The 103,528-nt window shown below is 46.9% G+C and overlaps 2 protein-coding genes and 2 long non-coding RNA genes across 5 annotated transcripts; 2 read left to right on the forward strand and 2 right to left on the reverse strand.

Moving 5' to 3' along the window:
- Positions 1–3,320: 3,320 nt before the first annotated feature.
- On the reverse strand, positions 3,321–23,632 carry ADGRG5 (adhesion G protein-coupled receptor G5). Of its 2 annotated transcripts, XM_053399239.1 has the most exons (15): positions 20,232–23,632; positions 19,953–20,043; positions 18,463–18,588; positions 16,974–17,089; positions 16,010–16,142; positions 15,412–15,559; positions 13,201–13,335; positions 11,755–11,871; positions 10,324–10,366; positions 9,553–9,662; positions 9,199–9,320; positions 7,440–7,708; positions 5,649–5,748; positions 3,759–4,033; positions 3,321–3,654 (listed from the first exon to the last, which is right to left on the reverse strand). In XM_053399239.1, the coding sequence occupies exons 4-15, from the start codon at positions 17,032–17,034 to the stop codon at positions 3,563–3,565; spliced, it is 1,605 nt and encodes a 534-aa protein (XP_053255214.1). In that variant the 5' UTR covers positions 17,035–17,089; positions 18,463–18,588; positions 19,953–20,043; positions 20,232–23,632; the 3' UTR covers positions 3,321–3,562. The 2 variants fall into 2 exon arrangements, with proteins under 2 accessions (XP_053255214.1, XP_053255215.1); XM_053399240.1 differs by having other exon boundaries at positions 18,463–20,043.
- A 4,561-nt stretch (positions 23,633–28,193) lies between these two features.
- CCDC102A (coiled-coil domain containing 102A) lies at positions 28,194–63,165 on the forward strand. The gene is made up of 9 exons (XM_053399238.1): positions 28,194–28,315; positions 42,401–43,328; positions 46,718–46,944; positions 47,040–47,148; positions 48,733–48,849; positions 50,337–50,546; positions 52,265–52,435; positions 53,778–53,881; positions 62,278–63,165. Exons 2-9 carry the CDS (start codon positions 42,726–42,728, stop codon positions 62,402–62,404), a joined length of 1,668 nt encoding a protein of 555 aa, XP_053255213.1. The 5' UTR covers positions 28,194–28,315; positions 42,401–42,725; the 3' UTR covers positions 62,405–63,165.
- Positions 63,166–63,304: 139 nt separating this feature from the next.
- Positions 63,305–65,014, forward strand: LOC128419015 (uncharacterized). Its single transcript, XR_008331797.1, has 2 exons — positions 63,305–63,428; positions 63,673–65,014. It is a non-coding gene; the product is annotated as an uncharacterized LOC128419015 (long non-coding RNA).
- A 6,844-nt stretch (positions 65,015–71,858) lies between these two features.
- On the reverse strand, positions 71,859–75,235 carry LOC128419016 (uncharacterized). Its single transcript, XR_008331798.1, has 3 exons — positions 74,477–75,235; positions 72,824–72,933; positions 71,859–72,668 (listed from the first exon to the last, which is right to left on the reverse strand). It is a non-coding gene; the product is annotated as an uncharacterized LOC128419016 (long non-coding RNA).
- Between the last annotated feature and the right edge of the window lie 28,293 nt (positions 75,236–103,528).

Below are 103,528 nucleotides of genomic sequence, written 5' to 3' on the forward strand. Positions count from 1 at the left end.
ATCTGCCATAAATGGTGGTAGTTCCATGAGTTCCTGGGGAAACCCAGCCAGGTGATGATGATGATGATGATGATGATGATGATGATGATGATGATATCTCTTCTGGGGTTCTCTCACCAAAGAGTACTTGCCCCAAACTAGGAGCTTGGCATCCAGGTATTTTCCTTTTTATATCTATTTTTATTCCTGCACCAACAGGAAGTTCTCCTTAGAAGGGAACTGAATTGCAATTCTCCCCCATCCCTGTTCACAATGCCCTCTCACTTGGCATACCTAGAGAAGTGTTTGCCAATCCATATTGAGTGAACTAATCCATTTACCTGCCACATGAACTCTCCGAAGTACTTGGCTTAGTTTTGTCAAGGGAGAGAGAGCTTTACCTTGGGCTATCTTCTTAATCTCCACACTAAGACACTGAGCAGCAACAAGAGGACAAGGATTCCTGATCTGGCTCCATTTCCAGCTCCAGGACATCCACTGTCAGTTTGTGACTGTTTGTCACGTTCTGGTTGAGAAGTGAAAGGACATGCAAGACAAAACCAAAGAGGAATTATATTTACCCACTTAGTGGTCTGTGGAATGAGGCAGGCAAGTAAGATTCTGCTACTGGACAGGGCTTCATCTGAAGGTACGGCTGAGATCCCAGACTTTTGCTCAGGCCAGACTTCCATTTTCAGGAAAATTAGCATGGATTTAAGACCAGTGGGCAGTGGATCATCAAATTGTTTTGATAACTGATCTTTAAGTTGCTTTGTATTTTATGGCTTTGTTAGCTGCTTTGAGACATCTTCTTGTGGAAAATGATGAATAAATGTGAATGATAATTATGATAACAACACAGAGAGAGCAACCTTCTGGGACTTCCTTTTCAGAGGAAGAGTCATTATACAGCTGCGCTGGTTGGGAGAGCTGATGGGAGCACAGTTGTGCTGGCTGGGGGCTGGGGGGGAGTTTAAGTGCAAAACATTTGGCGGGCACCAAGCTGGAGAAAGCTGCTGTAGTGAATGCCTGGCACAATGAAATCACACTCGGCTTCTCTCTGCCCACTGCAAATAACAGCCTGGAAAGTGGAGTGAGAAAGTGCTCAGTGGGTCTCCAGGGGACGAGAGTTCCAGGGAGTGGAATGGATGTGTAGTCCAAGCATGGCAGCCACATTTTGCCCTACCAGAGACTTCTCTTCTTCTTTCTGATGGGAGCCCCAGCTGCTAACTCCACAATTCCAGGAATACACCATATGTAGTTGGCAGGTGGTGGTTTCATCTCAGTCAGAAGTGAGTTGCCCAACCCACCCACCCTGTGGGGGACAGAGAGAGTGGTGGATCACTGAATAACCAGGTCTTCCCCCCTCTTTCTACCTGACCACTCTCATCCTCTGAACATACTGTAGATCCTCTTTTTATTCTTCCTTCCTTCCTTCCTTCCTTTCTCTCTTTCTCTCTTTCTCTCTTTCTCCATTCCATCCATCTTGCAAACTGGAATTTGTTCCCTTTTACATTTTGATATGTGTTAAGCATTGGTAATATTGTGGAAATCAGAACACAAAATAATCATTTGAAACATATGCCAGCGGCATCACTTTATTTTTCTGATATGCATGTCAGGAGAGTCACCTTGAACATCTGTGCCATTGGTGCTCTGAACATTGTACAAAGTGCAAAACATTTATACAATAGTTGGCACACAATGAGCATGAGAGTTACTTCCTCAAATATACTGGAAGATTACAAAAATTGTAAGAAGATTTCAAGAAGTTACTAAAATAGGTTTGTCCTTTTAAATCAGCTTACATAGCAATTGTTTTGCTTTACTGGAAGTTTGAAGTGAGAACATTTTTGCTGATATCACTAATAGAACAGACAAGCAATGAAAGGAAGTCAAGTCGGATATAAAAGTAAGCAGAGATAAGAAAACTGCCCAGCTCACAGTAGGCACAGAAGTTGAAGTCTACACATTATCTGCAATGCAGCCTTCAGCTAGATGGTTTACTTTTTGGCAATCGTGGCAAATCTTTCCTATAGGAACATAGGAATCTGCCTTATACAGAGTCAGACCAGGCCCTCCAGGCTGCAAATGAGGATGTCCTTCATTCAGATCTCACCTTTGCTGTGAACTCCCAAGGTGGCCTCAGGCTTGCCACCCTCTCCAGTCCTATATAAGGATGCTGCCTGCCTGCAAATCCTACATACAGGTAGGACAAAGAGAGAGAAGCATGCTACAAGTTGGAGGGTGGAAGTCTGATGTGGTGAGTACAATATGGGATTCAGCAAACAAACACATTGTTTTTTCTGTGTTGACCATTTTTCAGTAGCACCCCATACCAGGTTGCAGAGTATCAGCCTTCAAAATCTCGTCTTTCTGCCATTTGACATTTCCTGCCAGCACACAGGAGCATGTATTCAACAATGTCAACACTAACTTCATTGGGTAAGAAATTTACAGAAATGAGCTCTGAGGATAGGAAATGCTTCAGTGACTCTGATGCATCTTGCCTGTGCAATGGCCCAGACTCATGAGACAACCCCAACACTCTGCAAATAAGTTTGTGTTGCTGGAAAAGATGACATTTGTGCATAGGTTCATTGCAGTTCAGAGAGGGGTGAAGAGGAGAAAGGTCATGAAGCAGAGATGGGGTGCCTCCAGATGGGTGTCTTATGACAGCTGTATGCAATGACCATCCTTTTACTCTCACAGTGTGGATGGGGATGGATTTGTACCTGACCCTCCGCTGCTCCATCCACCAAACCAGAGATGTGTCATTTCTGCCCCATGGGCTCAAGCCACCTGGAGGAATGCCTGTTTGCTTGCCTGGTCTTGAGACTCCACCTGTTTGCCATGCTAAAGACTGTGCCCACCCCGTCCTTCAAAAACTTGGGGCAGGGGCCATGTCACTTGTTGGATCAACACCTTAAGCATGTGCATAGCCATATTTCTAATCCTTTTGCATACCTACTGTACCTTTCAACTGTTGCCTTGATTTTGTACCACCCTGATTTAAGTTTCTTTGGTGGAAACCAAGCTTTGAGTCTGAATTCTTCAGCTGACAGTGAGGGCCAAGACAAGATTCCCCTGCAGCTATGTAGGATTTAGATCAGGGATTGAGAAACTGTGACCCTCCAGGTATTTATTGATTGATTGTGTATTTATCTCACCTTTCCTGCAAGAAGTTCAAGGTCGTGCACTTACTTCTCCTCCCCCATTTTCTTCTCACAACAACCCTGTGAGGTAGGCTAAGCCCACAGTCATCCAGTGAGCTTCATGACTGAGTGGAGATTTGAACCCCAGTTCTCCCAGGTCCTTGTCCAGCACACTGACCACTCTCTGTTTCTGGGCTACAAGTTCCATCATCCTTGACATTGGCCATGCTGGCTGAGGCTCATGGGAGTTGGAGTCCAACAACATCTAGAGGGCAACAGATTCCCAATCCCTGATTTAGACCACATGCATATACTTGCCTTCCTTCCTCCTCCTATGAAGATTCCCTTTTGGAAGGCAACACCCACTAAATTTCCAGAATTTGGGCATCCTTTTGTTCCAAGGCTTCGCCAGTCATGCAATGCTGCAGTCACTGAGATGAACGAGATAAACGAGAGCCCGTTGAGATGTTGTCCTGCGAATGGGACCTCAAGGTGCAGTACCAGAGGCAGATGAAAAGCCCTGTGAGCAAAGAGAGCAGCTTCAGTAGGCTTGGAGGGGCTGCAAATTGGAAAGCGTTAAGGAAGAGAAGCATTGGCTCCCAGCAACATGCTGAGCTCACAAACCTTGAAGTGAGTTGAGGACAGTGAACAGGAAGATCTGCGGGACCGAGAGCACCCCGAAGGAGATGAAAACTGACGCCCAGGTGGCACCCAGGAGGCAAGACAGCCCAAGAACCGTCACCATGTCCTTATAGGAATGCTCTTTCCGCTGCCGAGGACTGGCTCGGAGCTGCCTGAGCCTCCAAACCACCAAGGTCAAGACAGCTATATTGAAGACTATGGTGCCGCTGCAGTAAATCAGGTTGAAGTAATGCACTGTGGGGGAAGTGATCCAGCACCTGCAGGAGGAGAGAACTCAATGAGACACTTCCAGATTCTCTTTCTTCTTTTCATATGGGTGGGGGGAGAGAATACAAGAGGAGATTAGCCCCAACGCATCCCACAGGCCTCACAGGAGGAGGCCACAGTGCAGAAGGTCCTGTGTTCAAACCCCAGTATCTCCAGGTAGGGGTGCAGATTTAGGGGAGTGCAACCGATTCAGTCACAACTGAGCACAGAGCCTCAAGGGGACCATAAGGGATGCCGCAACAATGATGTAGAATGGAAGATGGGGCGAAGACTCCATATTTTCAGTAGTTAGCTGGCTATCATGGCTCTCCTAGTTTGAATTAGGATCTTTATTCAGCACACAAAAGGAACGAACACACATATGCTTAAGGACAGGTATCCTCTTCTCTCTCTCTCTCTCTCTCTCTCTCTCTACACACAGAAACAAAACAAAACACTATTGCTTAACTTACTATTAGTATGGGTTCTCTGGCAAAATTGCCAGGCCCACATTGAAAATGGTTAGGGATTTTTCCACTCTTTAGATCAAGGTATGTGCATGTTGCTGTGGGATCTGCTGCCTGCTTAAATTGCAATTTTGCCGTCACAAGCAGCACTTATATATTCTGTCACTTTCATTCGTTCTTTCTTTATTCCTTTGTTTGTAAGAACTTCTCGAGGGCATAGAGTCAAGGGCAGACACATATTCATAAAAGGATGGACGTCATAACTCCAGCAAAAGACCCCAAAGCTCTTGTAGGGGTGGGTTCAGGTACATACTGCAACAACTGAGGAAGGTGCTGACAGAGGCTCTAAAGTGTAGATGAGCTCCAGCCCTCCTCCTGAACCTGGAGCTTTGGAGGGGGGGCAGAGCAGCAGGGGAGGGTCACCACAGAGGCACTGCAAGTGAAACTAAGCCTAAGTGCCCATAACTGCATTTCCCCACTAGTTATGTGGCTGGGACTGATAGCAGCCTAAACATCTGGAAACCCCCAAGTAGGATAAGACTGCTATAAGTAGGATAAGACTGCTCACATGAATTCCATCACTTTTGCTTCTCCCTTCCCTCTCCCCATCACTTCCTCTCAGATTGTAAGCTTTGTGAGACAGAAACCTGGTGTTACTAAATAAAGAATGAAGAAGTGTGCATGCACACGAAAGCTCATACCAAGAACTAACTTAGTTGGTCTTTAAGGTGCTACTGGAAGGAAAAAAAATTTTTTGTTTTGACTATGGCAGACCAACACGGCTACCTTCCTGTAAATAAAGAATGGGTAGGCAAACTAAGGCCCGGGGGCCAGATCTGGCCCAATCGCCTTCTAAATCCAGCCCGTGGACGGTCAGGGAATCAGCGTGTTGTCACATGAGTGGAATGTGCCCTTTTATTTAAAATGCATCTTTGGGTTATTTGTGAGGCATAGGAATTCATTCATATATATTTTTCAAAATATAGTCTGCCCCCCCCACAAGGTCTGAGGGACAGTGGACCAGCCTCCTGCTGAAAAAGTTTGCTGACCCCTGAAATAAAGTGTCCCACTCACTGATGGCACTACATAAATCAATACCCACACGATGAAATAATTTGCTACTAAGACCATTGGTTCCCCCCCCCAAAAAAAAACTCACATGGTACTGTTGCGGTGAGCAGAGCTGGTTTTGATACCATAACGGCCATAAATTTGGCTGTTGCTCAGGAAGATGATCACCACTGCTAAGCCAGGGAACCCTGTTGGATCCAAGAATGCACAGTGGTAAAGGTACAAAGAAGATTCATGAGCACTGCGGTCCTAAGCACAACCACACATACAAGATAAAAGGCACACTCGTTGCATGTTCTACAAAGCTCAAGCCTATCCAGATTGCCTGCCACACAGCCTATGCCTGGAATAAATAATGTCATTTCAATGTCCGAAGCCACAAGAGATGCTCAAGGCCAATGTAAGTTAAACCAGCCTAAAGTTACACCAGATCCAAACTCTGCTCAGAAGCAGGCCTAATGCTGGATGGTTGAAAATAGTGTTTGGGTTACACCACCCTTTCTGCTGGTTTAACTTACATGGGGTTGCTATGTCATGTGGCCGAGATGAATGGGCTTAGGATCCAGCCTAAGTCTCCCACCCCTCTGGCCATGCCCCTGCTACACCCACAGAACATTTGTGCCGGCTCAATCAATCAAAACTTTATTATGGTCATAGACTAGCATAAGTAGGGTGGGGTATAGTCATTTAGAATCTGTCATATTTTTTGGAAGGCTAAAATGTATTAAAACAGAAGGTATATTTAAAAGATGATAAGAATCTAAAAGAATCTAAAAGAAGGGTTAGGAGCATTAAACAGATGTGGAAGAACATGAAAGGTTAGTATATAAAAGACTACAGCTGTCAATTTAGAGAGCACTCTGATGTGAGTGTTCACGAAATCTAGTTTGTGGCTCAGGTCATCATCCGACGAATTTTGAACACTGCTATGCAGAATCTGGCAACATTGTATGTTGTAGCAGGGTTGGTAATTGTGCCGGCTTAAAATCTGCTAGGCTCATTTCAGCCAGCTGGTTGCCAGCTAAGTCAGGATGGAGGAGTTATATGCCAGAGTATCTCTGGGTAAACCAAGGATGAAGGAGTTAACTCAGCCAACCTGATCCACACTTTCCAGACTAATACACAGTTATCCCTCAGTTTTCACACTTCTCTGAATTTTATGAGGCAGTTCTTGGCTCAAACAATACACCAAAATCCATATTTGAGGTTAAAATGTGGTTTTTCTCTCTATTTTTAAGTGTGTTTTAGGACAAAAGACATTCAAAAAGTGTATTCTAGGCTAAAATGCTGAATCTTCCTTGTAGGTGTGGCATAGATTTCCGTCCTCAAGCTGCCACCTTAAACAAGAAACGGGCTGCCCAGTGCAGGCCTAGACGCTTCAGTCGAATGCAAAGCAGAAGGTCATGCCCAGATTTTACCTTCAGGGAAGCACAGGGCAGAAATTCATAGGTTCTCATGTTTCTGCAAACCTACCTAATTCACACTTCCTGAAGCAACACACAAGCTGAAACACAGCAAGACTTCGAAATTTGCACTTCTTTGAATTTTGTGATCCAGTCTGCCAACCAAAATAGGCAAATACAAGTGTGTATATCAGGCTTCCTCAACCTCAGCCCTCCAGATGTTTTTGTCCTACAACTCCCATGATCCCTAGCTAGCAGGACCAGTAGTCAGGGATGATGGGAATTGTAGTCTCAAAACATCTGGAGGGTTGAGGTTGAGGAAGCCTGGTGTATATTATGGGGGAAGTTCGCACACATTGCTGTTTTAATGTTTCGTTTGCTATTCACAGAATCACAGAACTGTAGAGTTGTAAGCATACCAGAGATGGTTATTAAAAAGATATAACGGGGGGGGGGGGAATCATATTGATCCTCACCCCAGCCAACTGAACACAGTTTAAGGAGGTAGCGCATGATGTATGAGTTGTAGACTCGGATCACGAGCAGGTAGAGGTGGAAGCCTTCGATGGCCATCCAGGTCAGGCAGCAGAGCAGAGAGTAATGGAGGAAAGCGGCTGTGGCTGTGCACGGCCACGAAAGGCTGGCTGATGCTGGGAAGCTGCTGCCCAGGAAGGACACATTGAGAAGGAAGAGGGCTCCCAGAAGGTTCATGTGGATCTTTGTTGTGGAATCATGCTGGATTTTCCTGCAAAAGGTATTAAAATGGAATACAAACTGGAGAGTTTTGCTGACTCAGTAAAAGACAGGGCAGACACTGTGCTGGTATACTCTTTCCAGTACTTAATGGGATCTCAAGGCTGTGGAAGTGGCTTTAGGCATGAGATCTTTGCATCCTTTACAGCAGAATGCAAGGTGTATCTCCTGAGAAGCAAATCCCATTGAGTTCAATGAGACCTACTCTCGGGTACGTGTGCATATGATTGCAGTCTTAAAATTGTAAGGATTTCAGTTTTTTAAAAAAGGTCAAGTTACTAGATCTCATGGGGTGAGTTAAATACAGAAGGGGGAATCTGCAGACCAGGTCTTGATCAAGGTCTCCTTCCTTTGGGAGGAAGGGTGGGATATAAATGTAATAAACAAAAATTTAAAAAAGAGAGTGTTTGCATATATATGAGGGGAACCATCTACACAAATCTAGAGTGGAGTCCCTAAGATGGTTGGATGGCGCCTTGTATGTCTCCTTCCAGCAACTCCTGCAACCAAGCTGGTGCCAAATGTATTGCTCTGCTTTCCTTTGGACTGCATCAGCAAAGCCAACAGGAGGGTCTTGTCATCTGGGCAGCCCAGGACCTCCATACACATTGCCTAGGCTTGTGCCCCAAGGAGGTCACTTCAGTGCTGCTAACTCAGTAGTTTGACTTCACCCCCCAGAGGCGCACTCCACTGACTCTGGAGACAGACCGATGCCAACAACAAATTATGTGTAAAAATGTTATGCAAATGCTTTCAATGGAGCAACAGCTACCCCTAGTGGCAAGCAGAAGCTGGGAGAATATTTTCAAAGAGGAATGTTTTTATCAATCACGTATCCATAAATTTGTTAACAGAATCGTTTTATGAAGAGATGCTGGAGTTTTCAAAACAGCTATGAAATCCCACACTACCAAAACCGGCATAGAAGAACCCCAAACAACTATACAGTGGTACCTCGGGTTACATATGCTTCAGGTTACATACGCTTCAGGTTACAGACTCCGCTAACCCAGAAATAATACCTCAGGTTAAGAACTTTGCTTCAGGATGAGAACAGAAATCGTGCTCCTGTGGCACAACAGCAGCAGGAGGCCCCATTAGCTAAAGTGGTGCTTCAGGTTAAGAACAGTTTCAGGTTAAGAACGGACCTCCAGAACGAATTAAGTACTTAACCCGAGGTACCACTGTAATTTTATTCTTCATAGTCTGGGGCTGGAAGCAGGCAATAGTTTTTCAGAGGTTTGAAGGAGCAACCATTACTCATGGTGCTTACAGTCATCCCCTCTTGCGTCAGGTCAGACAGGTGCTGCAGGTATTTGCAATGCTTCAAAAACCTGCACTACATATTTGACAGAAGCGTTTATACCACAGGAACCAAAATGCATTCCTAAACCACTATCAGATCTTATTAAAAAAAAATTGCCTGCCTTTAATCCAGGAAGCAACTTTCTTAGGTATTGACTGAAGGAGCACTGTACTTACCGGGATAAAATGTAGAAAATGATAGTGAGCAGGCATGCAAAAGCAGAGATACTGCAGCCTATGTTGGTGATATAGGTCAGAGGAGCCAGCAGAGATTCATCCAGAGTGGTTGGGGAGATTTGCTAAACAAGCAGAGAAGGAAGAGGATGCAAAGACAAAAACAGAAGGGATTCAGATGAAACGGATATGTATTCCCCCCAACAAGCTAGTTTTCTAGGTGCAAGAGACATTTTTTCATGGAGGAAAGTTCAGTCCTGGGAGCCTGTCTCTGCTCCCCCACCAACCCCACATCAGCTGCCTGAAGTGTTGCAGCCCAGAGAGAAGACCTGGGCCACCAGAGAGCCCTGCACTTACCACAAGGACAGCAAAGTAGGTGAGGTGGTTGCACTGGCACAGAACCATGCCCTCCCAGCTGATGTTAGTTGTGCAGCCTTCCTGGCTCCAGCTCCCCATGCTGCCCTCTTCTGCCAAAGGGGAGAAACCCAACCACACTCAGAAAGCAGCAGGAACAAGGGCCAAACTAGACAAGGGGCCACTGACATAACAAGCAATTGCATGCATACTTTTTTAAAAAGCAGGCAGCAGGCAGTGAAGGAGGGGCACATGTGTGTAGGATCCATAGAAGGTCCCTAGCAGAAAGGAGAGGAGGGCTTTGTCCCCTACTGTGGTCCTAATTCAGAGGTCAGGCACCCCATGCCTGCTATTTGCATTGGGGAAAGAGGGCGTTTCCATTGGCACAAATGAGAGGTTTCGTTTCAAAACAATGGGGGGGGGGGTTAATCCAAATCAGGGTCAGTGCAAGGGGCAAAGGATTAAAGTGCCCCACCTTCATCTCCCCATGTTGTTGCTGTTGTTGTTGTTTTGGGGGAAAAAACCATTCACACATTGGCTAATTGTGTGAACGGAGTCTCCTCTAATTTGGTCCTAATTAAGGCTGATGCCTCCAATCCTGTGAACTGTTCCATTCAGGATTATCACAGCCACAGTATCACAGCTTTTTTTTAAAAAAAAAATACTTGCATTTGTTCCTTTCCCTTGCTTATATTCTGCTTTTGTTAGTTTGTAAACCACTGGCGTGGAAATAGGAAGGGGAAAAGATGAATAAGAGGCAAATTCTGGCCTTACCTGTTCCTTCCAGCCAAAAAACACAGGCCACACTGGCATTGGCCTAGAATGGAACAGAGACAAGTTGATGAAAATGCTTTCCTACCTCTAGGGCAGAATTCCTTCAGTGCAACTGAAGAGGGCTTGTCAAGCAGATGGTGATGCCCAGCAACACAATCCCTGCCCTTCTCAGTCAGACAGTGCTAATGATGATGATGATGATGATGATGATTGCCCCCTCTTCACAGCTAAAATATAGGGATACGCAACCATGGCCTGTGCTTTGCACAGCAACCGACTTAAGCTTCCTCCTGTGTTCCTCATGTCCTACATTGGAATGTAAAAAGGGAGAAACCAGAAGCATGCGCCTTCCTCTGCCGAAGGGCTTCCTCTGCAAAACTGCCCCTCCTCAGAAATTATTAAGGACTAGAGGATTTATAGAAATACGACACTATTGGTGAAGCGCAACCGGAGATCACGGCTTGATCATCCAGGTAAAGAACACTGGAACATAAGGAGCCTGCTGGATCAGGCCAGTAGCCCATCTAATCAAGCACCCTGTTCTTATAGTGATGAACCAGGTGCCTATACGAAGTCCACAAGCAGCACCTGAGCACAAGAGCAGTTTCCAGCCTCTAGAATCCAGAAGCATTGCTGCCTCCAACTGTGGGTGCAGAATATAGCATCTTCCTGAATTAGCCGTCTTGTACGGTAGAACAATGTAGCTTTGGGGGTCAGGCATGTTATGCTGTGCACAGGGCTTTGCAGACCCCCCCCCCCAGTTGTTGGTGCCTTCAAATCCCCCTTTTAGGCCAGCCACATCTTTAGCTGCCCCACATTTGATGTCAGGTACAGGGTAAGTGGGCATGGCAGGATCAAAACAGCCTCACAGGCCAAGTGGGGAAGCCTGGCTGAAGGTTCCCCTCTGCTTTGCTGCAGTGTTGGAGCTGCAGCCTCACTGCCCTCCCAACTGCTTTTTGCAGAAAAGCTTTGCTTTATTCTCTCAGGAGCTGGTAAGAGGAAGGCAGGGGCAGCTAATGGGGTGTCTCCCATGCACTGTTGGCCTGCAGTTCTCATCATACCTGCCAATTGGCTATTGGGACTGATGGTAGGCGGAGTCTGACAAATCTGATTCCTGCATTGCAAGGAGTTGTTGCTGTTGATTTATTTATAACCCACCTTTTCCCCTGACAGGGATTCAAGGCAGCTCACAAATAAATAAGAATAGCAAAAAAATAATAATAATACCCCACCCTTTTTATCATTAAAAAACAAATAAACATTAATAGAATTAAAAACACCATATGGGTTCTATTAAAAACATACACATACAATAAACACAGCACAGCGCCAGCTGTACTGTGATTCCAAAACCTGGAGGGCACCACACTGACTAGTCCGGCACAGGATAAACGCTTACTGGGTGACAGCTGTGGCCACAGCACAACTCACCAGCGTATGGTTGTGCCAAAACCTGATCTCCACCGGTTGAATGAGTTGAGTAATGCTGATATTCCCAAAGGTGGCCCCTAAGATGTCATCATTCAGCAAGGTGTGGTTCTTTCTGTCCTATAAGGTAAAAAGTGAAAAAGACTTGGCATGGGATCACTGGGGAGTCTTTAAACACCCCTCCTCACAGTCCCTCCCCTGTTCAGTCAGTAGAGTTGATCAGCAGCAGAGCAGTCCACTCCATTGGGAACAACTGCTTTAAGGCACTCCAGGCACCTCAGGGTGGTTGCTGCCAACAGACCTGGCTTTCCCCACCCCTGTCCTTTACAGATGGAAAAGATGAAAAGGGAGGGAAGCCGCTGGGAATCTGTGGCAGGGAGACAACAAAGGAAGTGTGAGGAAACGGATGCAGTGGTGAACAGGGGGACTCATTTGTGATGACTGCCATGATATTCAAGTAAACCTAGGCTTTGTACATACACTCATGAGGCCACCCATTCTGCCTTCTTCCAGGTCCAAAGGGACCCATGTGTTGGTGATTGGGTGTGAATTGGAGGTGCATAAAATAGTCACTGTCTGTAAACCTTTAAAGCACATTCTTTTCCCTCAGAGAATTCTGGGCACTGCAGTTTGCTAGAGCTGCTGGGAATTGTAACTGCGAAGGGTTAACTACAGTGCCCAGAATGCTCTGAGAGAAAAGAATGTGCTTTGAATATGCTGTGAAGGTACAATGTATACACCACCTTAGTCACAGCAAGGCATGGCGACAGTAGTTGCACCCAAGTTTCTGTGGGAAGGGGGCTTTTGAGAAGAGATGTAAAGGATTAAAAAGAGAGAGAGAGTTGACATTGTGTAAGAGCCAGCAAGGGAGAACGGGTGGAGTCAACAGGGAAGCCCTCCCCAACACACTCGGGACCACAGCTGTGTTGACGGGTGGTGATGGGATTTGTAGGGCACCAGAGAATGCAGTGACAGAGCAGGTGATCTTCAGATGCCGAGGGTAGACAAGGAGAGGTCAGAGGCAAGGATATGTAAGATAAGAGAGTCATTAAAATGAGCCAGAAAGAGTCACATGAATTGGCTTACCTTTCCTCCACTGAGCTGAAAAGTTCCATGTCTCAGCAGAGTTTTATTGCCCCAGAGTTTTCCCCATGAAAATCCACTCTTTAAAGCTCAGTCAGCTCTGACGAGCTTTGAAGAGCGGGTTTTTGAGGGGAAAGCTGGGGGCAAAACAAAAAACAAGAAAAATCCCCTCAGACACAGAGTTTTTAAGCATGAACCTGTGCCTGGAAAGAGCAGGGCAAACGATAAGTGTGGATGTCCGCAGTGTAGCACAAATTAGGCTGGCTTTCCCATGACCCTTTTCGGAGTGTACGTGGCCACTGTCTGGGCCCAGTCTCCACCTCCGTGACCCCATTAACCAAACCTCAAGTTCCAGGGAGTGCCTACCTGGAAGAAGCAAGATGTTTTCAGGTAAATGCAGGTGAGCCGCATCTCCTTTGCAGCTGTGCCCTGGGCTCTCTTCGCTAGCTCAGCAGGGAAATGCATGGCATGTCGGGTTTGGTTCTTCACTGAGGTATTGCGCTGCTCAGAGCAAAACAGACATGTACACATTGGAAGGTGTTATTTTTCATTCAAAAGCATTTATATGCCACCCTCCATTTAAAAAAAAAAAAAATGTCAAAACAGTTTGCAATAAATAGTAAGAACAATGAAAACAGAAATTTGTAACTACAGGAACTGGGGCTTGCTAGAACTAGCATGGAAGACCAAGGAATGCCTGGGCAAATAAGCACTCAATAACTGGTAGAAACTCATCACAACTGATAGAATCATAAAACTGCAGAGTTGGAAGGCTCCCTGAGGGTCATCTAGGGTCATCTAACCCCCTGCAATGCAGGAATCACAGCTAAATAATTCCTGACATGTGGCCATCCAACCTCTGTTTAAAAACTCCCAATGAAGGAGAGTGCACTACCTCCCGAGGTATATCTATGGATAAAATAAATTTTAAAAAGCAGCCAACTGTTTTTCTCGTTGCATGTTGCTGTGAGGATCATGTAATGAGGCCCCTTTCCATTAATTAATTAATTGCAAACTGAGGCTATTTGTCCACATTCTTGAACCTGATCTGCAGGACACAAATACCCAGGACTGCATTCTGGAGGCCAGGTTAATGAAAAAGTGACAGAGCAGTCATGCTGGAGGGTCATCATCCAATGAGCAAGGAACGTACGTGAAGGGAAGCTGTGAAATAATAGCAACACATCACCGGGGTCTCATTTCACTTCCAAAAGGAGCATTTGAAGAAAAGCCCAGAGCAAATCACTTGCTCAAATATTCTTAAAATCAATCTGTTTGGAGGCTGTCAAAGCCAGACAATGTTCTCCGCGGTTGGGAATGGCATCCAACTGAAAGCAAACAGGGCCAACTTTGACCTTTCACTGAAGTTCTTCTCTGCATGGTTTTGTGAACATATTCGCATTCCTGGCATACCAAGAGCCATGCAGAAAGGAAGCCAGCCAGGACAATGGAAAATAATGCAGGAGAATATTAATAGAGCAGAATCATAGAAATGTAGAGTTCGAAGGAAGGAAGGAAGGAAGGAAGGAAGGAGCGGTGGTGTAGCAAGGGGGGCACAGGAGTGGTTGCTCCAGGCATAAAATGGTTAAGGGGTGCAAAATTTCAACCCCCGGGAGCTGCCTCAATACAGCTGTGCGCTTCCATCACTAGGCTCTGTTGAAAACGACTTCTCCATGCAAATCAGGAAGTGACCTTTCCAGACAACGGAATGTCTCTTCTTTTCTTATCTATATGGCTGTGATCTCTTGGGTCATGCGGACGCTGATAGGCAGTTGAATGCACATGTGTACTCTGTCCATTTCCCTCCAAGGAAGGAGAGTCCACCACCTTCCAATGCATTTTTTAAAAAATTGCATTTACATCCCACATTTTTCTCCCACCCACTGTCCCCACCTCTGCACAGCCTTGGGGGCTGGCAACCCATGCTACACCACTGGGAGTGAGTAGAGGAGGCCACTGCTGCCCATGAGCGTGCTGCCAGAGTCGAGGACCAGGAAGTGATACGCACTGAGCAGCAGTGTTGAGCACCCAGCAGTGGCAAGTGTTGGGTGCCAGGTGGTAGCAAGGAGCAGGAGGTGAGGGACTGTGCAGGGGCTTTTGCCTCTAGCAGCAAAATGCCCTGGGCTAGTCCTGACCCCTTTCCTTAAAATCAGCCATTTGAACACAAATATAGGTGGTTCCAGCAATGGGAGCCCATCCACACCTGCCCAGAGACATTGTAGACATATATGTACCAAGATTGCAATTGCCACTTCCGTCTTCCTTCTCCGCCTGGGGGATGGGCAGGGAGGGAAAGACAGGGGCAATCTAACCAAGGGGAGGATTTTCAAGCACGTATCACATAACCACACCTAGCACTGTGGGCAGCAGGATTGCACACTGAGGTTGAGCATGCTTGAGTCTGGATTGAGGAAAAACTGTGTCTTTGCGCTACAGGTGGGTTAGTGTGTTCACAGCCCCAGTCAAAACTTGGTGCATTTTCAAAGCATGTCTACCACTCTGTGTGCCTCTGCTGGGTATTCATTCTAGATAGCAAGAATCAGCAGCAGGGTGTGAAGATAGGGGGGAAATACTAACCATTAAGCTGTCGCTGCTGACATTCAGTCCTCTGAAATCGCTAAGATTTATCCTGAATATTAATGTTTGAATATTGTCATGCACAACAGTGAGATTCTCTGTCAGGAGACTGGTTTGCAGCAGGGTCTTCTCCAAATTTTCTTTGGCTCTGAAAGTGGAGAATTGTTGAGAGAAAGTGTGTAAATGCTTAAGGGTTGCACTTGGAAACACAGAGCTGCCAAGGGCCTCAATGCCACAGATTCTGAGGATTATTTACATACTTATCTCATTACATTCCTCTTACACCTTTCCTCAAAAGAGCTTAAGGTGCCGGTCATGTTTTCCCTCCTCCTCAGAGTCGTTTAACCCCCAACCCCATTTCTTCTCAGGGCACTTTGGAAATTGTAGCTGTCTGAGAGGAATAGAGATGGCCTAACATTCTCAGCATTCTTAACAAACTACAATACCCAGGATTCTCTGGGGGAAGTCATGACTGTGGTACAATACTGCTTTCAATGTATCATGCAGATGGGATCTGGGTTGTGTCTGGGTGGAGTTAGGACTTTCCCACTGCATTTGCTGAGGAAAAGAAACATTGGTATCTGAGATTGAAACTTACCTCGTCAGCTCCTTCCTTTCAGAGACACATCCTTCTTTCAGGTGCCTCTCAAATATTCTCATGGCTTTCTCCACATCACTCTTCGCGCCAAGATCCAAGGGTAGCCTGGTTGCTTTCCCGCTGGGTGCTGCCCCTTAGCAACAGCGAGGGAAAGACAGGCCATCAGTATAGAGGAAACAGCACATACTCCCACCATGAACGAATCAAAGAGTGCCCACATCACCTCCAGCAACAACACAGACCAGTGAGTCCCACACCATGCACAGGGAGAAGGGACACATAAATGTGGACCTTGGAAAATTAGGATTCCATAAGGACATAAGAAGAACCTGCTGGATCAGGCCAGTGTCACACCTAGTCCAGCATCCTGTTCTCACAGTGGCCAACCAGATGCCCTTGGAAAACCTGCAAGCAGGATTTGAGCACAAGAGCCCTCTCTCCTCCTGTGGTTTCCAGCAACTGCTATTCAGAGGCAGAGCATAGCCATCATGGCTAGTAGCCATTGATAGGCTTCTCCATTAATTTGTCTCATCCTCTTTTAAAGCCAGCCAAATTTGTGGCCATCCCTGCATGCTCTGGGAGTGAGTTTAACTGTGCACTATGTGAAGGACTTCCTTTTCTGTGTCCTGACTCTTTCAACAATCAGCTTCATTGGATGTCCACAGGTTGAAGCATGATGAGAGAGGGAGGAAAAACTTCCCACTCTCCCCTTTCTCTATGCATCATCTTATACACACCTATCATGTTGCCTCTTACTCCCCTTTTCTCTTAACTTAAAAGTCCCCAAAGCTCTCACCTTTCCTCATGGGAGAACCATGAGGAAAATACAGAAGGATGTTAATTTGATGGCTATGCCATATGGAAAAAATGAAGTGTGGCACCCCTGGGTCTCCCTGACACACAATTCCCTCTTAGGAAATCAGGATTGCCCACCTCCTAGCCCCTAATAAGACATCTTTCCTACCTGGTATCTGGTCCATAAAAGCTGCACATGCAAAGAGAAAAAGGCAAAATCTTGTGCCCATCTCTGTATTGCTGGAAAAGTAGCGCAGGTCCCCAAACACCACAAATGGCTGGGAGCTGTTTACAACGTGAAGAGGAAACTGAAATGAGGTAGAGTAAGGTTACGGGCACATTTGTGTATTTGGAAGGTGCAAGACAAGAAGAAGAAGAAACCCCCTTTCCAGACTCATCTGGGCTGCATTTAAAACAGGATAAAATATGACAAATAACATTAAATATATGGCGAAAAAATTAAAAACTGGGTCTGCAAATGCATGTTTGGGCTACCAGTGGGCCCCGCATCTGAAAAGTTTAAAGGCTGCTCCTGTAGTTAAAAAGCGGCCTTCAACAATTACACTTGCCATGGCGGGGATGGCACCATCACCTAGTGAGAAGGGAAAGTGGCCAACCAGCCTCCTGACTCTGAAGCCACAGAGGAGAGCAGGATCATTCAAGCAGCTGCTTGGCAAATCCCTTCCCCACCTCCAGCTCTGAAGCTGGAAGGAAGGATGGGGGCTGTTTGGCAACTGCATGGCAAATATGGAAAGCCCTAGCCACGCATGGCTAAACTGGCAACCCTCCTCTCTACTAGTCTTGCCTCTTCAGAGTGCTGGATACTTCCTGCCTGAGAGCATCCTGTGCACCTTAGGGGAATGGTGCCCAACATCGCCCACTCCTAGCCTCTCAGGCCTTCCCCTCAGGAAAAGCTGGGTGACTTGGCAACCTGGATGTTGGTGACTTTATTTTTTGGCTTGGCCAACATGGCCAGCCAGAAACTGTAGACCCTGGGTAAAAAGGATCTTGGAAGAGTCACTGTCCGTCAAATTAAACCATTCAGAGGAAACCCAAATTGCAAGGGACCTGAAAAAAGGCATTTGAAGCCGGTTTGGGCAGGATAAAGAAAACGAAAGAAGAAAGCTTATAAATGTGTGAAAACCAAATTGGGGCCTTCGGATAGAGCAGCCTATAAGCCTAATACTTAAACAATCAAGCACATATTGTGCCTGGGCATGCAGTTGTGCTAAGGGGGTGGGAGGTAAGAAATCTACACAATGGAATTTTTGTGTCCCTGTGTGGACAGTGGTGTGCCTATGTTCTAGCATCAAGGTGCCCACAAACATGACACGAGGAAGGCAACATTAGCATGGTGCAGGGACTCGGGCTCAAAAGGGACATTGTGGCATTTGATAAGTTCCAGAACTTGCTTTTATCCACAGTAGATCAAATTGTGACACACATTCTCAGCTCAGAACTGCAAATCTAAGCAAATAAGAGATGCAATCTAGTAAAAAAAACCACACTTTTTTTTGTTAACTGATACAGATTTTGTCATATGCTTAACCTCAACTGTGACGTTGTACGAAAGCGAGCTTTCCCCATTAATAACTGCATTTCACAGAAAAAAGACTTGAAATGCATTTGTTAAAAAAAAGAAAAGAATTATGACTCACTTTTTCCTTTATTTCTTTTTGTGTGTGTGTGCCTTATTTCACCTTAATGTGCCTTCAGTTTTCTGTGGCTGCATTTATTATGGCTAGGGGCCTCAAAAGCCAGAAGTGGTCCAGACCTCCAAAAACCTGGGATGCAAAGAAAGTAGAATTGTGGAGGCCTATGTGGAAAGGTTGGAGGAGTTGGTTATGCTTAGCCTGGTGAAGAGGCAATTTAGAGGCAAAATGAGAGCCATCTTCACACATCTGAAGGGGTCTTGCCAACATGATGAAGCAAATTTGTTGCTCCAAAGAATAATAAGACCAGAACCAACTAGAAAAGAAGAGATTGAGAGGTGATATGATTGCCATTTTCAACTATCTGAAGGGATGTCACATGGAAGATGGAGCAAACTTCTTTTCTCCAGAGGGGAGGGTCTGAACCATGGATTCAAATGACAAGAAAGGAGATTCTGACTAAACACCAGGAAGAGTTTTCCGATAGTAAGAGCCATTCACCAGTGGAATGGATTACCTCAGAAGGTGGTAGGCTCTCTTTCATTGGAGGTTTCTAAGTAGAGATTGGATGGCCATCTGTCAGGGATGCTTAAGATGGATTGCTGCATCACAGGGGTTAGACTAGATGACCCTGAGGATCCATCCCAACTCTACAATTCTATGATTCTATGGAACAAATTACAAGAAAGAGTATTTGGGCTAAACATTAGGAAGAATTTCCTGGTGGTATAAGATGTTCAAGAGTGGGAAATACTGCCTCCAGATGTTAGGGATTTTTAAAGGAGAAGCTGGATAGCCACCTATAACATTTGGAATCCCTTTCAACTCTGTGAATCAAAGATGCATGCGCACACACTCAACCTCAGGAGGTTAACTCCAGACTGGGAACAAGGCTGAAACCTGAAATATTCTGGTATATGCCGGGACACTCAAACACAACTTCTAAAAGAGAACCTGAACATATTCCCCCAAAGCAAAAATAGGAAAATGGATTTACTAGGGACCAGTATTAGTACAGCAGGGGTTGCCAACTATTTTGGACCAGGGGGCACTTCTTAAATGTTGAGAGAGTTCGGAGGGGGGCACACCAGTCACAAAATGACTGCCATGGGAGGATGACATAATGCAAAATCAGAGAGAATACAGTCATGGTGAAGTTTTTCCCATGATTGTATTTTCACACGATAATTTTGCATAGAAAATAAGACAGAAGCAGGAAAAGTGCATTAAAGGGGATGGCGAAACAGCAGAACCAAACAACTAATTTATCAATCACAGCTCTGACTTCACTTGCTTGCTACAAACAGAGGTGGGAGTAGGCAGGCCTGTTCATTTCACAGAAATGACTTAAAAGGGTACCTGCACATTTTGTTTCATAACTTTCTTTCTAAGGGGGCAGGAGACTTGCTTAAAAAAGAAAGAAAGTGCAGTGCCTGGGGTGTAGAAAGACACCCGGAGAATATGATGGCCTGATTTGGCCATGATAAAGCACTTACGTCCAACAGAGTCCTCAAGGAGAGTTAGGTCCCACCACGATGATTTTAATTTGTTTCTTTTGCGTGGCGTTCTTCTCCCATGTCAGCCTCACTGTAAGGTGCATTAGCATGTCATTAAAAAAACCCAAAAAACATTTCCTGGCCTATACAAATGGCTTCCTGAAGCAGGAAAAGGAAATTCTACATCAAACACTTGATCAAAATACACATCACTGTGCAAAAAGATTCAAATCTATCAGAGCTGAAAATGGGTGTGGAGGGCAAATGTTGACAACTCACCCGCACTCTGTGGAGTGTGCTGCTGCTTTCAGATGTTCAGACCACTGGAAAATGAACGTGGCTTGTTTCCTCTGCTAGCTTGTAAGCAAGTGAAGGCGGAGGCCTCGGATGCGATTTAGCAGCAGCAAATTTTGGACAAGCCACTCCCCTCGGGCCATAACTTCACCAGCTCCAGGACCTTGCAGAGAGATGTGATCTGAGGTCCATTCCCAGAATGCAAACCACAGACAAGCAAAGGCTGTGAAAGGGGGAAGGAAGGGGATGGAGATGACCAAGATATCCGTGAAAGGACTGCAGAGTTAAGGAGAAGTTCAGTTGAGGAAGTTGAGGAAATGCAGCAAACTGGCAGAGCAAAGAACACATCTATAAGCAGCACCTGCACCGGGAGAACTTTGTCAAACAGAAAATAAAGGCTTTTTCTCTCTCCCTGATCTGTAATGGCTATATCACCTCTCAAGAGGAATGTAATGGGATGTTTCTGATATTAGGGAACAGATTAACTGGTTTTAATATTGCATGTGTACATTGTTGCTTAACTAGAGATGAGGGTGGGGAGAATCTGTCAAACTCAGATTTGCCTGATTCAGTCTGGGCACAACATGACTCTGAAATGGATCCAGAGCCCACCTCTTAGAGGTGCCCGCAGCCTAAAGCAGCTAGGAATTACACTTGGAATTACAATGGAGCAAGTCCCCTTGGGAATGACAGGAGCTGATTATGTTCTGTCACTCTCAGCAAGAATTGTTTGAGGAGGAAACATGGAAAAAGGTAAAAAGCATTGATGGTAGTTCCAGGGGGCTGGCTAAGCTATTTTTGCAGCTTTTGAAAAAGCAACTGTGCTTTAGAGTTCAACGAGTGCATAGAGTGCAATGACACTCTATGGTTTACAGTTTCTGATTCTTTGTTTTTCTTTCTTTTTGTTATGTTTGTGTTTTTCTTTTTAAACAATCAATAAAATATGTAATATATATATATTAAAAGGCAATTCTAAATAAACCAAATATCATAAAGACACCGCAGGTTTCACTGTCCCTAATTCTGAGGAAACTAAACCTTGGGTAAGCGCCTGGGACCCCTGGAATTTCACACAGCTCAGAGATTGGGGCGATGTGCAACAACACTAGTCATATATCAGATCCCCTCTTAAAATCTCATTTCTGAGGTCTGGCAAGAAGGATCTCCCCATTTTACTTTGCTAGCCAACATTCCATGGCTACTGAGCATGCTTGGGCTTCTCTGGGCAACTTTCTGGAGGTGTGGGAAAAGTGTTGCTTCCTAGGTTTTTAATTTTTTGTATTTCTGCCAAACCCAGGATCCCCCAAAGCATGTTGACAGCTCCCTCTTGTTTCTCAGTGGCCCGATTTTGGCTACAATCCCTGTCAGTACTCACTACGCAAATTTGCTATTGGAAGAGATGGTGCTACTAGGTCCCAGAGGAAGAGACCACTGCCTTGCTGAACTTAAGTGTGTTTAGCTCTGCTCAGTGCCTGGATGGGATGCTAGGTTCCATGAAGTAACAAAACTTGGATATAAATGTAAGAAAAAGCTTTGCATAGAGGTATGAAGTCAATAGAAGCCCAATCAATGTTACTGAATGTGTGGAGAGCACACTTCTTCCTACATGTGCAGGATCCCTCTCTCATTTCCAGGAAGGCAAGATTATGAGCCAGCAAAGCACTCCATAGAGATCTGCCATTCAGTATTAAGATCCAGGTGTGACACATGAGAAATCCAAATTGAATGACTGAGGAGATGGAGGATTATAAGTCAGGGGTGGGGAGCCTCTGGACCCAGGACTCCCTATATGGTCCATAGGGCCGTTCTGGCAATGCCACACACAACCCCCCCCCCCAAAATCAGCTGATTGTTGGATCTTCAAAAACTCTGTTCAAAGTGCAGGTCAAAGTGCTTTGAACAGGGCTTCTGAAGACCCCTAAAGCCAAAACAAATGTCTCCATGGTTATTATGATGCCAGGTGATTGTTGACAGGTAATTAATTCTGCCCATACATCACACTTGGCCTGTGAGGGGGCGGTGAGATGACCATAAGTTGTTTTTTAGAATTGTTATGAATGTTTTAAAGTGTTTTAAAGGTATTTTAGGTAGTTCAGATCCACATTGTGGATCTGTAGGGTTAAAACAATGAAGGGTTGGCTTATTTATTTATTTCCTTAGTTTTCATAAATGATATGTCGAAGAACCTGCCTGGGAACGGAGATGACACAGAAGAGTGGGGGGCCGAGGAAAGAGAAAATGGCCTATTGTGGCTCTTTTTTGGTTCTTTTGAAAACCACTATCATCTGAGAAACCCAAGTCACACGTTGTGAAATATTGCCTGCATCCAGGGAAGCAAAAGATGCCTCCTCCATTGTGCAAAGAGTTACTGCACGTCCAATAAACACGGCTTGGAGGCAGAGGCATAAAGGAACATCTGCCAGCAGCTGGAGAGCTCCTCCCAACTCGGCCCACAGACATATCTTCACTTCTCTGAGCCTTCCCTTGAAAAGAATAGCAGGAATATCACACAAGGCAACCAGGAGGTATTGTTCACTTCTGAATTTTGAGTTGTTGCACTGACCTCAGCTCCTGCTGCCCTGCCAGGCCATGGGAGAGCGAGCAGGGCTTAGAGGCAGAACAAGATGGTCCCAGATTTAATCACTGGAAGCATCTCCCATAAGGAGGAGGAGTTGGCAGGCAGGTGATGGAAAAGACCTGACCCTGGGGGGTTGCTGCTGCTGATCAAAGAAGACAATATTGGACTACATGAAGAATACTAGTCACCCTCTTCTGCATCCCCTGATCAGCCAAGCCTGCCATACCTTGCCACCACAAAACACCATTCCTGTGGAAGAAGAAAAAGTGAGGAAAGGAGGCATTCCTGCAGACACATGCCTGGCACTTGGTGCAGAGGCCAAACCTGCTCTGGGGTTGTTCCAGATCATTGGGCTCTCTGGGATGCTGCTCTAGGACCTGAGCTCTGTGGGTTTTCCACTGGACAACCAAGCTGAGGAAGGCTGCCTCTGTGCTGGCTTCAACTGTTCAGCAGCACTACCTCATAAGTTGCTGGAGAGTTATCCTGGTTTACAACTAGTGGAGGCCCATTGGGCGGAAGGCAGGGAGACTAACACTAGGGTGGAATCTACACACATATAAAAGCCATGCTGAAAATGCTTTTTTAAAAAAATGCATTGAATTTTCCATAAGGCTCACCATCACCATCTAGTGTCACATTGTATATTGCACTTAAAACACACTGAAAACGTTTTATTTGCAGCTGTATAGCTGAGTCCCAGATGGGATGTGGGTGGCGCTGTCGGTTAAACCACAGAGCCTAGGACTTGCTGATCAGAAGGTCGGTGGTTCGAATCCCCGCGACAGGGTGAGCTCCCGTTGCTCGGTCCCTGCTCCTGCCAACCTAGCAGTTCGAAAGCACATCAAAGTGTAGGAAATAAATAGGTACCGCTCCCGCGGGAAGGTAAACGGCGTTTCCGTGCGCTGCTCTGGTTCGCCAGAAGAAGCTTAGTCATGCTGGCCACATGACCCGGAAGCTGTACACCGGCTCCCTCGACCAATAAAGCAAGATGAACGCCGCAACCCCAGAGTCAGCCACGACTGGACCTAATGGTCAGGGGTCCCTTTACCTTTACTAGCTGAGTCCCTAGGTGGAACTGGAACCAATGCCTGACAGACCTAACTAAAGTGGCATTCAAACACCCATTCCCTATGCACACACTGCATTTCCAGTGCTATTTTGTAATCTGTGTTCACATAATGGTATTCAAGATGCATTTGTAGCTGTACTTTGTTATAAAATACTACAGATCAATACACACACTGGGGTCTTTAAGCAGTTCCCAGCAGATCTCTAGCCAAGGTTTGAAAGCTTCCAGAAGTAGCTGTAGTTGTCTAACTGGCCACAAGCCTTATGCAACCAGGACAAATGTTCAATAAGTGATCGAAGACCGCTGCCAAAAGTAAGAGAAACTTAAGAGATGAATATCACCCCCCAAAAAAGAGCAAGACATGGAGTAGTTTTGCCAGCAGTTTTTGCAGAGTTCTGTGAGTTCTGTGTGTCACAGGAAAAGAGGAGCCAGCCTTTATAAAAAGAAAACTTGCCTACTAGCCTGCAGTGAATTATTGATAGGGCAAAGTCACACTTGTCTATGAAGGAGGAGTGAAATGAAACCTCCACAAGGCCACATGTGTAATGTGGTCCAAAGTTTAGCAAGCACATGCAGCTGCTGGTCTCTTATGCTCAGTTGAGCTCATGTTTGCCAACTTTGAAACCAAAGGAGGAGGTCCCTCAATAAAACATGCAAAATAAGCCACAAACCAATGAATAACAGATTAGTAATGAAATACATATTTATATAAGGTACAATAAGAGAATACACAACTATGTCTCACTGGAATAAATTTTATAGTAAGGGGGGAAAGCATCTGCCACTGGAATATAAAATTGTGCAACTGAACAAGTTTGTTTATTTCTATTCTGCACAAGTCTGATTTTGCTAGTCAGGGGGTGGGACAAAAGGCCCATAAGTGTAGAGCAGCCTTCCCCAACTTGGTGTCCTCCAGGTGGTTTGGACTACAACCCCTGTGCTGGCCAGGGCTGACTGGTGTTGCAGTCCAAAACAAATGGAATTGGGAAAGGCTAGAGTGGACAATGTGAACTAGGTAGACTGGTAGTTCTGACTTGGTTTCCTATGTCCCTATAATAGAAATGCAGAAATGACACAACTAATTTAAGTATTCTTTTGCAGATTGTGAAGCAGTGAGAGCAGCCAGAGGAACAGTCAGCAGGGACTGGGCGATTCACCCAAAATAGTTATCTGTTGATACAATTGCCTCTCCGTTCTGCATACTGGACCAACATTACTGAAACTTGCCAAGAGAATCAGCTATGCTTCCTATGAACTGAATCTCAGAGGCTGGGACTTCATGTTCAATGTTGAGGCTTTCCTCCTTTTGCTCAAGGGTGGCGCTGTGGGGAAATAAATAGGTACCGCTCCCGCAGGAAGGTAAACGGCGTTTCCGTGCGCTGCTCTGGTTTTCCAGAAGCGGCTTAATCATGCTAGTCACATGACCCGGAAGCTGTAGGCCAGCTCCCTCGGCCAATAAAGCGAGATGAGCGCCGCAACCCCAGAGTCAGCCACAACTGGACCTAATGGTCAGGGGTCCCTTTACCTTTAAGTACAGCAAAACAGAGCACTGTCGTCTTGCAAACTATGGGTGACACTATTAAAATGGGGGGGAGCAGCCGGCCCCCACCTGCCTGCCTTGGTACTTACAACCAGTCCAGGGGTTTTCAGGCCTTGGCTTTCAGCTTCCTCCTTAGTCTCAGTGTTGCCTTTGTAAAACTCAGCAGGGAAAATGGGATAAAGCAAAATTAGTTGGCTCTGCCTGCCACTGACCCCGGCTCCCTCATCGGTTGGTCTCCCTGCTTTTCACCCCACCAGCCCAAATGGGCACCAGCCATCACTGCTTGGAAGTAGACAGCTGGGCAGGTAGTTTTTCCTTGGAAAAGTCATATGGGTTTTCTCTTAGTCCAACCCACTGATCAGCACAGGAATCTTACAATTACAGCACCGGGCAAGTGGCCGTCCAACTTCTGCTCAAATGTTTCCAGTGAAGGGCAGCCCATCACTTCCCAAAACGCACAGGCATAGGACTGTTCCACTTTCAACCAACCCTCAAGGTTGGGACGTTTCTCCTCAAGTTTAACTACAACCTGCTTTCCCTGGCCATTTCCACCCATTGGTTCTAGCCCAGCTCTCCAGAGAAGCAGCCCGCTCCATTGTTTGCGTGAGAAAAGCCCTCCAGATATTTAAAGGCTGCTACCATGTCTCCCTCTTAATCCCCTCTCCTCCAGGCTAAACATACTCAGCTCTTTCAACCGTTCCATATAGTTTTATTTCCATAATGGCATTCCAGAAAAATGCTGTAACTGCAGAGCACACACACAAACCCTAGAACACTGCCAAATACAGTTCATAAATCTTCTCTTGTTAATGACAAAAGCATCGCTCTCTTGGAATGATGTTGCCTGGCCAAGCAGCTGCTAGACATATATAGAGTGTGTGTGTGTGTGTGTGTGTGTGTGTGTGTGTGTGTGTGTGTAACACACACACACACAAATGAGAAATAGAGAGTGCTACATTGTGTATTATTGGCACAATCCAGCAAAACTGGGGCAGCCTAGCTGTGAGGGTGCAAACCACACCTGGGGTCCCATGGACAAGAGCCCCCTGGACCTGCCCCTTCTTGTAACCATGATGGCTATGCTCTGCCTTCACATTTGGAGGCAGCAATGCTTCTGAATCCCTGTTGCTGCAAAACCCAGGAGGCGAGAATCCTCTTGTGCTTGGGTCCTGCTTGCAGGTTTCCCACAGGCACCTGGTCACTCACTGTGATGCTGGTTGGATGCTGAACGAACTAGAGGAACCACTGGCCTGACCCACCAGGCTCCTCTTACGTTCTCTTTCCCCATTGCGTCCTGTCTTACCCAAAGACCCTCCTAAACCTGGAGCAGAAACTGAAAACATAGCTATGCAGATGGTTAAACCATGTCCCACCAGTATCAGTAGTGGCTGGACATTACCCCAATAAATATTTGTTTTTACATTTATATCCTGGGACCTGTAGTTTACCCTCACAGAGATAGTGCTATCACAAGAGATAGCACCCTTAGCAAAGTTCCCAGGACTCTTTGGGGAAAGCCATGTGTTTTAACTGTATGATGTGCACCCAGCTGTTGCTGCAATGCAATACATTTACCTGAAGCCATCCCCATTTGAAGTCAATGGTGCTTACTCCTGAGTAGGCATGCCTGAGATTGCTTTCAGCTTGGCTTAAGCATCTGGTGTGCCAGAAGTCCCTGCAGCTTGGTCTCACACACAGGTTACCCAGAAGTGACTCTGCTTCCACACCATCAGGGCTTCCTCTTAAGTGATGGTGGCAGAAGTAGGAGCCATGCAGCCCAATTCCATCCACAAGTGCTTGGGAATAGCATTCCAAGGTGCACAAGCTTTACATCACTCTTTTCACCTCCTCTGAAGTGATTTTGTTATCTAAGTATCTTTCGTCCTCCTCACATAATGAGATGGTCAATATGGGCGTAGCAAATATTTTTGTTGGTGGGGCAGACCGATGTGATTGGTCAGTTAGTTAAGTACTTCTATTGTTTTACTTGATTGGGGAGGCAGCTGTCCCCCCCTCCACGCCCATGGTCATACATGTAAGAAGTCTTTAATTTGAACAGCATTTGGACAGGAAGATGTATAAAAGAAGAAATAGAATGAAACAAACACTATGCAAATATATTTTGAAGTGTATTTAATTCCCCACCAAACTTTTTTTTAAAAAAACCAGTTTAACATATAACAGGCCCACAATTGTTTGGTTAATTTCCATAGTCAACTTCCTTCTACTTTTTTTCTATTATTTTGTACGTTTCAGTTGACAGTCCTCTCATATTCCAGTAACAGCAAGGAAATTTCTTGTTCTAAGTTGTTTTTTTAAAACATTTTCTTTTACACAAACTCCCCTGAGCACGGCCTTCATCAAGTCCCAGATAGTTTGGTGCTATAAACTGGTTGCTAAGATATCCGAAATGAGAAGACTACCCCCCAAGAGGCTGGCAATCTCGTCGGCACTTTGAAAAATCTCCAGACCTGAGGAGCACCCATTCTACAATACTGTAAATACCCGCCAGCGAAGCACCAGTGAAGTAAAAAGAAAAGAAACGGTTGCCAACGACCTATTTGCAAAGTCAGTCCCTCCCCCTACCCCAAAAAATTAATCTGGAAGCCCCCTCGTTTATTTAAGCAGAAGAACTCGACCCTGCCGCAGCGTCATGTGCGAAGGCGCCCCTTCCCTCGCCTTCTACCTGCTTCTGGCTCAGCCTTCCCAGACAACGCCAAGCCCCCCTCCGTCTCCCCCCGTGTTTCCTTCAACTCCGAAGGGGAGGAGACTAAAAAGTTCTCCCTCTCCTCCAGCCGCGACGGCAGCGGCAATCCGAGCCACGGCAGCAAGGCGGACGGAAAGCGCGCGCCCGAGCCGAGGCGCCATCGGGGGCCGCCGAGGTGAGGGACAAGTCGGGGGTCGGAGTGGGGCGCCCGAAAGCGGGGCGGGGAGGACAGGCACCCCCACTTTCCTCGTTCTGGCGGGAAGGGAGGCGGGGAGGGAAGGCGCGGTCATCCTCCATATGCATCCTTGGCAAGTCTCGACGCTGCGCTCGCGGGTGGGCTCTTGCGGAGGGGTCGCTTCTCTCCCTCCCCCCAGAAACTTTTTCTGCCCGGTGTCTGCAGCGGGGCGGGGGGGGGAGGGAGTCCGGGAAGAGCCGCCCGCGCGCTTGGAGAGGTTTCCAAGGCGCAGCGCTTGGGGAGGGCGAGGAAGCGCCGTCGCCTGTCCGGGCCGGCCCAGCTATGCAGGGAGGGGGGCTTTTGGAATGCCGGGAGGGCTGGCGGCGCTTCTCAATGGGGAGAAGCGCCCTAGGTGGTCACTCTCCTCGGCCAATGGTCGGGCGGGAGGACGGCGCCGGCCAATGAGAGGTTGGCGCCTGGGAACGAATGTAGCCAAAGAAGGCGCTCTCGGCCAATGGGAGAGCAGACGGGGAAGGCCGGGGGAGTGTGAATGGGTGAGTGGCAGCGGCGCTTGCAGCCTTGTCCCTGCAGCTGAGCCGAAGATAGGGGCTCGTGGGGTTTTGTTGTGTAATCGGCCCACAGCCCTGGAGAAGGACTTTTCTTTTTGGAAAGTTCAAGTCGGAGAGAAAGGGGTGACTCATGTGTGGCTTTGGTGGGGAGGCTGAAGCAGATGCTGAAGTCCCGGTATTTTTGCAGCTCTGGTTCCAAATGCTTGAGAGCGTTAGACGTGGGAGCTAATGTTTTGTATGCCTGAAGGTCCCAGGTTCACTGCGAGAGACTTCAGTGTTTGGAGCTGCTGCCAGTTTGTTTGTTTATATTTATATATACCGCTATATCACCAAAATGTATCAAAGTGGTTTACAACAGTAAAAGTAAGATAAAACCATATAATAAAAGCACGAAAAGTTGAAAACAACAAAGCTAGAACCAAAGATCAGTAGACCGTTGTGGGGGACGTACTCTTAATTGCCTACATAGACCTGACAGAATAGAAAAGTTTTCAGCAAGTGTTTAAAAGTTGACACAGAAGATGTCTGCTGAATCTCCCTTGGCAGAGAGTTCCACAGGACAGGGTTTGGTTTCTTCTTGTTGTCAAACGAGCCTCACCAACTCTGAGAAGGACCAGAAATGCTCCTGCAGGTGATCTCAGTAGTCAAGCTGGGATATAAGGGTTTAGGCAGTCCATGAGTGTCAACAGTATTGAGCTGAATGAACTAATGGTCTGACCTGGTGTATATGTGTTGATGGACCAGATGCATCTTTGGTCACAGATTTTAGCTGAGTGGTAGAGCATCTGGTTTGCGTTCAGAAGGCCCCAGATTCAATTCCCAGCATCTCCGTGTAAGGCTGGGAGAAACCCATGTTTGAAATCCTGGAAAGCAGCTGCCATTCAGGGTAGACAAGGCTGAGCTGGTTAGGCCAATGATCTGATGTGGTATAAGGCAGCTTCCTGTGTTCCTAAATTCAGGTTGTACAATCAGCATTGATTGGGAGGCCTTATGCAACAGAGTCACCTCCCCAAATGTTTGGACTTTGTGTGATAAGAAATGTGACATGAAGATGCACTGGACAATGAACATAAGAATAGCCAATGGCCCTTCTAGTCCAGCATCCTGTTCTCACAGTGGCCAACTAGATGCCTGTGGGAAAGTGTGGGATGACCCCGATGCAATATCATTTAGCCTCCCCACATATATATGTGGAGGCAAACTCAATAAGCAGCTTGTCATTTATTCAACTCTTGACATTCTATTTTTATTGCCATTTTTCTGCCCATTTCAAGACTCCAGTGCAGCGTTTTCATGCATACTTTGTCCCCATCACATAAGACAATAAATTTGTGTGCAGGTAGTTCGTGACAGGCACTTCCTAAGCCCAGCACCTCAGACAATCACATTCAAATTTATTAATAAGGCAACTCAAATGCAGGCTGTACCAAAACAAAAACACATGAGCATAAATTATACATAAGGACAAAAAACCTGACCTATACGATAAGGCATACATAAAAAAAAATCCCTTGGGGCACCTGCCACTAGATCAGCCTCTGGATGAGGACTCCTGTAAATGTTATTTTTAGCTGTGTCAGAGAAGAAATTGCAGGAGGTGCTGGTCTTTGTTCCTCTGTGCTACAAGCTGTGCCTCTCCGAATTCCTTCTGGAATGTTGTGCTGTATTTATTTGGGAATACTTGTATGCAGTTCTATGGTCCAAGGGCTCCCAAAATGCTCTACATAAAATGTTGCAATAACAGGTGGTCCATAAAAAATGCAATGAAAAATAAAAACAGCAAGAACATAAAAAGAGCCTATTGCACCAGCCTGTTGCCAATGGCCCATCTAGTCCAGCATCCTGTTCTCACAGTGGCCAACCAGGTGCCCCAGGGGCACACCCACAACCAGGACCTGAGAAGAACAGCAGCATCTAGCATCCCTCCCTAGTATCACAGACCTCTGATATAGCAGGACTCAAGAGCATCATCACGGCAGCCATGTCCAGCAGCAGGTTCCTGCCTCCTTGATTCCTGTTCGTTGCGGTACATACATTGGGTTTAGGCAATTAGGCTTCCTTGACAGCGGTGGGCTGACCATCCTCCATGCCTTGTACTTATCCAATTAAGACTCTCCAGCACCCTCCCATTAAGGTTTCCTGAAGGACTTTTCCAGCTTGGCAGAGCTGTTGGCTGCTGCACTCTGGTTGCAAATCCTTCAGGAGCTTGAGTTAATTTCAGCTCTTGGAAGCAAGAGGCGCTCTGCAGAGGGGAGCCTATGAAATGCACAGAAGCCCCCGCAGAAGTATTTGAAGAACCCATGCATTCAGGGGTCAGTCACACTCTGCCACAGATGCCCTATGGCTATGGCTGCTGAGCATGGCTTGGGTTCTTCCACTGACAGTGGGAACAGGGAGACCCACAAATCCTGCCTCGGTTTCTCTGCTAGTAACTAGAATTCTGTGCCACAAAAAGCTGCATTTTGTGACCTTTATAAATTATGCAGATTTGTTTTCTGAATTCTCCCACCTGCATTGTTGCTAGTCAGGGGATGAGAAAGAGCCCTGCAAAGCATATACAGGGATTCCTCTGGCTGCTTGGCTTTTCCTAGGCATTGACCACAAACTTTCAGGCAGCCGTAAGCAGTAGAAGCTTTCCTTGAAAACAAAACAGAATCTGCTTAGGAAAAGGAATTCTATAGTTAATGCCTTTTTAAAATAGCTATTCTGTGCTTCACCAACCTTCCCTACAGACCCCCTTGGGTGTTAAGATCAACAGAGAGACCCTCATGGTATTTCTGCTGCCTCAGACTATTGGCAGATGAAGACCAGGAAAGGGCATTATCTGGCTGCCCCTAAGCTGTGAAATTCCATCCCCACAGAGGTATGGCTGGTACCTTATAGTTTCCGTCATATGCTGAAGGAGTACCTCTTTACTCTGGCCTTTGGCATCTGAAATATACAGTATGGAAATATTAGGACCCTTTGGCATCTGAAATATATAGAAATATTAGGACCCAACCTATTATTCTTATTGTACACTGTTTAAATTAACTGATTTTAATATTGTTGTAACCTACCCTGGGACTATATGGAGAAAGAGAAGTAAGATATCAAATAAATGAATAGCCTGGTGCCCTCCAGATGCCTTGGACTACAACTCTCATCAGCCCCAGATGTGTTGGCTGGGCTTGATGGGAGTTGTAGTCCAAAGCATCTGGAGGGCACCAGGCTGGCATAAAGCATATATGATGCCCCGATAATAGGGTGGCCAGGTACTATATTATGAGAGGACTGGCCAACTCTTATCTTTGATAACTATATTTAAAAAAATGATGTTTCAGTAGCTGCATATTTTCTGAGTCCTGAGCAGAGCAGAGTAGGGGGGTAGGGAGACCTTTGCTACTGATGTTCCTTAGCTTTTAAGAACATAAGAAGATCCTGCTGGATCAGGTTAATGGCCCATCTAGTCCAGCATCCTGTTCTCACAGCAGCCAACCAGATGCCCCAGTGGGAAACCTGCAAAGCAGACCTAAATGCTAAAGCACTCTCCCCTCGGCAGTTTCCAGCAACTGACATTCAGAAGCGTAACTGCCTCTGATCGTGAAGCCAGAGCATAGCCATCATGGTTAGTAGCCAATTCTAACACCACCACCACCCCAGTCCTTGTGTGTTAAACGCACCAGTTTCAGCCCTTGTGTGTTAGTCTCTTGTCTGCCTGTTGCGATATTGCAAAGGCTAGAGAATCTTCAGGAGTTTCCACCATCTCTGCTACCCCACTATCTTGCTTGCATCTTGGACAAAGGAATAAGCAAAAGGGGCTGCCAAGCCTGGGCTGGTTGAGGGGGAGGGGGGTAGCTGTGGAAAAGGACTCCTTCCTTGTAGGAAAAGATGCTTTGTTCGCACAGCTGGTTTAGCCATTATGCGCTTGGGCACCAGCCAAACCAGGGTCTCTCTTGCGCTGCAGTTGTCTGCCACATGGTGCCTCCCTTTTTTCCTTCCTGCATTTGTCTCTTGATCCCATGGCAGAGAAGCATCCCACCCCGTATCTCTTGGGGGAAGGTAGAGGCATTGAGGTCATCTGCTAGGTTTGATTTCCGGTATGGATCTTGTTCTTCTGCTATTGTCAGCCATGATACTGAGCCTTCCTTATGGCCCATTTACTTTTTGCTGGGCGGGAAAATAATCAGCAGCTAAGTGTGCAAAGTCCCATCTATCCAAAAACCACGTGCGCATCGGAATGCAGAACCGAGTGCTGTTATCTATCAGTATTGCTCATTCAGTAGCAGACCCGCATCTTTGGCTGTGCGCAGCAGCCGAAGAGTGACATAGAAAGCTGCCTTATATTGGGTCAGATCATTTGACCATGTAGTTCAGTATTGTCTACACTGACCAGCAGCAGCTCTTCAGGGAGTCTTTCTCAACTGTCCTTCAATATGGCAGGAATTGAAATTGGGACTTTCTGCATGGAAGGCAGATGCTCCACCACTAAGCTACAGCCCTTGCCTTAAAAAAAAAGTAAGATTCCAGTCATAGAATCATAGAATTGTGGATCTGGAACGTGGATCCCTGAGGATAATCTAGTACAACCTCCTGCAATGCTGTCCCATAGGGGGATTGAACCTGCGACCTTGGTGTTATCAGCACTGTCCTTATGGTTCTAAACAGTGGGCTGATTTAAATAGGAGCCATGGAAGTTGCCTTATACCAAGCCAGACCATTGGTCCATCCCGCTCTGACTGGCAGCACCAATGGGTCTTTCCCAGCCCTACCTGAAGATGCCTGGAATCCAACCTACAACTTCTGGAGGCCAAGCAGATGCTCTGCTACTGAACGATGGCCCAACACATCAGCTGGGAACACATCAATGGGCCTTGCATGTCTGGAATCTTGCAGCGCTGCAGAAACCCCAAAACACTTCCCTCTCGCATTCCCTTTGGATGGGAGCAGCTGGCATTGTGGAGTTTGGTGGAGGCAGTCTGGGGGCCTCTGAAGGGCTCGGTGGAAAATGAGCAGACATCCCGCCCCTGAAACTGAGTAGACCCCTGCCGTCCTCCTCCTCCCTCCTGCAATGTCTGCTTGGTGTCTGGCTGCTAGCACTGGGGTCCTTTCATGTGGGCAAAGCTCTCTGCAGATGGGCATGCCTGCAAACAATTAGGACGAGCTGTGGGCGGCGCAATTTCTGTGGCTCTGGTGGATCCTTTCCAAAAGGCAAAAAGACACACACACACACCCTCCCCCAAATGGAGCAGAAACACTAATATGTAGAGGTGAGGAGATTTGGGGCATATTTTTTTGCTACCTCAGGCAAAATACCCCCCCCCCCAACACTATTATTATTATTAGTAGTAGTAGTAGTAGTATTAATATACCCCGCCAATCTGGCTGAGTTTCCCCAGCCACTCTGGGCGGCTTACAGAACATATAAAAACATAGTAAACCTTGTCTTGCAGCATGCTGAGTGATCAAGAGTGGTCAAGGATCTGATTTTTCTGCCTCTTCCTTCCTCCTCTTTGAGCTAGTGATGATCAAGAGGCTCTGGATTGTGTCCCCTAGAATACAGAGGATATCGCTAGGTTAATAGTAGTCCTTATCCTTTTCAGACCCATGATCCACCTGTTTCCCAAACATTGCCTTTCAGGATCCATATCTTAATATGTATCTTTTTGGTCCCTTCCAACTCTGCAGGTCTATGATTCTACAGTAAAGATGCTGTTACAACCCACTTATGTTAGGCAGCAACTGAGTGGTGCAGGACAGGGGAACGTTTTGCCCATGAGGGCCACGTGCAGTGATAGGTGGGCAGTCTGGGGCCACATGCCAGTGGACATCATCCAAGCCAGTGATGGGCAGCGTGGGCTGGGCTGCTGGTGAGAGAAGGGATGCAGGGCCACTCCATCAATGCATCTGGGGCACAAAACAGCTTTGCCTTCTCTTTTGAACTTCACCTTTTTTTTCTAAATTGAAAAGCCCCAAATATTGTGGAGTTAAAAATAACTGTAATCCAAGCCACACCTGCTGGAATTCCAGCTTCCAGGCAGCAAATAACAGGACAGAAGCCTTGCCGCCTTCTCCAACTGACCATCCTAGGCAAAGGGGTGCAGCCCCTGGTTATATTGCACTTACATTTCCATACTAAACATGACCCCCCCCCTGATCCTGGCTCAGTTTCTTCAATGTCTTGTTCCTTTAATGTAAACGAGAGCAACTGCCATCCCTGCCACTCAGAACCAAATACTTACTTCCTTCTGCTGCATCCTTCTCTTCCTAAAGGTAAAGGTACCCCTGCCCGTACGGGCCAGTCGTGACTGACTCTGGGGTTGCGTGCTCATCTCGCTTAAGAGGCCAGGAGCCAGCGCTGTCCAAAGACACTTCCAGGTCACGTGGCCAGCATGACGAAGCTGCTCTGGCGAGCCAGCACCAGCGCAGCGCACGAAACGCCGTTTACCTTCCCGCTATAAAGCGGTACCTATTTATCTACTTGCACTTAAGGGTGCTTTCGAACTGCTAGGTGGGCAGGAGCTGGGACCGAACAACGGGAGCTCACCCCGCCGCAGGGATTCGAACCGCCGACCATACGATCGGCAAGTCCTAGGCACTGAGGTTTTACCCACAGCGCCACCTGCGTCCCCTCCTTCTCTTCCTAGAAAGTCCTAAAAGGATTAAGCAGCCCAGCCTTTCCCAGGTGATGCATTTCCAGAGCAGACTTACCAATATGTCAGCATCTCCTGTCCTGTTTGATTTATTTAACCAGCTTAAACCACCATGCCTTTAGGCAGGCGGTGAGTTGGTGCTTAAGAAGGAAGGCAACCGGCACAAGGTGGGTGTGCCTGGATTTGCAAAGCCCCTCTTGAGACACCCTCAGCTCATCTCTCCCTGCCCTGAGCTTCCCCTCTCTTTAAAAGGGCAGGAGGGGGAAGCAATGTCTGCTCTCTGAACCCATGGGATAAGGGGGTGCTATCCTGGCTAAAATGTGTCTGTGAACTCCCATAATCCCTCTTGCTTGTCTGGATGGAGGGTAGAGAGGTCTTTGTGTGTGTGTGTGAAAACTAGACAGCTGTTGGGGGGTTACATTTATAGCTCTGCCCACCATTGGCACATATCTCTTGGAACCGCCACCCCCAGGTCCAGAAATATTATTGAAAAGCATTGAACTCAAGGTTCTGCCCCACCCCCAGTAGAAGCCTTCAAGTTCTCTCTATTGGGTTCTGCCGCCTCCCACAAAATTCCTGGTTGCACCCATGCTAACGTTTACATTGTCTTTTTTGTAAAGGACTATACAGTATCTGTGTTGGGGGGGGGATAACAGCAGTTTTAAGTGCTACAAAAATGCTACTTTGGGAGAAAAGGCCTCGGTCCTATTCCAAAAATGAGTGACAGTTGTGCATTTATTAAATGAAAAGGTCCTGTATTTCTGTGGAAAGGAGAGCACAGTCTGTAAAGAAAATGCCATGCTTTGTAAGGTGATTTTGCCATCCAGCTGGCATTAACTTTACTCAGGAAATCCCTACAGGATCTTGAGAGCTTTGGGGAGAGGCCCACTTGTGGCTCCCTTTCAGCACTTAAAACTGCATCCATTTGCTTTGAGTAACGGATGCAAACAAGCAATGGCGGGCTCTCATCTCCCCCACTCTCACTTCTGGCACACATCTGCACATGTGGCAGCTCCACCACAGCTCAGCCTCATGGAGTCTGTTTGCTTTGTGCATGGAAAACCTTGACAGCCTTGGGAATGTCATACTCTTCTCAGCCTTACCTACCTGACGTAAATAAGATGAGAGTTCCAGAGCACTTTGCGTACTGAGAAACGCTTCTGGAATGGCTAGCAGTGGCCTGCTTAATGTGAAATATTGAAACCTACTAAACAGCAGAGCGTGTGTGTGTTTGGGCAGGGAGGGAGGTGTTTGCAAGATGGTTGGGCTGTGGTGGCTGCTCTTAGCTGCAGGAGCCCTGGGTGGGAGGGCAAAGGACAGGCATGTTTATCTAGGCTTGCTCAGGGGACAAAGGCAGGGAGCCCCCGACAGCTGTTCTCCAACATGGAGAAGGAAGATTTCGGGTGTTTGAAGATTAGAAGGAACAGATTAGTCATTTATCAGAACTGTTGGGACTGGGAAAAGATCACTCTGTTGGCAGTCATAGTAAATCTGATAAATCTGGCAAGGGTCCTGTGTAGGCCCCTTCAAAACACATGGGGACTGTGCAGAAGTACTGTTGTGTTCTATGCACGAGAGCCCTCTCTGCTCCTGTGGTTTCCAGCAACTGGTATTCAGGAGCGTTACTGTGGAGGCAGAACATAGGCACCATGGCTAGCAGCCATTGATAGCCCTCTCCTCCATGAATTATTTGACTAATTCTATTTTAAAGCCATCTAAGTTGAGTTCCACATGCTAAATGCACTGCGTGAAGAAGTACTTTCTTTTCCTCTGTCCTGAAACATCCAACATTCAGCTTTATTGGATTTCTACAAGTTCTAGGGACGCAGGTGGCTCTGTGGCCTAAACCACAGAGCCTAGGACTTGCCGATCAGAAGGTCGGTGGTTCAAATCCCCGCGACGGGGTGAGCTCCTATTGTTCAGTCCCAGCTCCTGCCCACCTAGCAGTTCAAAAGCACGTCAAAGTGCAAGTAGATAAATAGGTACCACTCCAGCAGGAAGGTAAACGAGATTTCCGTGCGCTGCTCTGGTTCGCCAGAAGCGGCTTACTCATGCTGGCCACATGACCCGGAAGCTGTATGCGGACAAACGCCGGCTCCCTCGGCCTATAGAGCAAGATGAGCGCCACAACCCCAGAGTCATCCACGACTGGACCTAATGGTCAGGGGTCCCTTTACCTTTACAAGTTCTAGCATTATGAGAGAGTGGTGAAAACTTTTCTCTATCCACATTCTCCATGTCATTCATAATTTTATAAGCTTCTATCATGTCGCCTCTTCCTTGCCTTTTCTGTAAACTGAAAACGCCGCAACCTTTCCTCATAGGAGAGTCACTCTATCCCGTTTCTGAACATGGTCACAGGGAGGAGGGGGTCGCTTATTAATGATGATGTACTTCCCAGAATCCTTTGCACCCTTGCAAGTGTTTCGCTTGGGCAAAACTCCCCCATTGCACCGATGAGCCGATGGTCTTGGGTCAAACCAGCCTTGAAGCAGACCCTCTTGGCAACATCTTCAAGCCTTCCTGGTCTGCCAGCCTGTCTCTCTGTGGCCATCTGCTATGTCCTGAATGGCTTCCATTCCACCGACTGCTCCCCCTTCTTGGCTGTGTCTCCTCCAGTGATTTACACACCTCTCTGTCCTTTTAACAGGCATCCTCTTTCTTAGCAGCCTTTTCCTATTTGTTTTTTTAAGGGGTATAAAGATGTGAGAGAGTGGGGAGGAGCATACTAGGTAGCAACGGGTAGGGGATGTTGAACATCCTGGATGAATTTTGTGAACACCCCAACATTTTTTCCTATATTTCCCCAACTCTCCTTACGCAACTTATAAGAAAAAAATGCCCCTTTTCCCTTATGGGGTACCCAAGAGCCCATATAGAGTCCTTTTGTAGGTTCTCTATCGGTAGAAGAAAATAGCAGAAGTCAACCAGAGAATAATGAGAAGCAAAGCAGCTAGTAAGCCTGATCTTTATTAACTGTTGCAACAGGGTGCTCACAACCACATGCAGGAGGCAGGAGGGACCCTGAACAATGGTGCGCAAGCCCTTATATAGACTTTTGAAATTGTCCACCCTGCAGCCCAAGACCACCACCACCCATACATCATACATACATACATCAGAGAATCCTGTCTGGCAGGAAAGCTGTTGATGGGTTTACCTGGCTATTAATGGGTTTACCTGGACAACCTGGTTATTCTTTTGTGACAATAAATACTTAATTCCTGAGTCCAGGTCACAGGCTCGCCCTATTCATATCTTAAATGTGCCCTTAAGGCAGGATTTGTGAGCAAACAGACAATGGGGAGGTTTTCTCATTTCTTCCCTCCTTGCAGAGAAACATTTGAGATCAATTCGGGAGGGACAAAATGGTTTCAGGACTTTTTCCTGTACTGTTTCAGACATGTGGTTTATATATTTATGTATGTGTTTGCTTGATACATTTATTTTATATCTTAGTCCTCATAATTCTCATAACACAACTAATGCTAGCAATCACATGTAGCTCATGCTCACAGGTGAATCTCCGACTTTTTAGATGTTCACAACATTAGATTACCAGCCGTTTCATACCAACGCCGACAGCTGCTCTATTTCGGACATTCACTTTTAATGTATATCAAGTACAAATTGGGGTAGAGAAATCTGTGGCCTTCCAAATGCTGTGGGAATCCCATCAGCCCTGCCTAACGTTGCCAGGAACAATTGGAGGTGTAGTCAAGAAACATCTGGAGGGCCACATCTGCTTGTTGCTGTGGAGGACCACGGCTTGTGTAAAAGCCAGTTGCTTTTCAGCATAGTCTTGGAACATATATGCAGGAAATCAGCTGAGCTCGCAGTTTGATGCACCTCTGCTGGCAAATGCAAGGCTTGCTGTCTCCCTGTGGCTCTGTCAGGCTGCCTTACATCCATTCCACCATGAGCACCTCTTGAGCCAGGATTGAAAGCTCGCAGATCTCAGTCCAAGTACACGTGGAACCTCCAAATTGGCCCTTTTTCACATGGTTTTAGATCTGGGCCCAGAAAATACTGTGAATTGCTGGAAACCATCTGGGGCGGTAGGGGGCAAGGCAGGAGGAACAGGGCATGGGTTTGGAAGATCTCACAGATCTCTGCCTATTTGCCAGCCTCTTGAGACTGGGAAGGGTCTCCTGTCATCATTTAGGGGGCTTCTGCCTCCAGCTGCTTGTCTGTTAAGTAACTAGAGAGCAGCAGACTTCTGGACTGGGGCTGGGGAAAGGAGAAAGGCAGCCAAGGAATTTGGGTTGGAAAGATGTGTCTGGAAGAGGCTCCATCTTTCCTTGTTTTCTTTTTTGGTTTCTTGCGGGTGGATGTAAACGCAAGCCAGACTTCCTTTGAGAGGGAGGAAAGGGGCCCAGGATTTCTCTGGATCATCGTTAGGCAGCCAAGAGAGTGGAGCAGTCGAAGCAGTAGAGGGTGAGAAAGTGGTAGAGTTGGGATAAGTTTGGGGCAAATGCGGCGAAAGCTGAGGGTGGGAGCAGGGCAAGGTGCCGCTGCTCTGTTCATCAGCATTCTATTGTTGACACATTTCCCCTCAGCAGCTGGAATGTCCACGAACATCCCATAGCATCACAGGAACTCACGTCAATGGCTAGGTTGGTGCCTCATATGCAGAAAGATGTTTTAGCCTATGTAAAATGTGACTCTTTATAAGACTCCTGTTTTGCCGTACTGTATGTGACTGGGAGTGAACATTTTTGCCTCCCAGGTAGGCAAAATGGTTCTTTCAAGAGCCGGTTCGCTTCTCTGCCTAACACCTCCTGCCTTATTTTTAAGCACAGGCCAAGGGCAAGTGATCCATTTTATCTTTGGCCAGTGGAGAAACTGTGTGGGTATTGCTTAATGACAGTCTCTTGGCAGGCCCGCTGGCCTCAGTCTGTGCCTTTGTGGTTTCCAATTTCCGTTGCGTGTATGTTTCTCTCCGTGTGTTTGTATCAGTCTGAATGCAATTATCCTCCTTGCTTTTGTTTGTTCCCTTTCTTCCAGGCTAAAAATTTATTCCTCCACTCCCCCATCCGCCCGCTCCCTCCAATTTTGTCCGTCTCCTTCCTACAATTTCCAGGCCAGTTTCCAAAAGGAGTTGAAAATGGCATGACGTCACCTTGTGCCCTGCTGCTGCTGCTGCTGCCCCCGGCATTACGTTCCTCTGAGAAAGGGGTAGATCCCTTTCCAGGCTCTGTTGCCAAAGCACAAACTGAACCCCTTTGCATTAATTTAAACAAGGAATGATCGTGTGCTTTTGCAATTTGGGATATACATTTTCAAGCTGCTCTTGGAGACCACCCTTTCAAACCATTTTAGCATGTGTGGGGAGGCAGGGGGATGTTGATATGATCAAGTGAGATTTAGTAGCTCTGGCTTCCAGACAGGGACTATTGCACACTGGTCCGTAGGATCTTAATTTTCTGTGTGTGCATTTGGGACATTATCATGCACACATGCCCAGTTTTTTGGCCATAGACTTCAATGGCTATTCTGCTGCTTGTCATCCATGGCAGTGGGAGGAACTTGATGGGAATGTATCTTGGATGTGCTTTCTGTCTCCCTCCTTAGTCGCTCCTCTCCCGTTCCACTACTCCCCCCCCCCCCATTCTGCTCATTTCTATATCTATGCGTACAAACATTTTTATTTTAAAAAGCAAAAACCCAGAAATTTTACAATAACTTAAGAGTGCAAATATTATCAACCTAATCTTGTAAGTTACATTTCACAAAAGACAAAATAGAGGCTTGTGCTTTTGGTGTGGAGGTGCAATATCAGTTTCCATTTTGGGGTGGGGTGGGGGTAATACTGAGGGTTATCAAGCTCTCTTGCTTAAGACCTCCATATTATTGCTATTTTAAAAAACCTGAGGTACTTACTGTGATTAAAATCTCCACACATTTCTGTGTGCAGATCTTGAGATACTTTTTATTTATTTCATAAAATTTCTACACCACTTGATTGTAAAATAAATTTAAAAAACTCAGAGCTTTTTACAAATGATAATATGTCCTCTTAACCAGGCATTAGGCAATCAGCACAAATAGGTTTATTTCCTTTGTCGTTGGGGGCTGCCAGAAACAAGAGGGCTAAATTGTGCTCATTGAAGAGCACATCATCATGTACAGTGGTACCTCGGGTTACAGACGCTTCAGGTTACAGACTCCGCTAACCCAGAAATAGTACCTTGGGTTAAAAACTTTGCTTCAGGATGAGAACAGAAATCGTGTGGCGGCAGCAGTGGGAGGCCCCATTAGCTAAAGTGGTACCTCAGGTTAAGAACAGTTTCAGGTTAAGGACGGACCTCTGGAACAAATTAAGTTCTTAACCCGAGGTACCACTGTAAAGGAATTTGCCTGTTACATCCCAAGCTAACAACATGAAAGGCCGTTCATCCAATGAGCTCAAGGTAGCGGACGTGCTTCCCTCTTCCTTCCCATATTAACCTCACAACAATCCTGTGAGGCTGGTTAGGCTGAGAGGCAGTGACTGGCACCCAAGGTGAGCATCATGGCTGAGCAGGGATTTGAACCAGACCACGCACGCAAAGGGCTTTGAGCACCTGAAAAGCGTTATGCAAATCATAAGTTTCTATTCTTTCCTGTGCACGCACCTCATTCCCTCATCCATTGTGATGGAAGACGGTAATGAAAACCAGAGCTAAGGATGTCACATGCCACCATGCCACCATGTTCCACAGACCCAATGGTCTGACTCAGTATAAGGCATGTTCCTATGTTCCTGTGGATTTGTAACATTTTTTCCTCCCTTAAAAAAAGCAGAAGCAATAACAAATGGTGAAAGGCTGCAACTGAGAATTGCTTGTGTTTTAGGCCACAATAGTAGATTCAGTTTTAATTCCTTTTTCTTATTTATTTAGGTCTCTCTGTCTGCTGGTTTCCACAGCGATAATGGACTCACTGAGAGGGAACCAGAGTTGTCTTTTGGCCCAGAAGCATCAATAACATTCTCTTTGGACGTCTGGCTCCAACATGCTTGGCTTTCTATGAGGTAATTTTTGGAGAGGGAAGGTGGTGCGGCCTCGGTCATGCTGGCCTGAGTGTGTACAGTTGAAGAATTCCTTGGGGCAGAGAAGAAAACAACTCTTGCTGGGGAGCAAAATGGCGGCTTCTGCTCCCTCACCATACGCCTCTTGAACAGGCCGGGTGACTGCCATTAACCTGAGACCACATCCCGGACACGAAATGAGCCAGAACGCCAACTCCCACTTGGCCGATTCACCCCAGCTCTCCAAGAGCAGCCTGCTAAATATCCTGGGCAGCCCTCAGCCCGAAAGGATGAGCCTCTCTGATTCCCTGCCCGCCACCCCAAAGAGTGGCACTCCTTCGCCCGGCCCCCCACAACAGCTCCCCTTGCTGAGCGCCAGCTGCCTGGACGGTGACTGGGAGAGCCGGGAGGAGCTGCGCTTGCGGGAGCTGGAGGAGGCGCGGGCCAGAGCTGCCCAGATGGAGAAGACGATGCGCTGGTGGTCAGACTGCACCGCCAACTGGCGAGAGAAGTGGAGCAAGGTGCGCGCCGAGCGCAACAAGGCCCGAGAGGAGGTGCGCCAGCTGCGCCAGAAACTGGAGACCCTGACCAAGGAGCTGACTGGCCTGAGGCGGGAGAGGCAGGAGGTGCTGAATGAGAACGAGCAGCTGGGCAAAGAGGTGGCCCGGCTGAAGGGAGAGGGCAAAGGGGAGAAGGAGAAGGAGCTGGACAACCGAGTCGCGTCTGAGAAGGAGAGCGAGGCCTCCCCAGAGCAGGAGCCCGTGCGGGATGTGGGCTCTGAGAGGCTGCCGAAAAACAAGGTAAGTAGGGGCATTGGGGCACGAGTGGCCTGCTTCATACGGAGGACTCGTAGGGATAGAGGAAGCTGCCTCATACCAATACATTTGGTCCATCTTGTACAATATTATCCACACCCTGGGATTTCAAGTGAGAGTGTCTCCCAGCCCTGACCGGGGGTTGAACCTGGGACCTCTTGCACATGGCGCAAGATGCTCTGTCCCTGAACTTCAGCCCTTCCACTGAAAACGAATCAAGTTTCCAGACCTCATGGTTCTGAAGAAAGAGATGGCTTATTTACTTCTAGGGGAGAATGGCCATTGTAGGGCATGGGGAAAGGCCTGTGTGTTTATCTCGTGCCCCAGTAATTGCACCAAGCAAGTGCAAAGTGTCAACTGCACAACCTTGCCAAATTCCTTGTGAGCAATTCTCAGTAAATAAGAGCAGCCTGGAATTCAGAACTTGAACAGGTGGAGCTTTTCGCACCAGTTATTTCAGTGCCAGGAACAGCTTCAGTTAACTCCACTTTGCATATTTAAGGTGCAAGGGCTGTTTTAAAAGGTGGCAATCTTCTCCATGCATGACAGGGAGGCCTTGAGGAGGTCGCATGGAAAGTGGGGCCAGCCAGGATAATTGTCAGCAGTCATTTAACCTGTCAGTTTACTTCCTCTTGTTTAGCACAGCAAGCCACACCAACTTCTGGTATCCACATACTTTTCCTGTTTTATATCTTGATTTACTGAAATACAAGCCAGTAGAGCAAGACATTTTTGTGTGTGTACAAATTTATTTGGGGGTTCTAAAAACCCAGCATTTTCACAGAAAGCCAGCGAAAGGTCTTTACAGACCCTCATTTGTCTCTTGCTCATCTCTAGATGCCGTGCCTTGAATTACTTACCTTGAACGTCTCTCTGGCCTTTTTGTTCCCTCCCCCCCAAAACTGAATATTTTGGGGGGGATGAGGAGGCTTTTACAAAGCAACTGAAATGCAAAATAATGAGGCGTTTTGCTGCAAGAAAGTGCAGGGATGGGAATTTTGGCTCCCATAAAGAGCCAGCTGGTGCACATCAAAAGGAAATTGCTTGGGCTCAAAGGCAGAGGCCGATGGGAGCTGATGGCTGAGAAGATAATTTCACATATGCAGAATATAGAGGGTAGACCAATTCATCGTCTTCAGAGTAGTTACAATTTGCTAAACTCCTCCCTGTTGCCTGTGCTCCAGGATGGTGGAATCGCTCTATGGTGTCTTGGCTTTACTGGCCAAGAGCAGCACTTTGGGCAGAGAGTTGCAGTCAGGGCTAATGGGCAACTCATTCACCTTCGCATTTCGTTATATTTATACTAAACACTCTTAGACGACGATTTGGCAGGTTTCATTGAGTACCAGTAAATTGCCTAGTTCAGGCAATCCTCCAGTCATTGTGTGAAATACCAGAAATAATCCTTAGGTTCTCTCTCTCTCTCTCTCTCTCTCTCTCTCTCTCTCTCTCTCTCTTTCTTGCATAGCTTTACTCGCCATTGTTTTGTTTTGCAGCACATAGATTCTGTGTTAAGTTTTCCCTCCTAGCAAACTTTTATTCCTTTACAGAATTTCAACACTTTCAAGTTCAATGATTCCTTCTTTGTAGATAGAATGTTCATGAATATTCTGTGACATCACAGCAGTTCAGCCAATAGCACAGGAGCAGCTGCTTGCAAGCAAATGCTTTTTGTGTGTTTTACACGAGAAATTATAGATAACTAATGGCCCCTGATCTGATCGGCATTGTCAGTTTGTTTGTATGTATGTCACTTTGCAACAATAAACATATACCTAAAGAATACACTGCTGATGGCAACTGCAGTCCAAAACATCTGGAGGGCACCAGGTTGGCAAAGGTCGCACTAGCATAACATTAGTTAGTGAATTAACTGGCAACATTCACTAGAAAAGTCATAATAGCCCCCTCCAGTTTCTCCCATGCACATTGTTTTGCTTTGTTTATAAACCGCCAACTAAGTAAAAGCCATTATAAGATCATGAAGCGATCATTAATATCTGCCCATATCCTGTTTTACTTGTGTGCTTCACCTTGCTGTGCATGTCTAGAGCAGAAATCCTCGCTTTTCCAGAACTCATTGATTTGGAGGACTAAAACAAGTTCCGCTCACTTCTCTTAGAGAGGTGGAAGCAGCTTTGCCCTGAGGAGAGCGAGCTCTGATGTTCCAGCCCTGGAGTTAGTGGTGCGTTCCTGGCCAGGGTTGCCGCTAAGCCACCCACAGGCTTAGCCGTAATCCAGGGTTGTCCTCAGGGTAAGGTGAGAGTGGGAGTCGAAACCTGCACTCTGTTAATCAGCTGTCAAGCCCTGCATGACTTTGTCATTTCAAAAAAGCATTTTATTGCTTTTTCACATATAATAAACATAATTTAAAACACAAAAAACAATTGCAGCTAGTCTCTCATCTGTATTGGAAAAAAGCGCAACATTTTAGAGCCTGTTTATAATACATGTTACAGTCTCTGATCCAGTAGGTCTTCTTCCGTGGGTCTGAGGAGGTTGTCTCGATTGACCGTCACGTCTCATATGGGGAATGAACAGGGTGGATTTGATTTAAATCAAATCGATTTAAATCACGATTTAAGTCACTAGTCAGTCAGACTTGATTTAAATCTTTTTTTTAAGGAAAGACTCATTCTTGCTGGTATAATCTTAATATTTACAACCAGATGAAGGTTTTATTTTTGGAATAATAAATGTTCAGAGTAGTTTTTACAGTTATGTCAAAAATTACTGATTTGGTTATACTATTAGAAATACATAGACAGATAATTATGAAATTATTGTGAGGTTTAATACCAGTAAGTTAACTGTATACGTTTGGACATCTTTTCTGCTGCACCTTATTGGAAAGAAATATAATCATTTCCACAATAACAATTTAAACAATTTATTTAACTAAAACAATAACATTATAGCATATGTACCCATGTCTGTTAACTGATGTGGTTAAACTTTTTTAAAAAAAAAAACTTAGAATGAGTTTTAGCACACATGAAAAACTTAAAACAAATCCTTATTTACTGATGAATAGCCTTTGGACTATAAGGTATCTTAAACAGAAAACTACAGTATATTTAGAAAGATTTTTCCTCCAAAAGCATTTTATTTTTAAAATCCAATGTAATTTTTTTTAAAAAATCCAATGTAAATTTTAAAAATCCAATTTTGTTGTTCTTGTTTTTTAAAAAAACATTGATTTTTATTCACCCTGGGGATGCATGTGCTATAGAAGGATAAAGGACTCGCCTTGCCTCTGGCTGCCCTGACCTGGCAAGTCAATTTCTCGGCCAGAACAACAGACCACACCTGAGCATACCATGAGTCTGTAGACAGGCCTGACTTTGGCATTTGTGACCTCTTCTTATCCGCAGTCGCTGCAGGAGTTTGAGCTGATGGAGAACCTCCTGAAGAGCAAGCAAGAAGGGCAGGAGTGCTGGGACCAGCGGAGCACGGTCAGCGTCCGCTCATCTTTCGCCCGGCAGGAGAGGAGCCGGCTGCTCTGGGAGGACGTCTCCGTCATCGAGGAGGACGCCACCAAGATCACAGCCCTGAAGCTGAGGCTGGACGAATCCCAGAAAGTGCTGCTCAAGGAGCGGGAGTGAGTGCTGCCTGTGCCACCCCCCTCGCTTGCTGAGGAAGCGCCCAGAGTGCGGCCCTCAGCCTTGCCCTTTGTGTTGTTGTTGTCTCTTTCAGGGACAAGCTGTCCCTCAGCAAGAACATCGAGAAGCTGGAAGGAGAGCTGAGCCAGTGGAAGGTCAAGTATGAGGAGCTGAACAAGAACAAGCAGGAGGTGTTGAAGCAGGTGGGCAAGATCTGTAGCAGAAGGCCCCAGGTTCAGACCTCAGTGGCATCTTTAGGTGGGGCTGGCACGGTCCCCTGCAGGAAACTCATAGCTAAACAGGAATTGCATTGCTACAGCAGCTGGCAGCAGCTACACTGGTGACTGGGAGTTACCACTGAGACCACATAACACCGGTTCTGAAAGACCAACATTGGCTCCCAGTACATTTCCAAGCACAATTCAAAGTGTTGGTGCTGACATTTAAAGCCCTAAACGGCCTCAGGCCAGTATACCTGAAGGAGCATCTCCACCCCCCATCGTTCAGCCTGGACACTGAGCTCCAGCGCTGAGGGCCCTCTGGCGGTTCCCTCACTGCGAGAAGTGAGGTTACAGGGAACCAGACAGAGGGCCTTCTCGGTAGTGGCACCTGTCCTGCGGAATGCCCTCCCATCAGATGTCAAGGAAATAAACAACTATCTGACTTTTAGAAGTGTTTTTAATATTCTGTTGGGGAGTGGCTGGGGAAACCCAGCCAGATGAGCATGGTATATTATTATTATTATTATTATTATTATTATTAATTATTACAAGAGGCAGTGATGGTCACCAAGCACCCACTTGGATGGCTATAAAAGAGGATCAAACAAATTCACAGAGAAGTCTATTGATATGACTGCTCTGCCTCCATGTGTCTGAATACTAGTTTCTGGAAAGCATAGGAGTGGAGAATGATGATGATGATGATGATGATGATAATGATAATAATAATAATAACAACAACAACAAAAATATGCCACCCATCTGACTGCCACTCCAGGTGTAGTTCAAGATAGAGTAGCTTTCTGTGTTCTGTACTTCTGAGTTAAAGACTGCTTGACTGCGCAATCACATCTGGCTGCTTGGAGTGTGGTGCTTTCATTGATGACAATGAAGCAAGTTGCAACCCAGGGATTCTTGGGGCACAGCTTTTCAACAGGGCAGTGAGGGTGGTAAGATGTCTCAAGCCCCTATCTGAGCCCTAGATTTTGGGTGTTAGACAGGTATGCCCCCAAGCTTGCAGAGAATTCCCCAAAGCCCCTCTTGTTGGACTGTGTTGTTGGACTCCGGTTCTCGTCAGTCCCAACCCCAGGCAGTGGTGAGGGGTGATGGGGGATGGAGTTGAACATCCGGAGAGCCACAGATTCCCCATTCCTGCTGCAATGGCTAGAACAGCCACCAACCCCCCAACCCCAGCTTTTCACTTTCCAAGCACTTTGGACTACTTTGGGCTGGTGGGAATTGCAATCCCAAACATCTTTCAAGTCGGTCAGTGGTGATTTTTTACTATCATCCTCTCCTGAGTCAACATTCTTGAGAAAGTGCCCTCATGCAGCCACTCCTGCAAATCTACATTTTAAAGCAAATTCTTTTTAAAATGTGGGGGGGAATTATAAATATGAGCACAGGGGGGTTCTGAAACATCGGAGAACAGCAGGATATTTTCTTATCAACACAGCAGCTCTCTGCATCCCCCTGCTCTTAATGTGGCTCTTTAAAGTGCTGCTATTGATTTTGCCCACAGACACCAGAGGTTATTTCCAACTTCTCTTTTCAATCTGTCTACAGCTGAACATTCTCAAGGAGATCCACCAAGACGAGTTGGGGCGCATCTCTGAGGATCTGGAAGACGAACTGGGGGCTCGATCAAGTATGGACAAGAAATTAGCTGAGTTGCGATCAGAGGTGAGAATTAGGGGAAAGTTGACCTGGAAACCTGCAAGAACAGCAGTGTCCTTTGTGTTTCCCCATTGCTCACTTAGTTGCCCCCCTAAAGTGTGGTGTAGTGCTTAGAGTGTCGGACTAGAGCGTGAGAGACCAGGGTTCAGATCCCTACTCAGCCATGAAGTTCACTGGGTATGACCTTGGGCGGGCCAGTCAGTGCCTCTCAGCCTGCCTAGCCTACCTCACAGGGTTGTTGTGAAGAGAAAATAGGGAAGGGAGAGGACAATGTACACCACCTTGAACTCTTTTGAGGAAAAGGCATCATATAAATATAATAAATAAATAAATAAACTGCGCTCCAAACATTTCTTTTGTGGCTCTGCTAGTACAAAAGCTTTCAAACTTGTTCCTTTTGACATCTGGAGATGTGAGTTCAAATTCTGAGGCAGACGTGGTGATTTGTTTGTTTGTTTGCCGTGGTGTTTGACTTCAGACTCGGTTGCAGGCGGCCAGTGTTAAGTTGCCTTTTTGGTCCACACACAGCTTGAAAGAGATGTCACTGAGACATTGGGCTGCCCCAAATGGCAAAGTCGCAGAAAGGGTAGTGGAGGAGCATCCTTTGTAGACAGAAGGTCCCAGGTTAACTTCCTGGCACCTCCGCTTCAGAAGATTTCTGATTGCTCAGCTGGAAAAGATCTTGGCAGCGGCTCTCTAAGCCAGCATTGGCCTAGGTAGAACCAAAGTCTCCACCCTTGGAAAGCTTCCTGTGTCCATCCCAGTAACCCTTGCAGCATCACAGATTTGCACATCGCACATGGCTTTATTGGATTATATATAGAATTATAGCCTCTTTGGTATGTGTTCTGTTCAGGCAGTGAAAGTACAGACCTTTTCACTGGTGGCCCCTTGGCTGTGGAATATTCTTGCCAAGGAGGCCCACCTAATGCCAGCATTGTCCACTTTTAGGTGGCAGGCAAAGACATTCCTGTTCTCCCAGGCATCTGGAGACATCAGGCAGCATGTTCAGCTTGCTCTTTTGAACTGGCTACTAATGCACCATGGGTAGTCTAATGAACTGACCAGGACCTTGCAGTCGTCATCTGAAGAAGCCCTTCTTCATGTGCCCCCTCCACAGAAGGCCGGAAGGTGGCAACATGAGGAACGGGCCTTTTGAGTGGTGACTTCCCGCTTGTGGAATGCTCTGTCCAGCAAGTCTCTCTTGGCGCCATTGTTACATGTCTTCAGGCACCGTGAGAAAACATTCCTTTTTAACCAGGCCTTTGGCTTTTAATTATCTATGTCCTCTTAGAATGGGTGGGATTTTTCTAATGTATTTTTCTCCTTGGTTTTAATGTTACGTATGTTTGGTTCGTTTTGTGCGTCTCATTGTGTCACCATGGCGAAAAAAGAAAAAGAGTGACTAGCAAATTTAATAATGGGGAAGCTGGTTCCCGCAGACATCTTTCCAGCAGCAAGACTGATCCCCTTACACCCTCCTTTCCCCAAAGATGGAGCGGCTCCAGGCCGAGAACGCGGCGGAATGGGGCAAGCGCGAGCGCCTGGAGACAGAGAAGCTTAATCTGGAGCGAGAGAACAAGAAGCTGCGGGCGCAGATTGAGGATGTGGAGGAGGTTCTGGCCCGGAAGAGGAGGCAGACGGTGAGCGCCCTCGACACCGATTTCAAGACCATCCAAGCGGAGCTGTTTGAGAAGAACAAGGTGACATAAGCTTAAGGGAGGCAGATCACCCTGGGGGCGGAAGGTGGTATTTCAGACCTCAGGGAACCTCACTTGTCAAAGCTGACCTTTGGACACTGCAAGAAGCTGATCTCACTGCTGCTTTACTCAGCTGTGACGTTCCTAAATAAATAACTGGGACCCACTCCAAAGCACTGCAGCAGGGAGCTCTCCTGTTCTTGTGTTCCAGCCCGTCAGCTATGTGTTCTTCCAGGATACTCCAATCCGTTCTATTTCACACGCAAGTCAGTATTCTGCTGCCCCCTGAGCATGCTGGACAGCTCACTGCGCTGTTTTTATTTCCTTCTCCATGCCAGGTATTTTTTCTAAAGAGTTTTGTACTTCTACACACACACACACACACACATTTCTGTTCTCCATCCAGACAAGGAAGAATATTATCGGAGTTCGGAGACATATTTCAGCCAGGCAGAAACACAGAGGGGCCAAGCCAAGTAGAGCATGAGACTCTTAATCTCAGAGTTGTGGATTCGAGTCCCACACTTGACAAAAAGATTCCTGCATTGCAGGGGGGTTGGACTAGATGACCCTTGTGGTCCCTTCCAACTCTACAATTCTATGATTCTATGAAGGCTGATGGGGTTTATTTTAAGAGGCGCATCAAAGGTTGCTTTCTGACAGTCAACACCAGGGGGCAGCCAACCCTTTCCATTTGCAGAGATAGAGATAGAAGACCAATTCAAAGTAATTTCCACAGGGCTGCTGCCTTATTCTGTTGCAGCAAAAACAATATAGAGCAGCCTTCCCCAGGCCTCTGCCCTCCGGAGATGCTTTGCACTAAAATTCCCATCCGTAGCACTGAATGAGACCGATGGGAGTTGCAACCCTAAACATCTCTGGAGAAAAGCTGACACAAGAGTCTTGTGGCATAAACAGGTGCCTCATTAAATCTGTTCATCTTTTAAGTTGCCACAGACTTTGGTTGTTGTTTTCTGTGCAGAATAGGAACTTGGTAAGAGACACTCAGGACTCCTCCAGATGACCTGTTTATTGAGCATTTGTCCAGATTTAATTTCACAAAGCTTGCACAGAGGTTTATACAGTGGTACCTCGGGTTAAGAACTTAATTCGTTCTGCAGGTCCGTTCTTAACATGAAACTGTTCTTAACCTGAGGTACCACTTTAGCTAATGGGGGCTCCCGCTGCTGCTGCGCCGCAGCCGTGCAATTTCTGTTCTCATCCTGAAGCAAAGTTCTTAACCCAAGGTACTATTTCTTTGTTAGTGGAGTCTGTAACCTAAAGCGTCTGTAACCTGAAACGTTTGTAACCCGAGGTACCACTATACAATATTGGCACTTTTGGTTGAATTTGTTTGCAGAAAGGTTACACCTCTTCTAATCAATCGATGGTTATCCCATGCTTTTTAATGCATTTCCTCATCACTTCTCTAATTGCAAAAACAAACTCGTATTTCCAGTATGCAATTAAATTCCTCTTGCAAAATACTGATAGTTTGGGGGGTGATGCTCAGAGACCCTTAAGAATGAAACACACAAATTGCACATCCTCTTTGAAGGTGGCACAAGAGTAGAAACCACTACTTTTCCCTTTAAAATACAGGGTGGGGGACTAGGCAAAGTGGCGCTATTTTTTGTAGCACATGCAAAACACACCCTAAGCAGCAGGCTTCCTTTCTCGGAGAAGGTTGAGTACTCCCTCACTGCCGTTCCCTCCCACAGGAACTGGCAGATCTGAAGCATGTCCATGCCAAGCTGAAGAAGCAGTGCCAGGAGAAGATGGCCGAGCTGGCCCACGCGAACCGCCGGGTGGAGCAGCACGAGGGCGAGGTGAAGAAGCTGCGCCTGCGAGTTGAGGAGCTCAAGAAGGAGCTGGCCCAAGCGGAGGACGAGGTAACCCTTTGCACCTTCCACACTGTGTCCCCTTTCCCTGACCCTGCAGCTTCTTCTACTCTGGGGAACAGGTGCTCACCATTCCAAGATTGTTTTGGACCTGCTTCTGTGCTTCTACTCAACTCCCCACCCACCTTCTCCTCCTGCTGTTGTCCCTATATGATGACAGCACAGGCTGTTTCATCTGGACAGGCCTGCAGATTTCAACAGTAACACAGCTGCATCAGTTCCTCCTTGCTCAAATCTGGGTACCATTCAGGGCATGGCTTTTGAAACTCTAAATTCCTATGGAGCCTGGCATATTTTAAGATAATGTCTATTACCTCACAAGCCCAGGGAAGTGATTTGCTTAGGGTTACCCTCAATTTGAGTAGCTGGATTGGTAGAAATCATCCTTCCCCAGCCTGGGTGTCCCCTCCAGATGTTCTGGATTACAGCTTTCGAAATGATGCAGTTATGTGCCTTTGTATGCCACATTTTGCATGATCTGTGTGGAGAAGGGCTTGGCTCAGTGGTGGAGCATGTGCTTTTGCATGTGAAAGGTCCCAGGTTCAATCCCTGACATCTCCAGCTATGGCTGGGGAAGGCTCCTCTGTCTGAGATCTCAGGGTTAGGGCTACCAGCCAGAGCAAAAATATACCAGTGATCGGACTCAATATATGCCCAATTGTGAAAAGTCATATAAGAGTCAAAAAAAATATCTTGGCTTTTCCTATTGCCCATTTGTCTGCATGGCTGTTTTATCGCAAGCTGGGCTTGCACAGCTTGGTGACCCACAACTAATCCAAACACAGCCTTGCAGTTTGGTAATCCCTTCTGCTTTTTGCTGGCTGCCTGGAACTGCAAGGATGATGGGAGGGGAGGATATCAAGGAACTGGCAGGCTGGCAGACGTGGCTGCGGGGTTCTGCATTCTGCTTGGTACTGGCCTTGTTGCAAGGTATGGAGATAAGTGAAGATGGATTGGACCTTTCCCGGAACCCAGTCCCCCAAAAAACAATGTACTTGTGTTAGAGGACACTGTGTGTTGAGCCCAAAATTCATTTGAATTACCTGTGCACAAGCTACCGCTTCTGAAGAGGCAAGCAGTATTTCAAAACCAAACAGCTGATTGCCTTTTTGGGAGCGAGAGCTGTGTCAGAGCAAGATCAAACTGCACACAAGGTGTGTGCAAATTACCACTATGGCTTGTGTGCTGCTGATTCTAGCATCCAACTTAAGACTTGGCTGCTGCTGTCTGGCTGACAATAAGGCAAGTAGCGTGTTGGTGGTGAGGGTTCAACTCCACCTTCCCCGGCTGGGTTGCTGCCCTCACTTGTCTTGTGTTTCTGTCTGCTCTGCAGCTTGACGAGGCCCACAACCAGGCACGGAAATTGCAGAGGTCGCTTGATGAGCAAACAGAGCAAAGTGAGAACCTCCAAGTTCAGCTGGAGCACCTGCAGTCCAGGTAGGGGGAAGCAAAGATCAGGCTAGGGAAGGTGAGAGATGAGATGAGCTCAGGGATGGAGGAAAAGGGACTGGAACAATGTGACGGGCATGATAAAGCAAGCAGTGGATCTACAGTACTTGGGGATTGATGTATTTAGAGGCAGAATATTTGGGGCGGGGGAATGAAATTCCATCCCTGCAAAGTTGTCTTCCGCTTTTGCAGGGTGGGCTGTTTATTTTACACATACACATTTGTTGTTTGATGACTGTGACATCAGGTGGTACAACCGGTTGCAAAACCCAAAGTATTCATCTGTGAACGAGTAAAGGTGCTGCGTACGCAGCCGGTTTTTCTTTTGAGTTTTTTTCTGCAGCAGCTCTTGAAGAGGCATGCCACTTTTCAGTGTTTTAGAAAGGCTTGCCTCTTTAGGAAGCTGCTGCAGAGACAATTCAAAATAATTTATTGCTGGACATGCATCACGTCTTCTTCATTTGGGTATGCCCAAGGTAGAGAAATCGAGTGGCGCCTTCCTCCTGTGTGCCTGGAGGCAGGGGTGGCTTTCTTCTGCAGCATCTAGCTTGGCTCACTTACTTGAGTGGTCTTTGGCTATTTGTTCTCCCTGCACTTTTCTCTCTGCTCTCTGATGCGCTTGCTCTCTGTTTGTTGCATGCTGTGGTTCAGATTGCATAATCCAGGGCTGGAAACAGGGTGATCCATAAAGGCAGAATTAATGGACAACAGAAACGCAGACTTCCTGGATTAGCAAACTGCTTTAGGTGGCTGCAAGTACAATCCTAACCTCCGTCAGGCACACCAAGCAGACCCCAATACAACCTCTTGCTCACTGAATCAGTTTAGGATCCAGTGGATCCGTGGCTGTCTCAGCTCTGCTCTCTCCTTGCCTCTGATGGCTTTATACAGCTTTCTCTAACCAGGTGCCCTCCAGATGTTTTGGATTACATCAGCTGGCTGGGGTTGATGGGAGCTGCAGTCCAAAGCATCTGAAGGACAGTCTGTTGCAGACGGCTGCATTATTATTACTTACATTTGTATCCCACCTTCTTTCCTCCAAAGAGCTCACAGTTCTCCTCCTACGCATTTCAACCTCACAACAACCCTGTGAGGTAGGTTAGGCTGAGAGCGCATGACTGGCCCAAGGCAACCCAGTGAATTTCATGGCCGAGTGGGGATTTGAACCCAGATCCTAGTCTGAAACTTTAACAACCAGACTAGCATCCTTTGCCTTTTAACTCCCTTCCCGGATTTGTTCCACACATCCTCCAGTTCCTAGTTTTCCTTCCCCACCAGACGCTGAAGTTGAAATCTTTGCCTTTTTTAAAAAAACATCCTCCTGAACCAACTCCTGGTAGTTTGCGAGCACAAGAGAACATGCAAATCAGCTGTGGGTTAATTTAGACTGCAAACGAGAGTGAGTGCTGGGGCGTTAGCTCTTAAGCGCTGTTCGAAGACTAATTGGACGAACTGTTGTCTCCCTGGAGGCTTTGCAGAAGCGGGAGTCCTTTCCAGGAAAGGAAGGTTGCATCAAAGGGTTGAAAGGGGGTGGGGAGGGGAGCCAGGTGGGAGAATGATCTCATTGATAAATTGGAGGAGAGCATCAAGGGGAACTCTTCAAATTGCAGCCATCCGTTTCTCAGCAGCTTACCTGTCAGCCGCGGGCTGCAGATGAGAGGGTGGGAGGGGGGAAGGAATGTCGTGCCTGATCAGCAGAGAACAGTGATGGATGCTACAGAGCCTGGAGGGTGGCTTTCGGTCACCCTCGCCCCATTTCTCTCTGTCATGTTCGCTGGAGGCAGGTTGGGAGGTTAAATGTGGGGGGAACTCAATCCTTTAACCCATGCGGTTAGGGCCTTGTCAAATGCACTGAGTCAGTTCCAACCCCGGGGTCCCTTGCAATCTCCCTGTGGATACTAGGGTGTGCCAATTCCCCAGTGCCCTTAAAAACATTCCCCCGGCACCACCGCCCTCAATGACAGCTGCAGCCGCTTCTGCAATCAGCTTAGCCCTGCCACTGGTTGTGAAACAAAAAATACGTGACTAAAGGCAGGGGAAAGCCGCTTGATTTTCAGGTGCTCGTATTTCGCCCCACTTAAAAGAGGGAACAAACGTGAGCAGGGCTTGTTTGCAGGTGCCAGCCTGGAAGTCTGGGGCTGGCTCCAGAGGTTGGCAGACTTGGGCATTATCCTGTGCCCCCAAGACTGGTAAAGGGCTCACAGACCCAGCATTGCTCACAGACCCAGCATTCAAAACGACCTTGACAGATTAGAGAACTGGGCCAAAACAAACAAGATGAATTTTAACAGGGAGAAATGTAAAGTATTGCACTTGGGCAAAAAAAATGAGAGGCACAAATACAAGATGGGTGACACCTGGCTTGAGAGCACTACATGTGAAAAGGATCTAGGAGTCTTGGTTGACCACAAACTTGACATGAGCCAACAGTGTGACGCGGCAGCTAAAAAAGCCAATGCAATTCTGGGCTGCATCAATAGGAGTATAGCATCTAGATCAAGGGAAGTAATAGTGCCACTGTATTCTGCTCTGGTCAGACCTCACCTGGAGTACTGTGTCCAGTTCTGGGCACCACAGTTCAAGAAGGACATTGACAAACTGGAACGTGTCCAGAGGAGGGCAACCAAAATGGTCAAAGGCCTGGAAACGATGCCTTATGAGGAACGGCTAAGGGAGCTGGGCATGTTTAGCCTGGAGAAGAGGAGGTTAAGGGGTGATATGATAGCCATGTTCAAATATATAAAAGGATGTCACATAGAGGAGGGAGAAAGGTTGTTTTCTGCTGCTCCAGAGAAGCGGACACGGAGCAATGGATCCAAACTACAAGAAAGAAGATTCCACCTAAACATTAGGAAGAACTTCCTGACAGTAAGAGCTGTTCGACAGTGGAATTTGCTGCCAAGGAGTGTGGTGGAGTCTCCTTCTTTGGAGGTCTTTAAGCAGAGGCTTGACAACCATATGTCAGGAGTGCTCTGATGGTGTTTCCTGCTTGGCAGGGGGTTGGACTCGATGGCCCTTGTGGTCTCTTCCAACTCTATGATTCTATGATTCTATGATTCTATGATTCTATGATTGCTCATCAGTTTTACTTTGCATAGAAGAAATCATAGACTGGTTGGACGCAGAGGAATGGTGGGAAGAACCAGCTGAGGAAACTCCAAGGGAAGAAGGCTCAGAGCCCAGGGGGGGACAAGGACGAGTGGTCAGAGGGAGAGGAGGGAGCAGAGTGAATTAGACAAGATGACGCTCAGGGACCCTTTGGCCTGATCCTGCAGGTTTTCTTTGTTGTTGTTGTTGTTTAGTCGTTTAGTCGTGTCCGACTCTTCATGACCCCATGGGCCAGAGCACGCCAGGCACTCCTTTCTTCCACTGCCTCCCGCAGTTTGGTCAAACTCATGCTGGTAGCTTTGAGAACACTATCCAACCATCTCGTCCTCTGTCGTCCCCTTCTTCTTGTGCCCTCCATCTTTCCCAACATCAGGGTCTTTTCCAGGGAGTCTTCTCTTCTCATGAGGTGGCCAAAGTATTGGAGCCTCAGCTTCACGATCTGTCCTTCCAGTGAGCACTCAGGGTTGATTTCTTTAAGAATGGATAGGTTTGATCTTCTTGCAGTCCATGGGACTCTCAAGAGTCTCCTCCAGCACTATAATTCAAAAGCATCAATTCTTCGGTGATCAGCCTTCTTTATGGTCCAGCTCTCACTTCCATACATCACTACTGGGAAAACATAGCTTTAACTGTACGGACCTTGGTCAGCAAGGTGGTATCTCTGCTTTTTAAGATGCTGTCTAGGTTTGTCATTGCTTTTCTCCCAAGAAGCAGGCATCTTTTAATTTCGTGGCTGCTGTCACCATCTGCAGTGATCATGGAGCCCAAGAAAGTAGAACCTCTCACTGCCTCCATTTCTTCCCTTTCTATTTGCCAGGAGGTGATGGGACCAGTGGCCATGATCTTCGTTTTTTTGATGTTGAGCTTCAGTCCATATTTTGCACTCTCCCCTTTCACCCTCATTAAAAGGTTCTTTATTTCCTCCTCACTTTCTGCCATCAAGGTTGTGTCATCTCTTACAAAGGCCAAAATGAGCTCCTGTCTTCTGAATTGCAGGGATCTCATTCCTTCCAAGTGCCCTGGGGGGGAACAGGACAGCCCATTTTTTCATGCAAGATCTCGGCAGCCGTTTCAACCCTGTGAGGTAGGTTAGGCTGAGAGCGTGATCTCACACTGTGCTCTTGCCCCGAAAAAGTGCTTTTTCCAGGGCTGCGAGAGATCTTGCCCCCCCCCCACAAAGTGCTTTGGGGGTGGGAAAATGAGAGTGAGATCCGGGTCAAGTGACTCACCCAGGAGCACATCCCGGAAGACCCAGTTTTGCGTTAGAAAAAGTTGGATGGTATGGAATCTGTGGGGTTCTCAACAAGTTCTTTTTTAAAAAATGGGTTAGGTAGAGCAAGGGGAGATACAATAAATGATCAAAGAGTTGGAGCTCCTTCCCTCAAGAGGTTAGGCAATGAAGGAAACTTGATAGAAGTTTACAAGAGTGGAATGTTGCCAAGGAACTGGAAACATTGGACCAGCAGGAGTCGGAAGGTGAGTGGCAGAGGCCCCTTGCACATGCTCTCCTCTTCCACTAGAGGGCGTGGAGGGCCTTGCGTGGGAATGATGAACAGCAAGAGGGAGAGAAAGGGGTCTCAAGGGCGCCACCCACTTCCTCAAGGAGATCTAGAAACATGGAAGGATGAGGGTCAGAGGGCCCATGGCATGCTAAGTGAAGCACCTTTAAGAGATACTTTCATTTTATTGCCTTTAAAAAGTTTTTTTAAAAAAATAAAATGCATGCATGTTTCTCTAGCAATAAAACACTGGGTTGCCTGCCAGACAAATCGATTCTGCTCGATCCAAAGAGCTTTTGAGGAGGCAGCTGAGCTCTAAAAGAAAGAAAGGAAAGAAAGCGATGATTTTTATCTCCTCCTTTTTATTGGGGAGGTTGGCATTAAATCATACGAGAATAATGGAGCCTTCCCTCCCCCTCCCTCGCTGAGCCCACCACCCTCTTTCCTTAAATAATTCATGCCTTTTTCCAGTAAAAAGCAACTGGAGTCAGAGGCTGCCGCACCTAGAGAATTATCGGAGCGGCGTCCTCCTTGCGAGCTCCTGCGTGGCTTCAGATGGGAAATCCAGCACATAAATTTCCATGGGTGGAATTTAATGCTGGGATGATCAGGGAGCTGACAGTGCCGAGAATGCCTCACTGGCGAGGCTGAAGGGTAACAAGGCCCCCTATGAAGGGAGCAGAGGGGCTGAGGCGCTGCTCTGCTGTCTAGGAACCGGCTACAGTCTCCGGGAGCTGTGGGCTCCTCCAAAACCAGTCCCAGCAATTGCTCATAGCAGCAAACATTTTCCGCGCTCCCACCAAAGCAGAGCCTTGGGACCCCTCTGCGGTGTCATGAGTCTGCCTGCCTCTTAGCTCCCAAGCCAGGCTCAAGGCCTTCCTGTTGACATGAAAAGCCCTAAGCAGTTTGAAACTGGGATACCCAATACAGGTAGTGTCTCCCCAAGTGCAGACCAGATGGTGGTTTAAAATCCGCTGGTTGTTAGTGGGCCTTCTCAGTGGTAGCACCACCACTGGCCCCTTAGGAATGCCCTCCCCTGGGTGGTTCGAGGGGCAGAGGCAGGCGTGAGTTTTAGATGCATCTTAAAGACCTCTATGTTTCCTTCAAGACTCTTGATTCCTATTTTTAAAACTCTACTGTCATGCAATTTGACCTAGGTTATACAGCAGGCACGGGGGCCCTCTGGCCTGCGGGCAAATTAGGCCTCACCAAGCTTCTAATCTGGCCCACAAGGCTGTTTCCCAGCCCCATGGCCATGACTACCTGTCACTCATCCGATACCATGTGTAGGGCAGGTGAATCCTCAGCTGCAAAGGCACAAGCCTATACCCTCGTCTACAACAGCCAGGTTTGGGGATCTCCACAGGCTGCTGCCAGGCAGGATCCTGAACATTCAGTGTCTGGAACAGGAAATTCCACATTGGCAGAGGGTGGCAGGACTGGCTAGAGGGGCACATCTACCCAATCCAACACCAGACCAGCACAAAGAGGTTTTGGATTACAGCCGAAGACAGAGGGAAGGCAACCTGCCCAGAGCTACCCAGTGAATTCGTGGCAGAGGCAGAATTTGAACAAGGGGCTCCCTGATTCATAACTCACCACACTACCTTTCGTGAACCTCCCCAGATTCACTGTATATACACAGGTGCTGCACCTAATGTGTCCTTAATACCCACTTGTTAACACCAGTCTTTCCTCCACCACTGTCTCATCTGTCTAAAAAGGACATCTGGGTAATTGCTTCTCTTTGGTTTACAACCTACCACACCACCAGCATTAAACAGCCATGAAGGGGTTTTTTTGGAGGGGGAAGGCGGGTGCAGGATTAGCAACAGTTCTAACAGAGAGGTTTTCTTTCCCTATTGTGTTGTAAAATGGGAAGGGTCACAGTTCTCTTCTACGCAGACACAAAGAATAAGAATTGTACAAATATAAACAATTCTCACATAAAGCCCTAATTACGTGAGACAAGTAATTGCTGGTGGTGTTTATATTATTAGCGTATTATTGGACTACTGAATACGGGGGTGTTAGATGTTGTAGTTCAGCCCGCAGGCCCCCGTGTTTGCCTTCCCACTCCTTGATAAAAACTTCCAGACAATAATGTGCTGTTGGTTAAGCACCCTGAATCTGAAAAGGGTTTCGAGTGAACTTTGCTTGCTTTAATCAAAAGTCTATTAAGTGCTGCTTGGAGCCACTGAGGGACAGTCTGTCCAGATCTGCCTTTATCAGCATGTAACACCCACTTAGCTGGATGAAGTTTAAACATGAAGCAGTAGCTGGGGGTGGGGGAATAGATTTATTTATATCTCATAGACCTTAATGGGAAAGGTTAGTTTCTTGCTGAATATCTAAGCTAAAACAAAAGGAGGGGTTGGAAATGGATGAATTATTCAGTCTCCTCCACAGCCTTCCCCAGTCTCTGAATGCCTCTGACCACAGTTTGCTGGGAATCACAGGAGGAGAGAGTTGCTCTCACGCTTGGGTCCTACTTGCAGGTGTCCCAATGGGGCACCTGGTTGGCCACTGTGCAAACAGGATTCTGAGCTAGGTGGGCCTGATCCAGCAGGCTCGACTTGTGTTCTTAACCTGCTGCCCTCCAGATATTTTGGACTGCAGCTTCCATCTGCCGGCATGGGAGCTGATCTGCACATGCAGGAAAAAGAAGTCAAATGTGTGCTACCACTTCAGACTGCAGGGGGTGAGGGGGCAGGGCTCACATATTTCTATACTATGTACAGTGTTCTTTTATATTAAAAATGCCCTGCAAATCAAAAATGAGCACAACAGGAATGGTTCTATCCTGGCCTTTTGCCAGCTATACTGTTTTGCTACTTGCAGAGGATTTTTAACGGGGGAGCATTAAAAATGTGATTCCCCTACTTGTAGTTCAAAGCGATGCAATCTGTTGTAAGGTAAAGGTAAAGGGACCCCTGACCATTAGGTCCAGTCGTGACCGACTCTGGGGTTGCGGTGCTCATCTCTCTTTACTGGCAGAGGGAGCCGGCGTACAGCTTCTGGGTCATGCAGCCAGCATGACTAAGCAGCTTCTGGTGAACCAGAGCAGCACACGGAAACGCCGTTTACCTTCCCGCTGGAGCGGTACCTATTTATCTGCTTGCACTTTGACGTGCTTTCAAACTGCTAGGTTGGCAGGAGCAGGGACCGAGCAACGGGAGCTCACCCCGTCGCGGGGATTCCAACCGCCAACCTTCTGATCGGCAAGTCCTAGGCTCTGTGGTTTAACCCACAGTGCCACCCGTTCTGCCACTTCATTCATTGTATAGGGCAGACCAAGGTTTATTCCCTGGGAGCTTAAAAAAAGGTACTTGTTGGACCAGTTACAGTTCAAACCTCCTTGAATCAAGCTGTTGAGTTACACAGAATTCCTCTTTGGGAACGTACCTTAAATTCAGAACAAAGATGATGTTACATTCCTAGGCAAGGGTCATCCTGCACATGTATATATACTGTGGAATAGAGAAGCATGCACAGAGGGCTCCCCCTGGGAGCGCATACCATGAACATGGTTGCAGCATAGCACCAGTGCAAGGGATCCATGGCCCAATAGCCCATATAGGGCTATCTTCAAACATTCCTGTTTACCCCAGCATTTGATAGCTGAAATATGCTGTCGCTGTTCTGTTTTATTGACTGTATCACATTGAAGGCCACTAGGTGATGGGAATGAAGGACACAAATGCAACACGACCACCAATAATAATAATAATCATTGTTTAATAATAATAGCCAAAAATCTCGTTTCTCCTGGGACAGGCTTCGCCGTCAGCAGAACATCCCCCTTTTTGGGAAGATTCGCGGTTCACGCTTTGGCCCTGACAACCCTGGCGATGGCAACAGCGACCTGGATGAAGACGAAGACCTGCAGATCCAAGTTCCTTAGCAGCTGCCACTGGAGAGACACTCCAGGCTATGACAGAGACACCAGATGCTGGTGGAGCTGGGCATGGCCTGTGGGCTTAGGACAAGGGACTGGAGCGGCAGAACGGTCTTTGGCCTCTTCTTTTGCCAACCCCAGGGAGAACGAATGTGAAGCTGTGAGGAAGACTTTGGGAAAGGGGAAGCCAGGCCTCCATGTTCTGGTCTCCACAGCAAGAAGGTTTGGTGACTAGGATGGGGGCTAAATAGAGGCCCTGGGGAGATTTCATGGAGGGAGTTGCTAAACTTTATGGAAGGCTCGCTTTCTCTACAGCTCCAGTCCATAAATCATTGCTGATACTTTAAAAAAAAGCAAGAATCATCTAGACCTGAGGGATAGCTCAGTCAGTAGAGCATGAGACTCTTAATCTCCGGGCTGTGGGTTCAAGCCCCACATTGGGCAAAAGAATCCTTCATTGCAGAGGATTGGACTAGATTTTTGTTCAAACCCTTCCATTGCTCTGACCTTAATTCCTGTCCAGCTAATGCCTCTCCACAGCTGACCGACACGGTTTCCGCAAACACAGCACTCCTCTGGAAGTTAACCACAATACCTCTGACCTCAACCCAGATAGATGGATATAATGAGTGATACAGAGCGGGGAATCAACACATTGGAGGGAGGAATCTCATTGTTGAAATCTCTTAGGTCCATCCGCCAAACTGGTTCTTCCATGTCTCAGGAGTTGAACTGATGATTGAATAAAAGATCTAGTGGGAAGGTGATGGAAGAGACCGATGGTATAGGGAGAGACACCCCTGAAGTTGCATCTCATCCTCTCAGACTGCCGTGTGTGTACGTGTGTGCGTGTGTTTATGTATTTGTATATGATTTGTATTATAAAACTTGAGATAGCCATGGAAGGTCCCCAGTCCAAATTTACAACAACCTCTACCACAAACCTGCAGGCTTCCAATTCTCTTATTCTATGCAACAACTACAATATGGAGATGATAACACTCACATGCCTTTTGGGGTTGCAAGGATTGTGAGATAATACAGTGGTACCTCTGGTTAAGAACTTAATTCATTCCGGAGGTCCGTTCTTAACCTGAAACTGTTCTTAACCTGAGGTACCACTTTAGCTAATGGGGCCTCCCGCTGCTGCTGCGTCGCTGGAGCACGATTTCTGTTCTCATCCTGAAGCAAAGTTCTTAACCTGAGGTACTATTTCTGGGTTAGTGGAGTCTGTAACCTGAAGCATCTGTAACCTGAAGTGTCTGTAACCTGAGGTACCACTGTATATGTGAAGCTCTTTTTAGGACTTGAAAGCTCTATATGAAGGCTAATTAATATTAGTATTGCAGTAACAGCCCCTCACCCTATTTCTGAGTAGTTCCTGCCTAATGCCCTCTGCCAGTTCATGTGCATTCTGCTCCTGGGAATGTGGAGTTAAACTATGCAACTTGCTCCCACAGGAAATGCAGTGATGGCCACCAACTTGGTTGGCTTTAAAAGAGGATTAGACAAATTGGTGGAGGAGATGGCTATCAATGGCTATGCTCTGCCTCCACGGTTGGATGCAGCAATACTTCTGAATGCCAGTTACTGGGAACCACAGGAGGGGAGAGGGCTCATGTGCTCAGGTCCCCGCTTTCGAGTTTACCACTCAGGCATCTGGTTGGCCACTGTGAGAACCAGACTAGATGACCCAATAAAGCAGGCACTTCTTGTGTTTTTCTGAGTTCAAATCGTGAGAAGGTTGCTTATAAAAGGTAGCACAACCCAACGGAAGACCATCCATCAGTCATGTGTGATGGTCAGGGAGATGCTTGACAACCCACCCGTTTGTGTATCAGAACCAGGAGTACATGGAGCCCCTGGTGGGTGTCCACACATGGGCTGATGGGATGTGCTCAGCCTGGTAACTCACAGGTTCTGCAGGCCCCTTGCCATAGCATTGTGGACTGCAATAATGGGGGAGCCTGCTCACCCCCCCACCTGCTGAAATTTTGCCTTCTCTGCAATTCTGAAAGGGGTGGGGACCATCTCAGCTTCTAGGCCTGGAGACCTGCTGGATAGTAATGCCTTCGTGGAATTTGACATCTGGTGTCAAATTTCCCATGTAACTCCATCTGTTCCCCCACCTACCCTTTAAACAAACTCTTGGGGCTGCATTTGGCAAACTCAGAGCAGAAAAGGACTGAGGGGGACTTGTGGGACTGGGCTTTAGCTGTATGGGTCCCATTTCTTGGCTCCCTCCTTCCCAGCCTGTAAATCTCTGGACCCTTCCTGTGTTCCCTCATCCCATGCTCGAGAATTCCAAATACTTTGTGGTTGCAACGCTGACTCCTAGAATCCAACGATCAAGTGCATGGAACTGCCCGTGGTTTGCATTAGGAATTCAGGCTGGTGGGTTTGGGTTTCTAAATCGGACATCCTTAATGCAGAATTTGGATTTGTTTGGTGCAGAGTGTGAGTGGCCCTTCATTTAACTGAGCTGATACCGATGTGATGAGAGGGGGCCGGGCGAGGCTCAGGGGGCCACAGCTGCCTCTGACAGGTATCATTTACAAACAGCACGGCAACCGTTCAGTCAACCTTTTGTAATAATAAAACAGAGTTTATACTAAATGCCTGTACGAGGTGTAGTTCAGTGGGAGAGTTGGATATTGGAGAATAAAAGGGTGTGCGTGTGCATGTGTTGCCATCTCTCAAAGCAGGGTTCCCAGCAACTAGACCCCAGAACTTCCATGGAGCCCCAGGACTATGTTTTTTTCACAAGGAGGCTGGACTGTGTCCCTCAATGGCGTCATTTGGCTGCTGCAGGCTGCCAAACAAGCCTCTCCGCCTGACTCAATGCTGTCAGCCGACCTTGAGGGCCAATTATGAGACACCACCAGACCTCATAAAACCCCAGCCTCGGAGTTTGCTTTGCAACTCTGAGCAATTTGCCCTAATGGAGGGGACCACTTCAGGTCATTGGCACATGCAACCTAATCCTTGCCCTTTCTCATCTTGACACATTAGGAAGAACTTTGTGGCAATAAGAGCTGTTTGACAGTGGAGTGGAGCTTGTATGGCCATTTGTCAGGGATGTTTCAGCTGTGATTCCTGCATTGCGGGGGTTGGTCCAGATGACCTGGGGTCCCTTCCAGCTCTACAATTCTATGATCCCTCTCTAGGTGTGGTATTTAGTTAAGCACCTGGGGCAGTAGAAGCTGTAGAATGGAGAAGATGAGCAGTTCACCCCATTTTGCTTCATCTGGCAAGTATCTTCTTCCAAGTCGAACATCATCTCCTGCACCCCTTGGACAGAAAGGTCTCTGGTGAAGAAAAAGCATTTGGGTGCCCTCTGCATTCATCTAGCAGCACCCTTCTTAGATCTGCTTTTTTGGGGGGGGGAACAGGGGTCTCCATTAGACAGCCTTTCGATCAATGTTCTGACAAAATCAAATCCCCTCTTTCTCCCCCCACTTCTGTGTGTGCACAAAGGATCTTTTCCATGAGTTGCTCCATGAATAAAACATCATTGCTTGCAATTACCAGGCTCACCGAAGCTCGTTTGGCTTTACGGCTAATATGGTTCTTGGAGATGAGCCTAAAACAATGGTTAAAAATTAAGCAATAATGGCCCGTGATAACAGTTTTATAGCAAATGTGAGGTTTATATTTCCATCATTGCCGAGTGATGTAATTGGCGTGAGCTCACTTCCTCCACACACAGAGACACACAGTCGCTCAGAGGCTCCCGCCAATCATGCAGGAAACCTAACAGGGTGGAAAAATAACAGAGTCTTGCGGCACCTTAAAAGACGGACAAATTTATTACGGCAGAAGCTTTCAAAGGCTAGTCCTCCATGGGAGTTTGCTCCGTCCCAACATAGTGCCTTGCCAAGAAGGGGCACTTTAAGGGAGTGGAACAGGGGATGCTGACATCTACACTGGCCCCTGCATCTCCTGTCCAAAATCCTGATTTAATGGTGATCAGGCCCTTGTAAAAGCACAGATGGGCCCTGAGGGGAAAATTTACTTTCCCCTTAAGAGGATCCAAGGTTTGATTCACATAGTATAGTGGCAGGGCGGGAGTAGATTCTGTCTGATCAGATCCTGCATTGCAGGGGGTTGGACTAGATGAACCTTGGGATCCCTTCCGAAAAGTACTGCTGCTTTCCCCATCGCTTCCAATATTGGACAGCTTTAGTATGCTCAGGAATCATGTTTTGTGTCTCTTTAGTAGGAAGTGTGCGTGTGTTATGCATTCTGTGATTCCATTTTTGACACTGCTGGGAAAGAACCATTGCTTTAATTTTGTTGTTGTTTTTTTGCATTTATAGCTCACCTTTTTCCTCTAAGGAGCTCAAGGTGGTGTGCGTGATTCTTCCCCTCCTCATTCTATCACAACAATCCTGTGAGGTAGGTTAGGTTGAAAGGCAATAACTGGCCCAAGGTCACCCAGTGGGCTTCATGGCCGAGTAGGGGATTTGAACCTTCATCTTCCAGGTCCTAATCCATCACTCTATCTACTACACCACACTGGTTCTCATTTAGAAAACAGGAAGCTGCCTTATACAAAGCCAAACCATTGGTCTATCTAGCCCAATACTGTCTACACTGACTGGCAGCAGCTCTCCAGGGTTTCAGGTAGGGGTCTCTTCCCGCCCTCCCAGGAGATGCCAGGATTGAACCTGGGACCTTCTGCATGAAAAGCAAATGCTTTGCCAGTGAGTTACAGCTTGTGGGAGCTCCTGTTCCTGCCAAGTTTGAACTGCCATATATAAAATCTTTGCCCACCTGCTTCTGATTACCCCCACCTGTAACAGCTGATAATGTAGAAGCACACCTGTGACAGACAGGTGGGCAGATCAGGCTGCCATTGCAGATGCATCTCAGAACAACTGCAGTCACACAAACCGAGTGGGCCACAGGGAGGCATTGCACACAGTGCAGCGGTGACAGTCCCAAGTAAGCTTTAAATAGGGGTGATGAGGCCTAGGGACAAATATGCCCCCCCCCGACTCTATCCAGACACATCAGGGATAAATGCTTATTAAATCCCACAATCAAGCAACATGGCTCCCCTAAAATAAAGAGACTCGTTTGCAGACTCAAGGTGGCGGCGGAACTCAGAGCTTAATGCTAAAATAAATAGGCTGTTAAGTTCCTTTCTGTTCGAAGGCTTTGGGAGGAAGAGAGAGAGAGATAAATACAGTGGTACCTCGGGTTACATACGCTTCAGGTTACAGACTCCGCTAACCCAGAAATAGTACCTCAGGTTAAGAACTTTGCTTCAGGATGAGAACAGAAATCGTGCAGTGGTGGCACGGCAGCAGCAGCGGGAGGCCCCATTAGCTAAAGTGGTGCTTCAGGTTAAGAACAGTTTCAGGTTAAGAATAGACCTCCAGAACGAATTAAGTACTTAACCTGAGGTACCACTGTAAGTGTTTCCTCACATTTTCTCTAAGCTAAGATGACCCAAAAGCTGAAACCTTTACTCATCAGGTAGTCACTTCATCCCCCTGATCATTTTGGTTGCCCTTTTCTGAACCCTTAAGTGTTGAGTGTTTGGAGGTGAGGTAAAAAGCCTTGCTCCTCCCAGTGGTGGCTGGTGCCCATCAGGCCTGATAGGGCAGAAGGCAGGGAGACCAACAGTAGGTGGCGCCACAGCCAATGACAGGCAGACAACAACCGGTACAATCAGCTAATTCTAGATGTGTTGCCCGCCTCCTCCCTGCAAGTCCTACAAGAGCAATATTGAGACTAAGGAGGAGGAAACTGGCAGACAGAGTTGCTTCCTGAACCAGTTCTATGTAAAAACACAGGCAGGTGGGTGCTGGCTGAGGGCACACTGAGGTTGGCAGGGCAGTGATCCATATGCCCTCTGAGACCAGCCTCCACTGGTTCCTTCCTGCCGAAAGGATAGTCAAGATGAAAGCAGGAGGTTTTATGGGTCCGCAGAGGGAGAGCAAAGCAATCCTTCCTTGGCAGGCTCATTTCAAACCCATTTTGCCTGGAAGGAAGAGGTCTCCTCATGTTTATGCCGTGCAAAAGTGACAGAGAGGAAGAGAGATCCACAGAGCCCTTCTCGAACCAAGGGCCAAGAGGAAGCAGAGTATTAAAAATTGATATTTCAATGAGATAATTCTGCTTGCTCTGGCTTTTAATTGATTGCCTAAAAGGAAGCGCCCTTGCTTGTTGTTCTTTTTTATAATACAAAAAAATTGTGGCAAACATTAATAAATTTTATAGCCAAGTAAATCAAGCCCGGAGTGGATGAGGTGTCCCCACAAATCATAAGCACCAGCTCAGACAGCTGCACAGAGCAAGGTTGGGAGGACAGTTTTCATGAGGTAAGCTGGTCTTGGGAAGGATGGGCCTCAGATTCCTTGTCCGTTTGCTGTGGAAGCAATTCCACAGATGAGGAAGGGCCATGGCTCAGCAGCGGAGGAGGTCTTCTTCATAGAGGAGATCCGAGGTCCAATCACCAGTGAAGCTATGAGCTTAGCAGCCATTTTGACCTCCACTGCAGGAGTAGCACAGAGTTCAGTAAAGTTTGTGCCTCAGGCTTATGTTCTGGCTTCAGGCACCAGGCCCACTGGCAGACCAACTCTGTGTTACAAAGATGTCTGCAACCGTGACATGAACCCTGGCAACATCCACCCCGCCACGTGGGAATCCCTTGCAGATGACGACAGCACCTGGAGACAGTCAGGTGGCGTAGCTACAGCAGTGACCAGAGGAGAAATGAGCATTGGGAGGAGTGCAGAAAGAAGAAATAACCTGGTGCATCTGCAACAGCATAACCGGACGTCTTTACCTGCCCCACCTGTAATAAAACATGTCTCTCCCATATTGGTCTCTACAGCAACAGCTGCACAGGCTCTATAACGCTCTAACAGTTTCACTTCACCCCCAAAGGGCACTCCTCCGTTGCATAGCTGTCAACATTTCCCTTTTTTAAAGGGAAATTCCCTTATTCCGAATAGGATTCCTCGCAAGGGAAAAGTTTACAGCTATGCTCCATTGTATCCCGAAACAGATGCCAACCATTTGTGCCTTGCAGTATTTGCAAGGCTTGCAACAGCAAAAATTGCAGGTATGGTTCCTTATGACTCTATGCCTGTGTGTGTGTGTGTGTATGTGTGTGTACGCGCGCATGCGCACACACACACACACACACACACACACAGTATAAAAGATACAGGCAATGCCCATAAACATGACTACACCTCCAGGTTTCCATGGGCACGGCTATGTTTGTTTGCACATGGTAGCCAGTGTAAACATGGCAACTGAGAGTGAGGTCTCAGCAGACACCTGTGGCAACAGCAGATAGATATGCAGTGTGTGTGCCCCCCACTGCCAACAAGTTAGTGGGCGGGGCTAGCCTGATGGTCACTTTACATCAGGTGTGGACAACCCTTGGCCCTCCAGATGTTGCTGAACTACAGTTGCCACCATTCCTATCCACTGGCCATACTTTCTGGGGCTGATTTATTGGGATGCTTTACATCGTGGGTGCAAATGGGAGGCAGCTGACATTTAAGTGCAATTTTCTGCTGCGCATGTGACCATGCTTTCAAACAAGGTCCATGGGGCCAATTGGGCCCAGTGGACCTCTTCATTGGGCTGGTGAGGCTGTCTTGGTCAAGCCAAAGCCATCCACCCTACACCTACCGTTGCATATGGTGCCTGGCATGGGGCAGATAAAGGGGCTTTTCTATCTGAAAATAGAGGTGGTAGAATCTACCATCAGTAATTTGTGGGGGGGGGGGTTGTAACTGAACAACTGCATTTGCTGATGGCTTTTTAGTGCTCTTGTCACTCTGCATATATTACTGTTTTCCAATATGATGCTTGACTCAATTGTCTCCCTTTAAGGGCAATATCTAATGTCAGTCACACTCAGTCTCAATGAGCAACAGTAACTTAAGCCCACTGACTACAGTGGACCTACTGCCTTATGACTTACCTGGAGACCACCCTGAGCCTTTCAACATTTCAATGTCAAGCGGGGTTTCCTTCTCTCCTCTTCCGTTTTCCTGTATCTGACATACAGGATGGTGTGAGAGGCCTCAGTTTCCAAGAACATGCAGAGGGGATGCCACACCTACAAACTCTGTCCAAAGGCTACCATTTGATAGCGGCCTTTCCCCATTCCTTGGGCGCATAATTCTGGGTGCGGAATCTATTCTCTGTGCTGTGCTGAAAAATTATCTTACGGTGGTTTTTGTCTTTTGGCCATTTGCCAACAGATAATAAGAAAATAAATGGCAATCTAAAGTTATTAACAAAGAGGAAACATTTTAGTGAAATTCTGATGGGGGGAGCGTTGCTGAGTTTTTGTTGGCACTCACCTTGCTTTTGTGCCGTCAAAGAGGGGTGTTTGGGAACATTCCTTTCTTTCATTCTGAAATTCATCCCACCAGCACTGTGGGCTCTGTCGCCTTCCTGGCTGCCTACACTTCAGTTAAAGCCCAGGGTAAGCTGAGAGCCAGTCTGGTGTAGCTGTTAGTATGTTAGACTGGGACCTGGGGGACGAGGGTTTGAATCCCTACTCGGCCATGAAGCTCACTGGGTGACTTTGGGGAGCCAGCCACTGTCTCTCAACCTAACCTACCTCCCAGGTACTTGGAGATGCCACTAGGCTATGCCCCTCCCCCAGGAGTATATCTCAACAGATAAACTTGAGCTGCCTTTAAAAAAGAAAAAAGACATTAAGTATAACAGCCACCCTACTTGCAAGTTTACTCTGGGGCAAAGCAGTCCATTCCAGAGCTGCCAATGGGCTGCCCCCAACTCCAGATGCTGGACAGCATACGAGGGGTTAAGGGGAGAAATGCTTAGCCCAGTCTGCCTGTCACTCATTCTGGCCAGGCCTGTTTCTTTTCTCCCTGCACCCCCATCTGTCTGCATTAAAGTGACAGGCTCTTTCAAGCCTGGGAGTCTGACACACCCCCTCCCCAATGAGCTGGGGGAAGTAGTCAACCTTCCAATGGAGCCAGGCTTGAGATTTCTGATGAAGGCCTTGCCCTTGATCCTATGCCTCCTTTTGCTCTGCTTCCTCCACAGCAGCATTCCCTAACATGGTGACCCCTCCAGAGGTTTTGGCCTACATAGCCAGCATGGCTATGTGGTGTAGTGGTTAAAGGGTCTGACTAAAACCTGGGAGACGAGGGTTCAAATCCCTGCTCAGGCATGGAGCTCTCTGGGTGGCACTTGGGCCAGTCACAGTCTCTCAGCCTAAGCTGCCTCGCAGGGCAGTGGTGAGGATAAATTGGGTAGAACCAAGCATGCCACCTTGAGCTCCTTGGAGGAAAGGAGAATGAAACAAATAAATGAATACAACTCCCATCAGGCCCAGCCAGCATGACAATGTAATAAAGATTATGTAATGTTTAAAGGGAAGACATATAAACATCCTGAAAGCAAATTAATGCTACATGTTGTAATGGTTAAAAAAAAAGGTAAAGGATGGTTAAGTCCAGTCCAAGGTGACTATGGGGTTGCGGCACTCATCTCCCTTTTCAGGCCCAGGAAGCTGCCGTTTGTCCACAGACAGCTTTCCGGGTCATGTGGCCAGGATGACTAAACCACATCTACCTTGCTGTCACAGCGGTACCTATTCTTAGCGCATCCAAGAGGTACTTGCACTGGCGTGCTTTCAAACTGCTAGGTTTACAGGAGCTGGGACAGAGCAACGGGAGCTCACCCCGTCGCAGGGATTTGAACCGCTGACCTTCTGATAGGCAAGCCCAAGGGGGTCAGTGGTTTAGACCAGTTGTACAGCCAGCCCATAAACCAATCTGGAAAAATCCTCAATAAATAGGTCTTTCGGAGAAGCCCAGAGAAAACAGTTGCATGATTTCCAAAATGGTGGATTTGCCTCATGCTGCCTAAGGGTATGGTTGCTGACCAGGACACAGAACTACTTCTTCTTCTTCTTCTTCTTCTTCTTCTTCTTCTTCTTCTTCTTCTTCTTCTTCTTCTTCTTCTTCTTCTTCTTCATCATAAACACCACCAAAAATCCCTTGTGAAAGCCTTCAAGACGAGGCTGTGTGTCAGGTCCTCATTCCTCAGCTTCCTATTGAAAAGGTTTCCAGGATGTCACAAGCTGTTGGTGCTTTTCCTTTTGGTTCCTTACAGGATGTTGCCAGAAATAAATGTTTCAGGAAGCATCTACATGCTTAGTAGGGAGCCTGGGGAAGGGGAGGGGTCACCAGAAAAACAAAAACAAAACAGGCTTCCCAAGTTTCTGTCCCTGAGAGAGCTCTTCTGCTGTTAAGGCCTGCGTAGAAGACAAGAGTTTTACAAAGTTAAGGCTTCCTTATCAGTGGCCACAGAAGATACCACAAGAAACTGGCGATATTATAAAATTAAACTTATTTTTAAATTTTTAGTGCTCAAGACATAGTGGGTTTGAAATGCGCAGCATCAAGATACCAGCAAATGATAATCTCGGCAGATCCTCCCCTTCTTATATATTTGCAGCCATCCACTTTTCCATGTCCCAGAAACGACGTAATTAAAGCTGTACAAGAAACCACAGGATGCTGCAATATCAAAGAGAAAGCAGAATAAAGAGTAACAATTAAAAAGAGGGATTGAAGGAGAGAACGTCTGGTCGGCGTGAAATGGTAGAGGAGTCAAATTTCAGTCGGCCGTCCCAAAACCATTCCAGAAACGATTCCACATACTACAACAGAGGTCAACCAGACTCCATTTTTAAAATGGATTCTCTACTGTTTGGCTACTGAACACCAAACAAACAAACAAAACCCAAAACCTCTATTAAAGGTACAGGAGTAGCCTCAGGCCCTGGGTCTGACAGCCCCAATTAAAGGGGGTGGGGAAAGCAAGTTCTTGGCAACTTGTGATTTCACCAGCATGGTATAGTGGTTGAGAGCACATATTCCTTCGTGGGCAAACTTCTGGAAGCCGCATGTCAGTGGTAGGTGGGGCTTGAGGTAAAAGTGGGTGGGGCGATATTGATTGATTGATTGATTGATTGATTGTGCTGCACACATTATTCTGTATGACTTTTACCTGTGTACAGTTGGGTACACATTGGACATGAAAAAGCCAAAGTGTTAATACACACTCATTCAGCATCATTTTATTGTCCATCAAGATGCATTATCGCAGTTCAAGGACACAGCCCAGCCATGCAAAAGCACTTCAAAAGGAAACCAAGCAGGACCAGTTACTGGGTATCTAGACTGGGAACAGAGGCGCTGTGGTCTAAACCACTGAGCCTAGGGCTTGCTGATCAGAAGGTCGGCAGTTCGAATCCCCGTGACGGGGTGAGCTCCCGTTGTTTGGTCCCTGCTCCTGCCAACCTAGCAGTTCAAAAGCACATCAAAGTACAAGTAGATAAATAGGTACCGCTCCAGCAGGAAGGTAAACGGCGTTTCTGTGTGCTGTTCTGGTTCGCCAGAAGCGGCTTAGTCATGATGGCCAATAAAACGAGATGAGCGCCGAAACCCCAGAGTCATCCACGACTGAACCTAATGGTCAGGGGAACCTAATAGTCATAGAAGCCTGGATAGCTTCGTTTGGCCTCTGGAACAGAAGATCCTCTATACATAGATCCTCTATGATTCAAAACTGGTCATGGACATGAAGCTCACTGGGTGACCTCAGGCCATTTACTATCTCTCAGTCTAACCTACACTGCAGGGTTGTTGTGAGGATAAAATGGGTGGAGACAAAACCATGTATGCTGCCCTTACCTTATTTATACTTAATAAACGAAGTAGCTGGTTTAGGAGAGGTTTTGACTAGAGAGAGCAGAGTGTCTTGACAGATTGTGGGAAGTCGGGGCCACAGCCTGCTGGATTTTGATGTGTCTCAGGTGATGAATCCTGGTGAATCAAGGTGTGTGGGGTGGGGATTAACAAACAAATTCAGAACTCCACAGCTCAAATACCTGATTAAGCAAAATATCTTAAAGCAGATAAAATATCCAGGTACTTAACCAACCCTGGACCAAGCTGGAGGTCTACAGGGCTGGTGGTGACACAGCATCCTCCTCCACCTTCTTTTCAAGATAAGTTTTCTAGCCCAGAAATGAAGGCCAAGCAGGTATGCCCTTACTGATAAGCAGGTAGGGTTGCGCTGCGTCCTCTTTTTCCAGGGCACATCCTCTTTTTCAGGGGTAACATTTGAGACAAACTGCATTTATTTGCTTTGAATAGCCATCATAGTGTCCTCTTTTTTGTTCCTCAAAATATTGTATGCTGCCTTGTGGGTGCTTGTATTGTCCTTATTTTTTTATTGTGAAATCGCTTTCAGATGCTTCAAAGGAAGGGGTTCATAAACAAATGTATGCACGAAGCAAAACAGTGCCGATTCCCAAATGCATGTGCTTACATGGAGGTAGAAGCAAATTCAACGCCAACTCTCCCAACTCTGATGATTTCACTGAGTTTAAAATGTGAAGCTGCACATGATCAGAGCTTACCACTCCCATACCTTGATTGCCAAACCGATTTTTAAAATTATTATTATTTTGCCCTAACATACCAGGAAGGCGAGAGCGGTCGCAACACACGGCACAACAGTTGGAAGGTGGGTGGGGAGACGAAGCCGAGAAACGTTTAGCGGGGGCTTTGCCACTGAAGTCCTCCCCGTGGTCGTCTCAAAGCCGGTATCTCTCTGTGTGTGGTTAATAAGGCCAGGAAATTCAGGGCCTAAAATGACCAGACCCTGGGCCAATTTCTGCAAGCTGCGCAGCTCGTGCAGCGTTGCAAAGCCTCGTGGGACGGTGCAAGAGGCCCTTCCCGCGATGCCCCTGCCAGCCCCTTCCCTGATGCCCCCGGACTGCTCCCTGTTCAGAGAATCCTGCCCGAGCTCGGCTGGGCACCCCCTTCCCCGCTGCGCCCCCCCTTCCCCTCCTTTGGCGCAGGCTTTGGAGAGCACAGGAGGCGCGGCGAGGCCAGGCGAGGGGCCCTCCCTTCTTCTCCGGGGCTGAGTCTCGACGTGTCTGGGACAGATTAGAGGCGAGCTGCGGAGCCGGGCGAGGCGGCTGCAGGCGGCGAAGCAGCAGCGAGCGCACGCGCTGGCGCCGGGCTCGACCGCTGCCCGCGCCCCTGAGCCAGGCCGGGCTTGCCACGCAGCGCGGGAGGAGGAGAGGCGCCCCGACTGCGCGCTCCGACGCCAGGACGCACCACTGCGGGGACGCACTCCCGGAGCAGGGGCGCAGGTAAGCGCGGAGCTGCGGCTGGCCAGCCTTTTTCCCCGCAAGGAAAGGTGAGGAGGGGGCCCGGGGTCTCCACCCCGTCGCCGTCTTGCCCCCTCTCCAAAGGATGCTCCTCGGAGTCTTCACGGAAAGGTGGGGTGCTGTTTTCTTGAGGGTGCATCCCACCCTCGCAGCCCGGATCCGGGACCTTCTAGCTCAGCTGCAAGCGATCGGAGGGATCGGTGATCCCCGAAGGGCTGGCAGGAGAGCCGCTCTACCTGGAAACCGCGCGCATGGATGCGCGTAATTCTCAGAAATCCTCCGTGCGGGGCGCTCTGTGTGTGTTTTGACAGGACTATAAAAAACTGGTCACCCCCAGCCGCAAAACATAACATGCACCCCACCTCTCCATGCCTTGCTTTTCTATCTTCTGAAACCCTTGTTTCCTCCAAGGAGATCAGAGCGACAGTCTAGCTTCAGAAGAACCCTGTGAGGTGGGCCAGGCAGTGCCATGAATACCCAGCATGCTTCCCGCCCCCCCGCGTAGACAATGTCACTTTCCGAGTCCTATCATTTGTGAAAAAGGTATCCTGGCAACTTTAGTAGCATTGTTTGTTTGTTTCTTATTTCATTTATTTGAAAGCATTTCTAAACTGCTTGATATTTTTTTGAAACCTTGTAAGTGGTGTACAGAATGCAACATAAAAACAATATAGAGCTCTTTTTAAAAAACAATACAGTATGATAAAAAACAGCTGGGGGAAATAAGAATTCAGGATTAGTTTATGGGTTTGGAGAAGGCTGGGCAAAAATTTCTTTTTACAAGCTGTCTGAAGACATTTGAGGTGTAGAGTTTTGACACTTGAAATCTGTATTGTTAGGACCCACTTTATTTTTGTGATTGTTGTTTTAAACTGTTTTTGAAATTGTGTTGTAACCTGCCCTGGGACCTTAGGGTGAAGGGAAGGGAATAACAATGACAACAACACCACCAGTAATGTATGGAAGTGGGAAGGGGCAATGGCATTAAAGGCTGTTTTTGAGTCATTGGTGTGATAATTTGTAGGGTGCGGTTCTATGAGTGAACTTTCCCCAGATGATCTAAGTGATTTTACAGGTCTACAGAGGTACATACAGTGGTACCTCGGGTTACATACGCTTCAGGTTACAGACTCTGCTGACCCAGAAATAGTGCTTCAGGTTAAGAACTTTGCTTCAGGATAAGAACAGAAATCTTGCTCCGGCAGTGCGGCAGCAGCAGGAGGCCCCATTAGCTAAAGTGGTGCTTCAGGTTAAGAACAGTTTCAGGTTAAGAACAGACCTCTGGAACGAATTAAGTACTTAACCCGAGGTACCACTGTAGTGTCTTTCCTTGTTGCAGAGGGGTGAAATAGGCCACTTTGCTGAACTAGGGACACAATGTAGATCCCCAAAGGGATCAAGTAACAATAAATGAACAGGAGTTAGGAAATAATGCTAAACCACATAGTGTTTTCTTTTCAGTATGGAATAAATATGTTTTCAAGGTGGGCAGATGAACAGCCAAGTATCCATTTGCCCAGAGGCTTAGTATGGGCAGTAGACAAGGCAGATCAGCGCTGCTGCAACTTCTCATTATTTAAAATATTTTTATATTGCCCTTTGTCCAATAGATTCCAGGGCGGTGAGCAACACAATAAAATATGCAATAAAACCATAGCATGAGCAATGTAATGTGAGACTACAGTTAAAATATACAACAGACAAAGCCATTACACATATTAAAATGTCTGAGAAGACGGTACTAACTAAAATATAATAATATAGGTGGCAGGCAAGTTGGAAAAGCAAAGGACACTTCTAATAGGAAAGGCGATTGGAGAAGAGCTTCAGCAGAATATCTCATGACACAGGCAGGCTTATTGTTCGTGTCCCTGCGGCCTAACACAGCAGAGCACATTTGGCTTATTTGTTGGCAGTGAGGGAGAAAACAGGAGTGGTAGGATTTTGCTTTGCTTTGAGTGTTTCTAGATGGGGGCTTAATTTGGAAACGGGACATTGGCAGCCTTAAAAAAAAAGGGGCTGCTTTTTTCCTGAAAATGGTAAATGTGAATGAAAGAGAGAAAGAAATATGGACTGACATTTTGATGCCAACGACATCATGCAAAAATCTTGCTTGCATGAGGAGCACCAATTGCTCAATGAACACTAATATAGGTGTCCTTTATTTTTTCAGTATAGTTGCAGTCACATTCAGATTTATTAGTAAGGTAAGCAAATACAGGCTGTAGCTAAACAGAAACACAGGAACATAAATGATACATATAAATCATACATAAAGATAAAAACGTGACCTATACAATAAATAAAACATACTTTTTTTGAGGGGGTCTTATATCACAAAGGAGGCCACATGGCCTTTGTCTGAGCAGCTTTCACTGCAAATTTAGATGTATTAGACATTACCTGTCAGAAGCGGACAACAGATATTTAATCTTATCACTATCACTGCAGGTAGCAACCACCACTAAAAAGATCTCTAAATATTTTTGCCAGGGCGGTGCATACAGCTTACATTATAGCATATAGTGGATGATGTCTTCTACAGTGGTACCTCGGGTTAAGAACTTAATTCGTTCCAGAGGTCTGTTCTTAACCGGAAACTGTTCTTAACCTGAGATACCACTTTAGCTAATGGGGCCTCCTGCTGCTGCCGTGCCGCCGCTGCCGCACGATTTCTGTTCTCATGCTGAAGCAAAGTTCTTAACCTGAGGTACTATTTCTGGGTTAGCAGAGTCTGTAACTTGAAGCATATGTAACCTGAAGTGTATATAACCCGAGGTACCACTGTATTGTATATGCAAAAGCACTGGTCCCTGGGAATTTTCTTGAACTGCTTCCAGAAAGTTAAACTATAGTCTGAAAACAATAGTACAGTAGTAGGCCCTCTGAGTAATGAGAACTGGAAGTTCTGCTTTTGCTTAAATCAATTTTATTTATTGGGTTGTATCCAGAGTTAGTCATACTCAGAATAGACCCACTGCAATTAATGGAGATGACTAACATAGGTCTATTCATGTTGGGCTGTCTACTCTGAGTAAAAGTTAGAATCGCTGAATCATAGAATTGTCGAGTTGGAAAGGGACACATCTAGTCCAACCCTCTTCAAAGCAGGAACCACAACTAAAGAATCCCTGACAACATTTACCCCCCTGGGGCTCTTCACATGCTTTGGAGGGCAACTCCTATGTTGGAAGAAGATTCAGGACCAATAAAAGGCAGTCTTTCTTCATGCAATGCATAGTTAAACTATGGAGCTCACTCCCGCAGGAGGTAGTGATGGCCACTAACTTGGATGGCTTTAAAGGAGGATTGGAAAGGTTCATGGAGATTCATGGAGAAGAGGGCTATTGATGGCTACTAGCCATGATGGATGTGGGTGGCGCTGTGGTCTAAACCACTGAGCCTAGGGCTTGCCGATCAGAAGGTCGGCGGTTCGAGTCCCACAATGGGGTGAGCTCCCGTTGTTTGGTCCCTGCTTCTGCCAACCTAGCAGATTGAAAGCACATCAAAGTGCAAGTAGATAAATAGGTACCGCTCTGGCGGAAAGGTAAGCGGCATTTCTGTGCGCTGCTCTAGTTCGCCAGAAGTGGCTTAGTCATGGTGGCCACATGACCCAGAAAAACTGTCTGCAGGCAAACATCAGCTCCCTCGGCTAGCAAAGCGAGATGAGCGCGCAATCCCAGAGTCGTCCGCGACTGGACCTTAAGGTCAGGGGTTCCTTTACCTTTACCTTAGCCATGATGGATATGCTCTGCCTTCACAATCAGAAGCAGCAATGCTGCAAACCACAGTGACAGGGGGTGGGGAGGGCTCTTGTGCTCAAATCCTGCTTGTGGGCTTCTAGTTGAGCCATCTGGTTGGCCACTGTGAGAGCAGGATGCTGGACCTGATGGGCCATTAGCCTGATCCAACAGGCTCTTCTTAGGTTTCTTCCTGACTCTGTTGGCCCTGCTGGCTGGGCTTGTTGGGTGCTGCAGTTCAAAACATCAGGAGGGCATGAGGTTGGAGAAGGCTGGCCTGCCAGTTTTAAGTTTTAAGAACCGCTATTCAATGTTACGTCTTACCACCACCACCAGTCTTGCTTCCCCAAGATCGGCAAGAGCTGTAGGTTTGAGAAAATGCTGAAAGTTCTGCTTGGGGATCCCCGGCTGCTTCACTGAACTTCCTTTCCTGAGGAAGGTTCCTTGGGGAAAGGCTTGGCAGATGAAATTGATTAGACTTGTGCTATAGACATGTTAATTGTCACTAATTGTTGCGTCCTCTGCAAAGCAAGCCAGGAAATCAGTGGCTCCTGCTGCCTTGCATTTTGCTCTGGATCAGGCCAATGTTTTATTGTTCTCTGTTTTGTGTTTGTTTGATTTTAGTGGCTTTAATTGTGTGTTAAATCTTTTTTGCCTTGTTGTTGGTACCATGGTGTACCAACAGGAGGCGACTGCCTTGCTGAACTTAAGCAGGTCTGGGTCTGGTCAGTGCCTGGGAATGCCTTGGGTTCCCTGATGGAAGAAAGGCCGGATATAAATGTAACTAAATAAGTATATTTTAAGGCACCTTGAAGACAAATAATGGAAAGTCAGTGTATATTGGTTTTTAGAACAAACAGTGGATCTGTGAAGCATCCCATATCAGCCAAAAAATAAGCCAATGGGCACCCATATTGCCCCAGGGCACCCCAGAATCTGTGTTATGAAAAGCTGAATTCTTTGACTTGCATGACATAGAAATTCAGTATATTTGCCGATTTTTCTCTTACTTTTTATAATTCTGCTGGGAAATCCTTTGAGATCTCCTGAGTGGCAGAATCCAGGTGTTTAGAAGAGGAGGGAAATGTGATTGTCCTTAAAATTGCAGGCTTCTGTGTTTCCTTCAGTCTTGATTCTTTCCATCTACAGTGTGTTTGGGGGGGCGGAGGTGAGAGAGAGAGACAAAAAAAGATCCTTGTTTCAAAGCAAGCCCTAGAAGGACATAGATTAAATTCCTTTCCACTTTGGGAGCTGTTCATTCTATCTAAGGATCGTTCTGGAGAGATGGAGTCTGGTGTGGGGGGGCCTTCCGGAGTCCTACGGCTGTCTATTTTTCACCCCCGAAACACTGATAAGATCCCACTGGCATGGCAGGCTGGGGCTTTGCATCTGGGAGACAACTAAGTGAGTGTGCGGTGGTAGCTCAGATAAGATTGACAGAGCTGCTCTGGGAAAGGGAACAGGAGATCTGCTGGCTTTTACTATCCCAAAGATAACATTGCAGGGGAGTAAGGAAGAGGAATGTACTGCCCTCCGGCAGAGATAGCAGGGCTGCTGGTGGGGAGCAGATAAGATAACCTCCTCCTTCTTTGCTTTGTCTTACAGAGTTATTTGTTAACCCCGCAGGACATCTCTGTGAGAGTGCTTGTTCTGAAAACAATGTAAGAATGTGTGTGTACACACAAACACAGAGACCTGTGGCTGCTTTTAGCTACAGGTGAAGAGGAAGCTCAGGTGAAGTCAAAGGCATCACACCCTCCTGCTCCTAGCAGAATATTTGGGGCTGGTTTTTAACCCCCCACCCCGGCTCATCTGCATTTTATTGCACAGTTAAACATGTAAGCCACCCTCTAGACATGTTGGTCCAAAGGGCAGAGTGATAAATCTTGCAATTTCTAACCTTTTTGGTTCATACTTTAAAATCAAAGTAATGTGAATAACGTTGTGTTTTAATTGTTGTAACCCTCCCTGGGGAGCTTAGGGTGGAGGGCAAGTAATTAATCATAATTATAATAGGTTGGAGCAATGCCCCCCAATATCTTCCACCCCAAATCACCAGCTATCAGGCTTTCGTTACACATGCATTTATGTGTCATGTAGGTACGTCCTCGTAATTAGAATGCCCTGGACTAGTTTTGGACCAAATTTCTGAGTGGTGCAAAACTAGCTTTATCATTGGTAGGGGGCATTCAATGTGCCCCAGTTTCAGGGAGAGATGTACAAATGCCCAGTGCTTTGTTTTTGGGTGGGTTGTTTGTTTGTTTGTTTTTGTAATAATGTGAGTGTCTTGGACAACATACGTACCTAATTTCAAGGCTCCAATAACTATGGCATAGTTATTTGTGTCTGTGACACTCTCCCCTTCTCCAAGGGAAGCCGCTTGCCTGAGCCAGAGCAGAGCATATGCAGAGCCAATCCTGCTTATCTTTGGCTGGAGAAATGCTTCATGTGCCCTCAGAGCATTCTCCCTGGGATATGTTTTTGCCAACTGGCTGTGAGACCATCGTGCGATGGCACGCAAGGGGGAAAGAGCCCTTCGGACGGGGATCTTTCCCAGGATAGGCAGTGTTGTAGCTGTAGCCTCTGCTTGCTGGGTTTGAGAAGGGCACTGTGGCCTGTGGGGGGCCACCTGGGCAGTGTTTGAATGGACGGGTTGGTTGCTGGGCATCAAGAGCACATAGTTAAACTATGGAACTCCCTCCCACAGGAGGGGTCTATGGCCACCAACTGTAGTGGCTTTAAAAGAGGGTTGACAAATTCATGGAGGAGATGGCTGTCATTGGCTACTAGCTATGGTGGCTATGCTTTGCCTCCACAACTGGAAGCAGCTTCTGAGTACTAGTTGCTAGGAACTGCAGGAAGGAATTGTGCATTTGTGTTCAGGTCTTGCTTGCTGGTTTCCTGCAGGCCTCTGGATCACCAGTGTGAGACCAGGATGCTCAACTAGATGGGCCTCTGGCCTAATCCATCAGCCTCTTTTTGTGTTCTTATGTTAAGAGCTGATAGAACAGTTGCGGGCAAAATATATATTTAATTTACACAAACTACAGTGGTACTTCTGGTTGCGAACGGGATCCGTTCCGGAGCCCCGTTCGCAACATGAGCAGAACGCAACCCGCGTCTGTGCGTGCACAGGCCGCGATTCGCCGCTTCTGCGCATGCGTGTGACATCATTTTGAGCATCTGTGCATGCGCGAGCAGCGAAACCTGGAAGGAACGCTTTCCGGTACTTCCAGGTCGCCACAGGACGCAACCTGAAAAGACGTAACCTGAACCGAATGTAACAAGAGATATGACTGTAACATTGTTAGCCTAGCATCACCACTACTCTGAACCATGCTCCCAGTTGAAATCAGGTGGGCACCTACAATTGTGATATTTCCTTGACTGCTGAAAACATTTTGCCAAGCATTTTCAGAGAATTAATTTGATTCACTGTTGGTCCTTTTGTTCTGTCTATTGTGGTTTTATAATTTTATGATGCTCTCATGATTTTATTATACACCACCATGAAATTGTTTTGTTGTTTTTGAGTTTGTTGTTTATAAACCTGTCCATTTGTAGAGGTATATTGTACTGGGTGTTGTCCCGGAGCATCAAATTTCCTGGTGCTCCGGCCTCATCTAGGCACCTTTCTTGGAGCAAGAGAGATGCTGCTTCAATTTCTGGGTACCTTTTTTGATCACATGGGTTATGGCCACAAACGTAAGTGATGGTTGTTGAGATTAATGCTTGCACTCTGGACTGCTGCTCCTCTTGGCTGGTAAACACTAGCAGGGAGGGAACAACTGACTGACGGGGATGGTTCCTCAGGGTTCTATTTTTAACCCCCATGCCGTTTAACATCTACAAGAAACCACTGAGTGGGCTCACCCAGAGTTTTGGAGTTTGTTTTCTTGTCTCAGTAATGGACTGGATAAGAGCCAATAAACTGAATCTCAATCCAGATAAGACTGAGACACTGTTAGTCAGTGGTTCCCTAGACCGGATGGCTGGGAGGTTGCCTGCTTTTGATGGGGCTACACTTCCTCTGAAGGATGGGATACATAGCTTGGGGAAACTCCTGGATCCTTTGCTGTCACTTGAGGCTTAGGTGGTCTTGGTGGTGCTGAGTGCCTTCCATCAGCTTCAGCTGGTGCCCACCTGAATGGACATATTTATGGAAGATGGGGCTATCAGTAGCTACTAGTGATGATGACCTCAAGGATCAAAGACTGCTGCGCAGGGTGTGTTTGTGTGGTGTGCAGGTAAACAGCAGGAGGGATTGCACAGAGAACTGGTTGGGTGCTAGTAGCAGGATGCTAAGCCAGGAGGACATAGAATCATAGAATCATAGAATCATAGAGTTGGAAGAGACCACAAGGGCCATCGAGTCAAACAGGTCAAACAGATTCCTCACTGGCCTTGCAGACAACTTCATTGTCCAGAAAGTGGGAGAAGCAACAAGAGGAACAGCCATTTTAGATCTGGTCCTAACCAATGTTGATGACCTGGTTAGTGGGGTAGAAGTGGAAGGATCATTAGGCGCGAGTGATCATGCTCTTCTGAAGTTTACTATACAGCGGAAAGGAGCAGCCAAGCATACTAGGACTCAATTTCTCGACTTTAAGAAAGCCGACTTCATAAAACTTAGGGAAGTGCTTGGTGAGATCCCATGGACAGTAATACTAAAAGGAAAGGGAGTTCATGATGGCTGGGAGTTTGTTAAGAGGGAGATAGTAAAAGCACAACTTCAGGCAATACCAATGAGACGGAAACATGGAAGGTGCCTAAAGAAGCCAGGGTGGCTATCTAAAGAACTTTTAACTGAGTTAAGATTAAAAAAGGATGTGTACAAAAAATGGAAAAGGGGGGAAACCACCAAAGAGGAATTCAAACAAATAGCCAGCACGTGTAGACACAAAGTCAGAAAAGCTAAAGCACAGAATGAACTCAGGCTTGCTAGAGAGGTTAAAAGCAACAAAAAAGGCTTTTATGGGTATGTTCGTAGCAAAAGGAAGAACAAAGAAACAGTGGGGTCACTCAGAGGAGAAGATGGTGAAATGCAAACAGGGGACACAGAAAGGGCTGAACTCCTCAATGCCTTCTTTGCCTCAGTCTTCTCCGATAAAGAAAACAATACCCGACCTGAAGAATTTGGAGCAAATGATTCAGCAGAGGAAACACAGCCCAGAATAACTAAGGAGATAGTACAAGAATACTTGGCTAGTCTAGATGTATTCAAGTCTCCAGGGCCAGATGAACTGCATCCAAGAGTATTAAAAGAACTGGCAGATGTGATTTCAGAACCACTGGCAGTCATCTTTGAGAATTCCTGGAGAACAGGCGAAGTCCCGGCAGACTGGAGGAGGGCAAATGTTGTCCCTATTTTCAAAAAGGGGAAAAGAGAGGACCCAAATAATTACCGCCCAGTCAGTCTGACATCAATACCAGGGAAGATTCTGGAGCAGATCATTAAGCAAACAGTCTGTGAGCACCTAGAAAGGAATGCTGTGATCACCAATAGTCAGCATGGATTTCTGAAAAATAAGTCATGTCAGACTAACCTGATCTCGTTTTTTGACAGAATTACAAGCCTGGTAGATGAAGGGAACGCAGTGGATGTAGCCTACCTTGATTTCAGCAAGGCATTTGACAAGGTGCCCCATGATATTCTTGTAAAGAAGCTGGTAAAATGCGGTCTTGACTATGCTACCACTCAGTGGATTTGTAACTGGCTGACTGACCGAACCCAAAGGGTTCTCATCAATGGTTCCTCTTCATCCTGGAGAAGAGTGACTAGTGGGGTGCCACAGGGTTCTGTCTTGGGCCCGGTCTTATTCAACATCTTTATCAACGACTTGGATGATGGACTCAAGGGCATCCTGATCAAATTTGCAGATGACACCAAACTGGGAGGGGTGGCTAACACCCCAGAGGACAGGATCACACTTCAAAACGACCTTGACAGATTAGAGAACTGGGCCAAAACAAACAAGATGAATTTTAACAGGGAGAAATGTAAAGTATTGCACTTGGGCAAAAAAAATGAGAGGCACAAATACAAGATGGGTGACACCTGGCTTGAGAGCACTACATGTGAAAAGGATCTAGGAGTCTTGGTTGACCACAAACTTGACATGAGCCAACAGTGTGACGCGGCAGCTAAAAAAGCCAATGCAATTCTGGGCTGCATCAATAGGAGTATAGCATCTAGATCAAGGGAAGTAATAGTGCCACTGTATTCTGCTCTGGTCAGACCTCACCTGGAGTACTGTGTCCAGTTCTGGGCACCACAGTTCAAGAAGGACATTGACAAACTGGAACGTGTCCAGAGGAGGGCAACCAAAATGGTCAAAGGCCTGGAAACGATGCCTTATGAGGAACGGCTAAGGGAGCTGGGCATGTTTAGCCTGGAGAAGAGGAGGTTAAGGGGTGATATGATAGCCATGTTCAAATATATAAAAGGATGTCACATAGAGGAGGGAGAAAGGTTGTTTTCTGCTGCTCCAGAGAAGCGGACACGGAGCAATGGATCCAAACTACAAGAAAGAAGATTCCACCTAAACATTAGGAAGAACTTCCTGACAGTAAGAGCTGTTCGACAGTGGAATTTGCTGCCAAGGAGTGTGGTGGAGTCTCCTTCTTTGGAGGTCTTTAAGCAGAGGCTTGACAACCATATGTCAGGAGTGCTCTGATGGTGTTTCCTGCTTGGCAGGGGGTTGGACTCGATGGCCCTTGTGGTCTCTTCCAACTCTATGATTCTATGATTCTATGAGTCCAACCCCCTGCCAAGCAGGAAACACCATCAGAGCACTCCTGACATATGGTTGTCAAGCCTCTGCTTAAAGACCTCCAAAGAAGGAGACTCCACCACACTCCTTGGCAGCAAATTCCACTGTCGAACAGCTCTTACTGTCAGGAAGTTCTTCCTAATGTTTAGGTGGAATCTTCTTTCTTGTAGTTTGGATCCATTGCTCCGTGTCCGCTTCTCTGGAGCAGCAGAAAACAACCTTTCTCCCTCCTCTATGTGACATCCTTTTATATATTTGAACATGGCTATCATATCACCCCTTAACCTCCTCTTCTCCAGGCTAAACATGCCCAGCTCCCTTAGCTGTTCCTCATAAGGCATCGTTTCCAGGCCTTTGACCATTTTGGTTGCCCTCCTCTGGACACATTCCAGTTTGTCAGTGTCCTTCTTGAACTGTGGTGCCCAGAACTGGACACAGTACTCCAGGTGAGGTCTGACCAGAGCAGAATACAGTGGCACTATTACTTCCCTTGATCTAGATGCTATACTCCTATTGATGCAGCCCAGAATTGCATTGGCTTTTTTAGCTGCCGCGTCACACTGTTGGCTCATGTCAAGTTTGTGGTCAACCAAGACTCCTAGATCCTTTTCACATGTACTGCTCTCAAGCCAGGTGTCACCCATCTTGTATTTGTGCCTCTCATTTTTTTTGCCCAAGTGCAATACTTTACATTTCTCCCTGTTAAAATTCATCTTGTTTGTTTTGGCCCAGTTCTCTAATCTGTCAAGGTCGTTTTGAAGTGTGATCCTGTCCTCTGGGGTGTTAGCCACCCCACGCAGTTTGGTGCCATCTGCAAATTTGATCAGGATGCCCTTGAGTCCATCATCCAAGTCGTTGATAAAGATGTTGAATAAGACCGGGCCCAAGACAGAACCCTGTGGCGACTTCCGGGTTGGCGCCATTGTTTAATGGCGGATTCCCTCCGAGCTCCGGAGGGAATCGGCTCCGTAGCGTCTGGGTCTGGCCGCTGCGGCGAAGCGGGGACCCTTAAAATCACAGGCGCGGATGCCTGTGAACACAGAGACTCGGCGGGCACCATTTGCGCCCCCCCAATCCGCGACGGAGCCTTTTTAAAGGCTTCGGAACGGAGGCAGGGTGAGGCGTGGTGCTGAGAGTACTCCCTCGCCTACGGAGTGAAGCCGCAAGCCATTGACAGAGAGCGCCAACTTCTTCCAAGATCGACTGGACTCTAAAATACTAACCCGTGAGTAATACGGAGATTGGGACTTTAAAAAAAAAAAATTTAATTTTGAATTTGGAACGAGCGGGAAGGGGCTAAAAAGGAAGTCACCCCCCCCCTCTTTGTAAACAAGTTAAAGCAAAGGACTGGGCAACCAAGGTCGAGAGAACCTGTTTTCTAGTGAAAAGATCTTGATTTCACGGTTTTGACACTATAAGGATTTACTGGAGGATAAAAAGAATTTGGGGACTGGAATTTCACCCCCCCGAGACCCGGGAACGCCCCAAGAGAAAGTCTGTTGCATGGAAGATTTTGACAGCTGTCAAGAGAGCTGCTAGTCAGCTAGTTGCCAGCTGGAAAAAGAGAACATTGTTTCTGCTGTTTTTGTTGGTTCATCTGGTATAACTTTGTTGAAAACAATGAGGGCTGATACAAAATAACTGGACTTTTGGTTTCGAGCTGAAAGGAACATTAAGGAACTAAAATCCCCCTAGAGGGGTAATAGGGATACTACACTACAAAAATGACTGGAGTATGTAAATTCCAAGCAGAACTGGACAGAGCGCTCGTTCTCTTGGGAAATTTGAAAGATGAATACAATGTTATGTCTACAAAGATATCACTACTACACCGGTCAGTAAACAACAGTTTTGAGCTGGATAAAGATTTGAAACAGGAAGCCTACTCAACTGAACAAATAAATGAAACTGAAAGTGCAGAAATGATGGAGCAAGGTGTTGTTTTTGAAGAAAATGAAGGAGAAGCAGGAGACGTGCAGGAGCTAAAGGAGAGTTACAATATGAGGCCTGACATGATGATAAAAAAGGATACTAAAAATTGGATGTGGAAAGCCTGGTCTGAATGGGAGCCTGGAAAATGGAGAGATCTCCCTTGGAGGAGATCTGAAGACCTGAGGATTATAAATCTGCGGAAGGTGAAAGCTGGAGCCTTGGGGACATCTGGATCTGTAAGAAATTTGAAACAAAAGTTGGAGCCCCCCATAGGCTTTGCTTTTAAGTATGGAAGACTGGCTGGAAGCAACAAGGACTCTGCTGGTCCGGAGCCCCTTCGAGACTTGGGGTTTAACATTAAGGACCATCAAAGAGACCGGCAGAAAGGAACTGAGAGAGATAAAAGGGCCTCAGATGTGAGGTCTCCAGGTTAAATAAATAACACAAAGACTGATGGACATTGGTCGGGGATTGGAACCGGGAAAAGGGTGGGTGGAGGTTGGGAATCCAAAGGGCACATAAGGATAATTTGTTTTCTTTTTTTACTTTTAATTAGTGGTAAGGAAATTGGGTAAATCGTGGAAGGGAAATTTTGGTCGACTTTAGGAAAAAGGTCTAAGAATAGCCAATGAGGTATAAGTATTGATGTGTGTTTTAAATAAGGTAAAATTGGTTTCTTCTTTTTTAAATTAATTGAAAATAAGATTGTTAAAAATAAATGGAGGAAATGGAAAAAAGGAAGTAAAGTAAAAAATGGTATGTTAGAATAAATGTATAAGTTAAGGTAAAGAAATAAGTTAAGGACTTGCTGAACTGACAACTTAAATTGGAATACAAGAAGGGGGAGTGTGAGGAAGTCTGAGAAATAAGGTTAAGAACGATAACTTTATGTGTTTTTTCTATTTTTCTTTTGTTGTCTAATTTTGTTATGTATTTTTGTATTTTTCTTTTGTTCTGTTTATTTTTTGTTCTTGTTTGTTTTTTTGAAAATGCTAATAAATATTATTAAAAAAAAAAAAAAAGACAGAACCCTGTGGCACCCCACTAGTCACTCTTCCCCAGGATGAAGAGGAACCATTGATGAGCACCCTTTGGGTTCGGTCAGTCAGCCAGTTACAAATCCACTGAGTGGTAGCATAGTCAAGACCGCATTTTACCAGCTTCTTTACAAGAATATCATGGGGCACCTTGTCAAATGCCTTGCTGAAATCAAGGTAGGCTACATCCACTGCGTTCCCTTCATCTACCAGGCTTGTAATTCTGTCAAAAAACGAGATCAGGTTAGTCTGACATGACTTATTTTTCAGAAATCCATGCTGACTATTGGTGATCACAGCATTCCTTTCTAGGTGCTCACAGACTGTTTGCTTAATGATCTGCTCCAGAATCTTCCCTGGTATTGATGTCAGACTGACTGGGCGGTAATTATTTGGGTCCTCTCTTTTCCCCTTTTTGAAAATAGGGACAACATTTGCCCTCCTCCAGTCTGCCGGGACTTCGCCTGTTTTCCAGGAATTCTCAAAGATGACTGCCAGTGGTTCTGAAATCACATCTGCTAGTTCTTTTAATACTCTTGGATGCAGTTCATCTGGCCCTGGAGACTTGAATACATCTAGACTAGCCAAGTATTCTTGTACTATCTCCTTAGTTATTCTGGGCTGTGTTTCCTCTGCTGAATCATTTGCTCCAAATTCTTCAGGTCGGGCATTGTTTTCTTTATCGGAGAAGACTGAGGCAAAGAAGGCATTGAGGAGTTCAGCCCTTTCTGTGTCCCCTGTTTGCATTTCACCATCTTCTCCTCTGAGTGACCCCACTGTTTCTTTGTTCTTCCTTTTGCTACGAACATACCCATAAAAGCCTTTTTTGTTGCTTTTAACCTCTCTAGCAAGCCTGAGTTCATTCTGTGCTTTAGCTTTTCTGACTTTGTGTCTACACGTGCTGGCTATTTGTTTGAATTCCTCTTTGGTGGTTTCCCCCCTTTTCCATTTTTTGTACACATCCTTTTTTAATCTTAACTCAGTTAAAAGTTCTTTAGATAGCCACCCTGGCTTCTTTAGGCACCTTCCATGTTTCCGTCTCATTGGTATTGCCTGAAGTTGTGCTTTTACTATCTCCCTCTTAACAAACTCCCAGCCATCATGAACTCCCTTTCCTTTTAGTATTACTGTCCATGGGATCTCACCCAGCACTTCCCTAAGTTTTATGAAGTCGGCTTTCTTAAAGTCGAGAAATTGAGTCTTAGTATGCTTGGCTGCTCCTTTCCTCTGTATAGTAAACTTCAGAAGAGCATGATCACTCGCGCCTAATGATCCTTCCACTTCTACCCCACTAACCAGGTCATCAACATTGGTTAGGACCAGATCTAAAATGGCTGTTCCTCTTGTTGCTTCTCCCACTTTCTGGACAATGAAGTTGTCTGCAAGGCCAGTGAGGAATCTGTTTGACCTTATGCTCTTGGCTGAGTTTGACATCCAACAAATATCCGGGTAATTGAAGTCCCCCATTACTACTATCTCCCTTCCTTTTGCATGCTTGGCCATCTGTTCCAGGAAGGCATCATCTATGTCCTCCGTTTGGCTTGGGGATCTATAGTAGACTCCCACAATGAGGTCACTGTTATTCTTCTCTCCCTTAATTTTGACCCAAATGCTCTCACTTTGGCTTTGAGGTTCTAAATCTTGGATCTCTTCACAGGTATACACATCCCTGACATATAACGCCACTTCTCCTCCTTTCTTGTCTGGTCTGTTTCTCTGAAATAGATTGTATCCCTCCATTATTACATTCCAATCGTGGGACTTATCCCACCAGGTTTCAGTGATGCCTATTATGTCATATTTAGTTTGCTGTACCAAGAGCTCAAGCTCATCTTGTTTATTTCCCATGCTTTGCGCATTAGTGTACAGACATTGAAGTCCATTAATCATTCCCCCGTGTCTCTTATTTAAGGATTTTTTCCTCTCACCACTAGGTCTGCGTGCTGTTTGCTCCATTTGGTCTATGACATTTGGATGATCATCTTCATCAATTGATAGACTCCTACCTTCAGGAGCACTGTCTCCCTCCCCCACATTAGTCAGTTTAAAGCCCTCCTGATGAGGTTTCTGAGATTTTTTGCAAAAACATTCCTCCCAACCATTGTGAGGTGCAGCCCATCGCTTGCCAGAAGTCCATCTTCAAGAAACTGCATTCCGTGATCTAAGAATCCAAACCGTTCCTGTTTACACCATTTGCGAAGCCAGTTGTTCACTTCCACTATTTTTCCCTCTCTCCCTGGGCCACGTCGTTCAACTGGGAGGACAGATGAGATGACAATTTGTGCATTTAATTGCTTCAATTTCCTGCCCAGAGCCTCGTAATCTCTTTTGATCTTCTGGAGGCTATTGCTTGCAGTGTCATTGGTTCCCACATGAACCAAGAGGAAGGGGTATTTGTCAGTGGGTTTTATGATTCCTTGCAGTCGTTCAGTTACATCTTGGATCTTAGCCCCGGGGAGACAGCACACTTCCCGAGACATCTTGTCAGGCCCACAGATCACTGCTTCTGTTCCCCTCAGTAGGGAATCCCCTATCACCACTACACGCCTCCTCTTAGGTCTGGTCGGGGTTCTTCCGTGAGCTGTCCGTTCCAAGGTCGCCTGCACATTCCCTGAGGGCTGACTTTGCTGCTCGTCTTCATATACCTGATCGACTGTAATGAGGGAGAGATCCTCAAATGGAGTCTGCTCTTCGTCTTCCATGCTAGGGGAGAGGACCTCAAAGCGATTGTGTATTTCTAAACAGTCAGAGCAAACCCTGGGCCTCCTACTTCTTTGAGTCACGTTTCTCCATATATCTGGCTCCTGTGTTGGTGAACTAGCCTCCTTCTCAGGGGAGTCCCCTGTCTCCTCCTTGGTGGAGACGGTGTGCTCTGTTGCTTCCAAGAAGAGCTCCAGCTCTCTAATTCTTTGGAGCGTAGCTACACGTTCCTCCAGTTGCTGGACTTTGTCTTTTAAGAGGGCAATCAACATGCAATTGCTGCAGGTAAAGCTGCCTGCAACCTTTGGCAAGATGGCAAAGATTGCGCAGGAACCGCAGGCGACTGCAGCTGTTCCCTCACCCTCCATCTTGAGAACGTGTCATTGGGGGTGACTACAGTGGTCCTCCATCATAAAAAGCGTGAAGACAGGACAAATAATTCCCCCCCAAAAAACCTAGATCTCCCCCAACAAACGTTTGAGACTAGCTCCCCTAAATCTAAAAGATGGATCAAACTGCCCTACAAGCTCTGCCACATTTTGGAGGTGGTTTCCAAATGCACGAAAATGAGGGTCAATGGAAAAGAGATTGCAACCACTGTGCTCCTCCCCCAGCCCTGCTGCTGCTAAGAGCTAAGCTATGGTTTGGTGTAGTGTGTCACTTGAACTCAGGCTCATGGTTTGTTTCCTCCAGACAAACACCATGAGGTGTAAACTCAAGAACAAACCTTGGTTACAGCTCAACAGTTTTGACTGTAGGCAGACAAACCACGAGCCGAGTTCAGAGGGCATGCTAAGCCAAACCATGGGCTTAGCTCATCTTAGTGCAGCGGAAGCACTAAGGGGCAGGAGCAAAGCAGCCGCAGTCGCCTCCTCAAGAACTTTCATGCTCAACATGTTCATGCTAAACCATTAAGGCTAGTCTACCCATGAGGTTTGGTGAGGTAGTTGTCTCTAGTGGCAAACGTCTCGGGCTGCCCCTGTAAATCATAGCTTGGTTTACTATTACATGACTGCCAGCCATGTGTCTGATCCGACAGGGCTTATGTCTTACATGCACTTGTAAGTGACCTGAGTTTCTTATTTATATATAAGCAAAGCAGCCTAAGAATCGGGGAGCATGTAGTTTTAGCTAACATGGAGCATGATAGTGTGAAGTTAATGTAAAGTCCTGCATTAAAAAGGAAAATGGTATTCCAGATTATTTATTTAATAGACCATTGTTATGCCTGTTCAGCATATGATAAGACATGGAAGTAGGAGCACGGTGGTTCCTTCGGCTGGAGAAGCAGAGCATATAATATATAGATATAGATTATATAAATAAATCTTGGTCTAGCCCGAGAGAAGGTGACCCTTAGAAGGTACACCTGACACTTCGTTTAACTCCTGTTCCTTTCAAGAGACCTTCCTGATTAATTTTGCGCTGTTCCCGACACAGCATCAGATTACAGAACTGTACACAAAACGTGTTCCAAAGCTGGATTTTTGCACCAGACCAACCCCTTGTGGGGGATGTAGTTTTAAGGGAGACCCAAGAATCCCAGCCATGACCCTGAGGTCAACCTAGGACAGACATCTCTGGATGCAGGCTTAGAGGGAAGCCTGATATTTGTGTGTGTGTCGTGTCTGTGTATTTTGTCCTGGAGTCTGCAGGCAAAGAGAGGAGTGTTTGGCTTTGGAGTGAATCTGTTAGTTTTTGTACGATTATGCCGCATGAATTATTTAACTTGGAGACTCTGCAACTCATTGTACGAAAAGAGGCTCCAGCTGGGCTGACGCCTTTGGTGTGTTGATGGAGGCGGCATAGAAAATCACACAAGGGGGCGGAGAGGTGATTGTTTTCAGGCAGGGTGTGTGGAATTGCTCTCTGACTCCTAAAGAGACTTTGGTACAGAGAAGATCAGAGCAGCGTGGGGAGGGTGAAGCAGCGGGATGGAGGGAGCCTGAGTTTGTTCTCAGAATGCATCAGTTCAAGGTCATCTGCTGGAACTGAGAGGCAGCGGGTTTCTCCAAGGGAGCCCTTGGCTGGAGTCTCTGGGATTTGCGAGGGGAAGCTTCCTGCTTCTGAGGCTGGGATTTGATCTAGTGATCTACTCGGGAGAGGCTTGAGTTCTTATAGATTCATAGAATTGTGAAGTTGGGAGGGACCTCAAGAGCCATCTAGTCCAACCTTCTTCAGTGTTTTCAGTCTTCTGCCAGCCAGCCAGCTGTGCCCTTTTCCAAGACGCTCCATTACATTATCCCCCCACCCACCCAGCTTTCAGTTCCCTACCCCTAGCTGGCACTCAGTGATCTGTTTCCTCTGAGCATACAGTATCCTCACTGGCCTGTTTTATGGCCTCTTTAGGTTTGTTTCCTGAAGGGCTATTTTAAATTTTATTTAATGCATGCAAATCTTGGGGCATCCCCAGAGCATGTTGATACCTCCCTCTTGGTTCTCAGTAGCCCTATTTTGGCTACAGTTCTGTCTGCACTCAGCCCTGAAGTTTGCTATTAAAAGGACCAAGAGAAGCATGCAACATCGTCCCCTGTGATTGGCAGGCAGTTTCAACCCTCTGGATTGGCTGTGCTTGGTCGAACTACTGGGTGCCTGCCTTTCTACCTCTTTCTAGTTGCTGCACTTGATATTCATGTTGAAGCCTTGGTCTCGGGGCTTTCATTCTCATGCAGCACCCTTGGGTGGCTGCCATTACTCCAGAACCACAGGAGGGCCCACCAGCGCGGGCAGATGCCTTGGGGTTCCCCAAAGCAGGCACATCACTTTGTTAGCCCCTGCCTTTTTAATTCCCTACAATGCCCCCAAAGCAGGAGTCCATGGGGCCCCCTCCTCTAGTACCTCCTGCGGAGTTGCCTGTGAAAGATCACAGCAAACATCCCCTCCAAAATCCAGATGCGCAAGGAAGGGTTTGCTTTTTCTGCTCAGTTTCTGTTTGCTTGGAGAGTTCAAAGGGCTTCCCGTATCCTGTGTCTGTGAATCCCAACAACCCTGTAAGACAGTTTAGTCTTATTAGTATCCTGCTTCTGACTGACGAGGGGGCGTATCTTGCCTGTGGCCCCGTAGGAGTGATTTCAGGACAAACATGAGATATAAACGGAAAATAAGAAGATCCTGGCTGTTGGCTCAGGCTGAAGTCCCAGCCGCTCCAGCATCTTGTTCTCACAGTGGCCCAACATGGTTGGTGTTTAAAGTCCTAAAGGACTCAGGCCCCAAATAACTGAAAGACCACCCCTTCCCTACAGGCCCTCTGAGGGGCTGAGATTGGCAGATGGGGTGCTCTTGGTAGTTCCTCTGCCCTTGGAGGCTTGGGGGGGCAGTGGTCCAGGGGGAGAGGGCCTTCTCTGTGGCGGTCCCTAAAGCTGAGGAACTCCCCACAGAGGTGCATCTGGTGCCTTCATTGTACAGCTTCCAGAGAATGCTGAAGATGCACCTCTTTACAGATGCACCCTTTGACACTTGAGGACCCACCTTGTTTTTATGGTGGTTTAGATTAGTAAGTTGTTTAGATTGGTTTTTAATGCTGTAACCTGCTCTAGGATCTTAGGTTAAAGGAGGGAGGGTAATAAATGAATAAATAATAACAATCTCAACACAACTCCCACTGAGAAGCCCACAAGCAGGACCTGAGTGCAACAGTGCTCTTCTGCTTGTGATTCCCAGGAACCGGACATACTGCCTCTGACAGGGGAAGTAGCACATATCCATCACAACTCTGTCCAGTCACTGATATAGGCTTATCCTCGCTGAAATTGTCTAATCCCTCTTTACAGCTGTCAAAGTTGGCCGTAGAAGATTCCATTGTGTGTGTGTGTTTGCGTATGTGCGCGTGACAAAGGCCTTCCTTTTCTCTGTCCTGAATCTTCCAACTAGGGATGTTCTGACTGAATAAGGCTCCTCACGCCACCCCCACAGCCCCTCCAACGCCTGGACGACTTTTCGTTTCTGGGCCTGGTGATTTGGCTCTCTGCAGGCATTCCATCTGGCAAGGCAAATCCCTTTTTTTTTCTTTAGAGGGCGAGTTTCCAACCACAAGTGTCCTTAGTTTCCCGAACGCTGTGTGGGGCCCTGGCTGCTCACTACTAGACACTGCTGTTTTGGGCGGCTGCCGGTGGCTCTTGCAAGAGATGCCTTTCCAGCATTCCTCCTCTCTGGAGCCGAACAATGAAATCAGGAGCTCTGACCTCATTGCTTTCATGCTCACTTTTGGATCAGTGCAAGTTGGTTTGGGGGAGGCCACTGTCAGAAAATGCCCCTTTTTGAGGCATTGCCCTGTGATAATTTGTAGGATGTTGTGCTATGAATATTTTATTTTATTTTATTTTATCAATTGATTGCATTTATATCCCAAAGGGCTTAAGGTGGCATACATGGTTTCCCCCCCTCATTTAATCCCCACAACAACCCTGTGAGGTAGGTTAGGCTGTGAGACAGTAACTGGTCCCAAGATCACACCCACTTAGTGGCCAAGTGGGGATTTGAACCCATATCTCTCCCACGTCCCAGTCTGACACTTTAACCACTACACCACACTGGCTCTCTCATGAGTAAAGTTTCCCCACATATGATCCAAGTGACCTTACAGGTATACTGTACAGTGACAGGCAGTCTTTCAGGTAACCTGGTGACCATTATAGTGGATCAATGAATGGGTGAAGGGCTGATTCTGACAAGCGCTTGCACTCCACTTTCTCTGCATATGGTTCTGCTAAGCGTGATTTAATGAGTCTAGGATCCAGCTCACAAGACCACCCAGACAAACGCTGGAAGGAGAAAACACATTATGACATTAACATTGCTGTGTGCATACTTGCAGAAACCAGGGAGGAAAAGTCATTGCACAAATATGAACCATTCCATGGGAGCCTGAGGGATTCCAGTCAGTGGGGATTGCCTGGAAAGAGAGCTGGAGTAGCCTTTGCACTGGCAGGGCTGATGGGAGTTGTAGTCTGAAAAATCTGGAATGGCACTGGTTTAGGGGGAAACTGGATGAGAGTGACGGAACAGCACCCCTTTCCGCTTGACAAGAGCCCCCCACATTTTATCTGTCTCCCTGGGTCCCACCCCATAGCTACCCAAATTGATTGCCACTTTTAAAAGAGAACAACCTGAATGCTGGGAAAAATTAAGTTCTAGGTGCCAGGAACAACTAGCATAGGAGTCATCTTGGCGTCAGATTTCTTTAGAGTTCAGCCAGGACAGCGCTGAAGAAATCTTTCGCTATTAGGTTCCAGCATAAGATCTTAAGAAGTTCTGCCACAGAGTCCGAAAAGTCCACTGTGGTTTTCATCTGATTTCTCAAAAAGAGCTTTTGGTTATGGCTGAAGCTGTGGTTTGCTGGCACGCAGGGCTCAGGATGCTTTCAGAAAAGTGGGCATTGGGACCTTCTTGCTCCTCTTTGCCATCTCTTCCCTTTTCGCCTTGCCTGTACCTCCACGATCACGCTGTCCCTGCTCCGCATTTCTCACACCCTGCCATCTCTGTGCTGCTACTGCACCTTTGGTGTAGACACCCAGCTGCTTCTGTGTAGTACCTGCTGGGTTCCAGCTCCTATGTACATGGTTGGAATTAAGGAGCAGGGTGTTGCTCTGCACCAGAGAGCCTCACCCACACCTGCACAATTAGGGTTTGCGGTGTTATTGCAGGAACTCATGGAAGTGGTCTCTTGACCTATGATTTGGGTCCAAACATATTTTGGGCTGGCAAACTACTTATTTATTGCATTTATAGCCCACCTTGTTCTCCAAGGTACATGGTTCTCCCCCTCCTATTCAATCCCCACAACAACCTTGTCAGGTAGGTGAGGCTGAGCGGCAGCGACTGGCCCAGGGTCACCCAGGGAGCTCCATGGCCAAGTGGGGATTTAAACCCTGGTCTCCCAGATCCTCATCTGTCACTCTAACCACTACACCACACTGATTCTCATTATAAGTCAGCCTGTATTTGCACCTTTTGAGTTTTGAATGAGGGGCAGCAAATAAGGAACTTAGGAGACTGCCTCAACCTTGTCTGGTTGCAGGGGCATAACGAAATTCTTCCCTTCCATTTCTCCACCCCTCCTCCATCGGCAGAGAATTTTGCTAACAAATCAGAGCCAGGAGCAAACTCCCATCCTCCCCTCTGCTAATGTTCTGGGTGCTCTTGTCAAATAGGTGTGCAATCTTGCTGTGTGACTGTCAGGGACACCTGCGGTGCCTGCAACTTCACTCTTGACACCAGACAAACTCCCTCTAATGCTTCTCCTCCTCTTCATTTGTTAAATTAATCTGTCCTGTTTGTTTTCTTTCTATAAAGAGTTATTGCCCGTTTATAAGGAGCCCCTCATTTGGTTGCCAGTGGCTAGTGAGAATCACCTTCAGGGAAGTGTGGAAATGCTTTAATTTCCTTTTCTTCTTTTAAGAAGTGGTTTAACAACCAATCCCTCTTAAAAAGAACTTTGGGAATTGTAGCCCTGGGAGGGGGAGGGGAATCTCCTCACAACTCTCAGCATCCTTAATAAATCACCTCTCCCAAAATTCTTGGGGGGAAGCCATGACTGTATTGTAGCGCTTTAAATGTCTGGTGTGGTTGTGGTCTAAGACAGGGAAGACCTGAGTTCAGTTCCTCACACTGGGATGAAACGGACTCTCTCCTAACCTCAAGGCTGTACCAACCATTACACAGAGTGAGGCAGACACCTCAGGGGCCTGTATGGTGCAGTGATCAGAGTGCCTGGCTGACATTGGAGACCCGGGTTCAAATACCTTTGAGCCCCTTGGAGAAAAAGAGAGGATATAAATGCAACGAATAAATAATGGTGGGAGGCAAAGCAGCAGCGACTTTCCCCATACATATGGACCACAGCCATGCCCTCAGTTGGAGGTCAAAGCTGTGCCTACCTCACCTCACACCCCCTGAGCTAGCTGGCTACTCTCGGATCATGTCCTGTCACCACAAGTTTGAAGTAAGTTTGAAGTTTCTGTATTCGAAATGCATCTGGATACCATTTTATCTTTTGCCTCAGGCATCAAAATATCCCGGGTGGACCAGCCCAGTCTAATGTACCTTGTAAGGTTGTTCTGGGGGATAAAATGGGGTAGATGGGGGCGAGGGAGAGCTGTGTATGGCAGCCTTGGAGGAGGTGTGGCATATAAGTGTGATAAATAAGACTGCCACCATCCACACTGGCATATCTGCTCTAGACTGGTTTGGGTTTCCACTCTTAACTTCCAGTTCAGACTAGGCTTTCTCTAGGAGAGATCTGAATGACTCCTTTCATGGAGAAGCTTGACCACTAATCGCTCTCCATTTTTAGCAGGGATTTCAGGCTGTGTGGGTCTCTGGGCATTTCCTATCTCTGTGGCTTTGTGTGGCAATCAGTGGCGTAGCGTGGGGGGTGCAGGGGGGGCCGGCCGCACCGGGTGCAACTTCTGGGGGGGGCGCGCTCGCTGCCTCCGGAGTCGCCGAAGAGCCTCGGGCGCAGGCTGTAGCAGAGCCCCATGTCTCGCGGAACTGACGAGCTGGCAGCGGCTCTCAGCGCTCGCCGCGGTCCCCGCGCATCAGGGCCGCGGAGGGCGCGCCAGGCAGCCCCTCCTCACCGACGGGCAGCGTTCGCCTGCGGGGCTGGGCTGGCTGCGTGGAGTCGCCGAGGAGCCGCCGCCTGCCATGCCGCCCTGGCTGCTTCAGCCGCGTCCGACAGCCGGCTCGAGGCTCCTTCCGGCCGGGTCTCCCGACGGGGCGCTGCGGGCGGAGGCTCCGGCACCAAGCGCCACGCCGCCCAGGCTCGGGTCGCTGTCTGGATGCGCGCAGCCCGCCAAACGCGCCACCGGCGGCGAATGAAGCGCCCAGCCGGAGCCACCTGCGCTCTAGTGCCTGCACGCCAAGACCGCCCACCCGCCCCGACGGGGCCCGCCCACCCGCGCCGGAGGCCGGCCGACGCACTGGCCCCAGAGGCGCCCCCTCCCCGCGCCAGAAAGGAGCCGTGTCGGGGCTAGCCGGGCCGGGGAGGGAGACCGAGAAGACTGCGCCGCGACGCCCAAAGACGCGCGTCTTGGCGCAAAGGGGCCCGCGGCACCCAGACGCGGAAGGGACCCTCTCCCCCTGACCCGCCACTGAACTGCAATTCCCAGCTCCCTTGGCAAATCCCAGTCCCCAATCCCCAAGATGCTTTATTTGAGGCAGGGGTCCTTTAATTGCAAAAACAACACCACGGAGGGCAGTAGTCACCACGAAGTTTGCCCCAGAGTAGAGCCGTCAGTATTAATGACCATGGTTAGGGGTTAGGGGGCGCAAATTACTTGCCTTGCCCCGGGTTAGGGGGCGCAAATTACTTGCCTTGCCCCAGGTGCTGACAACCCACGCTACTCCGCTGGTGGCAATCAGTTTTTATCACAACACGGCTGTGCTAGCTGGACCCCCTCTTTGTAAACTGGCCTTCCGCAGCCTAGTGCCTTTCCCTACGATTTGAACTACAGCTCCCACCAGGTTGCGGGGAGGCCTTTTTAAATAAGAGGAGGGTGTTTGTTGTATGTGCAAGAGAACATATCGCTGTGTTCCTTTTTTAAGCTAAGAGAGGGAGTCAGGCAGGTTTTTCCACCGAACAATTTTCTTCCCATCCTTGTATGGAGTGAGGAGTGGATAAGTCAATTCATGGAATCATCGAGTTGGAAGGGACCCCCAAAGGTAATCCAGTCCAACTCGCTGTTATGCAGGAATCACTGACAGGTGGTCATCCAACCTCTGTTTAAAAACCTCTAAGGAAGGAGAGTCCGCCACTTTTCAATGTCATTTGTTCCATTGTTGACAGCTCTTCGCATCAGAAACTCCATCCTAAGGTTTAAATTTATTCCCCAATAGGAGTCCTTTTAACAAGTGCGTTTTTTACTCCTCTTCAGCTTTTAAGCAGACAGTGGAAGGGGGTGTAGAGGCAGGGGGAAGGAGGCTGCCAGGGAGCAGGACTGGACTATTTTATTTTATTTTTACTTGTTGCTGAGTTTGCCCTCATCTATTCCACATTAGGGATCTGGATCCTCTGAGATGGGAAAGAATGCTGTCAACAAGGGTGGAGAGGGAATAGGGTGGCGCTGGCATGGAAACCACCATCCCTGCCCTCGCAACAGGAACCCCCATGTGGCTGGAAGGAGGCCCTGACACTACTGTGTTCCCTCTTAATGGCCTGAGATGGCTAAGAGATGGTGCTTCCAGATTGGGCTTGGATTTGCAAAGGAGACTGAGATGTTGCACGCGGGCAATTTTGCAACAGGTGTTTATTTGTGTCCCCCCAGAAAGGATTTGTTGGGATTAAGCAGGTGGGGAATACAGGCTGGCATTTTGATGCCAACAATGTTGTCTGGACTTTGCAAAACACTTCCATGCATTAAGAGCTCCCTTCCCACGAGAAGCACACTTTATGGTTATGACTGCCCAGAACTGGAAGAGCAGAGTGGTCTTCTTGTCCCTTTCGTTCCATCCTCCCTCTAAGCCTAAACCCTTTGAAACAGACCCTGCCTGGTAAGCTACAGGGGGGTCGGGGTGAGGGTTAGGGTTAGGCTGTAAGTTCTTCCCATATGGAAGGAGTGGTACTGCCTTGTTATTATTATTTGGTTGGTTTTGTTAATTATAAAAATATATTTTCAAAAATGGACAGTAAATATAAGGAAAGAAAATGATATATGGAACAACATAGCAAAGCAAAACAAGCAAAATACAAAAAACCCCTCTATAGTACAATGAACAAATTAAAGAGAAAATATTGCCATTTACATTGTTATTACAGAAATGTAAAAATAAGACCTACCTCCCAGTAAGTTTGTTTTCCTCATTGCTAAGTATTGCGTTGCTCTCTTTTTTTTTAAGATATTTATTAAAATTTCCAATTTTTATACAAACAAAAAAGAACACAAAAAATTTAAAAACACATATAGTTCACAATACTTAGTTTTCAATGGCCTATTTCCCTGACCTCCTCATACCTCCCCTTCTTGTAGTCCAATTCAAATTATTTATTCAGCAAATCCTTATCTCAAAGCATTACAGCTAAAAAAACCCTTAATTTCTATCCGACATCATTCAACATTCATTAATTTTACAATATTTCTGTAAATAGTCCTTGAATTTCTTCCAATCTTCTTCCGCCGACTCTTCTCCCTGGTCACGGATTCTGCCAGTCATTTCTGCCAATCCCATGCAGTCAATCTTCATCTGCCATTCTTCCAGAGTGGGTAAATCTTGCACCTTCCAGTACTTTGCAATAAGTATTCTTGCTGCTGTTGTAGCATACATAAAGAAAGTTCTATCCTTTTTTGACACCAACTGGCCGACCATACCCAAGAGAAAGGCCTCTGGTTTCTTCAAGAAGGTGTATTTAAATACCTTTTTCAATTCGTTATATATCATTTCCCAGAAAGCCTTAATCTTAGGGCACGTCCACCAAAGGTGAAAAAATGCACCTTCATTTTCTTTACATTTCCAACATTTATTATCGGGCAAATGGTAAATTTTTGCAAGCTTGACTGGGGTCATGTACCACCTATATATCATTTTCATAATATTTTCTCTTAAGGCATTACATGCCGTAAATTTCATCCCAGTGGTCCACAACTGTTCCCAGTCAGCAAACATAATGTTATGTCCAACATCTTGTGCCCATTTAATCATAACTGATTTAACAGTCTCATCCTGAGTGTTCCATTTCAGCAGCAAGTTATACATTTTTGACAAAATCTTAGTTTTGGGTTCTAACAGTTCTGTTTCCAATTTAGATTTTTCCACCTGGAAGCCAACTTTCTTATCCAAATTGTAAGCCTCCATTATCTGATAATAATGAAGCCAGTCTTGCAAGTATTGCGTTGCTCTCATTTGTAAGTTTTATCATTAAGACCATTAAATGTATTTTAACAGTGTGCCTGAACATAGGCAGGTGAATTTTGCCTGTTTTCTTGTTTGTTTGCAGGGGAGGCGGGTATTGGTTTTCTCAGGAGGGGGCATGCTGCCTGTTTTCTTTGGGGGGGAGGGTTGTCTAAACTGTTTTGCCTTTTTGTGGATAGTTTGTGGATAGTTTTACTCAATTCCATGAGCAAGTTTTTGTCTTTGTGACTTGGGAGGCCGCCACAGTCTCCATTTTGTGCTGGTGCCCAGGGCGGTTTCTGCTTTTGCCAAATGTGCACCCCAGGAACAATGGGGAACCCATGGCATATTCTGTTACATGCCCTTGTCATGCTAAAGGCTGAGAGTTCCTGCCGTTTGCTTAAAGTGATGCTAGAGGAATTGCCAGATGATTTTGCAAACATCCTCTCTGTTTCTTTCCCCTTCCATCTTGGTATATTTTTATCAGGCTGTTGCAGTGGAAGGGTGCAGGGCCAATATTCCATTGATGCAGTTGAAACACCTGCAGGTTTTGTTTCCTCTTCTCTTTGAACTATTTCCATCCTGCTAAATGAACTTGTAACTCAGAACTGGTGCCTGAGCTTGCACATTTCCTCCTCCCTCCTAGTCCATTTTCCTTCTGTGATGTGTCTCTTTGGAATATAAGCCTGAGTACAGGAAACTTCTTGTTTTATTGAGCTGTAAGTCACTGTAGAAGTGGCTAAAGAGTGGGGTAAAAGTTCTTTAAATAATTAGTAGGATAAGGTGGCCTGCTTTTCCCTTCCGTTTGCACAATAAGGAGGTGTGATTTCAAGGGTTCCCGGAGGGTGGAATGAAGCGGCTGTGCAAACTGGGTGGGGATTCTGTGCAGCCACTGCGGAGATGGTTGTTATCCATAGAATAAA

This window comes from Podarcis raffonei, chromosome 8 (assembly GCF_027172205.1).
Source record: "Podarcis raffonei isolate rPodRaf1 chromosome 8, rPodRaf1.pri, whole genome shotgun sequence".
Lineage (NCBI taxonomy): Eukaryota > Metazoa > Chordata > Lepidosauria > Squamata > Lacertidae > Podarcis > Podarcis raffonei.

What these genes read in the sequence shown, in the direction of transcription:
- CCDC102A (XM_053399238.1), top strand. Translation starts at nt 42,726, where the DNA reads ATGAGCCAGAACGCCAACTCCCACTTGGCCGATTCACCCCAGCTCTCC. An exon ending in GTGCTGCTCAAGGAGCGGGA is followed by an intron (nt 46,945 to 47,039) that starts GTGAGTGCTGCC and finishes TGTCTCTTTCAG; the next exon opens with GGACAAGCTGTCCCTCAGCA. An exon ending in AGCTGTTTGAGAAGAACAAG is followed by an intron (nt 50,547 to 52,264) that starts GTGACATAAGCT and finishes TCCCTCCCACAG; the next exon opens with GAACTGGCAGATCTGAAGCA.
- ADGRG5 (XM_053399239.1), bottom strand. Translation starts at nt 17,034, where the DNA reads ATGGGCACAAGATTTTGCCTTTTTCTCTTTGCATGTGCAGCTTTTATG. An exon ending in TTTGGCACAACCATACGCTG is followed by an intron (nt 10,367 to 11,754) that starts GTGAGTTGTGCT and finishes GTTCCATTCTAG; the next exon opens with GCCAATGCCAGTGTGGCCTG. An exon ending in GCTCACCGCAACAGTACCAT is followed by an intron (nt 4,034 to 5,648) that starts GTGAGTTTTTTT and finishes CTCCTCCTGCAG; the next exon opens with GTGCTGGATCACTTCCCCCA.